Source organism: Actinia tenebrosa, unplaced genomic scaffold, assembly GCF_029948245.1.
Source record: "Actinia tenebrosa isolate PJP-AT-01 unplaced genomic scaffold, QUT_ActTen_1.0 PGA_scaffold10__47_contigs__length_13832649, whole genome shotgun sequence".
Lineage (NCBI taxonomy): Eukaryota > Metazoa > Cnidaria > Anthozoa > Actiniaria > Actiniidae > Actinia > Actinia tenebrosa.
This window is the reverse complement of record NW_028292570.1, coordinates 12088844-12197190: the sequence shown is the minus strand read 5'-3', so window position 1 is coordinate 12197190 and position 108347 is coordinate 12088844. Positions and strand designations below refer to the sequence as shown.

General features: G+C 39.7%; 5 protein-coding genes and 2 pseudogenes across 8 annotated transcripts; 1 reads left to right on the top strand and 6 right to left on the bottom strand.

Annotated features, from left to right (window-relative positions):
• Window positions 1-3469: 3469 nt before the first annotated feature.
• On the bottom strand, window positions 3470-36789 carry LOC116295986 (phosphatidylserine synthase 2-like; annotated as a pseudogene). The gene is made up of 11 exons (XR_016119222.1): window positions 36470-36789; window positions 35503-35604; window positions 34772-34854; window positions 17460-17527; window positions 17025-17159; window positions 16435-16485; window positions 7426-7539; window positions 6256-6333; window positions 5444-5484; window positions 4182-4269; window positions 3470-3530 (listed from the first exon to the last, which is right to left on the bottom strand). The product of XR_016119222.1 is annotated as a phosphatidylserine synthase 2-like (transcript).
• LOC148913081 (uncharacterized) lies at window positions 8265-11080 on the top strand. The gene is made up of 2 exons (XM_089026775.1): window positions 8265-8968; window positions 10206-11080. The coding sequence occupies exons 1-2, from the start codon at window positions 8265-8267 to the stop codon at window positions 10354-10356; spliced, it is 855 nt and encodes a 284-aa protein (XP_088882901.1). The 3' UTR covers window positions 10357-11080.
• Window positions 11300-15922, bottom strand: LOC116295996 (uncharacterized; annotated as a pseudogene). The gene is made up of 6 exons (XR_016119185.1): window positions 14958-15922; window positions 14519-14595; window positions 13843-14031; window positions 12652-13178; window positions 11762-12113; window positions 11300-11559 (listed from the first exon to the last, which is right to left on the bottom strand). The product of XR_016119185.1 is annotated as an uncharacterized LOC116295996 (transcript).
• Window positions 36790-45322: 8533 nt separating the features above from the next.
• Window positions 45323-62002, bottom strand: LOC116286243 (uncharacterized). 2 transcript variants are annotated; one of them, XM_089026971.1, is made up of 14 exons: window positions 61796-62002; window positions 61298-61392; window positions 61113-61194; window positions 59270-60005; window positions 58212-58235; window positions 58070-58087; window positions 57629-57652; window positions 56705-57085; window positions 55275-55370; window positions 54581-54664; window positions 52342-52422; window positions 51596-51712; window positions 50387-51070; window positions 45323-47641 (listed from the first exon to the last, which is right to left on the bottom strand). In XM_089026971.1, exons 4-14 carry the CDS (start codon window positions 59919-59921, stop codon window positions 45453-45455), a joined length of 4350 nt encoding a protein of 1449 aa, XP_088883097.1. In that variant the 5' UTR covers window positions 59922-60005; window positions 61113-61194; window positions 61298-61392; window positions 61796-62002; the 3' UTR covers window positions 45323-45452. The 2 variants fall into 2 exon arrangements, with proteins under 2 accessions (XP_088883097.1, XP_088883098.1); XM_089026972.1 differs by lacking the exon at window positions 57629-57652.
• A 9943-nt stretch (window positions 62003-71945) lies between these two features.
• Window positions 71946-74054, bottom strand: LOC148913080 (NACHT, LRR and PYD domains-containing protein 1 homolog). The gene has a single exon (XM_089026987.1). The coding sequence runs from the start codon at window positions 73902-73904 to the stop codon at window positions 72009-72011; it is 1896 nt and encodes a 631-aa protein (XP_088883113.1). The 5' UTR covers window positions 73905-74054; the 3' UTR covers window positions 71946-72008.
• LOC116286242 (uncharacterized) lies at window positions 73974-80445 on the bottom strand. Its single transcript, XM_089026993.1, has 4 exons — window positions 80379-80445; window positions 78462-79087; window positions 76050-76115; window positions 73974-74119 (listed from the first exon to the last, which is right to left on the bottom strand). Exons 2-4 carry the CDS (start codon window positions 79069-79071, stop codon window positions 73974-73976), a joined length of 822 nt encoding a protein of 273 aa, XP_088883119.1. The 5' UTR covers window positions 79072-79087; window positions 80379-80445.
• An 865-nt stretch (window positions 80446-81310) lies between these two features.
• LOC148913079 (palmitoyltransferase ZDHHC17-like) lies at window positions 81311-103930 on the bottom strand. The gene is made up of 7 exons (XM_089026398.1): window positions 103859-103930; window positions 103675-103737; window positions 103027-103120; window positions 102090-102173; window positions 84326-84477; window positions 83707-83801; window positions 81311-82664 (listed from the first exon to the last, which is right to left on the bottom strand). Exons 1-7 carry the CDS (start codon window positions 103928-103930, stop codon window positions 82538-82540), a joined length of 687 nt encoding a protein of 228 aa, XP_088882524.1. The 3' UTR covers window positions 81311-82537.
• Between the last annotated feature and the right edge of the window lie 4417 nt (window positions 103931-108347).

Below are 108347 nucleotides of genomic sequence, written 5' to 3'. Positions count from 1 at the left end.
ATAGTGATGATGGTGAAAGTGATGATAATGATGGTGAATGATGATGATGGTGGTGGGGATGATAATGAAGATGCTGATGGGGATGATCATGGTGGTGATGATGATGATGATAATGACATACCTGTTTCCTCCTGCTCATTCTCTACTGTTTTGAGAGCATTACTAATCAGCTGCCATTCCTCCTTTAAGTGATTAGGTACCCTTGCACTCTTAGCAGATTCTGGCATGTCTCTCAAAACGTCCTTCCCACCAACCTTCTCCACTAAGAACGGTTCGTCATCCAGTATCTTCAACCTTGGTACCCCTTGATGGATGGATTTACGGTATTCATAGCCTGCCATTTCCTAATAGTTATTATGATCAAATTACTAATAATTGAGGAGGTAAGCACAACAGAAATTATTACTAGGTACACTGTAGAAGTCAAGAAATAGACCAGTTTCGAATTCCAAATTACCGCTGCGTTCCTTGATTATAGACTCATTTGCACAGGTTTAGCCTGTGTAAAATATCAGTGTTTAAATATTCACAAATACCAACAGAAACGTAAAGAATGCACCACTTCAACAATACAAACATTTTGAAACTCAACGGACCTTGACTGGAACACGTGTATATTCTGCACAAACTCGAGGCTAACCCTGTGCAAATGAGTCTGTAATCAAGAAACACAGCAGTAATTTGGAATTCGAAAGGGGTCTATTGTTACCAGGTAGAAGTGAAGCCCAGTAGGGCCAGGTTAGTACTTGGATGGGTGACTGCCTGGGAATACCTGGTGCTGTAGATTTTTTCTTATGCGCAATTGAAAATTCTCCATTGATAATTGTGCAATATGAGTGTAATAAATTATTATTGTTAAATTATCATTAGCAGTCTGTAAATCTGATACACAATTGCCTATATTTACATTCAACTTTAACCAGAATTTTCTCAGCAATTCACTTCAATCTATATTGCTAGGCATTTAATGTCATTCAACGGATGTTGAGACTGCCCAGCTGTCAGGATGTCTTTTAATAGAGTGCTCGCACTAAATCTGTGAAACAAATACTAATTTTTAGTACTAAATAGTGATAATCAAACAATAGGAAACAAAGGATTCTGTATGAATTACTACTAATTAGTACTAAATATTATTGACGGGTTTAGTGCGTGCACTCTATTAACGGTAACCAGTCATGACGCCACCTTGTCATGACGCCACCTTGTCATGACACCCCCACGTATACCATGACACCCCCAGTCTGTACTACCATGACACCCCCAGCGTAAACCATGACGCCCCTAGTCTCTATTAACACTTAGTTTATAAGAAGTTTAATGATAATAATATGGCGCTCTATATATATCCTCTATAATGTTTTGCTTTTAAATAGGAAGAACATCTATTATTGAATTTGCTGGTATTTGAACAATATGCGAAACACCAAGACTTCAAATTATTTGAAAATGTAACCCTGCTGCTCTATGCTTTATGAGTTTTCTACGTTTTTGCCCACTTGGTATCCCATAATTCAAGATGGCTGTCATATCAGTAAGTCATTGAACAACAACAGGTCTGTTCGTTTGCATGTGGAGTTTGACGCTAAAACTGGGTCTGACTTTTATGCTCTATAGAATTATATTTATATAAATATATGCCTTTTTATGTTCTTTTTCTGTGTGTGTGTTTTCTCAGGGCCTCACTGAAAATCACCTATCGTGAGTAGGCTCCCTGATGAAAGATTATTATTGTTATTATTATTATTATTACTATTATTATTAGTATATGTAATAGGATTCCATGCTGTCCAATTAAGAAATAATTGGACGAGGACAATTCTGAGAACTGACAAAATTGGATGAGGCCGTAGGCCGAGTCCAATTTGGCAGTCAGAGGAATTTTTCAAGTCTAATTATTTCTTGATTGGGCAGCATGAAATCCCATTACCTATTAATTATATAGCTGCCTTATTAATCCTATATCAACAAGACCTGTCCAATTAAGAAAATAATTGGACAGTTACCTGTATGGGATTAATGAGAAGCTGTATTATTATTATTATTATTATTATTATTATTATTATTATTATTATCATTATTCATGCAGGTTTATAATAATAATCATTGAAGGTATATTAAACATGTATTCTTACCTCGGCAGAAGAGTTAGCATGTGGTGCAACACAAACAGGGTTTCCCTCAAGATTAAGACTCTTGAGTGACGAGCACAGTGAAAGAAACTCTACTTGGGATAGGTCGTCAATCAGGTTTCCTTCCAAGTCCAAGACCTCTAGGTTATCCAACATACTGACTGGGCTAACGTCATTGATGTCGTTAAATGCTACAAATAACTCCTGTCAATCAATCACATTAAAACATGTCACATGATACAACAAGCTTGATTTGTATTGAAAAAATAGAAAACGCGCGCGCATGCTGTGTGCAGTTATAAAACTTGCAGGGGTTAGCAGAACACGAGAGAAGTGTTAGGAGAAGCACAACAGGTAGCAGAGTGCTTCTCATCACTTCTCAAGTGTTCTGTCAAGGAGAGCGCATGCTCACTCTAGATCCGCTGACATTACAACACCAACATCATCATCATCATCATCATCAACACCATGACCAACACCACCATCATCATCATCCTCATCATCACCACGATCAACACTACCTCCATCATCATCAACATCAACATCAACATCACCACGACCAACACCACCACCACCATTATCAAAATGATTATCATTATCATTGACACATACCACAAGAGATGAAAGAGAGCTAATACCATCCAAGTCAGTCAGTCCACACTGCGACATCCACAAAATCTTCAGGTTACCCAAAGAAGTCCCCAAGTCTCTATATTATAATGATAACAATGGCGTGGAGAACAAATGTGAAAATGTGGTGGAAATGGGAATAAATGGGAATGACATGAAGAGAAATTTTTAAATGGGATTAAAGGAATTGGGATACAACCATGGATCCCACATAGTGGCTCTTCTTCCACTTCAGGATTCCAATTGGAATTTATAAGTTGATTCTTATGGTGGAAGAAAAAACTGAAGAAGCTGGGGAGGGGGAGCGGGAAGGGGGAGGGGGAGGGGGGAGGGGAAGGGGGTGATGGGGATTTGGGGGAACCCTTGAGCACAGGAGAGAACCAATGAGCAACTCTACTCCGGAGCTCGAAATAGAAAAAAATTGCAGCCTGCCATAGTAAAGGCGCATGCTAAAAGAGGTCATTCCAGTAAATTTTGCATGTCATCTTATTATTCATTTGGCAGTGTATCATTATTTTCGCCCGCAAAACTTGAAATTTGGCCTGTCATTTGGCCATTGGCAGGCAGCTATTTGGAACACTGTACTCACATGACACCGCTAACTCTGGGAATAAAACACGAGTTGCCGTGACGACCAACGGTGCTTTCCTTTAAAACCATAAATCTATGAAAACCTTAAATCTAAACGTCAGATTGTTAAACCTTACCTGACTGTGGATATTACACTGTTTGATAATTTAAGTTGAACAAGATTTGGTAGCATTGCACCTGGAATCAGCGAAAAAAAATAGTTAAAATTAAACAGCCACAAACCAATGTATCTTAGTCAAGTGACTAAAAAATTGTTTTTGCTTTGTATCAAACCCTGGAACAACTTCAAGAGCTTACGATGAGAACTCAATAGAATGTGCATGTTATTCTTCATGCTGGGTTTAAACTAATGGCCAGATATTGGACAATGTTCGCCCAGAATTGGAACTCGTCCAGTCAATTTTTACCTTGCCGGTCATTTTGACCAGTAATGTTGAGTCAGAATTCAAAAGAAGGTATAACTAAGCTAAAACTAATTTGGCCTGTCATCATGACCAGTGACTCACCAGCCGTTACTTTAAGCTGTGTAGTGAATAACCACACTTACGGCTCAGGTTCTTTTATATCCCCCATTTGCTGTAGGTTAGGAAGGGTTGGGAGACAGAGCCTACGGTTTTTAAGTCCTTATCCGAGAAGACTTGAAGGTCTAACCATTTGCAGATGTAATTACAAAGGCAACACCTTCTCCTCAGTTATTTTAAGACCCTGAGTGTAGGTCCGTCTGAGGCTTGAACAACGACCTCCCGCACAACAGACCAACGCTCTTACCAACTGAGCTAACCGGGTGGCGGTTAAATTAACATAAATCAACTTGAGAAATATTCTTACCAACATTCCAAAGGCTCTGTTCATCAGTGTTTACTAGCATCTCCAGGCAGGTGGCATCCTCCAAATTACTCACACCAGACAAGGATTTCTAAAAGTTATTTTCAAATGTAAAATGTTCAGCCATCGTTTTTATGAGCAGCAAAGCAAAATGCTTGTAGAAAATAGCTTTAGAAATATAAAGCAAAGTCCATATATTTCACATAATTTTTCTCAAAATTTATTGCAGGCTGTACCCTATAGCCTCACTTCTATGTAGAATTGAGAATGTGTCGTTCAAGAAAATTTGCATACCCAACAATGGAGGAACTTTTAAAAAAGGTACACCCACTTCTCTGGAATTTCAATTTTTTCTTCGTGGTGGGGAATACTTAACAATTTTTCGCCGAGACGAACTGAATATTGGGGAATAATAACTGAAATGAAGTTGAGGTTATTATTGCCGATACTCACTGAGCCTGAGGTGAATAATAATTATTGTTTTAGTATAAATATACAGGTGACTCTTTAAAAACAGAAAAGAAAGAAGATAAAAGACATATTTAAAATTTGGTAACAGCAACAAAGAAGCTGGCCGCCATTTCGGATTATCTCTGGAGGTGATTATCGTGTGATAATCTGAGTTTCTCGACCAATTAACGTGCGAGATTTTCAATAGTCACCTGTGCATTTATACTAAATGGTTATATTCTAGAACCACACGGTTCCTCTGAGTTATATACTCAACTGAGACTTATCTCACCTATTGCCCATTACTAAAAACTTTATATAAAAGTAACGTAGCCAATCAGAATGCAATATGGGGTGAACTGTTCTGCTACTCTCTTTAATTCCCACTAAAAACATTGGTTGTATTATTATAATGATTGAATGATGATACTGATGGTGATGATGATGAAGATGATGGTACTGATGATGCTGATGATGATAATGTTGATGATGATGACGATAACGATGATGATAATGGTGATGCTGATGATGATGATGAAGATAATGATCATAATATTGCATAGAACAAAATGATGATAATGATGGTGATGATGATGATGGTGCTGATGATAATGGTGATGATGGAGATGGTAATGATGATGGTGATAATAATAATGATGGTGATTGAGTTGTTGATGGTGATGATGATAATGATGATGACAAGGAAATTAGATGGAGGATCAATTGTGGTTCTTTATAATTTCTCCCACTATTCCTAACGTTCTGGACTGATGAACACCTCGTTTCAACACTCAATCATAACATAACCAGCTTACCGGTACGTGGGGATATTGTACAACCCTCGCCAATGAAATGGCTGCAATAAATGACAGTACGAGGTCAGTGTGAAGCCTCAATATGGGAGCAAAATAATGGGAAGTATGTGTGAATGAAAGAGAAATAGGAAGAAATAAAACGTATTGTAGACCTGTAATATGAAAATATTTTACGACAAATGTAGGGAGTTATTAATGCTAAATCTACAGAGCCAGAGGCTTGTCTAAAGAATCGACGACAGATCACATTGGAATTTATGAGTTGAACCCAGAGAAAAACCCTTGAAGCACACGAGAGAACCAACAAGCGACTCTAAACACAAATGACACCGACCCTAGGAATCGAATCTGCGTCACTCTATAAGATGCCACTCAGTAGCAGCCCACACCACCAATCCTTTTCCTTAATACCCAATGAAGATGACTATGAGATGAGAGGTGAAAATATAAAAAATGAAAATGGAATGGGATGGGAAAGGAAATAGAAAAATGTAGAAGGTTTAGAATATAGCCTCGATATAATGCACGCTGATTGGTTACTCAGCACGTGTAAGCATGCATCCAAAAATCGATGGTGCACGCTGATGTTATTGAGTAGTGCACGCTATGTAATTAATATTTAGTCTGAAAATATTTTGAATTTGTTTTGATCAACCAAATTATTTTTACTCATTTGCTATGTTAGTTTTGGGTGCACTTGATTGGTTGCACGCTTTCTTCATGCTTCACAGCCTCCCATATGCACCCAAAACTTGAAGGAAGCATGCTAATCAATGGCCAATCCTTTATTAGTAACAATATAGATTCATTACCTTGATAGCCAGGTAGTCACAAGTCTTCATCCCAAGGTATGTTCCAAAACCATTACATATCAACACGTCCATTATCCACTACAAGTATGAACAAATATAAAAAAAACTTTCATTTCATATCACCACCTCATTAGCTCAATACGTACACAACTTTTATAACTGGTTGATGCTAATTTGCATAAACGTTAGAAATTAAAGTGCTTATAAGCCTTTACACAACATTTTCAGAATTGATTCTTTAAATAGTGAATAGTTGATTGTGAAGATATTTCGTCACTTGATTATGTCGGGTCTTTGAGATACGAAGGCTTATATTTCCAATATGTAAATGACTATGACGTAACATAAGGGATTTGAGTTATTTCGTGGCAACTTTTAATATTGAACGCTGGACATTTGTTGAAAACAAATTTGTAAGAACCTTTACTTGAGTCATGAGTAAAAGGATAATGCTTTTAAAATACTGTATTCCAGAACGAGTGCAGTGTTGTATATTAAATGATCCCTTATGTTACGTCATAGTCATTAACATATTGGGAAAATAAACCTTCGTATCTCAAAGACCCGACATTAAAATGACAAAATATTTCACAATCAACTATCCATTATCTATAAAGAATCAATTCTGAAAATATTGTGCAAAGGCTTACAATACATTAATTGCAATGACATTTTCTGGTAAAAAGGCCTTATAACTTTTAATCTCTGAATTATGAATGTTGTGTATATGGGTAAGAGCACAGTCTGTTGAGTGTGGGAGGTTGATAATAATAATAATAATGACAATGACAATGACAATGACAATGACAATGACAATGACAATGACAATGACAATGACAATGACAATGATGGGATTAACAGTGGATTCCACAGAGTGGCTCTTCTTCCACTGGATTCCAATTGGAATTTAGAAGTTGATTTTTGTGGAGGGAGGAAAGCTAGAGAACCCGGAAAACCCTGGAAGCACAGGTGGAGAGAACCAACAAACAACTCTACTCACATATGACACCGAGCTTAGCAGGACTCGAACTAGCTGGGTCCCATTTGTGAGAGGTGAGTGCTCTCACCGCTACGCCACCCATGCTTCCCAATATGGTTTATGCTTTGAGTATGACAGAATATAAACATATCTGTAGTGTAGTTAAATTTCATTAGAGGTGTTCAACTCACATGGTCCCACCAGCACTCACAGAAATTCGGCAGTTGATGTTCCAGCGTATATTCAAGAATCTCAAATAAAACACTAATTACAGTACACAACCACCAATCCCGGATCATCAGCGCCTGCAGAAGAATAGCAAACAGGTTACATCAAGCAAGAATTTTGAAAATTATTTATTAATATTTGAATACTTTTTAAAAATATTTTTCCTTCAAGTATTATACTCGTTGTTAACTTCTTCAGCATTCCTGATCTCTAGCCAATATCATTTAGAATAGTTTTATATACGTACATAATGAACACAAGTCTAATACTCATTCAGAAAAAAGGTGTGTAAAAATTACCTTTTGAATGAAATAGAAAACGTGTGCGCATGCTTTGTGCAGTTATGAAGCACGTGGGGTTGGCAGAACATGAGAGAAGTGTTTAGGAGAAGCATGACGCATAGTGGAGTGCTTCTCGACACTTCTCAAATGTTTTGCCAATCCCCCAGTGCTTTATAACGGCACACAGCTATGGCGCGCCAAACCGGACAAAAATACTTGTATCAAATAGATAAGACTTATTTTGAGAAATATAAAACTTCTTGTCAAAATATGAAACTTGTTTTAAGAAATATTACCCTGCGAGCAGAGTCTCCTTTTAACTCCTCTACGGGCGAGACTCTGCTCGCAGGGTAAAGAAATATAAGAGTTATTGTAAAAATATAAGACTTGTCGAAGAAATATAAAACTTCTTGTCGAAATATATGACTTTATTGACGCCTGCGATCTGTGGTCAGCAGCACAAAATGTCGAGACTGCGGTATTATTGACCAGCGGGCATTAACCCGAGTCATTAAACAAAGATGGCGGACGACTTGGTTGTTCTTCTTGACATTTTACACATTGGAAAACAAATCTGCGACGAAGTGAGAAGAAATATTTTTGTGACCGATAGAGAGACAGCCGGGAAACTCAGGAATAACTGTGTTCAAGTTATCATCGCTTTAGTTGTTGCAACCAGACAACTACCGAACGAGCAAGACCGAAATTTTATTCACGAGAATGTTTATATGTTAATCCTAGAAATTCAGAAATATATTTTATTGTTTGAAGAACGATTCTCCGAAAAGGAAGGAGATGAGTCGCATTATTCTTGCCCCACAGTTCCAGGTGTTGGTCAAGGTCGACCAAAATTCCAAATTCCTTGTGAACAGCTAGAAGGGCTGAGGTCACTGGGTTTTTCATGGACGGCTATAGCTAGAATGCTGGGTGTATCGGAGAAGACTGTCAAACGTAGGCGAGAGGAGTACAATATATCTGAGCATGCTGTACTGTTTTCGGATATCACGAATGATGAATTGGACAGTCTCGTGGAGCATGTTCTGGAAGTGTCACACAATTCGGGAGAACGTATGATGATGGGATGGTTCAAGGGAAGAGGGATTCGCATTCAAAGATGGAGACTAAGAGAGGCAATATCTCGTGTGGACCCAATTGGGCGAAAGCTCAGAAGGAAAACAGTCACCAAGAGGAGAGCATATTCAGTTCCAACTCCAAATGCATTGTGGTAAGAATATAGCTACACTGTAAAAACTTATTCTAAGGGGAAACAATCATTTTGTCCATAAGTACATTCCCCTTAAAAGTTAAGGAGGCCTACTTACCTCATGGACAAAAAAGAGTGTTTCCCCTTAAAATATGATATACTTATAAATAAGCTTAATTACTGAATTTGTTGCAGTAGCCATTATTAGCCTTGATATGGTTTTCTCACAGCCATATTTATTTCTGGCTTATAACACATACCTTGGTCTTAATAATTTATAAGCTAACAAGTTCATCTGGTTACATGTACTATATTTGCCTGTTATTAACTGATTGCTGGAAGCAAAACACTAGTACGATGCACACTTTAAAGCATCCTACCACCAGAACGACTGGTTATAGTGGGAATTTTAATTTCTTGTATTATTTTATAACCATTAACACTGTAGTGATGTATTTGATGGCTTGTACCATTAATTCACATCTAAATTATGTATGAAACAAGAAAAAAAGTTTTAGTTTACAGCACGCCTTTAATATCATGGCCACTGTACAAATGTTTTATAGAAGTATCCCATGTTAGCCATCTTATAAACCAAGATTGCAATTTCAGAATTAATAACCAGAATTTCCCAAGTACTGTGGATATGTTTAATTTGTTGTTGTATTTGCTTTTCAAAACAAATACCAGCTGTGAAACGTGTTAATTATCTGATTGGTTAACTTTATGGAACTTTTGTAGGGTGACCACAGTAAGGTGCCTAAAATAGGTTTTATTAGATCATTCATGTGGTTTTTTGCAACATACAAAAAGGAATTACTGTATTATTATTATTATTAAAGGAAATTCTTTTTAGACATACTTTGAAACCACAAGACTAGTATTTAGTATCTATTATTATTTTTTTCCGGTCCGGTATCCTAAAAAATCGTGCGTTCTGATTGGCTGTTTGAGCGGGCGGTATTTTGTCAGTATCTGCCCACGCGCGCGGTCCGGTATCCTTTGCCACTAAACGACAAAACAAAACGATTACAAAAACAAGTAAAAACAATAAGGGAAAAAAATTAATAAGTTATTTACCGTCCTATAGTCGGTCCGGATATGGAAAAACTGTGCCCTCGGTCCGTATATTCCAGACCTCGGGCACAGTTTTTCCCTATCCGGACTTCCTGGCCGGTAAATAACATATATGTAAGTACAAGTAATGTTTATAAAATAACCTTAGCTAATTATATACACTGTATTACATATTTTGCAGGCACCTTGATGGGCACCACAAATTGATACAGTGGCGAATTGTCATTCATGGTGCCATAGATGGATTTTCCAGATCTGGCGTGATGTGCATAATTATGTTGTTCAATACTTTAAAAACATTTTCTTTTATTTGGAATCAGTTGAACTTCTAAATCGTGATGATGATGAAGTGGATTTGTTTGCTTTACATTATGTTTATCTACCACGCATAAATAATGCTATTCAACAATTTGTTTTGCAATGGAACAATCACTCACTCTCTGGTGATGGTGGATATACCCCTTTACAGAGGTGGACAGAGGGCCTTTACAGATTTACCCAGTCAGATTATATGACTGTAAGAGACATGCTCAACCCACAGAATTGTAATCAGGATTATGGTGTTGATGATGATGGACCAATGCCTGAGCTTCAAACCAGTAACCATGTTGAAATACCTGCATCTACCATTCACCTTACGGAGGATAAGATTTCCCAGCTCATAAGTGATGTTAACCCAGTTTCCAATGACTATCATCATGGAATTGAGTTGTATTGTGCTGTCTGTAACATTGTAAGAGAGATAATTGGTAACAATGAATGATTTCTTAATTTCATTACTAATCACGTAATTATTAGTAATTAATAATTACCAATTCCATTGCAAAAGAAAGTGGGCAAAGCATTCTGGTAGCTGTAGTTAATTATGTGGTCATGCATTATCGCCTTGTAATCCATCAATGGGCTATTATTATCCAACTATAGGATTGTCATAATCTATTTAGCATAAAAAAAGAGTTTATTTTTAAAACAAACAGGAGCCTTTCGTAATCACAGGGCATATCACACAGTTTATTAACAATATAGTTTGTGTAAACTTTAAAATGCATGTCACCCAAAAAGTTTTATTTTGTGGATATACAGTAGACTTTGCAATATGTGAGGTTATTTAGGTTTGAAATGACATTATGCTAAATTGAACAGTATTCATTTGGGTGTAAACTTTCAGGTTCGAGTATTTTTTTAGTTTCAATATGAAGCTCTGTCTGACCCTCCCTGTAACTTTACCCCACAGTACATCCCCTGGGTGATTATAACACAAAAACTCATTACACATTAGTGTAAACCCAGGGATTAAAAAATGCCAAAACCAGTGCTTTGATTTTCCAAAGCTATGTCAATAGCATTTCTAAAGCTAGTGTAATCGTCATGCACACTTGGAAGTTCTAACTCTTGAGGGCAAGTATTTGCATTAGAGAGAGGACCATCTTTTGGACCAAGCTGCAGAACTGTGATTTTTGCAGGGTTGTGGAAACCAAGTGGAGGGATCACATTAGCCCCTGTGCAAAACTTTAATAAATCTCCCAACTTAGTTGCTGAAAATAAAGAAAGACATTGTTAGTCATATCATACAGCACTCATAGTTTTTTGGATTTGATGTTTTAGCATGATCGCAGGGCTGCTTTTCCAAATGAGTGCTATATACGACACTACAAATGTATATAGTAGAAAAACAAGGTCAATAATTTTGTGTGAAATTGCTTACACTTAACTTTTTCTTGTTGTCATCAATCTTACCTTCTTCTTCCAAATATTGTATGAAAAACTGTTTTACTTTGTCATTGACATCTTCAAACATGATTAGATCTTTGAATTCTTCAGTTGTAATATTTGATGTGTTGTTACAACTGACAAAAAGCTTCTTGAACTGAACAGGATGTTTTCTTGCCATTTCTAAAACAGGACCAAGTCCTGTGGCAAACTGATCAATCTCTGCTTTTCTAGATAGAATTACTGAATGCAAGCAAAGAGCAGTAATTGCCTCCATCTTATTTTCCATATGTAGGACTTTGAGGTACCCAGAATCAGCCAATAAACGTTGGTGATTTGTATATACCATGGCTATGTTGTCCAGTGTAGCACAGTTAATCTAAGCATGATGACATCAAAATTTCAAATGTCAGATATCTATATTAATTTTCATTTCGAATTTACATATATAAGGGATCATTTATTTCTTTGTCATTGATCTTTAAGGTTTTCAAAAACCCCTCCTTCCTTTTTTTTTGCTTCGTCCCATTCTTTTAACAAATAATAATAGGTTCTAAGTATTCATCCCACAATCACACACAAAGAAACCCCTCCCATAAACAATGCCTATTTAGCAGGCTTATAGAGAGCGGGGGCGATTTGGTGGCAGTTCAAATTAATAAGAGAGTCAACTTATTGCTTAATGACAAGCCAACATATTATAACAGCATTATGTTGTTATGCTGCCAGTGTGAACCAAAATTAAGACAGATTTTGAGGAGACTGATGTTATTCTGCAATTAAATTGCTGCATTTTATGCAACCAAAGCAAACAGAACTGGAATTGTAGTTAACTAAACAAATATGTTATGTCTACATGCATGTGTAACAGAAGCTCATAATTTATTTTATACAATAATAAAAAAAAAACAACAAACCTCCTCAATAGTGTGAATCACTGCATAGTCTGTAACATCATCCTTGGTAATGTCTGCAATTGTGTTTTCATCATTTGGAGATAACAGGTACTCATAAATCACTGGTGGTAGATGTGCAAATCCTGGCCCTCCATTAAGAATGCTCATGGAAATCATTCTACCTGCCACCTTAAACAAGCTTGCTCGTACTGCATCTGTATTGTGCATTGGCAGTGAAAATGTCCCTCCACTTTCAAACAGCTTTATTGGGGCAAATGGAGATAACAATGAATTAACTAGAAGGGTAAAGTATTCTTTAGTTGGGCCACCACCATCAAGTGCTGGTTCTCCCTCAAAGGTAACCATGGCATGACTGCTGTAATCGAACGCCCTTTTCTTGAAGAATGGAACACTATCAGCAAGGATGGTTTCTCGTCTGATAGTAATTCTCAATGGTGGGTCCTTTTTGCTACTGATATTCAAAAGAATGTTTTCTAGACTGTCTTCTTCGCCACTGTCAACAGTGTTCCATCTGACCAGATCATTTCCTTAAAGTAATGGTAATGAATTGAAATAAACTTATAAAATTATACTATAAGTGACTGAAGGCCCTACCTATCTAATTTTCCTTTTTTATTAAATTACAATGGGTTACTTGCACTAAGTTCACATGACCTCATCTCCCCTTAATCTTAAATCTTTGTAAAACCAATATCAATAAGTGGAAAGAGCATACTAGAATTATAGTAAGGTTTGGATGAACCTGAACCTTTTATCACACAGTATACTCAAGGACAATACATTGGTAGTAATATATGACTGAAAGTAGTACTTGCAACATTCCAGAATAACGCTATTAGTTCTAGCAACACCATTCCTGTTTGTAGCATAATCAAGTCTAAGCCAGTGAATAAAGTCAAGTGCAAAGGAAAAAGTGGCTTTTTATTTGCTAGTCATGACAAGGGTACATTCCTATACACCTCTGGCATTTTGTGAGTGTTTTCATTACAATTATGTCACATAAAAATACTCCATACCACAGTATTTAGACATTGCGAATGTACTCATTAAGTTCTGTGCTAGCTGATGACAATTCATATAGAGGTTCTTGTGTAATTGTCATTTATAATTGATGTTTAAAAAGCACTAGCCTAGTAGTTCTTAACCCACTGGTTCTTATATGCAGGGTTTTACTGACATTTGTGAACTTACTTGTGCTATTTCCTGAATCAGTGTAAGAACACTTGGGGCAGACAAACTCTTCATCATCGGCATAAACCCTCATACACCCAGAGTTACTGGTGAATGTGCCAGCAGAGTGTAGGTCAACTTCATGGCCACACTTTGGGCACTTTACCTTGTATACAATCCCTTGTCCATATTTTGTTATGAAATATGAATCTTAAATAAAAAACAGATTTCGAACAAATATTAGACTGGTGAAGAAAAAATTCAAAAAACTTTTCTTCATCTCTTCCAAGTACATGCCTCATTCAGAGATGACTCTCACACTAACTACCTCTATATTCAATATTTGCAACACACAGGAAAAGAAAGAAGGAGGAAAACCGAAGAACCCATAGAAAAACCCTTGTCACATGAGAGATAACAACACATCGAACAAACTTAGTTCGCATATGACCAGTAGAGCAGGAATCAAACCTGGGTCACAGGCCAGCGCTCTCACCACTTGGCCACCCATGATGAATGATAATAAACATTTATATATCATTGCATCTAATTATAGTAAAATTGTGCATAGAAGAACCAATGGATTGTAAACTCCTAGACTGAAATTTGCAGTAAATGATGATAAAACGGCATGCTTCCTTACTTACGTCCTTAGGTTGCCCTCAGGTGAGCCAAGTATAATGTTCATTATACTTACCATCTACTTTGGAAGATGTTTTGGTTCTTTCCTCTTCTCCAGAGGCAGATTTTATTGCACTACTTGCTGTTTTGGTACTAGACATGAGTAAAATATGACCATTAAATACACTATCAAACATCAAACATTCAATAGGTATTTGCATGAGGGAGTCAATTGCTGCAACTTCCTGACTGCTTTTCCACTTTCTTTTGAAGTGTATTAGTACCATCAGGTGGGTTGCAATGCACGTCATTGTCCGCTCTATGCATATAAAGGATGTATAACTATATGCATATTTCTAATATTACTAATGCATATTTCTAATATTTTAAATTATGTATATAACTATGTATATTTCTCGTTGTAGGGCAAACAATCAGCAACCATACAAATTATCAACAGTGTGTATAAAATAAACATATAAAAATTCATCGAGGTATAAATCATTTTCAATTACCTTTTGTTTTGGCTGAATGATGAAGTACTTTGAAATGAAGTACTAGGTTTTGTGTTTGATCGATCATCTTTTGCTTTCTGCTCTTTCTCCTTGATCAATGTGGAGTCTTCTCCAAAAACAGATTGCTTCAGGACTTTGGCATCTGAATCGGACTCCTCATCATCGGACTTCTTCTTGTCGAGCCATTTAGTGATGTCTTCACACAAATTGGTGGTTGCTCGAATATAAATCGGACCTTGTTTAGAGATGTGCTTAAGGAATTTTCCAGTAAACGGCCCATTCCTTAGTTCAATTTTTTATTCCCTATTGCCCTAACAAATGTGAACTTAGGACATGTGGACATTGCAAACGTATCCTTAAAAAGCTCGTTAAACATCACTTGAACTCCTTCCTCGTCAATTTCCTCTGAGATTGTCACTCCTGACTCTGCATAGCCTTCACTGAATAAGTATTCACGGAATTGTCCTCTTGGAACATTTTCTACTTTAAAACTTGGCAGTAGAACAACGTCTTTCAGGACTGACTTTCCAGTTGCTCGTCCTGTGGTACCTCTCTTAGAAGAAACGCTTGATTTAATACCCGTGGCATGTCGCCTCTTCGCTGATGAGGTGTAGTTTGTATTTCGGTTAAACATAGTGCTTGACCTTCCACTAGTACTTGGATATAACTTTTTCATAGTGTCTTCAACATTCGTGACATTTTGAGCTCTTGGTGATGCTTCAGGCTTGGTTTCCACCAGATTTTGCACAGCTTCGATTAGCGTATTTAAAATTGGTTCCGCCATCATGGAAATACTTCCAAGGACGACAAGCAAGGAATTTGGCGCGAAAAGATATCAGCTACTGATCATGTGCATAGCATTGCTGCTGACCACAGATCGCAGGCGTCAATAAAGTCATATATTTCGACAAGAAGTTTTATATTTCTTCGACAAGTCTTACATTTTTACAATAAGTCTTATATTTCTTAAAACAAGTTTCATATTTTGACAAGAAGTTTTATATTTCTCAAAATAAGTCTTATCTATTTGATACAAGTATTTTTGTCCGGTTTGGCGCGCCATACACAGCACAGCAAGCAAGCTTTTTATTTCTTTTATAAAATGCAAAGGGCCTGTGCATGCTGTGTGCTCTCATAAAGCACTTGCTCCCGACCAATCAGAATGCCGAATCTTCAATATTCAATAGATAATAATAATTTGAAAATTCTATTAACTTGGCTCGTAGGTTCTTGTTTATAGCACAAACAGAAGGTAAGTCATTAATATTACATATTCCTTGCACAAAAAGTTGTTTTTGCATTTCAGTTGCATATATGCTTGGCTTTTGTATATGCCAGGCTTTGAAGATTCGTTTTCAATAATGAATGTTCGAATCAAACAGTGAAATCAAGAATCCAAAAATAAAGTCATTAATGACCTCTACGTGTTCACACTTGAGGTAGTTTGACTGTAAATTAAGCAGCGTACAGTACGTACCTTGGCCCACCATCCAATCAAGTGGCAGAACACAAAAAAGTCACATTTTTCCTGAACAAAAACCAAAACCAATTAAATATCAGTTAACGAATGACAAGCATCATATAGCTCCGAAACGAATTGCAGTTAAAGGGGATGAAAATCAATGAAAATTAGAAATGACTTGTTTAAACTTATCTATATGGCCCAGATAGTAGCCACGCAACACGTTTCATTCACAGTCAAAAGTGGCGGGGGAAAATTATCAATTTTATTCAGCATATAAATTGTGAGTAAATGACGTCATTTCGTTCTTTTCGCTTTTGGCCCAAAATATCTCAACTGCAAGTGGCTCACAGGCTAAAATTTTTGCTAATCTGATTTTTATAATATTATAATTGAGTCATATTATCCTCGAATACTTCAATTATTCGGACTTTCAAAAATTGGGGCATTTTCATCCAAGTGCCCCTTTAAGCATACAAAGGATCACTACGAAAGATGATTGGCCCACGTTGATGAATGGCTTTGAAAACAGCCCTGGATGTCACAATGCGTTCTGTACATGATGTGAATCCTAGCGAAAAAGTATCTTAATAATAATTAATTACCATGAAGTTATGAAATGGACCATCTGGATGGCCAGGAGTATAAAGTGAACAATCGTCGCAGTACAATGTCTCTGGTAATGGTTCTCAGAGACTTTTGTCAACATATTTTAACAACTGTCGAGCATCATCTAAAGTCTTTAAACAAAATACGATATTAATGATAATTACCAAAAGAATGTAATGTGTAGTTCTGAAAATTATACGTACTTAATGTGTACTACTTTGACATGGGATTCTACCAGCTCACTAGATACACCATGCTGATGAGGCTCAATACAGGCCGAAACAGCTGTCCACGGTTTCTAGTCGAGCTGGCTCATTTTTTACGCGACTTGAAGTTGTGAAAGGCTTGTATGGCCCTCTTCTTCAGTCGTTTCATACAAGGCTCATAATTTACCTATCACACATGTTATTTTTATTATTATGGAACAGTACCTGGAATAAGATGAAAATCAATGCCAACTCATACAACACGCTCAAACACAGCATCAGTCTCCAAAATGCTACACATTAAAACAAAAAATATGCATTAATGTATTGGAGTTTGTTAGTCATTTTAATTCATTAATGGAGCTGTTTAGTAAGAAGAAATGTCCTAGAAATGTATTTTAGGATTCCATAGTTTCAGTCCCTTCCTTGGTTGCTTTCCTTATTTTAAATTCCCAATATGCAGTGCATATATTTTAAACTTTTTCATTATTATTTAACTCAAACTCAAGCAGCAGTAAGGGGGACACGCGAATCGCCGGCACACCCCCAAAAATGACACGGGTATAACCCGCAGTGACGAGGCCCTACAGGGGGTCTTGCGCGATCGGGTGGCAGCGCGAAAAGTCCCTTACTGCTGCTGTGTTGGGTACCGTAAACGGAGGTAAAAATATCTTATAAATATACGATGCACGAATGTAAAAAGTTTACCAATGACTTTTGCATAATTTGTCTAAGACCTAAAGTTATCGTACCTAAGCCAGAACCCTTTTGGTGTTGTGGTAAAAAAATGCAAATAGAAGACGACACGTCAGCACAGTGTTACGAGTGTGGTAAGAATATTCGTAATGCCGTACCAAATGCTACCAAAGAGCAATATTACGCCAATGGAGGTCGTACGAAAACACCTTATAAGAGAATAAAATACTTCCGAGACTGGATGAGTCATATCCAAGGTCTTCGGCCGGTATATTTAGACACGCAGAAAATCATAGACCACTTAGAAGAGCCAACCCCGCAAAGTCTACGGAAGACATTGAAAAAATTAAAACTAGGGAAATATTACAGAGCTATTCCCTATCTTTTGTCTGAAATTACCGGTAAGTCTATTCCCGAGGTTTCTGATATGAGCAGAGCCGAGTGGATGTTTTGTCGGCTGAATAAGGATATTCCTTATTATCCTGATGTAATTTACGAAATATTTTACAAAATAGACCCCAACCACCCCCTGTTAGGATGGATTCCGAGAAGATGAAATGTGCAGTCGAAATCCCCCTACGTTCTTTTCGAAGGAAATGTCTACTGAGCGAGCTTTCTTTGTAGCTCCTCTTTTACCTCCTGGTAGATCTTTTTGCGAGATTCCTCGGAAAGATCTTTTACAATGGTTTTTTTATTGCCCGACTTTAACTCCCCGTATTTCTTTTCCTCCGCGAGGATCAAAGAAAACTCCATGTCGTCGATTTTGCGGTCCCGTAAAGCTTGGGAGACCAAGTCGGCGATGGTGTTAGCCTTTGCTCTTGCTAGGGCTATATGAGTGTCGTGCTTGGATATCTTACCGGACAGTTGCTTCATAATACCTGTAGTAACAGCGGAGACGATGCCGCAGGCCGCTCCAACGCTAGCCAAAGGAACGCCAACGACTATTCCAGGTCCGGTGAGTGAGGTAGCAACGCCGGTGCCTGTAAGAGCCACGGACATGGAGCCGGAAGTTATCGCTATTTTATGTAGCATGCTTTGGGCTCTGGCATACTTTTTCCTAACCTCCTCATAATGTTTTGTTTGCCCTTCCAAGTAAGCCAGTATTAAATTTGCTTTATTAAGCCTGAAATTCTCCGCGTTTAATTCGTTAGGTTCCTTAGGAAGTTCAGGATAAAGTGGAGGTGCTGATGGTATAACATCCATTATATATACTAATGTACGACGCTTTTGGGAATAACATAGAGGAGCAGCCACATCATGACAACAGGGATTACTGGAACTGGAGAGCATTTAGGAAGATGTTTCCGCACGCGGATGCTAGTAAGTTCGAAAGGAGGCCTGATGGGATTTACTTCAACGGCTCCAGGATGTACAGCAACGAGGATTTGAAGCCAAAGAACCCAAAACCCGAGCATAAAGAAAGGCAGCCTAATTTTCCAGAGAATTTATTACCGGCAACGGAGGATTACCCATTTTACGATAACAAAGGCGGCGCAAATGACTTTGCTAAGATGGTTACCTCCTTAGAAATCCCCGTGGGTTCTACGACTTTCAAAATAAAAGTCAGAGACATCTTTAGAGAAACTGCCATGAAACATACCTCGGGGAAAGAATCCAGAGAATGGTTATCAGGTCCCAACATGCGGTATTGGCCGCAGCAGTTAAACTTTGCTGTCTGGGCTGCTACTAAAGGATGCGGTATAGCCGCGGACATGTTCCATATTCCTTTCCTGCGATTTCATGTTGCTTTTACTATTCGTAGGATATTGTTTGAGTTAGGAGCACCGCTTCCTAGTGACACTATCTTTAAGCCGAAGGATAACAAATATGACAAAGTCGCATGGGAGCGATTAAGGAATGAGTTTAAGCTTACCAACCCTGATTTTCGCAACAAAGAGGGTGCCGCCCATGGTTTAGGAGAGACTTAAACCTATGCTTCGTATGTTGGCGCCAGCATAGAAACTCCGGGTATGGGGTATCCTAGCAGATGGGAATTCTCCGACTTAGGGGGTAAAGCGTCAAAAGGTGACTTGATTTACTTCATAGAAAGCAAAGAGAAATATCCTTGGGCGCCTTTCTTTGCCACAAAGGGCATTGGACTGAAAAACCTAGCAAGGATTAACCGCAGCATTGAAGCCTTTGTTTACTGCATTCTAGGGGCCCAGGTTAGCACTCGCAGCCCCATCGTAGATGCCAGCGGTGCGTCACAGGAAACGCAACAAGTATTCCTTGTCCTCTTCGAAAGCGCTGTTATCGAGAATGAGATTTCTAAGTCAGTTCAAAGATATCAATTAGCGGTGCAGCAATCTAAAGTGCGGCTAGATTACGCCTTGTCGCCCGGTTGTTGGCTAATGCCAAGTAATTTGGTCATCAACACTAATTCCGTTGTGGGTTACAACAATAAGCTGCAGCGAGCTACTAAGGATATGAAGTTTGGGGTGAATGACGTGAACTCCGACATGACTAAGGGCATTCCTCACTTCGTAGAGAAACCAAAAAAAGAGGTAGAAAAACCATTAAAAAAGGAACGCGCAGAAAAACCCGAACCAAAGAAACCAGTAAAGAAGGTTACCGAGGAATATGACCATAACTTACTAAAAGCCGGCCTAGCAGCTGCAAGCATTGGTCTGAGCTATTATATATGGCGATGAACAACCCCTACGTAGCTGGAGTAGATTGTGTTTATACGACTTACACAGGCGAAAAAAAATACAGCCAGGCAGCTTGGGTGGACGTTGAAGGCATGTCCGTGGATCTGAACTACTCGGGAAAGAAGTTAATCCTTTGTAGTATTTGCATTGGCACGAGCAGTCACGCCAACGTGGGCTTCAGGTTCCTGGATGACAATGGCATACTGCAGCCTATGCGCGCGAAGACGAACAACAGGGAGCCTGCACATTTCTCCGTAGAGCCACCAGCGAATAGCCTTGAAAATCATTCCGTTTGGACTTTTCACATGGTTGCTGATTGCCACGGGAAGGTAAAGCTGCAGATAAGAGCAGACGATACGGGAAAGGTTACGGTAAATAGCATAGAGGATCAAAGAGATTACGTTTATAATCATAAGAGCATTAGCACTCTTACGGTGGTTAGCCTTTAAATATATGAACCCACATGCAAAGGAAGATTGGTTTCTACATTACCTGGAGGAGAAGAACTACGTAAATGATGAATGGTTTAACACCGAATTGTGGGTAAAGGTTGGAGGTCTGGGATTAATCATGTGTACTATTAGTATTTCAACGGGGTGGCATTGTAATGTTGGGTTTAGGATCGTTGATGAGAGTAACCGACCATTACTACCCTATAGAAAAAAAGATAACAATAGGGCTCCAGTTCATTTCTCATTCGAAGCCGAAAGAACAAGCGCAGAAGACTTAACACCAGTAACTTTTCATATGATAGCTAATTGTCAATATGCAAAGTTACAGATTCGCCCCAGTGATGGGGTTACGTCGGGCGCCAATGCCGGTAAGCTGGGTCGCGTTCAGATAAATGCCGCCCCGTCAAAAAATCCCCCGACTGATGCCACTTGGAATCATAAGCCCATTAGCACTATGACAGCCATACCCTTGATACCAAATTATCAAGGCGGCGCGAATACTATCTTTACTTATCCCCAGTCGAGAACACCTCGGACACCCGACGACGATAAGCCCGACATAATATACAAGGATAAGATCAACCCTTCATCTTCTTCAGGAGGACCACCCCAATAGCTACTACGAGGATCCAAATGTTATTCCCCACGAACTTTAGCAGTTCGCCGCCGGCCCTAAGTGCCAAGGAAACAACCGAACCCAGCAGCCCAGGTAAGCCGGCTGCCATCTTTTTTCCCAAGTCCGTCAAACCAGAACCTAGTTTTTTTACGCCTGCGCCCGTAGCCTTAAGCGCGGATATGATCACGCTTACTGCGACGCTAATAGCAACCGAAAATGCCAGCGGCACACCGTACTTTATCAGGGCCCTTTTTATTTTTTCCTTGGTGGTAAGCCCCAGCTCCCTTTCCAAGCCATCTCTTTGCGCCTGCAACTCCGCGACCCTTTCTTGAAGCCTTCCTTCTTCTGCTTGAGCTGCCTCCCTTTCCCCATCAGCGCGAGTATGATCGTCGATTATTTCCCGTTGCGTTCGTATTTGCCCTTCCAGGTCCTCTATGGCCTGCTCTCTTTGTCTTAATTGCTCCTCCTTAACGACGATTTCCGTGTTTAACCGCCGCTCTTGCATTACCGAGGCTTCCAGCTCCGCACCCACGCGTCTAAGTTCGGAGTTCCTATCTCCGATGTCCATGACTGCGCGGTCAAAGTTATTTCTAGCAGCATCCCTTTCGCGCAGCAGTAATCCCAGGCGGCGCTTAGTGTCCTCGTCTTCCGCTTCGTTAGTTTCTTGTAATTCCTGTATTGCTCTTACGTATGCCTCATCCTTATTATCCATATCTCGTTTTAGATCTTCGATATATTCCGCCTACTGCTGCAATTCGGCTGTTTTTTCTTCTAATTGCTCCGTAAGTTCGTCAAGTCGTTCTCTATGTTCGTTTATGAGTTCTTGCTGCGTATTTTCTTCCACGTTGAGGGATTCTAAAGACTGCTGCAGTGCAGCTCTGCTGCCCGACGGCGTACTCGTTAGCTTTTCCTCTATGTCTTCCTTGGTAGCTCGTATTTTTGCGAGCTTTCCTCGATCCCTATCCAGGATTCCGGAGATGGCATGCATTTGACCGGTAGCCTTGGGGGTTGTAATGCCTTTAAGGAATTTCTCCTGTAGCCTCATAGTTTCCTTACTAGTTAAACTGGACAGCACGGATAAGTCGGGGCTACCCAGTGCTGTCGTTATTTCCTTCGGTAAGGCATTGTTAAGTGCGTTGGACTTTTTGCTTTGATAAAAGTCGTACCACCTTTCCCTGCCCACGTAACGAATTTGAATTTGACCCTTAGGACCGCGTTGGAATTCTAAGAGAGTCGAACTGGCGTTGGGATACCTCTTACGCACGTCGGTAAGTAGCTTTTCGGGTACCGTTTCACCGATAGCTGCCATTAAAGTTGGAGGGATTCGGGGGTCGGCAAAGAACCTTCCTTTTCTGTCGCGGATGACGTAAACCTTGGCGCCGCTTCTAGCAAGTCTACCCATGATTAGTTCCCTGCCGTATTCATCTTCTTCGAACATTAGCTGCGCTTTTTCAGGCATCCACTCGGGTAATAGCTCCCGAAGCCTTTCGAAGTCGTCTGGCGGTTCTTCCATGGATTCATCCATTTCCGCTTGTACTCTTCGCAACCACTCGTCGCTAGGAGCTTCAGGAACTAATCCCAAGTCGTCCATTCGCATGTAAGGTGGGGGGGATTTACCAGGGTTTTCCCTTTTGAACCTGTCCGTAAGGCTACATAAGGCACCGCGGGCCCTTGGACCATACTTGCGACGTAGCTTTTCGAAGAAGCCCGGCTTATCCGCTTCCGGCAGCAGGGTTACGTACTCATCGTCGTTAATGTCGACTTGGCCTTCTTCGGTAAGGGGGTCAAAATCCGTTCCTTCTACTTCCATTATGTATGATAAGCTCAAAGTTAAATCCCAACGTATTACCTAAGCAGGTTGGCGGGCTGAAAGCAGAACGCACCTTTCACCGGGTTACATTCACACCTTCTAGCGCAAAGCCAGGAGAAACCTTGTACGTAGGCGTGCCCCGTCTAACGGATAACCTAGTCTTAGTTCCTGGCACCTTGGCTTTAAGGTTCGACCTAGCGGTGCAGCCAGATACCGCAGACAAGCGCTATACCGTCAATAATGTGGGTAGGAACCTCGTCTCTAAGATGAGAATCAAGTTCGCAGGGGAATCCCTCTTGGATTTGAATAGGTACGATTTGTACACCACGTATAAGGATCTGTGGCTAACAGCCTTTGACCGTGCACAAAAGATAGAGCAGGGAATTGGAAGCGTTATCCTTCGTAAGCTTCGCAGCGATACTAACCCCGCGCCTACGGACTCCAGTGGAGCAACCGCAGTAGCAGACGCAACGAGGGTAAAGACCGCCTATGGTAGCAAGTACGTTATCCCTTTGGATTTCGAAGTAATTACGAGTCATGGTGTATACTACCCCAGGCAGTTATCCGAGTTACAGTTTGAAGTAACCTTGGCGGACACCACGAACGTCATAGGAGGAATGGACAGCGCAATTAGCGGGGCTGTTGATCCTTATTCTATCACTAATCTAGAATTACAGTATGAGACCGTGTACAGCGAAGAGCTGGCCCGTAGCGCTGGCATGGAGTACAGCGCCGGAAAGGCATTCCTTTACGACCACGTAGTGATGTATAAGACATTTAGCTTCTTGGATAAGACGGATGAGGTTATCAACCAAAGCATTAACCTCCCCCAAAGAAGTCTCACGGGGTTGATGCTGGTGTTTGCCAAACCCTACGAAGCCGGTAAGCGCGACTCCGAAGCCTTTCATAACCCCAACATTACTAACGTGGGGGTAAATGTCAACGGCGTTCCAAACAAGGTTTACTCCCAGGGAATAAAGCCCGCAGACATTTACAGAGAGGCCGCGCGCAAGTTTGGCGACCAAATTAACCCTGAGGAATTCTTCAATGATAAGTACGCGCTGTGGATTGATATGCGCACAACTAACGACGAAGACCTACATGGTCAAGGCCTCCGTCTAGTAAATACGCAGGATGGGATAACATTGGAGATCAAGCGCACCAAGAACACCAGTGCGGGCAACAGTGACAAGATAAACTGCTACGTCTTCGTCGTGTCTGACGCGCAACTGAGCGTAGAAATGAATCAGCTAAAGAGCGTTGCCTATTAATGACTTCGTTGCCTCAGCCATTCTAAAAATAAGATATTCCTTACGTATAATATGCTTCGCGTATTTGAAAACAACGAAACCAAACTGCAAGTCGTGCAAGGCGATAAACTTTATTTCAAAGCAAAGGAAGTGGCGCTGGCATTGGGTTATGAACGCCCAAAAGATGCAATTAAGGTGCATGTTCGTGAAAAGTATAAGGTAAAGCTTAGCGAACTTAGAGTGGAGGTGAATCGCCTCCCCTCGTATTCACAGCCTAATTCCCTGTACGTAACCGAATCTGGGTTGTATCAATTGATATTCAGTTCAAAGTTACCCAAAGCGCTGAAATTCCAGGATTGGGTCTTGGAGGACGTACTTCCTACGCTTAGAAAAACCGGTAAGTACGAAATAGAGCGACGGTTTGACACACCCAACAAATAAATCTTTAAGATAGAAAATGAGTTCGACCTGCATAAGAAAGTTGTCGATTACATCCGCCGCTTTTACCCTCAAATGCTCATAGCACCAGGCTTAGGTGAACTACAGGATTCTGACAGCAAACGCATAAAGTGCTGGCAGAAAGGCTACCAACGCGGTCAGCCTGACCTACTCATCTTGAATGCACACTCACGATACCGCGGTTTCTGCATAGAGTTGAAGACTCCCAAAGGTAATGGGGTATTATCTGACAGTCAACGCCAACTATTGGAAAGGTACAAGCAGAATGGTTATAAGGTGTTAATCAGCAACGACTATGATGACCTATGTCGTGCTGTTAGCGACTATGCACGAGGCATTCGTATTCCCTGTTTGTGGTGTCGTAAGCGCTTCAAGACTGTGGAGACAAGGGCAACGCATTTAAAGATATTTCATAGATATAATGAGGCTGAGTGTGATACATTGGCGCGATCTGATAGAAGGTAAAGCATACGAAATAAAAAATTACATCGTCTTTGAAGACATCGACTGTTTGCGGTTAGTCCTCAAAGACTCAGAGTATTCACTTTGGGCGCCAGATTGCGTGCGGTATGTAATCCAAGGTGAGGAATTCACCCACTTACGCAGCTATGGTAAGGTAAATGGCCGATGGAAGTTTGACATTGAAAGAAGAGTCACTCCATCTCCTCTTTGTAGTTAAGCGCCCGCTGCGCTTTAGGATCCGCGGAGCACCAATGGGATCCTTCGGAGAATACCTTGTCGCAATGAAGGCAGGTGTATTTTTTACGCGGCGGCTTACAAGGGGTAATGCAGTCGGCAGGTAGTTCGCAAGTAATACAGTCCATATATTGAAAGGGTGATTAGGAATCCTCCAAGGAATGCGGCTGCGTAGGCTAGCATATACCTTTAAAAGGGGTCCTTATTTTTATTGTTGTTTTGTTGATGATACTTAACAAACAACAAGAAAAATAAGAATGGGATTTGAGACTCTTTGCACAAGTCATACTTTACTACGTCTCTTGACGAAAAAAAGGTAGTGACGATCCGCTCTTCTTTTAAAAGGGTTCTTATCCTGCAACCTCCTTTAAAAGGGGTTCCTATTATTCTTGTTGTTTTGTTAAATGTCGTTGATTCTTATTTTTATTGTTGTTTTGTTGATGATACTTAACAAACAACAAGAAAAATAAGAATGGGATTTGAGACTCTTTGCACAAACCCTATCTTACTATTTTAGCTTCCTAACTTCTACGGGCTTTTCTCACAGCCTCATTACCAGCATGCCAAGCTTCGAAGCGATCTAAATACTCCTTGAAACCGCCTTGACCCTCATACAAACACTGCCAAATATGTTGACCGCTCCTTTGACAGCCGCAGCGCTCACAGTTGGCCTCCCAGTACTCTCTATCTTCCCACCTTACGCCTTCTACGAGGTCAAACTCCGCAAACGTTTCGTCTATTTCTTTCTTGCGGCGCGTTAACTCTTTCGTGGTGTCAACCGGACAACATCGGGCGGCAACGTCACCGTGCTCCTCACATGCTACGCCCAGCAGATCATAATTACCGTAGCATCTATGTTGGTGCCAGGCGTCGGTAACGTCCTCGTCGCAGCGCACGCATACATTCTTTAAACAAACCCTTCTGCTACGATGGTACTCCAACGCCTGCGCGCTGCTAAACTGCTTATCACAGTCCTCGCAAACGGTAACGTTGTTTACTTCCTTACTGCATACCCGTCTTTCGACGTGATATTGCAATCTTTGCTTGCTGCTGAACTCCCTTTCACATTGCTTGCACTTCATTATAACTAAGTGTTATTTAAGCCTTATAAGGGATACTTAATAAAGTCCTGCACGCTTTCTTTTGCCCAGCCCGCTATTGTCAACAGGGCGCCAAACCTCTCCGCGCGCTTCAGACCGCACATTTCATCATACAATTCCTGCACGCGCTCCCGCAGCCGATCGATCTCCTCCCTTTGCATTTCTATGGTGTCTCTTTTATCTTTTGCGTCGGTGGCAATCCTTCTTACTGCTTCCACAGGCTCCATCGTATATATAATGGATCCGAACCATATTCCCTGCAATGCTCTGATAGTAGGACCCACCGGCTGCGGAAAGACCCAGTTCGTAGTAGAGCAGCTATTAGGACCCTTTAGATACCGCTTCGACTACATAGTGCTATTATGCCCCACCTACGTGAATAATCGCACCTGGGAAGGCATAGGAGTGAAAGATGACGACTTCTTCGTAGATATCTTAGATCCTAATGAGTTATCCAGCGATTTGAAGTTCTGGCACAAACAATTCCCTAAAGATACGCAAACCTTGCTCATACTGGATGACATCGCCTGCGGGGACGACGTAAAAAGACGCACTTCGGAGTTGGTGAAGCTCGCTTTCAGCGGCAGACACGACAATATCAGCGTTTGGTTGCTCTCGCAGCAGCTTACCAGCGTCTCTAAGCCTTTTAGGGAAAACATAGGCTCACTTGTCGTATTTTATACTCCGAGCCGGAGTGACCTGGAAACCATCTTAAGCGACTACGGCAGTGAGATATCCAAGGAACAGTTGCACGAATACATGCGGCATTTAAAAACGCACCAACATTCCAAGATGATCTTCTCTTTGAGGTTTCCCTACACGGTTGGAATCTATGATTCCTAATGTATATGGACATTGAGCAGCTCTTAGATGAAGTTCCCACGCAGTTAGATGAAAGTAACCTCAAGGAACAACTTAACATCCTTGTGTCATCTGGGAAGTGCAAAGAAATGATAGGCAAGGAACTTACCCATGAGCAGGTTAATAAGTTGTCGGAAGAGGAAGTCAAAAAGTTCCATAAGAGGTACGAGGCCGCCCTTGCAAGTAAGGCCACAGACGCCGTAGCAGACTCCGCTATCCGACTTGCAACTAAATTGCTTGGACTTGCGCTGCCCATAGACGACGTGGAGCAACTGCGGAAGGACATAAGCGAGGACTATGGTATCGCCCAAGAACTTAAGATAACCTGCGGCTGGTTGTCTTTGAAGTGCGGTAAGTTAATGGCAGTCGCCTCTGCGGCACTTCACGTAGCTCAGCATGTCGACTTGAAGGAGGTACTGGTGTCTTGGAAGGACTTCAAGAAGGACAGGGACGTTGAAAAGGTCTTCCAGGCGGCACTTGCTGAGGTACCTGATCAAGTCGCCTCAAGTACTTAGTCAAGTCATTGTCAAGTACTTAGTTAAGTCGTTGTCAAGTCGTTGTCAAGTCATTACCAAGTCATTGCCAAGTCATTGTCAAGTCGTCATCAAGTTACTTGTCAAGTCCTTCAAGTCCCTTAATATAAGATGAGTGGCACCGAAGAACAACCACCCGTAGAAGATACCAAGATTACCAAGGCTAAATCCCCAGGCAGAGTTGCCGCGGGAAAGAAGCTCGCGGAGATGAATAAAAAGAACAAGGCAAAAAAGGAGGAAAAGGTGGAGGAAGAGGAATCCTTTATTAATCCGGGATACGTCATTGGCGCGTTAGGAGTCGCTATAGCAGCAGGTAGCCTCTACTTACAATGGCGGGCAACGAAAAAGGTAGAACCACCAAGATATCGCGCGCCCGTGCACGCACCTGTGGAGGTTAGAAAAAGTAAGATCCCTGAAATGGAGTAACCTTCTCGCTTTGTAATATAATGTCAACCAAATTAATTGACGCCGTCCAAGAAGCTGCTATCACAACCTCCATCATCGCCGCTATTGGCTGGGTAGGTAAGAAAGTCCTAAAGGAGGACCTTACTGAGGACCCAAGTAAAGACCTGAGTAACTTTGCTAAGATGACCGCTGCCGTATGCGGGGCTATCATGCTAAGAAATTACCTACAGAAGGAAAAGTACCTGCCTACGGTGTAATATATAATGGCTAGCGTGGTCGCAGGTGGAGTTATTGCAGCTTTAGCATTCACTGGAGCTAATTATGGTGGTCAGTATTTAGATAGATTAGTTAGAGGCGACAAAAGCGGAGATTTGGCCGCCGAAAGGAAGAGACACGACTTAGCGCTGGAGAAATATCAGCGGGACGTTGCAGCTTGGAATGAAAAAAGACAAGCTTACAGGGATTGGTTGGATAAGAACTACCAAGACAAGATGCAGGCAGACAAGAACTTCGAAAATACAGACTACGCCTTTAAGCTCTATGCGCAAGCACACCCCGACTTTAGAATGAGAAAGCCCCAGTTTAAGAATTACTACCAGCCTTCTAAGAAACAAAGAGACAATGAGCTGGTATTCGTAGGAGTCGCAGGGCTGGCGGGAGGCGTAGCCTTGGCGTATCTAATATAATGATCGTCTTTTTGGAAAGCGACAAGAATAACTTTACCAGTTATCTGAATCCTCCCATTAAAGCCCATAAGGTTAGGCTGGTTAGTTGCTCTTTGTACAATTCTTGGTATAATTTAGTCAATGGCATGGTCAACGTACTTAAGGCGCCTAACAATTACCAAGGTGAAATGCTACCCGATGGACATTACACGCCAATCACCCTTGCTAAGGAGCTCGCCAAGCGCGGTTATACTCTCACCACAGGATTGCCGCACGAAATGACCCTCAAACATAATATGCCAAACTATTCAGTGACTTTTGGAAAGTCTGACCCATTGGGATCTTTATTATGTGCCTCGGGCAAAACAATTACCAACACAGCCATACCCGTGAAATGGAAAGTCGCATCCTCTTACGAAGTCTATTGCGACTTGGTCAATAGTTACAGCAATGGAGAAAAGTCTTCTCTTATGTCCAAGTTTCTACCCAAAGGTAATCCATTTGACCCAGTAGAATATACTCCCATTTCTTTAAGCTATGACTTGTCTAATTTGGTAGAAAGCATAAACATCACCATTAAAGTGGACGGAAAGACGGTGGATTTCAACGGGCGAAAGATCAATCTTGTTTTGGAATTCATATAATGGGCCGCGTAGAGGACAAACTCAAAAGGATTTACTATGGGCCTGAAGGCTATTGGAAAGGAGCGTCGGCCATTAAGAAACTCGCGACCGTGGCCAGGGTATCAGAAGAAACGGCTAAGAACTGGCTAAGAAAACAAACCCTCTGGCAGGTTTATCTTCCCGTGCCCAAGTACATTCCCAGGCCCAGCTTCACCGTAAATACCCCCAATGAAGTTCATCAGGCGGATTTGCTTTTCTTGCCGCACGACAAGGTGAGAAGAAAGACCTATAGATACGCTTTGACCGTAGTCGATATCGCAAGCAGATACAAGGACGCCGACCCCATAACCAGTAAGGATTCTGGGGAAGTCGCAGAAGCCCTAGGTAGGATTTATAAGCGTGTCTTGAAATGGCCCAAGCTGCTGCAAGTGGATGTGGGGACAGAGTTCATGGGCGTGGTTACCAAGACCCTGAAAGACCACGACACTAAGATTAGGAGAGCTGAAGCAGAGTACCACAGGGGTCAGAGCATTGTCGAAAGATTCAATAAAACCCTGGCCGAGCGCCTCTTTGGATACCAGTATTGGAAAGAGCTGGAAGATCCCTCCAAGCGCAACAGGGAATGGACTCAGCGGCTCCCCCAGGTCGTCGCGGCTTTGAACAACGAGGCGGCCAGGGCTACGGGAATGAAACCCAAGGATGCCATAAAAGAGAAACACGTGGAACACAAGTCCTACGTCAGAAGTTCGAGGGCGGTCGGACTGAAGGAAAAAAAGCTACCCAGCGACATAGTGGTCAGATACCTCTATCAGCCGGGGGAACTCGAAGGTGGCAGTAAGAGAGCCACGGATCCTAACTGGTCTTTGGAAACGTATGAGATTTCGAAGTCCGTCACCAAGGAAGGGCAACCCGTGTTGTATTACCTAAATGGCCCAAGTCGTGGATTCGTCATGGAAGAGCTGCTCATAGTCCCCAAAGACTCAGAGTAGCGCAGCTCCACGCGCCCGATTGCACTCTAGGCATGTCAGTCTTACATTGCCTCTACAATGCCCGCGTTTATTATTTATGCGATCCACGGAGAACTGCTGATCGTCATTTGGGTCAAACCTCCATAGTAGAGGTATGTTACACTTGGCACACCTTGCCCCTTTCTTATAGACGTCGTCCACGCATAGGTCGAACGTCATATTTTTTTCTTCGTCGTGCCGCTTGTAGCGAAGGAGTTTCTTAGCAATGTTCTCCTTTGCCATGTCTTCTGGCGTCTTATCGTAACGCAGTTGCGGCCCCCAGCTTCTCTTCAACTGTTTGGCATACTCCACGCGGCTTACGGCGGTGTAGATAAGGTTGCTCCAACACAGCCGCTGGTCTATAATCCATAAGGTTTCCTTTATGGTAAGCCCTTGCGCGCTGTGGACTGTCATGCAATAGCCCAAGCGCCAGTCTGGATGGGAGGTTATTTTTTCCACCTTTTCTATGGGTACCCAGGCTTTATCGTGCGTTACTGCGTTCTGCAGTTGAACGTCGGTACCCGGCACCCAGACATCTCTTCTTTGCATGCGGGTATCGTGGGGTTTGTAACAAACAGGTACCAAATGACTAGGAAAGCGCTCCTGGTGTATTTCGAACAGGTCTTTCTGTATGCGGGCCTGTGCTGCGCGCTTGCTGCTTAGCACCAAATCCTTTGGATGCCATGTGTAAAGAAAGTCCTCGTATTTCTTCGCTCGTATGTGCTTACGTAGTATCTTGTTTTGTTCCGCGTCGCTAAGGCCCCTTAATTCCGCCTTTAATTTACGTACTTGGTCTTTACTGCGGTAGTCGGTGTTGATTTCCTCTGCATGGTCTACCATTCCTTTTAACCATTCGTGGGGCATTTCTCCGGCTATTGGAGGAGGTTGGCATGGATCCCCAGCAAATATCACCTGGCATTTCCCTTTTAGGAAGTCTACGAACTCCTGCAGTATTTCTAAAGGAACGGTGCAAATCTCGTCCCAAAGTATTACCGGAGGTATGTCGTGTACTGCCTCCGGTACCCACTTTTGGCCATTCCAGCGAAAGAAGCTGTGGTAGGTTTGCGCGTCGTAACCCATCTCCGTTAATTCCCTTTCCAAACGATGCGTAGGAGTTAACACCTTTATCTTTGGAAAGAGTTCCAAAACCCTGGTGGTCTTACCACTACCACCCGTTCCGTAAAGGTAAGAGAAGCGTTGGTAGGAAATGGGGTCCGTAACCAACGGTAATGGCTCTTCTGTGGGGGTAATGGCGCCTTTTGTGTGTCCACCATGATATTCCACACGTTCTCTCCAGGCTTTTATCTCTTCGTCTTTAACGCGCCATTGACCACTTTCCGCTAACTCGTCTTCGGTGTAGAACTCCTGCATCTTTTCTAACACTTCGGGCTTTACGTACAAGGAATCTGTGGCTACACGTGGTATGTCCTCTTTGTCGAACCGTAGCAGCATTGCAAGAAGGTTAATGTGCGCATATGCTAACATACTGGCGCGTAAATGGTAATATTGCGGTCTGTGATCTTGGTAGTAACACAGTGCATTCCACCTATGTTCTTTTTGACCTTCTACGAAGTAGTTCCACTTTTCCACAGATACCATCGATCCATCGTCATGTGCGCGCTTTACGAGGAAGCTTAACTCTCCTTCGTCCGTTATTAAGCGTCGCTGCATATGTTTTTCGCCTTCTTTTGCGCCCTGAGTGAACTTTCCTATGACAACCCGCGCGGTGGGGTTATGCTCAGGTAACCATTTTGTGAAGGAGGAGCGGCACAATATGGCTTCGTGGGCGGTGTACGTCATAAGTTTATGCTCTTCAAAGAACTTTAACAACGGCACGGGAATCCATTCCTTCTCCTGTAAATGTTTACCATACCACGCGTAAATTATGGGGTGTAAGCCCTTTGCTAACTTCCATGAGGTTAATCTTACAAACCCCGTAGCTGGAGCGTCATAGCTACCGTCTAAGGACACACGAAAGAACTGTGAGTCTGGATGTCCGTAGCGGTCATAATACTCCTTACAATCCCCCAATCCTTTAAAACTTGCGGGGTAACAGTGTTTCATGTCTAAGGAGACGTATTCGTTTTCGTCATACTCCATGTTCCACAGACCTCCATGACCATGCTCTACACAGGCTTTGGCTATGTCGGCGAATTCCTTAGGCGTGGACTTCCATCTGTTCCTCTTCTTTGCGGCTAAGAAGTCCAAACTACGAGAGCTAAGGACCTCGTCTGAGAAGTCTTCCCCTAAGGTTTCACAGGCACTTTGAATGCGTTGGTGTTCAATTTCGGGGCGGTAAAGAGTACCATCCTGCGTCATAAACTGACTTCCTTCCGAATCCATCAACCAAACGGAGTTTTCGTGGACTAATTCTACCAACGGAGAAGCTTTATAGACCTTAGTTTCCTTCTTTTTGGGAAACCTAAGTTCTCGCCAAGCGTGTCCATTGTGTTGGTAAATGATTATGGGGGCACCTCTACCTCCGTATTTGTGCGTACCTGGGTAAATGAACCCGTCAGTGATATCTTTTACGTGTATGCGGCGTTCTAAGGCAGTCTCTAACTTCTTGATGTTGTCTATGGTGGCTCCGGCCTTATGTGTGTCTTTTTCCCATTTCCTGATGGCTTCTCTTCTCTTTAAAGTTAACTTACCACCACGGGTGGAGTCCTCAAAGAACTCTCTTACTAACTTCGCAACACAGTTACCTGGATGTCGCATTGGTTTGAGCTTCTTAACGTCGGGCTTCTTAATCTCGTACGCACCGTAAATGACCACAGTAACTGGGTAAGCGACCTCGTAAAACATCATGTCAATGCCTACTAACGCTCCCGGACGCGTATTTTCACTTAAGACAAACAGGTTTTGCTTACCTGACGCCCGAATAGGATTACGGCCCTTTTCGATTATCCACTCGCCGTCTAAGTACTTTATAAACGTCAACTCCAACCGGTAGTTACCTTCGGGCATCATGTCGATAATTTTTTCTGCTCTTTCTTCGTTCATCGTCTCATCTGTATCTCCCTCCATAAATGTTGTGAAGGCAAAGTCGGCGTCCAGGCGATCCAACACCTGAGTTCTTAGCTTACGCACAGTTTTGTTTCGTATGCTCTTGATGGCGTCCATCTATATCTAAGGAATATCTTAACCTCCGTTTACGGTACCCAACACAGCAGCAGTAAGGGACTTTTCGCGCTGCCACCCGATCGCGCAAGACCCCCTGTAGGGCCTCGTCACTGCGGGTTATACCCGTGTCATTTTTGGGGGTGTGCCGGCGATTCGCGTGTCCCCCTTACTGCTGCTAACTCATGCAAAAATAAATGGATTTTATAGCATACATATCATAGTACCGAAGTGTGACGTCATCAAATTCCAAATTTAGCAAATTTCATATTTGAAGAGAACATGACATTGCCTACATTCTGCAAAATTAAGGGTGATTTAAGTTCAAAAAATCCTCATACATTTTCTCTTATTTTGCACTGGATCCAAACTTATTAAATTCAGTACCAAATAAAAGAAAATGTATGAAGTTACATGTATTTTTTATTACATTTGCTTTTCACACTATCATCCTGAAATTTCACAGTATATCATATTTTACATGCAGTTTCAGATACAGTAATGTCAAAACACCCCAAAGTTCTTTAAAAATATTTTTGTGACGTCATCACTTTGGTACTCTAGAGAGATGTTAGTTATTGGTCAATCATTACCAGGGTGTGGACGCTTGAATGATCCGTCTCTGATCTGAGTGACACCAAACAACAAGAACACCATTACACAAGCGAACAATCCTCTGTAAAATGGAAACAAATTTTAAAGTTAAATAACAGACATTAAAAGAAAAAAGTATGGATTGGTTGGTTAGTGTACTGCCTGCTAAGCAAGAGGTCCATAGTTTGATCCTCAGTGACCTCACACACTTGTTTTAAGGAGCAAGTGTGGCTTGGTTGGTTAGTGTGCTGCCTGCTAAGCAAGAGGTCCATAGTTTGATCCTCAGTGACCTCACACACTTGTTTTAAGGAGCAAGTGTGGCTTGGTTGGTTAGTGTGCTGCTTGCTAAGCAAGAGGTCCATAGTTTGATCCTCAGTGACCTCACACACTTGTTTTAAGCAGCAAGTGTGGCTTGGTTGGTTAGTGTGCTGCCTGCTAAGCAAGAGGTTCATAGTTTGATCCTCAGTGACCTCACACACTTGTTTTAAGCAGCAAGTGTGGCTTGGTTGGTTAGTGTGCTGCCTGCTAAGCAAGAGGTCCATAGTTTGATCCTCAGTGACCTCACACACTTGTTTTAAGCAGCAAGTGTGGCTTGGTTGGTTAGTGTGCTGCCTGCTAAGCAAGAGGTCCATAGTTTGATCCTCAGTGACCTAATACATGGTGTTTAGAAAGGCAAGTGGTAGCATTACTTTAATTTCTGTTAAATGTAATTGTGAACATTATAGAATACCTTTTAGTATTATATTGACTATCCATCGGCGTTAACTCAAACAATGCAACATATACAAGCACAGCAAGCATTCCAACAAGGACTGTGATGGTATGTGCTTGCCTGCAGACAAAATAAAACAAAGGCTGTCAGAAAACAACTTTTTTCTTATTCCTAAAATTGGTCCAAATAGGGAATGTGCCCTCAGCCTTGAATGTAAGATAGAAAAGTCTGTAGCGCACCATCAGTTGCAACACACAGATGACAGTAGACGTTGTGAAAGTCTAAACCAGAATGAACACAAAATTTCAAGATAAAAAAACGTTTTTGTATTACTTCCACTGTGGCAAACATTGGGTAACCTCATAATCATGGCTCAAGCAGTGATCAGAATATTGTCTCATAATCACTGGTTGCTTGACCAATCACAGTGCACTAAACTCTACATTCAAGTCTCAGATTATACTAATTTCCATTTAAATCAAAAACATATTATAGTAAGTGATTATGTAATCAGCTCCTGATTTATTCATTGATATTTTAATGATTCCTTTTATGGGTCTTTCTTGGTGTACCAATCTTTATTGTATTCTGGGTTAGGGTTTTCGTTTAGCAGGGTATTGTTTAGCTACAACTTCATTATCCTTGCCTATTGTTTTCATGCTTCAGGTGCTTTTAATACAACACCAAGTAGAAAGAGTCCATGTTATTCGACTCAAAGATAGAAAGAGCTCGTGTTAATTATTTGACTCAAATATACAGAAAAATCCATACCTTATTAACTGGCTTAAGACTGTCATTGATAGGCGATATAAAAGTTCAATGAGAAGCGTTTATGAGTTAATTTAAATCCAAGTTATAATAAATGTTAATATAAACAAATGGTTTACACTTATTAACCCAGACGTTATGCACGAAGCTGGTGAAGGTTATTCCTTCAACTATCAGTTTTCTTTAGTTCAAGCTCAATAACACCATTTTGACCTACCAGAAAAATGTATTAGTGCCATCATCACTGAATTGTTGGGTCTGTTTTCGGTCCCATTCACATGCGATGGCAAAAGGACGTCGTTCAACATGGTCTCCACCATTGGCTCGTACTGTTGATTGCTCACTTAACTTCATGACTTTCTCCATAGAACTCTTACAACAGCACTGTCCACAAGTACATCTACACTCGGTTGACTCCTTTAGCTTAGCCATGACGTGTTATTGAAGAGATCAGAGGTGGTTTGGGGTATTTTTATGTTGGATGTTGTTTGGAATCCCTTCGAAAAAACCCTGTTGAACTTTTATTAACAACCTGTAATGAATGAGGAGGACTGGGAACTATCCTCACCTCAGACCCTCGCGGTTAAACTCATGAATTTGGGAGCGCAGTTCAACCGCAGTATCAAAATATATATATTGGTTAATATTGTAAAGAAATGATTACAATTAATAAAAAAATCATGGACCGAGTATTAGCTCACGCGGGAGACAATAGAGGTCGACTTGGAGCAAGCTTATGGTTTTGCGAAAATCTAAGGCTGCTCTCTCTTTCCGTGTTTTGAGTATTACACTTAAACCCTGCATCACGGTACAGCAAGTAGAAGGAGCGTGGAGCACCCTCGGGAAGCCTTCGGGAATGGTGGGAACAGGTGAAGAGGGTATGTTCCAAGTCTCACAGACGTGAGAGGGGACACTTCATATATAGTCTATATGGTGATGTTCTGCTGGATAGGGTATGGTTTATCAGGATTTTGGTCTTAGACATGTTATACTATTTCCGTGTTGATGTCTTCAAGAGATTCATCCGTCTCAGATAGACAAGTGCTGTCTAGCGTTTTTCAAAATGTAGGAAATACTTTAAAACCATGGGCTACAGCCCATTCGTTTTGCTCAAAGACGACTGAAAATTAGCATTTTGCAATTTGCTGTCGAAAGTAAATTTTTTTGGAAAATAAAAATTTGGGTTTTTCGTTTCACAAACAATTTTACCATCGTTTGTTTGCAATGTTTCGGTCGAATATCAAGCACATGGCTGACACGGCTATCGATCATCCTAGAAATCTAGCTAAAAATCTCTCATTTAACTCATCGAAAAGTCAATTCAAGTGGAATGCAGAGTACGAAGACCTCAAGAAATTCATCTTGTGTAATATAGAACAGGATCAAACCAATTTAATCACCGAAAGCGATAACGGCTCTTGCAAGGTTTTAAAGCTCGAAACGATCACTTTCAATTTCTCTTCAAATACAAGGGGCATCTAAAACCGAGTACGAAGATAAATTTAAAGAGATTGTCGAGCATGAAGTAGAAAAAACTCTCGTTGTCGATATCATCGCACTTAGTCAGGTTAGCGAGAAAATAACTCAAACTTCACAGTTAACATGTAAAATGTAAACTAGCGAAGATAGTAGGATACTAAAGACATAAAAGATAAAGGTTTTGGGTGTAGATATATCGCTTTGTGTAAACTTCGTTACTAAGCAACATATTCAGTATCAGAGAAAATCTTTTCCCAATATACTTTGGCTTAACTACAGCACAGCACAGCACAGCACAGCACAGCACAGCACAGCACAGCACAGCACAGCACAGCACAGCACAGCACAGCACAGCACAGCACAGCACAGCACAGCACAGCACAGCACAGCACAGCACAGCACAGCACAGCACAGCACAGCACAGCATGTTGTGCAGGAGGTCGTGGTTCAAGCCTCGGCCGGACCAACACTCAGGGTCTTAAAATAACTGAGGAGAAGGTGCTGCCTTTGTAACTACATCTGCAAATGGTAAGACCTTCAAGTCTTCTCGGACAAGGACTTTAAACCGTAGGCCCTGTCTCCTAACCCTTCCTAACCTACAGTAAAAATGGGGGACATAAAAGAACCACTGAGGACGTAAAAAGAAACCCTGGCAGTGACCACCCTCAGTTCCTCCACTTCATACTAACCATCTCTAGCTACTCATGCTTGTAAATTGCATAAAAAGCAATCTGTCATTCACAACTCCATGTAAAGCGCCTTGGATTATATCCACATATAAAAGTGCGCTATGTAAATCATAATCATTTCATTTCATTTCATTTCATTTCATTTCACAGAGCGGCACGGCACAGCACAGCACAGCACAGCACAGCACAGCACAGGACGGCACGGCACGGCACGGCAAGGCATGGCTCATCAATGATGATGTCCTACTGTATGGCATCTAAGAGGAAATAATCATTGCAAAATGTTCTGATTCATCAGTGTCTCACGAGCAATTACTTGCCTCTGCCTTCAGCATTGAACAATGATTGCTTACACCCCATTACTAACAAATCATGATAATTCTTTTGCTCAAGTTCATCCAGTAACTGCCTATTGTGTTGTTCAGTTCACAGGTTATTTCTAAGTGTTATAATCATTATTGCTATCATTGGTCATATTATTGCTATTTTCAGTACTTTTATAGTGTCATGTGATCATGCGCAATGTTGTATACAATGTTTCTCAGTGTGTACGTCGCTGCTTTAGTTACACAACAGCATCGAAATGATCATATGGATTAGATTAGATTACTATGTTTCATAGTTAGACCACAGGGAGCCCATAACTAACGATAGGGAGATACATATAGTGTCATGTGATCATGCGCAATGTTGTATACAATACCTAGATACACAGCAATGAGGTGATCCTATGGATTTTATTAGATTACTATATACTTTATTATGCACGGCAACTCCGCCGACCTCGAGTAGCAACCATTATTCGTGGTCACTGAACGGAACTGTAAACAAGGAGATTTGATTGGAAAAATACACAAAACTCGAGGATCAGTATTGCCCGTGTCCACTGATGTTAAATAATAATAACTTTTATTAATGTCTCAAATCTTATAGCTCGGTACAGGTGATTTGCTCATCGAGGAGACCTAAAAATAAACAGGATAAAGACAAATACTTGCTTAACAATTTTTTTCCTTTAAAAAGGGGGGGCTTATTGGAGAGGAGGGGCTTATTGGAGAGGGGGGGGCTTATTGGAGAGTGGGGGCTTATTGGAGAGGTGGGACTAAATAGAGGATTTACGGTAATACATAATACAGGACGTGATGGTGACCAGACACGCATTTCTATTCTCTGCAATTTTGCTCTGTTTTGCCCGGTAGACGAGTGGTCTGGTTTTAAAAACCGTCCGGCCTACTGTGGAAATAGTAATACTATAAGTATATGGAATTCCATCGACATTTGGCGCAGTTTCCTGCATATAAGAAGACCAAACCTATTTCATCTTGGGCGATTATTCTGTGAAAGTGAACCTTCCAAAATTTGCATTCTGAATATTCCGGATGCAAGCGTGCTGCATGACACTTCACTTCTGTTTGGACCATTGTGCTCTAACAAAAATGTGCTTGGAACAATGAGAATTGATCAAGTGGTAAGATGCCATCGGTTTAAGAAGTCTAAATTTTCACAAAGTCGCATTTCGTACTATCCAAATTCGACCGCGAGTAGGCAGCTGTTATGAGAGAAAAAATTAATGTTTTTACAGACTAAGCTAGACATCAGTTTTCTAATTACTATTTCTTATCGTATGAAAACAAGATAAAGAACGATCAATTAGTTATTGAAAATATCGATATAAGATTTCAGTAAGGCTACCATCACGCACAAGTTTAGATGATGGTATGCTTTGAATTTACAAGTAAACCACTTAGCTCCTCCCATCAGCATGTACACCTCTGGTTACACCCTAAACACTCTTTACCCCTTTGTTTAGTTATCTTGGCACTATTCTTTTAAAGCTTATGATATGATTATTCCTCGTAGACCTTTCTATACCTTTACCATATATTCATACATTAACTTTAGTTTAAGCTATGTTTAGTTCTAAGATTTTCACTCGTATTACTCTTTAATAAGATATCACACTTAGGAATTTACTATTTCCATTAGCCAATCAAGGCACAGCGATAATATCATATTGATTGTAGAATGACACATGTCATGAAGTTATTATAAATAGAGCTCATGTAATTAGTTTTAGTCAGAGTGAAAAGATAGTAGAATAAAGATCCCGTAGCTCGTACCGAGAGCGGTCCAGCCCATAACACAGCTCTTACTCCTGTCTGGGGATGTTGAACAGAATGCTGGATGGTGGGTGAACACAACTGATACTAAGTCTATCAATGTTGGTACCGGACAATATTCGAACTTATCTCTGCAGTCTTCTGAGGACGGAAATGCTGACACTGATAGATCCAATGTTTATCCTATACCTGTACGGATTTCCAATAGAATAGACATTAATTACTGGACTCCTGGACAGCAGCACAGGACTTCTCGCCGCAATTTAATCGCTATACCTCGTACTCCTTTGGTTCCCACATTTCAGCCTTGCAAAGCCATTGACTTTTGCCTTCTAGTAATGTAAGATCTATTAAGAACAATGCAATAATCTTGAACGACTATGTTTTTGGAAACAAAATTGATGTTATGGCTTTTAAAGAAATATGGCTAAATCCAGGAACTGGTAATTTAATTGCTACAAATGATTTAACACCTATAGAGGATACTGTTTTAAGCATTCTGCAAGAAATGGTCGTGGTGGAGGAGTTGGTATTTTGTTTAAACATCCTCTGAAGTTGGAAATGAAATCCAGTAATATTTTCAAGTCTTTCGAGCATTAATATGGATACACTGCTCAAATCATCAAATAAAACAGTCAGAATCATCGTCGTTTACAGACCTCCTCCTTCTAATGGCAATCATTTGACAGTTCATCAGTTTTTTGATGAGTTCACCACTTTCCTGGAAGAGCTGGCGGATGAACGAAGAGAAATACTTATCACTGGGGATTTCAATTTTCATGTCGATGCCCCAAATGATGCTAATGCTAGTAAATTTCTTCGCCTTCTTCATTCATTTGATTATATTCAGGCTGTCAAGGATCCAACGCACAAATATGGGCATACGCTCGATCTCCTCGTTACTAGGTCTGAGGATAAAATTGAACACAAAATCTCTGCATCAGCTCCTATCATATCTGATCATGGTGCTGTTCACTGCAAGATTATGTTAGCTAAACAACCTTTGAGAAGAAAGAAATTAGATATAGGAGTCTAAAGAAGATTGATATGTCTCGTTATCGTGATGAAAAAAAACTCGCGTCTCTTCAACAGTGATCCAACGGCCATTGAGGAGCTCATTGACAAATATGACAATAAATCATCTTCGATTCTTGATAACCACGCCCCCGTCAAGCACAGAGTCATTACCTTGCGTCCTGTAAACCCTTGGTTCACGGATGAAATACGAAGACAGAAAAGAGAGAGGCGAAGGCTGGAACGACAAATCATCTAGTAGTATTAGTGAAATTAAGCTATCAGTGAAGACTTATCTTTTCAAGAAAGCGTTTTTAAAAAATTTAATTGATTCTATTATTTAAATTAGCAAATTATTTATATCCACTAGTTGCTTTATATATTTCTTTTAATATCAATTAGTATAAATTACATTTTAATATCATGTTATTAAGGCCTGGCCTGGGCGTTCCGCATGTGCCGGATCTAATGCAAATGAACTCCAATCGTCGCTCGTTTGCGTTGGATTCGGCGCATGTGGGACTCGGTGTAAAGGCTGGGTCTAACTAGGAAAAAAAATTGTAATGTATATCCTTCCCAATATTCAAAATGTCAACTTTTCCTTTATGTTATCTATGGGTAATTATTATTTAGATAAATAACTCTACATTTTTATAATTGCAGCGTAAGTGCTCAACATGAAAGACCGGCTATTAGAGATATCATATACCTAGAGAACTAGCGAAGGAATACTATTTTTTCTCTGTTTACCTAAGTTTGTCAGTTACAATCGCGCGCGAAATCGTACAATTTCTTGTCTCGACAAAATGAGGTTTTGCAATTAGTGGACGTCAATCACAGTGTTTTCATGACATTGTTGGAAAACACAAGGTTTTCAAGGGTACGTGCCTAAGGAGAGTCATGGAAACGCCTTGATTGACGTCCACCAAAACCTACTTGGAAAACAATTCTCTAAAAGGTTCCTGTTTAGATAAGAAGATGAAACCACTCTCATATTCATCCCTAAAGCAAACATGTTTCGTAAGTAGAAACCAGTTTTTTTAGTCGTTCAGAGATTGAGAAATAAACTGGCTGGAGTTGGTATTGCAGTGCATTGTGGGGCGGTTTAAGAGGACATTTTCAAGATGGCGTCTATTTCGTCTCCTACAGCCCCATAATGCATAGCAATGCCACTTCCACACACAGTGAGCTCGAGTAAATCAGTCTGTAATCTAACTACCATTTATTCCGAGGTTAAGAGTAAAATTAGATCGAGTTGTCATCGCAGTGCATCTTGGGATTGGTTTAGGGAACATATTATTCTAAAAGTTTCTTTGTTGTTCAGTTCCAGTTCCACAATGCACTGCAATGTCAACACGATCAATAACTCCACCCAATTTTTTCTCAGCCTCGGATTCCCATCACGTTGTATAAATAGACCTGAAGGGAGATGACGTTTTACCCCCGTCTCTAGACCATAATCCTTTTCACACTGCTTTTGTTCTTTAATTATGACTATTGTTCCTGTATTCTCTAAGGAATCAAAAATTTTAATATGAAAGAATTTTAAAAACTATTATGGTCTAGAGACGGGGGTAAAACGTCATCTCGCTTCAGGCTAATTGGATTGGATCGATTGTGTTACGATCATGGCTAGCGCGAAAGTGTTGAATTCGAAAATGGTCTATCTACTGAAGACAGTCTATTGAGACTGAAGACGCTCTTAAAGTTTGAAGCACACCACAGCAATATTGCCAGCAGGAGTCGACTGCTGGTTCCAGAAATATATGAAAAACTTTGACATACTTTGATTAATTATCCTTCTAATTTTTATCCTCAGATCTAGCCGAGTCTGCCTTTGATTTGGATAAAAATTCCATTCCCCAGAGTCGTGTCATTCTAACTGTGAGTGCTCGTCATAGTCCATTTGGACTGCGGAACACCTTCCAATTCATTAAGGTGGCTGCCTACTTTTGAACGTTCGATTTGAGCCCACGATGTGCGCGCGCTCAAAAACCGCTGAAAAATCTACTAGATTTTATTGAAGAATCATACGCATTTTGAGCTTCAACAGGGCAAAACCCTCAAGTTTTTCACGGGACTCTATATTTTGTGATAGCTCATTCGAAAAATCTCCTAAAAATCAAGGTTATATCAACATTTTAGAAAAAGTTTAAATCAGGAACACGTGAAAAAATTGATTTTTGTAGGGATTTTTGTTCGACTTTATGAGATTTTTTAAGAGCACCGAAACTACAAAATATAACAAATCAACATATCTCTCTGTCTTCTTGTCGAAAATATCCATGTATTATTGTAGAAGGATTGACTAGCCTTCGTTCGTGCAATCATATAGTCTGCAAATAACTATTATCTTATGAATCTTAATTTTTTTTCTAATCACTTCCGGTGGCGCAATTTTTACTCCAAAAGCTCGTGCGTAGGCTCCCATTAAATGGTGATTATCTCGAAAACGAGCTCGGGACACCCTATTTTTCTTTCCAGATTTGGAAACAGCATTAAATTTCAATTCGGAAAATCGAAGTTTTAAGAAAAGCTTAAATCAATTTCCAAAAGTAGGCAGTCACCTTAAAGAGAAGAATTTGTGGTTGTTTACACATTGTGAAGCTTTACAATAAGCCAATTCCAGCTGAAAGATGGACTTTTCGTGTCAAACTTGCCAATCATGATAATGATGATGGTGATGATGATGATGATTAATGTTCTCTGATTGGTTCAAGTTCCCTGACATGAAGCAATCAGCGTGGATTATTATTTTCCCGCTCTTTTCATCACGTGACTGGTTGGTTGATAGTTTTTCAAACTTGGTTTTGTTCTTCATCAACCAAGAATTTCTACTGGATTATTGCTCTCTTCCCGACAGTTTACTGACTTACACAACCAACCACATTGCAAGTAAATACCTCAACTACTAAACCTATTTACATCTGCTTCGAGGAGTCTGGAAAAGTTATGGAAAAAATCGCTTGTTTTCAAGAATATGTCAAACTGCAAAAATGTCCGCAGTCAAGACCTTCGTTTAGTCAGTATTTTGTCTTCTTTGATCTGATGTGAAAAGACCCAGGAAAAGAAAAACCAAACAGCAAGGAAAGTGTGTTTTGTTTTTTAGTCTTGTATTGAGTATATACAACTTGTTCTAAATATCCGTGTTATTTATTTTCTTTCAGACTCGAGGTGAGCTGAACAAAGACAAGTAAAAAAGGGTGAGCTGAATTATTGCTGATCCTCACATTGAAAAACTAGATAACTATGATTATTGAACCACATTAGGCTAGAATTATTTCTTGATTTACTCGGATCATTCCAGCTTGTATTAGTCGTGTAGTGTTTTCTTCGTCCATGTTCAACTAAAGTCTTGTACAAAACAAGCCATCATTTGCCGCCATTTTTCAACACAAGTTTGTTGACTTCAAAACAAAACATAACCAACTCAAAAATACTATTTTATCAATGAAATGTTGTAAAATAAGAATAAATATCGATGGTTTCTTTCTTATCGATAAGAAATATTATGATTTGACAAAGAAAACAAGTATTTTTGCTGTTGTCCGTATTTTAAGTCCAACTCACTTTGTTCAAAATATAAAGAAAAAAATGAATTTGTGAAAAAAAGTCTCTTTTAACTTTGGTGAATAAAAATATTGATGAAAACAAACTTGTTCTTGTATTGATATCAAACTACTGGACATTTGTCAAGGGATATTTTTGATTTTCAATGGATTTGTTTGAATATTTGTTGAGTAAAACACAAATCAACTTTCAATCAACTACAAAAATAAAACCACAAGGATTTCTTTATTATTCAATAAAATATGATATTATTTACAAAAACAGATTATATTCTACTCGTTTATTATGGTTTCATTCAATATTCAATACATATGAGAGTTTTATTGATCTAAATATGCAACCCAACACCAGGGATCAGTTGTTGTTTTAACGACAGTTTACATTCACTTGTTATGATATTACCCCATAAGCTTAACCATTTTACACGACAATCATCACGTATTAATACTGAACACAGACACTGAGCACCAACATCTGTTATTCTATTACCATCTAGGTGTAGGTGTGTTATCTTAGTACGAGGCAACATGTCACATATTATTTTAGCACCAACATTTGTTATACTATTATGACCTAGGTATAGGTATGTTATCTTAGTACCAGGCAACATGTCACATATTATTTTAACACCAACATCTGTTATATAATTATCAGTTAGGTCAATGTATCTTATCTTAGTACGAAGCAACACGTCACATATTATTTTAACGCATTCATCGTGTAATTTACAACCAACCAGCACCAGTTCATCAAGAGTAGAAATTTTAACAAGAGAATTACACAACATTCTGATCCCTGATGATGATAAAGATGACCACCTAATGAACAATGAATTTAACTGCGTAAATGTTGAATGTCGTTTAGTTTGTTCTGCGTTGATTAAATTCACTATATCTAATAAATAACTTATGTACAAACAATCGATATCAGTTATTCCACTAAGTTCAATCCACCCAATCCTATTACAGTATATGTGTTTAAGGTTATTTATTACTCTGGTAGAAAATCCATCGTCTTTGTACTCGTACAGACAGCATAAAGTTAGCAGTTTATTTCTCTTATCGTTTTCATTCCCTGGTTTGATATTTTCTAACAACTTTTCCATCAGTTTTTCATCTTTTTCTCTTGAACACATTCCCGCCATGAACATGTATGTCACATCGCTCGTTTTCTTTTTCTCTGGGATTTGTTTTTCCTCTACGAACAAAAAAGCACAGAGAAATTCTCGAATCGTTAAGTGGGTGAACGTAAATTCAAGTGGTGGTTTCTCGAATGGAGATTTTTTAACGCCAGGACAACAGTCAAGTAATCCACTCGCTTTCAGGTTTCTTATTTCTTCATCGTTAAGATTGAATTTTTTCATATCATTTTCGTTGAAAATATATTTATCTTCCATCATTAAATTCATAGCTATTTCAGCCAGTTTATGTAATATTTCTTGTACTTTAGTTTCTTCCATTTCTTCATATTTAGAAGAGGAATGTTTCTTGATAAATACTTTGATTACTTCATGATAAAGTTCTGTTCTTGTGCCGGGTAGTTTTTCTGTAGTATTTGATTCAGTCATGTACCACTTAATAGAGTAGCACATTAGAAAACACATCACAGGAATGTGACCAAAACTTAAAAGAATTTCATTCGTTTTGATGTGATCGAGTACTTTGTTCTTCATGCTTTCGTTCTCTTTAAAATACTTTTCGATGTATTCTAGCACTTGAAGTGAAGAAAGTCCTTGAATGTCACATCTCACATCAAAGACAATTTTTTTTAATTCCTCGGCTTCTTCAGGCCTCGAGGATATCAGGACCACTGCACCGTTTAACATCTCTCCTTTCATGATTTTGGCAATCAGAGCAGGAACAGGTATTTTTTGATGTGGGTCGTTTGAATATCTTGTCTCAAAGTCCCCGGTGATTTTCTTTCGTTGTTTATACTCATCATACCCGTCGAGTATGATGAGCAGCTTCTCAGGATTTTCAATCATGTACTGCAGTATTGGCTCGTCTATCACCGAGTGCTCATTCAGTAGGGAGGACTGACTTAAGATATCACGTAAGTCAAGCATTTTTTTTTCTGGAAGAACAAGTTGACGGAATGTTAACAAGAGCGCAAACTGGAAATCAGGTACTTTGGCATTTTCTTGACCTTCCTCAAACAATCGGTTATGCGACCAATCCCGTACCAGCTTCCGACAAAAAAGGGATTTTCCAATTCCTGCTTTGCCCGTCAACAAGATAGATTTAGGATTGGTCGTGCAAGAAACTGCAGATTTCTGATCATCATTTTCTGGGCAAACAAACATTTCTGAACAGTTCGTGAGTTTTGTACTACTCGCTTGATATTCATCCAATTGCCTCCTGCCAAATCTCCTTTCTTTGGGTTCCTTGAAGTGTTTTGGACCGCGTTGGATAGTCACATTCGTAAAGATGTCATCGGTTCTAATTTTCTTGTCCTTTTCCTCTGACAACAGAAAATCGGTTTGCTGTTTAATGGATGACTTCAGTTTTTCTGTATATTCTGAAAATCAAAACACAACAATTTAACACCCAAAACACAGGAAGAATAACATAAATAAATATAAAACACAAATGGGATTTAGCAGTGGCATTTCTACAGAGTAGCTATTCATCCACTGTCATTCCAATGGGAAGAAAAGGTAAGAATAATATAATCCTAGTTTATAAAATATATGAGATATAACGTGCCCGCTAATTGCCTGGTTAGCGTATCTATATCAGAGGACAGAGAAACGCTCGCGCAAAATCGTTCAAAAATATTTTATAAAAGCAATATAGAACGGCTGCTTTGGTTTCACATGATATTCTAAACCATCAAGACCTCAGCTGTGTCATTCTCAGTCTCCTCGATCTCATCCAATATTAATTAATTTTATGAAATATGCAAGTGTTATAGTTTAGAAACACGACGGTACTGGCACTACCTTCCTGGAAATATATTAGAAATAAAACTAAAGCCATTAAGTTTTTAAGGTGTTTCGATACGTTTCGTGATCACCAAACAGAACTTTTTCAATCGTCGCGTTGACAATGTTCTGTTTGCTGGATCATTTTAGAATTTATACCAGCTGTTGCTCTTGGTTTGAAGTTTGTACTAATGTATATTTTATTAAAATCAAAGTCTTCAACGCAAGAAAAATCGAAGAAAAATCGAAAATTGGAAAAAATAAAAGTGCGCGCGATTCAGATGTGCTGTAGAAAAACTGTTAACTCCTAAAAATCCCCAATTCATGACAAACAAAATATTAAGGATTTAAAGAAATTCTTATGTTAGATTTGGAGAAAATCGCACGAACATTTCATACTCTCAGTTTTGTTTATCGCTTTTGCGCACTCGGTATAAAAAAATTACTATTAAATAAAATTATTCAAAAATATCTTAAAACGTTGCTGTTGCTCTTGTTTTTAAACTGTGTGAGTTTGGTCAACTATTTCCTTGCTGGTCTTGAGAACGAATTTTTTTCCGAAGAGCGTTTTTAAGTAAAGATTTATCAAATCTTCAAAGTTTTGCGTTTTCCACGATTTCTCATAAACGGCTCGAACGATTGTTAATTAAATTTAGCTACGTCTTCTCAAGGATATATAATCTGTACCTGCTAAAGCTCATGTCGGTTGATTCATTCTAATATTTTTAAAATGGCCCTTGAAGTTGGGAAGTCACAAGGCAAGAACTCTACAGTCTCTTTTCGCGGTTCATAAGTTTATGCTAATATATTCCTAACACAACTATCAGTGCATTCCTTCGTGATTGCTCTCGCTCGATGCCTTTTGTATTTTATATGGTGCAAACCATTAGTTATAAAAATCAAGTTAGAGCAAAAACACTTGAACTGTGAAATAGAGTCAAACTAGTTACTAACAAATAGTCTATATTTAGATACTAATAGTCGTTATCACTGAGCCAGAACAGTTTATGACACAACAAGGAATACACAAGAGACCAATACAAATATGTTTTTATCCAGTTTTATTTCAAGCAAATTTATTAGAGTAATTAGGACTCACACAAAGGAATACACAAGAGACCATCAATTCTAAATTTTTTTTATCCAGTTTCATAATGAACATATTCATTAGAGCTTTCATTTAAGAGTGCATTCAGTTAATCCGTGAAATTTTAGTAATACAAAATTGCACAAAATTGTACAAAAGCCTTTGGTTTCTATTGTTTAACTTGCACTATTTAGTACAAATAGTAATTCGTGTTTCACGGATTAACTGAATGCACTCTAATTTTTGAGTCCTAATTACTCTGATAAATTTGCTTGAAATAAAACTGGATAAAAAAATATTTGTATTGGTCTCTTGTGTATTCCTTGTTGTGTCATAAACTGTTCTGGCTCAGTGATAACGACTATTAGTATCTAAATAGCGACTATTTGTTAGTAACTAGTTTGACTCTATTTCACAGTTCAAGTGTTTTTGCTCTAACTTGATTTTTATAATGTTTGTCTTTGCGGAAGTTCAACAACAGCGACAACTATTGGACTAGGGGGTAAGAGGGGGGGGGGGGGGGGGGAGAGGTATTGGTGGAATAGAGCGCAGATAATGTTACCGGAAGTAAGAGCATTTTCGAGTGGTCACCCCTCCCCTACACGTGGTGTTTTGTCGTATGTCAGCGAGATTGTGATTTCTGATTCGTGATTCAGAAAACAGAAATGCGATTTCTGATTCGGGAAACGGAAATCCAAAATTCTGCATTCTCTCCTTCAAACTTGTATTTTCGCCCATGCAATATACCCAGGCAGTGCCGAAAAGTCAGTTTTCTGATTTCTAAAACAGGAATCTAAAATAACTCTTGTACAATTCCTGATTTCTGATTCCAATAATCAGGTTGGCCGCAAAGCATCCTGATTGCGACGATTGAAAAAGTTCTGTTTGGTGATCACGAAACTGTATCGAAACACCTTAAGTCCAAATAAATATTATTTTGTATTCTTTGAGTTGTGGAAGTTGATGGGATAATTAGATGGAAACCAGGTGGAATTCTTTACAATAAGTATATAAATATCCTAAATATCCATAGTTAATGATATACACTGCATTATTAATTGTCCATTTTTGATTACATCCCATTTTATTTTTTTCTTTATGAGGCATATATAAAAGTTGTGGTGTGAAATAAATAAAAAAACTATATTCCAAGAGATTTATTATTAAAAAAAACAAAACAAAACAACAACAACAAAAAAAAAACATTAGGAGTATGCTAAATGATTATACTGAAAGCTAAAATTGTACACACCTTTGGCCTGTGAAGCATCTGCTGAATTTCTTTTCATTCTCTTAGCAAGGATCTCCTCCATCTTTCTAATTAATCTCTGCTCCATTTCTTCCCACTCTTCAAGTGCTCCAATAAAATTCTTTTCCTCTTCAGGGTCCATTGTATCTATTTTCATCTTCTCAATCTCTGGTTTGTTATGAGGTCCACCCAGTCTCACCAACACATCTGAGATCTCACTCCAGTATTTCTCAAAATCACTGTCACTAACAACTGTTTCTTTGATGTGGCCATAAAGTTCATTTCTATAATATTTGACCCGAGCCAAATCAGCTTCTCTACTCAGGTCTGTAGCAACAGGAGGCTTGTCCCATCCTGTTGACGGAGGTGTTAAACCACATATATTACGCAGTAGAACAAATAACAGTGTGATGTCAAAATCTACTGAAGTGACAGGTGTACTTCGGCTAGCAGGATAGAGTCTGTCCCATTGTTGTTTGTTTAGAATCCTCTTTGCCCTCAGTCCCTTTAGAGTAGAATGCACTGTTGTACTGAGTAGTGTCCTGTGAAGGGAGCTTGGTGAATGGATCGAGTCAAATACATCTCTTAAGACACGTGTTCCACCATCAATCAATAACTTAGAAAGGCGAGCAAAGTTTAGATTTTCTTTACTTGAAGATGCCCAACTGGTTGCCATCAGGTTACTCTCTGTTGAATAAAACTTACATTATATTCTTCATGCTGGTGGGAAGCCCGACATATTTAAGATACACAGCTGGATTTCGGAAATTGTACAAAAATAAACCGAATACAGAGGGGGTAAAAATGAATGGACGGATGAATTAATTAGTTAATTAATGATCTAATCAGAAATTAATTAATTATAATTAAATAATAGAAATGAATCAAACAAATAAAAATACTAAGAAAAAGACAAACAGACATGACAAAAAAAGAACAAAGGATAGAGAGATCTCGAGTTAAACGAGTAGATTACTATGATATTATAATTGATTATAATTGGAAAGACTATGTATTTACTATTTAAAAATCAGCTCTCGAACTATAGATATACTTTCTAAACTGAGACATTTTCTGAATACTTAAACTATTAAATATTATAATTAGTAATTAGTGTTTATGGATATACTTCTTTTATTTTGTTATTTTATTGTTTTGTAATTTCACAGGGGTGTCTTTTAACCAGATAAATTGACGACAAATTAGACTTACGTTTCATCCCGTCTTCAGACTTTTCTAGTTCTGTAACAGGTCGTCCTATTCGTGTTTGTATCTGTGCCACATCCATTTGTTTACCGCTGTCTTCACGAACATCTCGTTCATAGCATACTGAGAGAGCAAAGATATTCGGAAATACATGAGAATAATTATTGAAAGAGCAATAGTTCAAACCATTACCACCTATGTACAAACTGGATCATAGAGCGCATGCCATATGTATCCGTGAAACAATTACTAGCTAGGTAGCGTAGTTATCAAGTATTTAGTTGTAAAATAGCTAAGAATTCACTCAGGCATGAACCAAAAAAAGACGCGTGTAGAGGCATTTGCCTTTGTTCCCGCCAAATGTAACAGGGTGGATCCAGGATTTTTTCCAGGGGGAAGCACCATGCAGGCTTTTTGTTTTAGGAGGGGGTGTACCCTTTGCTTTCCAACTCAAACACCAATGATGCAGTAGATATCAACTCATCCAGGAGGGGGGGGGGGGGGGGGAGGATAGTGTTTGCACTCTGAGATTAGTTTAGTTTTTCTTTGAAACAACCGAGGTTCGACTGTGTAGAATGTAGAATGCGAACCAGAGACAAAATCAAAGATGTATCGTCTACTTGCAGCTATATTGCTGCTATTTTGTACAAAATAGTGGACATTACTCAGGGTCGGATCTAACGCTTGAACTTTAACCATCAACCAATCAACAAAAAAAGCAAAAAAGATATTTTGTGAGAGATATATTCTACCTTTTATATCCATTGCTTTACTGCTGTCTTCAGGAACATCTCGTTCCCTGCGCTGACTTTTATCAAACTTCATTGATTTACCTGTAATACATATTTGGAAATAAATGAGAAGAACTAATGCGCATGACAGTTATGTTCAAGTACAACGAGAGTCAGTGGAATAATTGTAATATTATGCAGAAAACCACTGGCTTGTGCGAGAATCTGTATGGATTACTTCATAGAAAGTGCGACGGGGTTATATTCACGGGTTGTTTGTGTAAAAACACGGTCGAGCGAGGTACGAGCGAGTGCTTTTACACAAACAACGAGAAAACTTCCTTAGAAAGATAATTTAACGCTGATTAAAAAAGATGAAGGAAAAATGGGGTGTCCCGAGCTCGTTTTCGAGACCATCTTGACAAATTTTTCAAAACAAAAATTTGTCAAGGAAAATTAAGCTTTGCACACAAAAACTCAAAACTCTGAAATTAGAAAACCCACATAAGTAATTTTCTCAAAATATCTTCTTTAAACTCTAATTTCAATAAATAACTCAAAATATGCGAATAAAGTTTTGAAAATAAAATCAAACTCAGCATTTTGTTCGTTTGATGAACTGAAAAGCGTACTTAAACGATGACAACAAAGACACACACAAAGTCATGATTAAATCAATCACTGCCAATCCGATTTCAGGATGTGAAAGTTATTATAAAATTGATATCATTTATAAAATATGAGAGATATAACGCGCACGCTGCTTGGCTGGTTACTGTGTTTAATATCAGAGGACAGAGACACGCACAAATTTGGTTTCACATCATATTGTAAACCTTCAAGACCTCAGCTGTGTCATTCTCAGTCTCTTCAACCTAATCCAATGTTAATTAATTTTATGAAATAAATACATGCAAGTGTTTTAGTTTAGAAACACGATGGCACTGGCACCACCTTCCTGGATCAATATATTACAAATAAAACTAAAACAAGGCGGATGGGATAATTAGATGGAAACCAGGTGGAATTCTTTAAAATAAGCACATATATATCTTAAATATCCAGAGTTAATGATATACACTGTGTTTTTTTGTCCATTTTCGATTACATCCTATTTTATTATTGACCATATCTCTTTAGAATAAAGCTATACGTTTTAGTGTGAAATAAAAACTATATTCCCAAGTGATTAATCAAAATACAGAAACCATTAGGGATAAGCTAAATGATGATTGTTGACAAGCCTACACAGTTTCAAGAGTTCCGAAGGATTAAGCATTACACCTGTTATTGCTAGGACATTTGAACGAGCGGTATATAATACATTTTGTAAACAAGATCTAGGACAATAAGAAGATATAACTAGCTAAAAACTAGTGTGAGCTGCATCGGTGTTTCTCATGAAACAGTTATGATAAAAAAGTAAATTATACACCGTGAAAAGATGAAAAAACGTACTGACGTTTCGGACGCTAGTCCTTCGTCGTCTAGAACAATACATTAGAGAAGACCAGTTTGCAGATAGGACAGGCGACAGCTTCACAAATGCGCTCCTCAAGATGCAGCATGTTATCTATCAGTCTCTAGATAATTTTACAACCCAGCAGGCTGTGCGCGTTTTTATCATGGATTTTTCTAATGCTCTCGACTATGTTAAACACAGCTCGTTGTCAGAAAAGCTGAAAAAGGCTCCGTTAAATCCTTATATAATTAATTGGTTTATCAGTTTTCTTTCGGATATTTGGTACTAGTGAGAAATCTGCAAAGTAGGTTCTTAACAGGTTCTTATTTGCAAGAACATTTCGCGTGACCCTAACCTCCTTAAAAAGAGAATTTGTGTCAAAATGAACATCAGAAATGGAAAGAGTACCTCAATATTAGTGAGAGGGCAAAGTTTCAGCTCATAACAGGTTGATCTAACTAATACCAAGTTGCTCTTTTTATTTCTGATGTTCGATTTGACACATAAACTTCTCTTTTTAAGTGTTAGGGTCATGTGACCTGTTGTTGCAAAAGGCTTATTGGATAAGGAAATTTGGCCATTTTGTAGTTTTAGTATATCGTCTTATAGGTATTAAAAAAGAAATTAGGAATTTAGCATTCTTGATTTTAGAATCCTTATTTAAAAAAAGAAACATATTGACACCACGAAATTTTAATTTGCTTTTTGAGAGGAAATGTCGGTACCGCAATCAACAATCAACACCATGAACCAATTAAAAAATTAACAAAACGATACGTTGTGAGAAATATATTCTACCTTTCGGATCCATGTCTTCAGGAACATCTCGTTCACAGCATACTGAGTGCCTGCGCTTTATTCTAGCATTCTTCATTGGTTTACCTGACATGGATATTTGGAAATACATTAGAAAAGAATTATTGGAATTATAATGCAAACCATCAAAACTTATGTACAAACTAGCTCATACAGTCGATTGCTTAAATTGCTACTGTGATCAAATTGTGATGTCTCCAATTTTATTATTCAAACACGTTAAAGTATTTTACAAAAGAAGAAAACTGGTGTTTTTTATTTTTTGTTAGCATTTTTTGGTTCGAGAGATATTCAAGTATTAAGTTAATGCTAATTAGGAGGTTGATGACGTCATTCTCAACTCACAGTTTGCTTATAATCTCATGCTGGCTGAGTATTGAGAATATGACGTCATCAGGAAACATGGCCGCCATTTTATAACCTCCAATATCTTTTGAAGGAAAAAAAGATATTTGAAAAAGTAGATCATAGATCTTTCAATACAGGCAAAAAAAAACAGGAGTGGGGATCCCGACTCATTCCTCGCCACAGGGCCGCTACACAGGCTATTTCTTCAAAAAGAAAAAAACTAAAAGAATTCTAGAATGCAACACTTTGTTTACAGAGAATCAACACCAACAGCCAACCAACAAAGAGAAAAAAAAGCTATACTTTGTGTGAAATATATTCTACTTACCTTTAACATCCATTGGTTTACTTCTGTCTTCAGAGACATCTCGTTCATAGCATACTGAGTGCCTTCGCTGACTTTTACCATTCTTCATTGATTTACCTGTAATACATATTTATACAAATACATAAGAAAAGTAATAGAAAATCAATAGTTTGAAACATTCAAAATTACAGGGAGTATGGCTGTAGGTTGAATCTCTGAAGCTATAAGGAGCTACCTTTATACATATGTATCATCAGGCCTACTCTGGGTCCTTCCTCTGCGTTAGATCGCCTAACATCCCCTTAGACTACCATTTCGATAAACAGATTGCATTGTGGTCAATAATGAACAAAAGTTGTTTGTACCCAAGCTAGACCAGAATGCACCACGTTTACTATCTCAAAGAGGTGCACGGTGAGGTCTGAATATGAGTCATAATAATTCATTATTGGATGATGTTTTGATAATATCCAAAATTGTCAATGTTTCAGCAAGCGTTATTGGCCTCGACATTAATTGATAATTCCGGATATCATCAAAACTGAATTCAATAAATGTTTTATTCAACATTGTTCTAATAGATTAACTGATAATACAAAATAGAAACGTTATAATAAACTTTATTTTAAAAAAGTTTCAAAATAATACATTTGAAAAAAAACCTACAGATAACCGCCATCTGCTGACCTATACAGGCTCGCTTTTGCAGATAACTCAGTATCAACCACTTGCTGATGCATGCTGATAGCTAGATTTATCTGTAGGTTCTCGATTAATGAGAATTCAGATAGTTAGAACAAGGTATAATAACAACCTTTAGTTTTCCTTTAGCAAAACCCAAAACACATAATTTTAAATATGCCCATCCATGGGATATGGTTGTTGATTGCAATTAATATTTTGTTAGCAAGTGGGAAAAGGTAAAATATTCTGTTTTGTATTGGTTAAATCTTTGAAGTACAAGTGGGCACAAAGTCGAACCAGGGAGGGGTGCCCACCCCCTGCACCCCTCCCCTGGATCCGCCACTGCTTGAGCCAGTCCATGACAAATGTTTTTTTGTATGCACATACAATCAGACCTTGGATGTTTAGTGGGATTAAGTTTGTTAATAAAGTTTAATGCTTAACGGGGTTGGTCAATCTTGTATATCATATATCATGTATCATGTTTCGCCTTGTGGCTTGTTGTTCATTCCGAATAGTATATTATACGTTGCTAGATTGATAGAATTGTTGTTATTACCACTCCCACCTGCCCTTATGGCAGTTGTATTATTATGTTCCAGTGTATAGTGTATTAAAGCTGCCCGCCCCGCTTTAGCCCATGCAGTGGTCACGTGTATCATTATTTTACATTAAAGAGTTAAACTTAAAACAATTACTAATGCTAACAGTGTCGGCTTGTCTAAACCAACCAAAACCATATTTCATTTTGAGAAATATATTCTTACCTTTTACATCCAAGAGGATAAGATTCCAAAGAACTGCATGGTATTCTTCCTCATCTATTGTAACCTCCACATCAATCTCTTCTCCTTGGCTGAGCTCCTTCAATTCTTCCTCCTCATTGAGGGATTTTTTCAGTTTTTCTTTCATAGAGCCATCCTTGTAGCTCTGCCATAGCTGTTTTAGTGATGAAATGCTTGAGACTTTCAAGACGATAACAACCGAGCCCTTAAAGAGTGCAACTACTTGAGCCCCAAAATCCACAAATGTTTTAAGGTTTTGCAGTTTTTCAAGATCCATCCCATATATACCAATAAAGGTTGCTCCTGCTAAGGTTAGTAGAACTCCTTTTACTGATATTTCAGTCTTCAAATGTATCACTGTTCCTGAAGAGAGATTATATTCACAATAAGGATCGATGTTTCAATCTGGGGCCTTGGACTCATGCAGTCTGTCAAATAGAGCTTTTAATGGCCAGCTTTTGATATTCTAAACCTACTCTGTGTTATTACCCTGCATTAGATAATCTAAGATGACCACCTTAGATTCTATCATTTCTTCAAATTAGATCACCTTTGATTGCAAAATGTCGCCTAGCCATTATATTGACTAAGATTGGCTTGGTTGCCTTATGTTGCCCTATATCGCCTAAGCTTATTCCCCATTTTAAAGGCCACTTCATGATGGCCTTACGTTGCCACTCCCCGCAGCAGGGTAAGGACCCAGATTTGTCTGACTTTCTCTTCATTAGAAGATTTGATCCCAAAATCAAAATCGTTTCAGATAGAGTTTAAATCATCGAGGACATTCTTTGCTTTATTGTAGTTGCTTTGTGTTTGCAATTGGACCTGGAAACACGTCACAAATTAAAAGCTCTCATGAGGTCCTAAGCATCATTGTGTGGGACACCCTGGCTTTATTTAACTCACCTTTAAACCTGTCCCATATAAAACCTATGGAAAGAACAAATTCAAGAAAAAAACATTATTAGCTTCAAATCAGCCTAAATTGAACTGAATCAAAATCACCATGTGGTCTACTAGTGGCTGGGTGAAGTTAATTATATATCCATTTAATAAGTTGACATCAGTCCTTTGTGTTTATCCTCTAGATCTTATTGACAAGAAATTGCATCATTACAGTACATAATTTCTCAAAGAGGGGAAAAAACATTGACATTGGGACTGGGAACTCTACAAGGCTTTTATTTTTAATTAAAAAAACCCCTTCTCATAACAACACCCTGTCATTTAGAAAATAGACCAGAAACCCCCCCTCCCCCCCAACGTTTCATAAATAGTGACTTACTTGGTTCCTAATAATTATTACATGCACCAGAAATCAATATAATGCAACATAAAATAACTCACCTGAAGCTCCTTTTGCAGCTGTGAAAAATAAGAAGTCATTCATCAATATTATAAATAGACTAATAATATTATAGACAACAACATATAAAACAAGGTATAAGTCACAAACTAATAAATAAATAAATTGTCATCATATAATTACCATTGAGTGTTCTCCTGAATATTCCTGAAAGAATATGTTTAAAAAAATATGAGAACCTACATGTATACATGTTTGTATCACAGGCAGCCCAAGCACCATGTTCTTGTGTACAATTTACTGTAAATGTAATCTGCTATGGTTACTAACTCAGGTGATAGATCATAGCAACAATATTTTTCAAACTCTTAACTTTCAATAACAAAATAATAACATGCTCTTTCAAGTCATGATATTTTTTCGTATTGAAAATATTAAAGATGTCAATGCTAAAAGTACAAACTCTCCATTCCCTCGTCAGCCAATAAATATTGCTATACGACTCTGAGAGTTTTAGGTAATTGGTGCACAAAATATTATTTATATAATATAATACAGCTGTATTTAATATTATTTACATACTAATGTGTGTTTAATTTAATGCATACCAGGGAAGGGGGTGGGGAGGAATAGGACTTTTGATAGTGAAAAAACTGTCAGAAATGGTACCCTTTTAGGGTTCAAATATAGATCTGACATTTGGTATCTCTAAGGGTGCCACAAATCTAACAAGCCCACCAGAGAGTAAGCTGGTACCTCTTAGGGTGTTTTACAGGTAATACTGAGATACCCAAGATTAGCTCAACAATGTAAGCTGGAATTACAATAGTAATGGAACCAGGATATAATTTATTTTTGGTTTATCATCTGACTTTTCTATCACTTTGTGCTTATAGATAAAATAAAAATAATGAGTGTTAATGGTACATTTAAGGGTAAAGATCATTAGTTTTCCATATGCTCACTTGAACAGGACACAAGTACCTTTCAGAGGTCATTCTCAACATTTCCGACAAGCATCCCCACCTTTTTATATGGGAGTCCCCTCTCCCCCCTCCACCAGAGATGCATGCAACTCTTTTTTCATTACTTTGATTCTATTTCCTTGAGAATACAGTAAGTTGAATATCCTAGCTTATGAAAATATCTAGGTTAAAGGTGTTTTGATAAACAAATTCTATGAATAAGATAAATGGATTGTTACATAATATGGTTCTTGACTGAACTTCTCCTTACATTACCTGCATTATCCGCTTCGTACTCCCCAACTTTTTGCTTCAGTTCTTCTAATCCACTCTTCTCAGCTAACACTTTTAATAACTTCACATTGTCTACTTTAATTACACCTTGTTCTTCCAAGACTTTTACAAGTTTATTTACATCACTGATTTCTTTTAGTTCATTTTCAGTGAGTTCAGGGAGAGATCCACGAAAACAATCTTTGAGCTCAGCTAGAGTGCCCTTTCCATCTGCGATATAAGCTTGAAGTTGACGGATAGTTTCTACCCTAAGATAGTCATACGAAAAACGCTTTTTCGAGTCTTGAATTCCCATGGTTGGTAAACATCTAATGGCATCACCCGAACAATCAGCTTCGTATTTCTCAACTTTTTGCTTCAATTCTTCTAATCCAATCTTCTCAGCTAACACTTTTAATAACTTCACATCGTTTGCTCCGATAAGACTTTGTTTTTCCAAGGCTTCTACAAACTTTTCTACAGTATCAATTTTTTTTCGTTTATTAACAGTGAGTTCAGAGAGAAATGTACGAAAACGATCTTTGAGCTCAGCTAGAGTGCCCTTTCCATCTTTGATATAAGCATCAAGTTGACGGATAGTTTCTACCCTAAGATTGTCATACAAGAAAAACTTTTTCCAGTCTTGAATTTCCATGGTTGCTACTGAACTTCTAATGACATCACCTGGACAGTCCGCATTGAATTCCTCTAAAGCACTCCCATTTCGTCAGAATTTACGCTAAATAAATATAAAAAGCATAAAAAGATATGTTCAAATTTATATTTTATTACGCATATGTATCAGTCAATTCCAAGGGTACCCATCGTGAATCTCTTTTTGACATGACCACTGACCAGAAATTTATCATTTGTCAAATCTACGCGACAGGTACGTCGGGCTTCGTTTTTCGTCAAATGCCCGACTATGCGGACAAGTGCCTAAAGCAAATGCCCGGGGTTGTCCAGGGTACATGGGCACCCTTGAAATTGACTGATACATTAGAAGTAACTGAAAATAATTGCGTATAATATTTAGCAAATCGCTCATAGATTTCCATTGACTGTCTTCTCATTGATATATCATAGATGCATCTTAAAATGTCAAAACTCAAGTGGAACCACGAGCGCAATGAAAAATCTCATCCCATGTTTCTTGAAATTTTCTTACCATGCCAATAAATAATTGGTCTATTTACAACTGGTGAACAATCAAGTTGAACTTTGAACATGCAAGGTTTATATTTTACACTCCACAACAGTCAATCTTATACAAAAAAATTAAACATATAACCCAGCGTGTATCATAAATTTAAAAAAATGTTTTAAAAATAATGCAGTGTGGAATTCAAAATTACCAAGTTTGATATTATTAGCTATAGGACAATAAAACACAAGATTGTTCAGACAGAAAAAAAAAATTAAGCGATCAAATCTGTTCAATATCAGTAAAACAATACCCAGTTATCAACCCAGCAAAAACTGCTTGGAATCTAAATAATTCTTATTTATCTTCAATAAGTAAATCGATATTAGAATCTATTTTACGGAGATCAGCTATAGTCGCACCTAATGTTTTTGTTCTTCGTTGGGGCTATTTATATTATGCACAGCAGCTTGTCACGGTCTCAACACGTCTAACAGTCTTTGACATTGACGGAGAGCCGTCAATCAATGAAGTGACGCCATACAAAGGGATCAAAAGGAATAGTCTTCGTTTACAGGCGAAGCCACACCAAACAGTTTATTAGCGCTCAAATTTCTTAATTTCAACGTAAATTCCATCGTTATGCGACCACACTTTCAATAAATATGATTTCAATAGTTCACTTGCAGTTAAAATACCTACCTGTGTAGCGGTGTTCGTTCTGGTACTTCTGTGTGATTCCTATGTTAGCAAGAACACTTCAAATGTTTTCCACTTTCAATACCTAGATAATACGAATCTCGTCAATTCAAATCAAATTGGAGGTTTAAAACTAACTTAATCTCACATGTTCGTTAGAATTTCGACTTGTCTTAAAAGTAGTTTACCTTAATGTTTCAATCCCAGGATTTATTCCACATTCCGTGATAAACTTCACTTCCGCGTTAATGATCGTCCGTCGCTTCGAAGTTCAGCTTGTTTTCTGTATCAGACCAACAAAAATGCATCAGCCATTTAAAAAAGAAACTGTTTAAGATTAAACTTGTAGACTAGATTTACTCCATGTCCGATAGCACTGCACGAATGATTCGTTTCTTTATACTGCTTCCAAATCAAAGCCAAGTCAGTCAGCTATTTCTACTTCGAACCTTGCAATTGCTACAGACAAACTTGGTTCTTAGTACACAATATCTCGTTCATGTACAGGCATAGTTAGTTTATTGGAACTTGAACTTATGCTTATTTATTGGTAGAAGAGGGAAATAAGACTTTATCCTACACAAAAACGAAGGTGAAACTCAATCATACAAGAACTAAACAACAAAAATAAAGGCTAGCGCTCCTTATAAAACTAGAAAACTTTTTAGAACCCTCTAAATCCTTACCTTTAGCAAGTACTCTACTCACTAACTATGCATTCAGTTAGCCTTAAATATAACAGCGACACCAATTGCTCTAACTTCTTCAAAATGTCTGTAGTTTCTTCGGCAACCTGAGTCTTGAATGTTATATAGTTTACAGTCTGGTTGGTTTGGTGCTGTGCTCTGTAGGTAACACCCAGGTTATTATTCAACCAATAGAATCGTTGTATGCAAGCTATGACGTAAGTCTAAGCCAATAAAAAAATAATTAATCACTTAAAACTGAATTTGAAGTGATCACGAAGCAGGACCGTCTCAGCTAGTGGCCACAGCGGGGCTCGAACTCATTACCACCGGATTGCGAGACCGACGCTATGACCACTCGACCATGCTGCCTTCCATAACGAGTCGTAGATTGCGAATGTGCCACTCACTTGCTCACTAATGTGATAACAATCTTCATTAAGGGAAGCTCTTTCACCGTACAAAGTGATTTTCAAAGATGCCCTAACATATTAAAACTAAATAAATAAAGTATTAAATATGAAAATAGGTTAAAAAGTTTAAAAAGTTAGAAGCAATATATAAAAAAAGTATACTTAAATACTGAAAAATATAAATAATTAAAATAGTTATTATTATAGCTATGTAGATGTAGATATATATCTAACAAACGTATTGTAAATTCTTTGTAATATATATGTAATCTAATCAGAGTAATTTTCTAAATTCTTTTAAATTTGGGGCCGGCATTTCTTACAGAATTATCTAGATTGTTTCATTCCTTCGCCGCATCAAAACTAAAACATTGTTTGCCGCAAATTGTGCGAACAGTAGGAAGATGTATGTCTGAATGGCGGCGAGTACAATAATTATGTAAAGATTTGTTTGTTAAGAAATTGAAATCATAGAGTGACCACAGTAAATCCGTGAAACTTTAGTAATACTAAATAGCACAATTTCATGCAAATTCCATTGTTTTCTATTGTTTAATTAGCACTATTTTGTACTTTTTAGTAATTAGTGTTTTACGGATTAATTGTTTGCACTCTAGTCTATGTAATTATTAATATACTTAAAAACTGCAATGCAGCGATGGCGACGTTAAGGTAATCCAATTCAAACGTTCTCGAGCTATAGTAGCTGAGAAATATCTAGGAAGGTCTAATATACATCTAGCTGCGTCATTTTGAAGAATTTGTAAATATTGTATAAGAACCTCGTTATTCTTGTCGCCCCAGACTAAATTTGCATATTCAAAAAGAGGTAAAATTAGACTATCATAGGAAGCTAAACGGGCACTTACAGGTAGTAAGTAATAACACAGCAAAATCAAAAGTAGGCCTAACTACGCTTCTGTGAGAGTTTTACTAAGAGTTTGTATAATGCATTTGGATTATTTTTGTTGTACAAATATTTCATTACTTTTCTCTTTAGCACACGCAGGGGTTCCCAGACGGTAACGAAAGTTAAGGTTTCCTGTCGTCTCGGAATGGAGGTTAGATTGAGCATAACCAACTAGGCTTTCAAATTTATATTATTCCCAAACTATTGAAATAAAACTTAATCTAAAGAAAGGTGTTTGCCATATTGTATCCTTAAACTCTTACTTTGTGAAAATTTATTAAAAACATTTCCCCTAAGTATATATATTTGACCAAGCACTTCAAACAAACACTTCAATGGACTAAATGAGCTGTTACGAAATTCCAGTGCACTCGAACCATGAACACTTCAGTGTTTTTTTGACATTTTTTCATAACTATCCAATCACAGTTCTCTGTAGAAACAAAGGAATCAAACACCATATCACAACAAACTGCGGAAAATCTTTAGATGTTTTATTTTTAGCTCACTCCGTGTGAACTAATGAACTGCTATATAGATTATCGCAAAAGTGCACTTTCAATAATTTACACTAATAAAACAAAAATATCGTTTATTGACGAAGTAGCTGTTATGAAAAAATTGATACACTTTATGTTGTAAATTTTTCCACAACCCAAGAGACTGAAACTGCACTAAATAATGTTGGAACCTCTGTTAGAATCTGGCTTCTGATTGTATTATTCGAGAAACGTTAAAAAAACCTTGAAGTGTTCATGATTCGAGTATCCGCACAGTAAATGGGTAGCTTCGAAATTAGAATATTAGCATAGCAGAACCAGAAGACAAACACACGAGGTTGACCTAGGAGGGACGAGGAAGCCGTAAACCATGCGAGAACTAGCTAGCCAGAGCAATATTGAGATAAATTTACAGCTGTACTGATCATTCTGCTCTGCAGGCCACGAGATAACTCAAATGTACAGAACTATTTCGCCACTCAGATCGAAATTGAATTGCTGGAATGTCATAGTCTTAGGCAGTGAGCCACAATGCACAAATTGCGTTTTGGAACGGTTCTGACTAACCTGTTAGCTTTGAAGATACATAATGAGGGCAATATGAAGGAGAAGGCATTGAAAAGGTTGACGTTGCAGAGAAAGAGAAGGATCTGGGAACGAGGTTGAGCCGGCTGCAGGTTTTAAGAAAAGTGACTAATATGCTGATTACTTCTCATATATGAGACCGCTGAAAATAGACGCCATTTTGAAAATTGTTGTATTTCTACTCGGATCGAACCGGATTTAGTCAAAGATTATTTAACACACATAGAACGTTCTCCCAACGTGCTTTAATGGCGGTTCTCTCTTTTTACACACAGGGATCCCAACATGATAATATTAACCACAGGTATCCCAGACACTACATTCCCTCCCCTTTTGGGAAAACTAATTAACAACAACTGATTCAACTGTCACTGTCCTAGCGCATAGTCCTTGAGATATGCTGGTGGTCGCCGGTCTCTTTTCGGCCTCTGTTGTACTGTAGTTCCTTCATTCTCTGGAGTTGCAGTGTGCGTTGCTTTCTCTATGGCCAGTTCTGGTACTTCCAGCTCCGACTCTACCTCCTTTGTCTCTTCCTTTAGGAGCTTCATGTGTGATGTGTTGCGCTTGTATTCAATTCCATCCTGAGACTTGACCACAACGTAACTTGGTTTCCAAATTTGCCAGTGATTTCATATGGTACAGGTTCATAGCTAGTGCTGAACTTATTCTATTTTGTCTGATCCAGGAGGATCTTGTCTCCGACTTTAATGCTACTTTCCCTAGCATGCCTTTTCACATCAACGTAATCTTTAATCTTCTGCTTCATTTCAGCATCCTTATCTCTTACTTCTTGGTATGTTTCGCTATTGCAGCGACGAATATCGGGAATCTTCGAAAGAATCTTCCTCCCAAACATCAGCTCCGCTGGACTCGTTCCGGTTGTCGAGTGAGGTGTTGTCCTATATGCCAACAAATAGGTGTTGCATGATTTCTTGTCTCCAGTCCTTTCCTTGAGACTTGGCAGTCTTCATAGCTTTCAGCAGGCTTCTGTTTTGTCTTTCCACTTCCCCGTTTGCTTGAGGCCAGTAAGGTGTCGAACCCCTGTGCTCTATACCATTCTGCTTTAAGTAGGTTTCAAACGTTTCTGCCACTAACCGAGGCCCATTATCAGTTCTGATCGACAGTGGATAACCATATCTGGCGAAGATAGGTTCCAGTGCTTTGATAATACTGTTAGCTGTAACAGAGTTCATAATCACAACTTCATAGAAACGAGTATAATAGTCTACAACCACTAACAAGTGTTCCCCTGTTGGCATTCCCCTAACAGGTCGGCTGCAACATCCTGCCACGGTTCGGTCGGCAGCTTTGTGGTCTTGACAGGTTCTGGTGGACTTGGTAAACTGACTAGTTGACATTCATAGTATGTCTTGCACTTCGGTGTCCCTCGTGGCCTAGCTCTACAACTTGCTTCCTCAATTTCGCTGGGATGACTAGTCTGGTTCCTCTCAATATCAAGTGTCCACAAACAGAGAGTTCATGTCTCCCACGCATCCGAGAGAATGCATTTCCGCAGCTCTATTAATTCTTTGTCTTCTGCAGATTCCTTCTTAATCTCTTCCATGCTTATGGCTGCTGGGGTTGCATTAGCTGCTACGAAACAAACATACTCTTCCGTCTTGTTCCTGTTGTTCATTGGAGTGTCCTTTGTAAGGCGGGACAGGGCATCTGCTATGTTGTTGGGCCCAGGAATGTACTTAACTGTACAATGGTAGGGTTGTAACTTGAGAACCCACCTCTCTACTCTGGCAGAGGGCTTTGAACTTTCGGAATAAATGTACTCCAGGGGCTTAATGATCTGTTAGCAGTTCAAAGTCTATACCTAATAAGTACACATTGAACCTCTCGCAAGCCCATACAATTGCTAAGGCCTCTCTTTCTGTCTGCGAGTAGCGACGTTCTATGTCCGTTAAGCTCCTGCTAGCATTGCATACCGCTCTGTCTACCCCGTCCTTTACTTGGACAAGGACTGCACCCACACCCACTGGGCTGGCATCTGTTATAGCCTTTGTCTTGGGCATGGGCATGGGCATGGGCATGGGCATGGGCATGGGCATGGGCATGGGCATGGGCATGGGCATGGGCATGGGCATGGGCATGGGCATGGGCATGGGCATGGGCATGGGCATGGGCATGGGCATGGGCATGGGCATGGGCATGGGCATGGCAGTAGGGGTATGGCAGTAGGGGTATGGGTGTGAGTGTGGGTGTGGGTGTGGGTGTGGGTGTGGGTGTGGGTGTGGGTGTGGGTGTGGGTGTGGGTGTGGGTGTGGGTGTGGGTGTGGGTGTGGGTGTGGGTGTGGGTGTGGGTGTGGGTGTGGGTGTGGGTGTGGGTGTGGGTGTGGGTGTGGGTGTGGGTGTGGGTGTGGGTGTGGGTTGAGTTTTTTAGTAGATATATGTATATATTTATAATAAGATTATTATATTTACTAGTATCCTAGATGATTTGTTCCCAGGGTCTACTCATCCAGATGATACAGAGTGTGCCTGGGAAACGATGAAGTATGATAATATTAATTTAGCGAAAAAATATTTTTCGAAAATAGTGATTTCAAATATGTTTTTGGGACAACAACGTGAGGCACAACTTGTACTGAGGCCTCTCGACGTCAAGGGGGGTACACAAGCCGTCGGGGAGAGAGGTTACAAATAATTCCCTTGTACTGCCCCCTAATAAATAAATTGGTATCCTTGTGTATAGCAGGGAGCGATATATTTTTTTTAACAATTAATTCAAATTATTTTGCTATATTAGTAATCATCAAATAGCTTTTAAATACAATTATTAAAATTTCATTCTCGATCTGAAATAAAAAGTGTTTGTCTTTTTCGTTAACACGTTTAGTCTGTAATAATCTGACACCCTTGAAATACGAAATGAAAGTAAGGAACAACACAGGGATCAATACCATGGGCTATAGTCCATGCTTCTTGCTCGAAAATGGCCAAAAATGCCGTACTTTTTATCCTTCAAAAATTATACGTATTTTTTTCAAAAGGTGTAAAAATGGCCAAAAATCGATCAAAACCATGGGCTATAGTCCATGCTTTTTGCCCAAAAATGGCCAAAAATACCGTAATTTGCATCGGTCACAAATAATGCATATCTTTTCAAAAGGTGTGAAAATGGCCCAAAATCGATCAAAACCATGGGCTATAGTCCATGCTTTTTGCCCTAAAATGGCCAAAAATGACCTATTTTGCATCGGTCATAAATAATGCATATATTTTCAAAACGTGTGAAAATGGCCCAAAATCCAACAGAACCATGGGCTATAGTCCATGCTTTTTGCTCGAAAATGGTCAAAAATGACCTATTTTGTCTACCCCATAAATAATGCATATTTATTGAAATGGTGTGAAAATGGCTCAAAATCGATCAAAACCATGTGCTATAGTCCATGCTTTTTGCCCGAAAATGGCCAAAAATGCCGTACTTTTTATCCTTCATAAATTATGCATATCTTTTCAAAATTTGTGAAAATGGCCAAAAATCGTTCAAAACCATGGGCTATAGTACATGAATTTTGCCCGAAAATCGCCAAAAATGAGCTATTATGTCTAGTCCATTAAAAATGCATATTTTTTGAAAAGGTGGGAAAATGGCCAAAAATCCATCAAAACCATGGGCTATAGTCCATGCATTTTGCCCGAAAATGGTCAAAATAAATCTGTTATGCATCTTTCGTAAATAGCCAAAATTTACCTCTTGCAGATCCTTCATAAGTAATGCAAAATCTTAATGATAATAATAGTGATAAATATTTATTTATTCTCACTAAATATGATAGCACACAAGTGCTATTCTTAGCGAGCTTTTTTAGTGTTATTTCTGATATCTTTTGAAATTTAATTTAATAGACCTCCTCGGTTTGGACGTAATGTTGTCCCATTTCAGAACACGTGTCATTCCCTTGAGAATAAGATTCTTTGTTTGAGTTGTATCCATATTCATGTGTCTTCTCATGTGGAACCATTAAACAAAGAAATGATACTCTAGGAAATGACACGTGGTCTTGAGAATAGGATTCTTTGTTTGAGTCGTATCCGTATTCATGTGTCTTCTCATGTGCAACCGTTAAACAAAGAAATGATACTCTAGGGAATGACACATGGGCCTAGTTGCATAAAGCTCTCTTAAGATAAAAAAGCTTAAAAACACTCGTAAGTTACCTATAACCTAACCTACCTAACACCCCTATTGTTTTGGAGCAATACTTACGGATGCTCTTATCTTAAGAGAGCTTTATGCAACCGGGCCCTGGTCACTAACCTGGTTGCTGAATTTTGGATGCGCTGCAACTGACTTAAATGTTTGGCAGGTAAGCCATATAGAACGCTATTACGATGATCTAACTTCGATGAATTAAAAGCATGTACTAAACGCTCAGCGGAGAAGCTGTCAAGATATTTCCTTATTAAGGTTTTCAAGGCGGCCATGTTGGATGAATTTAACAAAAGAATTGTCAATGAATTCTTTTGTTATATCCTCCAACATGGCCGACGTGTCTTTTGTTATTTCATTCTCTTGGGAATGGTTGAAAACCATCAATCTTCTGATATTTCTAATTGCTAATAAGTCTGAACGAGCAAACATTGTTGAAATGTCTAGACAAAGTGAGATGTTGATCAAATATAACTCCTAAATTACGTGCCTCTTTATTGGTAGATACTATATGTTGTCCAATCTTTATGCTAGGTATTGTAAGTTCTTTTGAAAAACGAGACTATTTCAGTCTTAGATGTATTGCAGCTAAGCTTGTTCGTTGCAAAAAAGGATTGTACGTCATAGATACATTGCTCTATTAAGTTAGTTTAAAGTTGAAGCACTGCAGTCAGGGTCCATTGTTGTGTATCGTCCGCGTACAGCATGCAGTCTAATCCATGTGATTGAATAATGAGCTCTAGAGGAGCATAACAAGTATAATTCTTAATTTTTCATTGATCTTTTTAAGGGAATTCTTTCGCTTTGAATTGATTGGCTGAAAATAACCTGATTTAAAGGGTTATAAGGTATGTAACTTTGTAGAAAAACCTAGCTTCCAAGTTAATTTATAATATTTTACAAAGGATAAAATTTTCTTATATTTTGAGAATCTGATTTCGACTTGGTTTTCGGCAATCTTTTTACGATACTTTTAGTTAATTAATTGCCCTATTTCATAATGACGTCATAGTTTGTTTACATCGGCTAAAAAGATAGAAATTGAGGCTAAATTTAAGGTTAATTCTCTTCTTTAATTCGAGATATTTAGCGTAATACTTATTTGTTCTTGTCTTCACCGGCTCATAAACCACATTTCATTGTGATTTAAGATGTGTAGTTGTCATTCCATCCCCCTCCAGCGACCATGATCCCTAGCGTTAAAAACAATAGTTTGTTTTGATGTGACGTCATTATGAAATAGGGCAATTAGTTAATCCATCTTCCCAAATACGTGGTGAATTTGTATTTTTACTTCTGTTTCCATCCTTGGTGTACACTCTTCCACAGTTCTAAGGGTTTTCAAATACGAAACCGTTCAATGAACCTTCTTAAAAGTGTCTTAAATGCGAGGCTAACATGAACACAAAAGAAATACCACAAATGCCATCGAAAAAAAGGGATTTAATAATAATATTAATAATGATAATAATAAATATTTATATAGCGCCTATCCAAATCTGCTCTAGGCGCTTTAAACAAAAAGAAAAACCACAAACTGTGGTAGGCTGTGAGCTTTGCTTGGCGCCTGTGGCTGCCGCTACACAACCCATACCACAGGGAAAAATAAATAAAATAAAATAAATGATACGAAAATAAAATAAATAAACACACACGCACGACGAAACCATGACTAAAGGTCAGACTGTTGTATCGGGTAACAATCCCCTACTCTTACGAAAAATACCACAGGATCTTTTACGTCCACTTTATCGGGGGTCAAGTGCAAGCAGACGGGACCTCCGGTTTTACGTCATTATCCGAGAAGACGCTTGCTTGATGGCTGTTGGCTCCTACGAGCTCTTCCACCCTTTTTTTCTTTAGTATTTCCATGTTAGTCTCGTATCCACGATACTTTTGAGAACGGTCCGTCCTTAGTAACAGCAGAAAATTCTCAGCCGATTTTTTTTTTTTTGCGATGACTTTAATGAAATGACTAAAGAGGGATACTATCATTCATGGTCTCTTACGTTCATATCAAAGAGATAACGGTATTGCAGAATCACCATAATAATGTACGGGCTTTACGCGCTAGGAATCACTCTGATAACTGAAAGAAAAAAAATCCTATTGAGAGGAAAAGGGTTGGGGAAATCGGTGAAATACGACGAATACCGCACTGATCCTCACTGAACACTTCAAATTACCTGGCATGACCATAGTTTCCCATAATCCCTTACGATCCCTAGCGTGAGGTGGAGGTTAGGGTAAAATTTTCACAAAAATGTAAACAATCAGAGAACATTAATGATCATCGTCATCACACAAAGGCTAACCACTCTCTGTTAAAGGAATCAAAACATAAATATGCATTTATATCTTTTGTAATTCAGTTCCCCTAACCCCGTTCCCTCTTAATCTTTGACAGGAAATGATGATGATGATGATGATGATGATGATTAATGTTCTCTGATTGGTTCAAGTTCCCTGACATGAACCAATCAGCGTGGATTCTTATTTCCCCGCTCTTTTCATCACGTGACTGGTTGGTTGGAAGTTTTTCAAAGTTGGTTTTGTTCTTTGTTCTTCATCAACCAAGAATTTCTACTGGATTATTGCTCTCTTCCCAACAGTTTACTGACTTACACAACCAACCACATTGCAAGTAAATACCTCAACTACTAAAGCTTTAAAAAGTCTAGAAAAGGTCGTGAAAAAATCGCTTGTTTTTCGAGAATATGTCGAACTGTAAAAATGTCCGCAGTCAAGACCTTCGTTTAGTCAGTATTTTGTCTTCTTTGATCTGATGTGAAAAGAACCAGCCGGAAAAGAAAAACCAAACAGCAAGGAAAGTTTGTTTTGTTTTTTTAGTCTTGTTTTGAGTATATAGAATTTGTTCTAAATATCCGTGTTATTTATTTTCTTTCAGACTCGAGGTGAGCTGAACAAAGACAAGTAAAAAAGGTGAGCTGAATTATTGCTGATCCTCACATTGAAAAACTAGATAACTATGATTATTGAACCACATTAGTCTAGAATTATTTCTTGATTTACTCGGATCATTCCAGCTTGTATTAGTCGTGTAGTGTTTTCTTCGTCCATGTTCAACTCTAAAGTCTTGTACAAAACAAGCCATCATTTGCCGTCATTTTTTTAACACAAGTTTGTTGACTTCAAAACAAAACATAACCAACTCAAAATACTATTTTATCAATGAAATGCTCTAAAATAAGAATAAATATCTATGGTTTCTTTCTTATCGATAAGAAATGTGATTATGTTTTGACAAAGAAAACAAGTATTTTTGCTGTTGTCCGTATTTCAAGTCCAACTCACTTTGTTCAAAATATGAAGAAAAATGAATATTTGCAAAAAAAGTCTCTTTTAACTTGGTTGAATAAAAATATTGATGAAAACAAACTTGTTCTTGTATTGATATCAAACTATGGGACATTTGTCAAGGGATATTTTTGATTTTCAATGGATTTGTTTGAATATTTGTTGAGTAAAACACAAATCTTTTCAATCAACTGCAAAAATAAAACTACAAGAATTTCTTGAGTATTCAATAAAATATGATATTATTTACAAAAACAGATTATATTCTACTCGTTTATTATGGTTTCATTCAATATTCTCTACATATATGAGTTTTATTGATCTAAATAGACAACTTAACACCAGGGATCTGTTGTTGTCTTAACGACAGTTCACATTCACTTGTTATGTTATTAAGCTGTAAGTTTAACACTTTTACACGACAATCATCACGTATTAATACTGAACACAGACACTGAGCACCAACATCTGTTATATTATTACCAGTTAGGACTAGGTCTGTTATCTTAGTACGAGGCAACATGTCACATATTATTTTAACACCAACATCTGTTATCTTATTATCTTCTAGGTTTAGGTATGTAGTACGATGCAACATGTCACATATTATTTTAACACATTCATCGTCTAATTTACAATACTTCAGCTTCAGTACATCAGCAGTAGAAATATTAACAAGAGAATTACACAACATTCTGATCCCTGATGCTGATAAAGATGACAACCTAATGTACAATGACTTAACAATGAATGACTGTGTAAATATTGGTTGTTTAGTTTGTTTTGCGTTGATTAAATTCACTATATCTAATAAATAACTTATGTACAAACAATCGATATCAGTTATTCCTCTAAATCCAATCCTCCCATTCCCACCACAGTATAATATGTGTTTAAGGTTATTTATTACTCTGGTAGAAAATCCATCGTCTTTGTGCTCGTACAGACAGGATAAAGTTAGCAGTTTATTCCTCGTATCTTCTTTATCCTCTGGTTTGATATTTTCTATCAACTTTTCCATCAGTTTTTCATCTTTTTCTCTTGAAAACATTCCCGCCATGAACATGAATGTCAGATCGCTCGTTTTCTTTTTCTCTGGGATTTGTTTTTTCTCTACAAACAAAAAAGCACAGAGAAATTCTTGAATCGTTAAGTGGGTGAACGTAAATTCAAGTGGTGGTTTATCGAATGGAGATTTTTTAACGCCAGGACAACAGTCAAGTAATCCACTCGCTTTCAGGTTTGTTATTTCTTCATCGTTAAGATTGAGTTTTTTCATATCATTTTCGTCGAAAATATATTTATCTTCCATCATTAAATTCACCGCTAGTTCAGCTAGTTTATGTAATATTTCTTGTACTTTAGTTTCTTCCATTTTTTCATATTTAGGAGAGCAATGTTTCTTGATAAATACTTTGATTACTTCATGATAAAGTTCTGTTCTTGTGACGGGTAGTTTTTCTGTGGTTTTTGATTTAGTCATGTGCCATTTAATATAGTAGCACATTAGAAAACACATCACAGGAATGTGACCAAAACTTAAAAGAATTTCATTCTTTTTGATGTGATCAAGTACTTTGTTCTTCATGCTTTCGTTTTCTTTGAAATATTTTTGGATGTATTCTAGCACTTGAAGTGAAGAAAATCCTTGAATGTCACATCTCACATCAAAGACAATTTCTTTTAATTCCTCGGCTTCTTCAGGCCTCGAGGATATCAGGACCACTGCACCGTTTAACATCTTTCCTTTCATGATTTTGGCAATCAGAGCAGGAACAGGTATTTTTTCATCAGGGTTGTTTGCGTATCTTGTCTCAAAGTCCCTGGTGATTTTCTCTCGATGCGGTTTATACTCATCATACCCATCGAGGATGATGAGCAGCTTCTCAGGATTGTCAATCATGTACTGCAGTAATGGCTCGTCTATCACCGAGTGCTCGTTCAGTAGGGAGGACAGATTTAAGATATCACACAAATTAAGTTTTTCTTCTGGAAGAACAAGTTGACGGAATGTCAACAGGAATACAAACTGAAAATCAGGTACTTTGGCATTTTTTTGACCTTCCTCAAACAATCGGTTATGCGACCAATCCCGTGTCAGCTTCCGACAAAAAAGGGATTTTCCAATTCCTGCTTTGCCCGTCAACAAGATAGATTTAGGATTGGTTGTGCAAGAAGCTGTGGATTGCTGATCATCATTTTCTGGGCAAACAAACATTTCTGAACAGTTTGTTAGTTTTTTACTACTCGCTTGAATTTCATCCAACAGTCTGCTGCCAAATCTCCTTTACTTAGGTTCCTTGAAGTGTTTTAGACCACGTTGGATAGTCACACTCGTAAAGATGTCATCGGTTCTAATTTTCTTGTCTTCTTCCTCTGACAACAGAAAATAGGTTTGCTGTTTGATGGATGACTTCAGTTTTTCTGTATATTCTGAAAATCAAAACACAACAATTTAACACCCAAAAGACAGGAAGAAAAGGTAAGAATAAAAACAGGTTTTTTTCGTTCACTGGACTGTTTAAAATTATGGGTATCTTAGAGTACAGTATTTTTGTATTTTATATTTATTTATCCATCTATTGCTCTATTCTTTTAACTATTTATCTATCCATTTATCTATTGTTGTTTATCTGCCAATCTCTTTCTATTTTTTCTGCAAGTCACAAAGATAGTACTGTTTATAGGTTTTGTTTATATTTTGTTTGTTAGTTTGTTTGTTTTTAGTTATTGCTTGGTATATTAATGTAACTATTTATTTATTTTCATGATACGAGGTTCTAAACCTTTAAAATAATATTTTACGCATACATGAAAGATCTAAGGATTCTAATGAACAACGAGAGTGAATGTAACAGCATAAAGATACCACGCACCATGTATTTATTCATTCCATGTAATAGCCATTCAAGGCATTCATTTATTTATGTTTTTGATGCGTTCATTTGTTTAGGCATTGATTTTTGAGATAGGATCTTCGCGCATCACCTTCATTTCTTTTTGATTGTTGGTTCATGTATGTAATAATTTATATATACATATTTACATATGAATGCACTCAAATTTATGCATTCATTCACTCTTCTTTTAATTAATGCATAAATTAATGTATTTATCCTTGCACTTACTTATGTATAAATTCGTTCATCTATTTTTTACCAGCAATCATTTATGCATTCATTTATTCATTTATAGATTCATTTTTTAGGATGAATTTTAATGCTTTCATTCATTCAATGCATTCATTCATTATTCACTGATGTATTCATTTATACAAATTATCATGTATTTATTTATTCATTCATTAATACATTCATTGATCTGAAACATTGACGTAGAAATGACGTCACTGCAAAAAAGAGATGTCATGAAGCTTGGGAAAATTGACCAGCGAAAAATAGAAACATGCCCGCGATTGCAATAAAAATATTAAACTCATGAAGTATTGTGTCACAAAAGCTTATTAGCAACGTTTTCCCCCCTTCCTTTGGTGGCCTGGAAATTCGTAATTGTAAAAGGAAAGGTGAAACAGTTTTGCAAATTTCTCAACTCTGATTGGTTAATATCTTTTCTCAGATCAGCTGGCTATTCATTCATTCATTCATTTATGCATTCATTCACTTTTTAGGACGAATTGTAATGCATTCATTCATTTATGTTTTCATTTATTCATTCATCAATTTATGCATTCATTCATTTACGCAGTCATTTATGCATATGTATATTTATTGGTATAATATGCCAGGATGTTTTATGTACAGATGATAACCATCAGCCATTTTAGGGTCATAAATCTATGTGCCTATGCCAACTTTTGTGTAAGGCTAAGAGTAAAAAAACAACATGGAAAGAGATTCTAACCATACTTGGCCTTTTTTATGTACTTATGTAAACATGGCCTGATTTAAAAAAAAACCTTTTAACTAAGCAACCTTTTACGCTGTTTGAGTTGGAGAAATGGATGGGATAATTGAATGGAAAGCAGTTGGAAAGTTTTTAAATCTTAGATGAATAAACCCCTTTTTCACTCCAAGTATTATCTGGATTTCATGATCTACACTGTAATGTTTTGCTAGTTTATCCATTTATTCATCATTGCATTTATTAATTTTTTATGCATTTATTCATTCATCCACTCATTCATTCATTCCTTTATGTATTCGCTCATTTATTTATGCATTCATTCATTCATTAGTGCATTCATTCATTTTTTGTACTCATTAATATATTCATCTGTTCACTTATATATTCATTCATTCAATTTTTTTATGCATTCATTCTGTATTCATCTATACATCTCTACACTATATGCCAGATGAGTAATTTATTTATGTAAATGAACATGTACAAAAGTGAAACATACCTTTAGCATGATCCATCTCTCTGTCGTCACTAGCCGTTCTTGGTATTTTGCTTTGGGCATCTTCCTCTTAAAACACAAAAACATACAAAATGAATGGTTTTGCTCATTTGGGAATGTCACATTTGCTATTGTGTGTAAGAATATATGACATGTTTGTGTGAAATTTAATGCTGATTCCAAAAATGAAAAGAAAAATGGGGTGTCCCGAGGTTGTTTTCGAGATAATCAGAATTTAATGGATGCCTACGCGTGAGCTTTTGGAGCAAAAATTGCACCATCAGAAGTGATCAGAAAAAAATTAAGATTCATAAGATAATGGTCATTTTCAGACTATGATTGCATGAATCACAGCTAGTCCATGGATATTTTTGACAAAAAGACAAAGAAATACATTGATTCGTCACATTTTGTCGTTTCAGTGCTCTTAAAAAATCTCACAAAGTCAAACAAAAATCCCTACAAAAATCTATTTTTTCATGTATTAGAAAAGTTAATTTTTTCTAAAATGTTGACATAACCTAGATTTTTAGAAGTTTATTCAAATAAGCTATTAAAAAATAGAGAGTTCCGTGCATAATTTGAGGGTTTTGCCCTGTTGAAGCTCAAAACGCATATGGTCTTGTAGATTTTTCAGCGGTTTTTGAGCGCGCGCACATCGTGGGCTCAAATCGTGGGCTCAAAAGTAGGCAGTCGCCTTATGTTTAATTACTTTTAACCTTTGTGGGGCCTGCTCTTGGTTTAAAATTATCTTGTATGTATTGTTACAGTTAAGTTTAACAAACTATATACCATTTTAAAACCTGCCAACCAGAAAATATGGTAAAAAATATAATAGCATATAGTGTGGTTGCTATGGCAACACACTAGTGTTCAGGCCCCTAACAACAATTTTAGACTTTGGGTGATTACTTTATTATTTTTTAACTTGAGCAAGAAATTGTTTTACTAAATTGTTTTTCCTACGACCATAACAGATATTTTAACCTAGCCTTCATTTGATACCATCTCTCATATTTCAAAAACCTGCACAATGCCCAAAACCGCCCGTAAAAAAACGGATGTTACTTAAAAAATTCCACCAACAATTATGAGCGAGCTAACCTGAATGCCAGTCTAGATTCTTTACTACTAAACAGAAAAAATGTTACAAATTCTAACAAAAAATCCTTGAAATGTTTTTGAAAAACAAAAATCACTATTTTTGAAGTCTTTTTCAAAGCCAAAAATCAAAATCACTCTTTATCATTGAATCATTTTTACTTCAATGTTATGTTTAAACTCAAAAATAATGCTTAAAGTTTGAGAATCTGACTTTTGATTTTAGACCTTACTTTGCCATCAATTCTTTCTACAACAGCGAGCAACGGTCGTTTTTCTGGAGGTACTTCGTCGACACTCCATTCTTCACTCATCTGCATCACAATGCATCAAGGGAAATCCTTTCAAATTTTAGCATGGAGTCATCCCTTCCTCATCTTTTTATTTTTATTTTTTTAATACTTGTCAAGCCACTAGGTCTTACCAATGAAATATCAGCCTCACAGCATTCTCCATGAGTCAAATATTTGAGAAAAGGCAAAGTAGAACCTGGTCGTCCAACTATTTACGAGCTTAAAGGATAATAAGCCTCAAGCAATATGATGTTTTACCCCCGTCTCTAGACCATAATCCTTTTCACACTGCTTTTGTTCTTTAATTATGACTATTGTTCCTGTATTCTCTAAGGAATCAAAAATTTTAACATGAAAGAATTTTAAAAACTATTATGGTCTAGAGACGGGGGTAAAACGTCATCTCGCTTCAGGCTTATTTGCACCAAAAATTCTCAAATGTACTGAGTACATGAATGAGCAAACTTTTGGCAATAAAATCTCTTGTATAATCTTAGTTCTGCTAGATCATGCTGATTTAAGCTGTTCTAGGGCTTTATGAAGCCCTCCAGCACTCAATAGATGGACAGAACGGCTCTGAAAATTTTCATTTTTCAAAATACCTCCAAATTAAGCAGCCGTTGCTTTATACAACAAATGTTTGTTCACTGGAATATCACACCACTGGTGAACTTTGTACCTCATTTGCATCCAAACATCTTAGTAAGTGACACATTTGCATATGCAGACCCCTCACAATCCTATGCTTTGCGTATTCACGAGTTAAAAATGATAATGTCAATCAAAACTCCAAATTTGGTTTTGCTAGGGCTTGGAGGACGATTAGGTCCAGAAAAACACTAAAAAACTCAAAAAATGCCCAGGAGTCAAAGGGTTAAAGACTGGTGGGTTTTTAAGTTTAGTGTTTTTTTGTTTCGGATTGTGATCGAGAGATATGGTGTGAGGTATGCACTTGTTTCATAAAACGTTGTTAAAATAAATTATGCAAACTTTGTTTAAAGAAAATTTTAAGAAGTCTCACCTAAAAACCCATCTTTGAATAAAGCAGGATACACGTCACCATTACTATTCATGGACAGTACACCAACAATCTTATGATTATATCTTGGAATACCAAGAATGTGGTGTGAATACTCCTTAATAATCACTGGTGCACCTTTAGCTCTCTTCACATTAAAGCCTTCTTTGCTTACATTACTCAGCTTGTATGATCCTCCTTGGTTTTCAAACTGCAGCTCTACTTTCAATTCACCTTCAAACACACATGCAGTCAGCTTCCTGTGTTTTTTTATCTCTTTCTCAGTAAGAACTTTATATTGCAGAGAATACTTCTTCTCCCCTTCAAACACAACTGTGTTAACATCTGCTTGTTTATGACTTTCAATACTCTTAACTTTCACTGGATCCTTCTGCTTGGGTTTTGGCTTCCATCGATGAACCACAATTTCATCCAAATGTGCATCTATACCATCTGGGAAGATACTGGGACTTGTTATGAGAACTATATCTTCTTTCTCTGGCATGTATATCTTTGTAGCAAACCCAAGTTCATTGAATTCTTTTGTATCTTTATTTATTATTTCTAATCTAACTATAGCTTTCTTATGTTTGTCTTCCAAATAGAGAGCCATTTTAATGCGGAACTGCCTGTTGAAGGAAAAAATAAAACATCTTACTTGAAAAAATGGCAGAGTCATAGTTCTCAAAAGCCGAATTCTTTCAATAATTAAGCCAAATACCATTTCTCTAGAGCTAATCCTATAAAACGTGAAGGAAAACAAACAAGAAATACATACATAATTGAAAATCTACTGTAGCCAAGTGAACTTGAACAAACATTTTTTTCAGTTGTATTTTATAGTTGAGCATGCCCTTGTGTGTTTTGAAAGTAATGTGATTGTATTGTGGATTGTATCATGGACAGAGACACAAGAGAGATCGTTGACGTGTTGTCCTGTTGTATTGTGACGAGAAACAGAGACTTTGTATTATTATTTTGTCGTTCCTGGTAGAGTCAGTTTTATTTACAGATGTGTAACTCCTTCATGGGAGTTATTAATCAATCTACCGTGTATTTGATTTTCATTGTAAAGTTCAACTTGTCCTGAATAATGATTGATCATTATATTCTGAACTCAGTTCAAGTTCTTTGTCATCAGCTGTCAATCAAAACTGTTCATCTATGTAACATAAGATGGTCGCGTGACCTCTATAGTCTCGTGATCTGTCGACACACCTTAGGATCTCTTGGGTGTTGTATTATCCTACGACAATTCTAGATCATAGCACTAAATTCGTTAAAAAAATACGCCAAACTGGAAACCAAATGTTTGTGAAGCCATCGGGTACCAAACATATCACAGATTTAAGAAAAATGTTCAATAAAAACATTATAGAATTGAAAATCACTAAGCTTGAATAGAACACTACGACACACAGAATAGTCTAGAAAATCATAGAAATATATGAGAAAAAAGATTAAAATACGATACTAAATTAAGAAATTATACACCTAGACGTTTGATAAATGGTTTTAGGTTTCAAATAAACCATTCGTACGATTCTGTCCGAGTTAAGAAAGAAAAGAAAACTTTGGAAACTTTGCCAAGACCTGCGCCAACACCCATATTTACAGCATCCTTCGATCTATGATCAAAACTGTTCACAAACAGACGATATCAACCCAACTTAACTGCTTGGAATCCACATTCTTACTTCATTATTCTACAAGCACCAACCTATCTTGATATTTCGGTCAAATGAGGTTTTTACAGGCTTTCAAATCAAACAGTTACAAGTTCAACTCTTCCATGATCAAAGCTGTGTATTGTAGAACCTTACAGTAAATCTTATCTAGAACATACTAAGAGATCTACTATATCACACGTAACTAATGTATTTATGCACTGATTGATACAAATTAACACGTATAACTTACTTGAAACGCGAAGAGAGGAGGACAAGAACGAGTGACTAAACGCTTGCTTCTCTTTCACCAGACAAACAGGAAATGCAAATCAGCAGATAACAGAAAGAAAGACTGGTACGAGAAGGTGTGTTTGGGTGGTGTCGGCCTTGGGGGGAGGAGGGGGAAGGGAAGGAAATACCAAAATGCTGTAAACACTTCTTAAAACATTATGTAGAAGAGGAATCTAAACAAGCCAATGCTTGGAATTTTCTTTGCTGAAAAATGTGTTTAAAGAACCAATAAGTAAGACTTTTTTTAAAATATATGTAGATGTGAGGGGAGGGGTGGTGGTTATTATTAGCAACGTACTCGAGAAAAGGAAGGGAAGGGAGGGTAAGGCTTTGTTCTTTTGAACTCTGTTATCATGAGGGGTCATTGTCAATATTAGAGAGTTTTAGATTTACAGTCACTGCAAATGTGAAACGTCAGTTGACCAGTGAAAAATTGTTTCAAATAGCTGAGAAAGAATCGCAAAAAAGTTCAAGTAGTAAAAAAAAAAAAAAGAATAGTTGTCTTTGGTAAGAAATTTTGCAAGAGGTTAAGTTAAACACATGAAAACGTGGTCACGTTTGCTGTTTGCGGGGAGAAAAAAAATCAAAAAAATCAATCTAAAACTCTCTAATACCAAAGCAGGGGAGGGGAGGGTAAAATACCTAGTTACAGTCTCTTCTTGTTTCTGCAGCCATGGCTTCAGTGAGAAAATAAATTTATGAACACAGTTATAAATTGGATTGACTGGATATCAACCACAGGTAGACCATGCTGCGTCAGGAGAACAATGAATTGCAAAAAAAAAAAAAAAAAGAAAACCTTCGATATTATTAACAAAGTTGATTAATAAAATTTTTAATTTTCACATGTAGATTAGTGTACTTTTATTTATATTTATACTTTATATTGTTTATGAAAGTGAATGGTTATGATTGTCATTTAATACACCACGATGAAACCCTTCTTCAGTGTGTACAAGTCTTAGATGCTGTTTACACCAAGTTTAAGGGTGATCCTGATGCTAGGGACAAGTATTTCCCCTTACTACAGTGTGTACAAGTCTTAGGTGCTGTTTACACCAAGGTAGGGTGACCCTGATGCTAGGGACAAGTCTTTCCTCTTACTACAGTGTGTACAAGTCTTAGGTGCTGTTTACACCAAGGTAGAGTGACCCTGTTGTTAGGGACAAGTCTTTCCCCTTACTACAGTGTGTACAAGTCTTAGGTGCTGTTTACACCAAGGTAGGGTGACCCTGTTGCTAGGGACAAATCTTTCCCCTTACTACAGTGTGTACAAGTCTTAGGTGCTGTTTACACCAAGGTAGGTGACCCTGTTGCTAGGGACAAATCTTTCCCCTTTCTACAGTGTGTACAAATCTTAGGTGCTGTTTACACCAAGGTAGGGTGACCCTGATGCTAGGGACAAGTCTTTCCCCTTACTACAGTGTGTACAAGTCTTAGGTGCTGTTTACACCAAGGTAGAGTGACCCTGATGCTAGGGACAAGTCTTTCCCCTTATCTCTTGCAGTAGCCTACTACATGCGAAAAGGGGCTTCAGTATTGTCCAGTATGGTTGGCCTTTCTGCACACTGGAAATACGTCATCATGTTTAACGACATAACATCTGGGACCCTGAAGAGAATAGATGGACCCAGTTTGTTCAATAATAGTTTCTCTAATATCTAAGTGTCTTGATGCTGAGTGTGTACGATAAACAGGATGCATCCTGGTCTAACTTGGGTATGAACATGAATAAAACACTTATCTGAGATGTTTGTACCCAAACTAGACCACAATGCACCCTGTTTCTTTTCCCAGGTCTCGCTATCATCAACACCATATAAGACATGATGAACAACAGATAGTTGTACCCAAGCTACACCACATTGTACCATGTTCACTATCTCAGTAAGGGATCTATGTTCTTTCTATGTTCTTTCTATTTAACGACCATACGTCATATGATGTATTCCTAATATGGTGATGCCAGTCACCATTTTTCACAGATATCCCTACCCCACCTTATTCCTTATATGGAAAAGTGTGAGTGATGTTGGACCAATCAGGTTCCATATCGTTATATGGTAATGAATAAAATGTGTTGGCCAATCAGGTTGCATGTCCTTATATGGTGAAGGCCTACACGTGGTGATTAAAAGAGTTGGTCTCAACGCTGTACTGTCGCTTCCAGTCCACTCGTTTGGGTCTTATTAGACCAAAGAAACTAAAGCCAAAAAAATCAGCAATGTTTCCAACGATAGTCCGGCTGAAAGGAAAAATATATATATACTAAGTAGGTCAGATGATATATTGTGATTCACAACAAATAGACCTTTTTAGCTTCAGTGTAATGTTTTCCCATTGTGTAGTGAATAAAGGTTTCTCCCCTCTCTTTTTCTGATTTCCTCCAGGGTGGGGTAGGGATATTTATATACAAGTAAGTCTGACAATGTAGGTGTAATGTTCCCATTGTGTAGTGAATAAAGGTTTCTCCCCTCTCTTTTTCTGATTTCCTCCAGGGTGGGGTAGGGATATTTATATACAAGTAAGTCTGACAATGTAGGTGTAATGTTTTCCCATTGTGTAGTGAATAAAGGTTTCTCCCCTCTCTTTTTCTGATTTCCTCCAGGGTGGGGTAGGGATATTTATATACAAGTAAGTCTGACAATGTAGGTGTAATGTTTTCCCATTGTGTAGTGAATAAAGGTTTCTCCCACCTCTCTTTCTGATTTCCTCCAGGGTGGGGTGGGGTAGAGATATGGATATTTTTTGTAGTCACACATTTAATTGACATGTTATTCCCTTGAGTATTATTTCTTTCTCCATCTTCATCATTCATTATTTCCAGTTTTCTATCTCAGACCAAGAGTCATTCCCTTGAGTATCATTTCTTTCTTTATCAGTAATGTTTCCATTTCAGACCTCATGTCATTCCCTTGAGTATTATTTCTTTCTTCAGCAGTAATGTTTGCCCATCTCATACCATGTCATTCCCTTGAGTATTATCTCTTTCTTTATCAGTAATAGTTTCACATTTTGGACCACATGTCATTCCCTTGAGTATTATTTCTTTCTTCATCAGTAATAGTTTCACGATTCGGAATACATGTCATTCCAGTGAGTATTATTTCTTTCTTCATCAGTAATAGTTTCCCATTTCAGACCACATGTCATTCCCTTGAGTATTTCTTTTGTTTAACAGTTGCGCATGAATATGAATACAACTCAAACAAAGGATCTTAATCTCAATTTAATAACACATGTTGTGAAATACGATAACATTAAAGAGGTGTGTGATATTGGTTTACCTGAAGGGACTTTTGGGTACACCAGTATGATCCATCATGTGGGAATAACGACCCATATTGAGACGCTCGTTTGTTGTCATGCCAACCCAGAACAACTGATAGATTAATAAGAATATAATAAAGATTAATCTCACTGCTGCCGTGATATTGTGATGATATGCTTCCCATGATCCTCACTGGTCACAGCTTTGTTGTGTTTATCAATTAGTAACTTTATGATCAGAGGTATGTTTAGGTTAAAGTTTGCATTGCAGTGCATTGTGGGATTGTTTTAAATAGATCCACAATGCATTGCAAGGGTTCTATAGAAAACTATACATGGCAATACTTGTCACTACCCCTGACCTGTACTTCTAGCAAACAATAGCTAAGACCACAGCGCATGTCAATAATGGACATAACAACTGACCTGATAAGACTGACAAAAGAACAAGGCTCCACTACTGGTGACCTATACTCTAGCAAACAATAGCTGAGACCACAGCACATGTCAATACTAGACATAACCACTGACCTGATAAGACTGACAAAAGAACAAGGCTCCACTACTGCTGACCTATACTCTAGCAAACAATAGCTGAGACCACAGCACATGTCAATACTAGACATAACCACTGACCTGATAAGACTGACAAAAGAACAAGGCTCCAACCCATAAGAAGTGAAACATGGCGTTACCAAAACCCCACGACACCCATGGAGAACAATGAGCGCTACGAGAAATAGCATCCCACCAGCCACCGGTGTATCCACTGCACACATTGATGTAATCTAAACAACAGACATGAATCAATGGTAGTTAATCTGAGGTTAAGGAGAGACTGAGACAAATTGGCATTGCAGTGCATTGTGGGATTGTGGAAACAGCTTTTATCAAAGTGAACAGATTTGACCCTTCAAAATGTTTAAATTGTTACAGCTGGTGACCCCACTAAAGCCCCACCCCCCTCTCTCCAAAAAAAACAATTTTCCTTAGCAGAAGAAGCAGACACCATCTTGGAAATAACATATGACACCTAAATTGATAAGTTTTACACCGTAGTGAAAATAGAAAACTGACGTTTCGGATGTTAGTCCTTCGTCGGAGTCAATGATTGACTCCGACGAAGGACTAACGTCCGAAACGTCAGTTTTCTATTTTCACTACGGTGTAAAACTTATCAATCTACGATAACTGTTTCATTAGAAACACCGACGCAGTCCACGCTAGTTTCACTAGCAGCAGCAGTAAGGGGGACTCGCGATCGATGCCGTATATTTGCGGGTTTAACCCGCGGAATTCCGAACGCGGGTACAGCAGATTTACGGGATTTCCCGCGGTGTGTCCTTACTGCTGCTCGTAAACGGAGGTTAAAATATTTGTTGGATATACGATGCACGAATGTAAGAAGTTCGTTAACGACTTTTGCATAATTTGTCTAAGACCTAAAGTTATCGTACCTAAGCCAGAACCCTTTTGGTGTTGTGGTAAAAAAATGCAAATAGAAGACGACACGTCAGCACAGTGTTACGAGTGTGGTAAGAATATTCGTAATGCCGTACCAAATGCTACCAGAGAGCAATATTACGCCAATGGAGGTCGTAAGAAAACGCCATATAAGAGAATAAAATACTTCAGGGACTGGATGAGTCATATCCAAGGTCTTCGACCGGTATATTTAGACGATGAAGTAAGGGAGAAAATCATAGACCATTTAGAAGAGCCAACCCCACAAAGTCTACGGAAAACGCTGAAAAAATTAAAGCTAGGAAAATATTACAAAGCTATTCCCTATCTTTTGTCTGAAATTACCGGTAAGTCTATTCCTGAGGTTTCTGATATGACAAAAGCCGAGTGGATGTTTTGTCGGCTGGATAAGGATATTCCTTATTACCCTGACGTAATCTACAAAATATTTCACGAAATCGACCCCAACCACCCCCTCTTGGGATGGATTCCAAGAAGATAGTGAATCTTATGGCATAAGATTACGCTGTCGTTCGATATGTAAACGAAATCCTGTCGCGCTCTTTTCAAAGCAGATGTCTACTGAGCGAGCTTTCTTTGTAGCTCCTCTTTTGCCTCCTGGTAGATCTTTTTGCGAGATTCCTCGGAAAGATCTTTCACGATGGTTTTTTTATTGCCCGACTTTAACTCCCCGTATTTCTTTTCCTCCGCGAGGATCAAAGAAAACTCCACGTCGTCGATTTTGCGGTCCCGTAAAGCCTGGGAGACCAAGTCGGCGATGGTGTTAGCCTTTGCTTTTGCTAGGGCTATGTGAGTGTCATGCTTGGATATCTTACAGGACAACTGTTTCATAATGCCTGTTGTAACAGTGGAGACGATGCCGCAGGCCGCTCCAACGCTAGCCAAAGGAACGCCAACGACTATTCCAGGTCCGGTGAGTGAGGTAGCAACGCCGGTGCCTGTAAGAGCCACGGACATGGAGCCGGAAGTTATCGCTATTTTATGTAGCGTGCTTCGGGCTCTGGCGTACTTTTTTCTAACCTCCTCATAGTGTTTTGCCTGCCCTTCCAAGTAAGCCAGGATTAAGTTTGCTTTATTAAGCCTGAAATTCTCCGCGTTTAATTCGTTAGGTTCCTTAGGAAGTTCAGGATAAAGTGGAGGTGCTGATGGTATAACATCCATTATATATACTAATGTACGACGCTTTTGGGAATGATATTGAGGAGCAGCCACATCACGACAACAGGGATTATGCCAACTGGAGAGCATTTAGGAAGATGTTTCCACATGCAGACCCCACTAAGTTCGAGCGTAGACCCGATGGGATTTACTTCAACGGCTCTAGGATGTACAGCAATGCGGACTTGGAGCCAAAGAAACCAAAACCCGAGCATAAAGAAAGGCAACCTAATTTCCCGGAGAATTTATTACCGGCAACGGAGGATTACCCATTTTACGATAACAAAGGCGGCGCAAATGACTTTGCTAAGATGGTTACCTCTTTGGAGATTCCCGTGGGTCCTACGACTTTCAAGACAAAAGTCAGAGACATCTTTAGAGAAACTGCCATGAAACATACCTCAGGGAAAGAATCCAGAGAATGGTTATCAGGTCCCAACATGCGGTATTGGCCGCAGCAGTTAAACTTTGCTGTCTGGGCTGCTACTAAAGGATGCGGTATAGCCGCGGACATGTTCCATATTCCTTTCCTGCGATTTCACGTTGCTTTTACTATTCGTAGGATATTGTTTGAGTTAGGAGCGCCGCTTCCTGGTGACACTGTCTTTAACCCAAAGGATAACAAATATGACAAAGTCGCATGGGAGCGATTAAGGAATGAGTTTAAGCTTACCAACCCTGATTTTCGCAACAAAGAGGGTGCCGCCCATGGTTTAGGAGAGACTTACACCTATGCTTCGTATGTTGGCGCCAGCATAGAAACTCCAGGCATGGGGTATCCTAGCAGATGGGAATTCTCCGACTTAGGGGGTAAAGCGTCAAAAGGTGACTTGATTTACTTCATAGAAAGCAAAGAGAAATATCCTTGGGCGCCTTTCTTTGCCGCAAAGGGCATTGGACTGAAAAACCTAGCAAGGATTAACCGCAGTATTGAAGCCTTTGTTTACTGCATTCTAGGAGCACAGGTTAGCACTCGCAGCCCCATCGTAGATGCCAGCGGTGCGTCACAGGAAACGCAACAAGTATTCCTTGTCCTCTTCGAAAGCGCTGTTATCGAGAATGAGATTTCTAAGTCAGTTCAAAGATATCAACTTGCGGTGCAGCAATCTAAAGTGCGGCTAGATTACGCCTTGTCGCCCGGTTGTTGGCTAATGCCAAGTAATTTGGTCATCAACGCCGATTCCGTCGTGGGTTACAACAACAAACTTCAACGAGCTACTAAGGATATGAAGTTTGGGGTGAATGACGTGAACTCTGACATGACCAAGGGCATTCCTCACTTCGTAGAGGAGCCAAAAAAATCACACGAAACGAAGCTACCCGTAGTTAAGGTATCAAAGAAGGTTTTACCTGCGATACCTGAGGAATATGACCACGACTTACTAAAAGCTGGCTTGGTTGTTGCGACTGTTGGCCTGGGGTATTATATATGGATGTAAGCAACCCACATGTGGATAAGAGAGGCCCTAAAGGTGACGAAGGACCACGCGGGCCAGCTGGCCCAATGGCGCGAAAGTATACCATAGATTTACCATCGTCAGTCACAGTCGATAAGTATATCCCGAATCACTCGAGCTTTTATACGGATGTGACCGTAAGTCCGGGAGTCACGAAGAATGCCACTTATTTCGATACTTTCGCACTGGATTTCGTATTAGACGATGATCCAAATAAATGGACTTTTACATACTTAGTGAACATGATCGATAGAAAATGGTATGCTTTTTGTCCATATCCAGACTACGTAATGAGAGTGACTCCGTTTATGGGTACCATGAATTTCTATAAAATAAGAGGTAACATTAAACTAACTAGATTCGAAATGTTTAAATTATTAATATAATGGCGATGAACAACCCTTACGTAACTGGAGTAGATTGTGTTTATACGACTTACACAGGCGAGAAAAAATACACCCAGAGCTCTTGGGTTGATGTCACGGGCATGTCCGTGAATTTGAACTACTCGGGAAAGAAGTTAATCCTTTGTACTATTTGCATTGGCACGAGCAGCCACGCCAACGTGGGCTTCAGGTTTCTAGATGAGAATGGTATACTGCAGCCTATGCGCGTGAAGACAAACAACAGGGAGCCTGCGCATTTTTCCGTAGAGCCAAACCCAGCCAGCCTTGAAAATCATTCCGTTTGGACTTTCCACATGGTCGCCGATTGCCATGGGAAGGTAAAGCTGCAAATGCGCGTAGACGATACGGGAAAGGTTACGGTAAATAGCATAGAGGATCAAAGAGATAAGCCTTTTAACCACGCAACCATTAGCACTTTGACGGTGGTGAGTCTCTAGAAGCAAACTATGTTTGCTGAAATATATGAACCCACACACAAAGGAGGATTGGTTTTCCTATTACTTAGAAGATAAGAGCCACTATGCGGATAAATGGTATGATACCGAATTGTGGGCAGAAGTTGGTGGTTTGGGATTGATTATGTGTACCATTAGCATTAGTGGCTGGAATAGCTGCAATGTGGGGTTAAGGCTAGTTGATGAAACCAACAACCCATTGCTACCTTACAGGAAAAAAGATAAGGCCCGGCATTCGGCTCATTTTTCGTTTGAGTCCCCAACGAAAAGCGCGGAGAACCTAACGTCGGTGACTTTTCATATGATAGCTAATTGTCAATATGCAAAGCTTCAAATTCGTCCCAGCGATGCCCTTAACGCAAATCCTAAGTATGCCGGCTTCGTTGGGATAAACGCCGCTTATTCTACGCATGATTCTCCTGCAGATGCTACTTGGAGTCATAAGCCCATTAGCACCATGACTGCTATGCCTCTGATACCAAATTGCCAAGGTGGCGCGAATACTATCTTTACTTATCCCCAGTCGAGGACGCCTGACGACGATAAGCCCCCAGCAACGCACAAGGACAAGGCTAGCCCTTCACCTTTTTGAGGAGGACCACCCCAATAGCGACGACCAAGATCCAAATGTTATTCCCCACGAACTTTAACAGTTCGCCGCCGGCCTTAAGTGCCAAGGAAACAACCGAACCCAGCAGCCCAGGTAAGCCGGCTGCCATCTTTTTTCCCAAGTCCGTTAGTCCACTGCCTAATTTCTTTACGCCCGCGCCTGTAGCCTTAAGCGCGGATATGATCACGCTTACTGCGACGCTAATAGCAATCGAAAATGCCAGCGGCACACCATACTTCAAGAGGGCCCTTTTTATTTTTTCCTTGGTGGTAAGTCCCAACTCTGTTTCCAGGTTGTCCCTTTGCGCCTGCAACTCCGCAATCCTTTCCTCTAAGGTTCCCACCAGCGCCCTAGCTGCCTCCCTTTCCCCATCAGCGCGAGTATGATCGTCGATTATTTCCCGTTGCTCTTGTATTTGCCTTTCCAGGTCCTCTATGGCTTGCTCTCTTTGTCTTAATTGCTCCTCCTTAACGATGATTTCCGTGTTTAACCGCCGCTCTTGCATTACCGAGGCTTCCAGCTCCGCACCCACGCGTCTAAGTTCGGAGTTCCTATCTCCGATGTCCATGACTGCGCGGTTGAAGTTATTTCTAGCAGCATCCCTTTCGCGCAGCAGTAATCCCAGGCGGCGCTTAGTGTCCTCGTCTTCCGCTTCGTTAGTTTCTCGTAATTCCTGTATTGCTCTTATGTATGCCTCATCCTTATTATCCATATCTCGTTTTAGATCTTCGATATATTCCGCCTGCTGCTGCAATTCGGCTGTTTTTTCTTCTAATTGCTCCGTAAGTTCGTCAAGTCGTTCCCTATGTTCGTTTATGAGTTCTTGCTGCGTTTTTTCTTCCACGTTGAGGGATTCTAAAGACTGCTCCAACTGCAGTGCAGCGCTGCTGCCCGACGGCGTACTCGTTAGCTTTTCCTCTACGTTTTCCTTGGTAGCTCGTATTTTTGCGAGCTTTCCTTGATCCCTATCCAGAATTCCAGCGATGGCATGCATTTGACTGGTAGCCTTGGGGGTCTTAATGCCTTTAAGGAATTCATCCTGTAGCCTCATAGTTTCCTTACTAGTTAACCTGGACAGCACGGATAAGTCAGGTCTACCCAGTGCCGTTGTTATTTCCTTTGGTAAGGCATTGTTAAGTGCGTCAGACTTTTTGCTTTGATAAAAGTCGTACCACTTTTCCCTGCCTACGTAACGTATTTGAATTTGCCCCTTAGGACCCTTTTGGAATTCTAAAAGGGTCTTACTGGCTTTAGGATACCTCTTACGTACGTCGGTAAACAGCTTTTCGGGTACCGTTTCACCGATAGCTGCCATTAAAGTTGGAGGAATTCGGGGGTCGGTAAAGAACCTTCCTTTTCTGTCGCGGATGACGTAAACCTTAGCGCCGCTTCTAGCAAGTCTACCCATGATTAGTTCCCTACCGTATTCATCTTCTTCGAACATCAACTGCGCTCTTTCAGGCATCCACTCGGGTAGTAGCTCCTGAAGCCTTTCGAAGTCGTCTGGCGGTTCTTCCATGGATTCATCCATTTCCGCTTGTACTCTTCGCAACCACTCGTCGCTGGGAGCTTCAGGAACTAATCCCAAGTCGTCCATTCGCATGTAAGGTGGGGGGGGGATTTACCGGGGTTTTCCCTTTTGAACCTGTCCGTAAGGCTACGTAAGGCGCCGCGGGCTTTTGAACCGTACTTGCGACGTAGCTTTTCAAAGAAGCCCGGCTTATCCGCTTCCGGCAGCAGGGTTTCGTACTCATCGTCGTTAATGTCTACTTGGCCTTCTTCGGTAAGGGGATCAAAATCCGTTCCTTCTACTTCCATTATATATGATAAGCTCAAAGTTAAATCCCAACGCATTACCTAAGCAGGTTGGCGGACTGAAAGCGGAACGCACCTTTCACCGGGTCACATTCACACCTTCTAGCGCAAAGCCAGGGGAGACGCTGTACGTAGGCGTGCCCCGCCTAACAGATAACCTAGTATTGGTACCCGGCACTTTGGCTTTAAGGTTCGACCTAGCGGTGCAGCCCAGCACCAAGGACAAGCGCTATACCGTCAATAATGTGGGTAGGAACCTCGTCTCTAAGATGAGAATCAAGTTCGCAGGGGAATCCCTCTTGGATTTGAATAGGTACGATTTGTACACCACGTATAAGGATCTGTGGCTAACAGCCTTCGACCGTGCACAAAAGATAGAGCAGGGAATTGGAAGCGTTATCCTTCGTAAGCTTCGCAGCGATACTAACCCCGCGCCTACGGACTCCAGTGGAGCAACCGCAGTAGCAGACGCAACGAGGGTAAAGACCGCCTATGGTAGCAAGTACGTTATCCCTTTGGATTTCGAAGTAATTACGAGTCATGGTGTGTACTACCCCAGGCAGTTATCCGAGTTACAGTTTGAAGTAACCTTGGCGGACACTACGAACGTCATAGGAGGCATGGACACCGCAATTAGCGGGGCTGTTGATCCTTATTCTATCACCAACTTAGAGCTACAGTACGAAACGGTGTACAGCGAAGAGCTGGCCCGTAGCGCCGGTATGGAGTACAGCTCTGGCAAGGCTTTTCTTTACGACCACGTAGTGATGTATAAGACATTTAGCTTCTTGGATAAGACGGATGAGGTTATCAACCAAAGCATTAACCTCCCCCGAAGAAGTCTCACGGGGTTAATGTTGGTGTTTGCTAAGCCCTACGAGGCCGGTAAGCGCGACTCCGAGGCCTTTCACAACCCCAACATTACTAACGTGGGGGTAAATATCAACGGAGTCCCAAACAAGGTTTACTCCCAGGGAATAAAGCCCGCAGACGTTTACAGGGAGGCAAAGCGCAAGTTTGGCGACCAAATTAACCCTGAGGAATTCTTTAAGGATAAGTACACGCTGTGGATTGATATGCGCACCATTAACGACGAAGACCTGCATGGTCAAGGCCTCCGTTTAGTAAATACGCAGGACGGCATAACATTGGAGATCAAGCGCACCAAAAACACCGATGCCGGCGACGGTGATAAGATAAACTGCTACGTTTTCGTGGTGTCTGACGCGCAACTGAGCGTAGAAATGAATCAGCTAAAGAGTGTTGCCTATTAATGACTTCGTTGCCTCAGCCATTCTAAAAATAAAATATCGTTGGTATATAATGCTTCGCGTATTCGAAAACAACGAAACCAAACTGCAAGTCGTGCAAGGCGATAAACTGTACTTTAAAGCAAAGGAAGTGGCGCTGGCATTGGGTTACGCAGACCCAAAAGATGCGATTAAGGTGCATGTTCGTGATAAATACAAGGTAAGGCTTAGTGAACTCAAGGTGGAGGTGAATCGCCTCCCCTTTACTACGCAACCAAATGCCGTGTTTATCTCCGAATCTGGGTTGTATCAATTGATATTCAGTTCAAAGTTACCCAAAGCGCTGAAATTCCAGGATTGGGTCTTGGAGGACGTACTTCCTACGCTTAGAAAAACCGGTAAGTACGAAATAGAGCGACGGTTTGACACACCCAACAAATTAATCTTTAAGATAGAAAATGAGTTCGACCTGCATAAGAAAGTTGTCGATTACATCCGCCGCTTTTACCCTCAAATGCTCATAGCACCAGGCTTAGGTGAACTACAGGATTCTGACAGCAAACGCATAAAGTGCTGGCAGAAAGGCTACCAACGCGGTCAGCCTGACCTACTCATCTTGAATGCACACTCACGATACCGCGGTTTCTGCATAGAGTTGAAGACTCCCAAAGGTAATGGGGTATTATCTGACAGTCAACGCCAACTATTGGAAAGGTACAAGCAGAATGGTTATAAGGTGTTAATCAGCAACGACTATGATGACCTATGTCGTGCTGTTAGCGACTATGCACGAGGCATTCGTATTCCCTGTTTGTGGTGTCGTAAGCGCTTCAAGACTGTGGAGACAAGGGCAACGCATTTAAAGATATTTCATAGATATAATGAGGCTGAATCTGATACATTGGCGTGACCTGATAGAAGGCGTAGCATACGAAATAAAAAATTACGTCGTCTTCGAAGACATCGACCGTTTACGGTTAGTCCTCAAAGACTTAGAAGGCAAGGAATATTCCCTTTGGGCGCCGGATTGCGTGCGGTACGTAATTCAAGGTGAGGAATTCACCCACTTACGCAGCTATGGTAAGGTAAATGGCCGATGGAAGTTTGACATTGAAAGAAGAGTCACTCCATCTCCTCTTTGTAGTTAAGCGCCCGCTGCGCTTTAGGATCCGCGGAGCACCAATGGGATCCTTCGGAGAATACCCTGTCGCAATGAAGGCAGGTGTATTTTTTACGCGGCGGCTTACAAGGGGTAATGCAGTCGGCAGGTAGTTCGCAAGTAATACAGTCCATATATTGAAAGGGTAATTAGAATACCTCCCAGAAAGGCAGCTACCTTTAAAAGGGGTCCTTATTTTTATTGTTGTTTTGTTGATGATACTTAACAAACAACAAGAAAAATAAGAATGGGATTTGAGACTCTTTGCACAAGTCATACTTTACTACGTCTCTTGACGAAAAAAAGGTAGTGACGATCCGCTCTTCTTTTAAAAGGGTTCTTATCCTGCAACCTCCTTTAAAAGGGGTTCCTATTATTCTTGTTGTTTTGTTAAATGTTGATGATACTTAACAAACAACAAGAAAAATAAGATCAGGATTTGAGACTCTTTGCACAAACCCTATCTTACTATTTTAGTTCCCTTCCTAACTTCTACGGGCTTTCCTTGCCACCTCGTTACTGGCATGCCAAGCATCAAAGCGATCTAAGTACTCTTTAAAGCCACCTTGACCCTCATACAAACACTGCCAAATATGTTGACCGCTCCTTTGACAGCCGCAGCGCTCACAGTTGGCTTCCCAGTACTCTCTATCTTCCCACCTTACGCCTTCTACGTGATCAAACTCCGCAAACGTTTCGTCTATTTCTTTCTTCCTTTGCGTTAACTCTTTCGTGGTGTCAACCGGACAACATCGGGCGGCAACGTCACCGTGCTCCTCACATGCTACGCCCAGCAGATCGTAATTACCGTAGCATCTATGTCGGTGCCAGGCGTCGGTAACGTCCTCGTCGCAGCGCACGCATACGTTCTTTAAACAAACCCTTCTGCTACGATGGTACTCCAACGCCTGCGCGCTGCTAAACTGCTTATCACAGTCTTCGCAAACGGTAACGTTGCTTACTTCCTTACTGCATACCCGTCTTTCGACGTGATATTGCAATCTTTGCTTGCTGCTGAACTCCCTTTCACATTGCTTGCACTTCATTATAACTAAGTGTTATTTAAGCCTTATAAGGGATACTTAATAAAGTCCTGCACGCTTTCTTTTGCCCAACCGGCCATCGTCAAAAGCGCGCCAAACCTTTCCGCGCGCTTCAGACCGCACATTTCATCGTACAACTCCTGCACGCGCTCTTTTAACCGATCGATCTCCTCCCTTTGCATTTCTATGGTGTCTCTTTTATCTTTTGCGTCGGTGGCAATCCTTCTTACTGCGTCCACTGGGTCCATCGTATATATAATGAACCATATTCCCTGCAATGCTCTGATAGTAGGACCCACCGGCTGCGGCAAAACGCAGTTCGTCGTGGTGCAGCTATTAGGACCCTTTAGATACCGCTTCGACTATATTGTGTTATTATGCCCCACCTACGTGAATAACCGCACCTGGACGGGCATAGGAGTGAAAGATGACGACTTCTTTGTGGACATACTGGATCCTAACGAGTTATCCAGCCATTTGAAGTTCTGGCACAAGCAATTCCCTAAAGATACGCAAACCTTGCTCATACTGGATGACATCGCCTGCGGGGACGACGTAAAAAGGCGCACCTCCGAGCTCGTTAAGCTCGCCTTTAGCGGCAGACACGACAATATCAGCGTTTGGCTGCTCTCGCAGCAGCTTACCAGCGTCTCTAAGCCCTTCAGGGAAAACATAGGTTCACTTGTCGTATTTTATACTCCGAGCCGGAGTGATCTGGAAACCATCTTAAGCGACTACGGCGGTGAGATATCCAAGGAACAGTTACACGAATACATGCGGCATTTAAAGACGCACCAACATTCCAAGATGATCTTCTCTTTGAGGTTTCCCTACACGGTTGGATCTATGATTCCTAATGTATATGGACATTGAGCAGCTCTTAGATGAAGTCCCCGCGCAGTTAGATGAAAGTAACCTCAAGGAACAACTTAACATCCTTGTGTCATCGGGGAAGTGTAAAGAAATGATAGGCAAGGAACTTACCCATGAGCAGGTTAATAAGTTGTCAGAAGAGGAAGTCAAGAAGTTCCATAAGAGGTACGAGGCTGCCCTTGCAAGTAAAACCACGGACGCCGTAGCAGACTCAGCTATCCGACTTGCGACTAAATTGCTTGGACTTGCGCTGCCCATAGACGACGTGGAGCAACTGCGGAAGGACATTAGCGAGGACTACGTTATTGCCCAAGAACTTAAGATAACCTGCGGGTGGTTGTCTTTGAAGTGCGGTAAGTTAATGGCAGTCGCCTCTGCGGCACTTCACGTAGCTCAGCACGTCGACTTGAAGGAACTTACGGCCTCTTGGAAGGACTTCAAGAAGGACAGAGAAGTCGAAAAGGTCTTCCAGGCGGCACTTGCTGAGGTACCTGATCAAGTCGCCTCAAGTACTTAGTCAAGTCGTTGTCAAGTACTTAGTCAAGTCACCTCAAGTACTTAGTCAAGTCGTCGTCAAGTACTTATCAAGTCATTGTCAAGTCGTCATCAAGTTACTTGTCAAGTCCTTCAAGTCCTTAGATATAAGATGAGTGGCACCGAAGAACAACCACCCGTAGAAGATACCAAGATTACCAAGGCTAAATCTCCGGGCAGAGTCGCTGCCGGAAAGAAGCTCGCGGAGATGAATAAAAAGAACAAGGCAAAAAAGGAGGAAAAGGTGGAGGACGAAAGCGAATCCTTTTGGAATCCCGGCTACGTCATCGGCGCGATAGGAGTCGCTATAGCAGCAGGCAGCCTCTACTTACAATGGCGGGCAACGAAAAAGGTAGAACCACCAAGATATCGCGCACCTGTGGAGGTTAGAAAAAGTAAGATCCCTGAAATGGAGTAACCTTCTCGCTTTGTAATATAATGTCAACCAAATTGATTGACGCCGTCCAAGAAGCTGCTTTCACAACCTCCATCATCGCCGCTATTGGCTGGGTAGGTAAGAAAGTCCTAAAGGAGGACCTTACTGAGGACCCAAGTAAAGACCTGAGTAACTTTGCTAAGATGACCGCTGCCGTATGCGGGGCTATCATGCTAAGAAATTACCTGCAGAAGGAAAAGTACCTGCCTACGGTGTAATATATAATGGCTAGCGTGGTCGCAGGTGGAGTTATTGCAGCTTTAGCATTCACTGGAGCTAATTATGGTGGTCAGTATTTGGATAGATTAGTTAGAGGCGACAAAAGCGGGGCCGCCGAAAGGAAGAGACACGACTTAGCGCTGGAGAAATATCAGCGAGACGTGGCGGCTTGGAATGAAAAAAGACAAGCTTACAGGGATTGGTTGGACAAGAACTACCAAGACAAAATGCAGGCGGATAAGAACTTCGAAAATACAGACTACGCCTTTAAGCTCTATGCGCAAGCACACCCCGACTTTAGGTTAAGAAAGCCCCAGTTTAAGAATTATTACCAGCCTTCTAAGAAACAAAAAGATAGCGAATTGGTCTTTGTAGGAGTCGCAGGGCTGGCGGGAGGCGTAGCCTTGGCGTATCTGCTCTGAGCTGCGCTCAGATCACTAGTGGCGCCTTTGGCGCCTAGAATATAATGATCGTCTTTTTGGAAAGCGACAAGAATGACTTTACTACTTATCTGAATCCCCCCATCAAAGCCCATAAGGTTCGGCTGGTTAGTTGTTCTTTGTACAATTCTTGGTATAATTTAATTAATGGCTTCGTCGTCGTGACTTCCGGCAACAAACCAAAGTTGCCAGATTCCCATTACACCCCCATAACACTGGCTAAGGAGCTAGCAAAGCATGGATATACTCTTACCACAGGATTACCCCATGAAATGAAATTCAAGAAAAATAGTGGAAGCGCTAATTTGAAGGGCAGTTCATTGGTAGAACTCCTGGGCCTTACTAGTACCACGATAAATAGCGGCAGTACATATGATGTGAAATGGAAAGTCGCATCCTCTTACGAAGTCTATTGCGACTTGGTCCATAGTTACAGCAATGGAGAAAAATCTTCTCTTATGTCCAAGTTTCTGCCCAAAGGTAATCCATTCGATCTGGTAGAATACACTCCCATTTCTTTGAGCTATGATTTGTCTAATTTGGTAGAAAACATAAACATCACCATTAAAGTGGACGGAGAGACGGTGGATTTTAACGGACGTAAGATCAATCTTGTTTTGGAATTCATATAATGGGCCGCGTAGAGGACAAACTCAAAAGGATTTACTATGGGCCTGAGGGCTATTGGAAAGGAGCGTCGGCCATCAAGAAACTCGCGACCGCGGCCAGGGTATCAGATGAAACGGCTAAGAACTGGCTAAGAAAACAAACCATCTGGCAGGTTTATCTTCCCGTGCCTAAGTACATTCCCAGGCCCAGCTTCACCGTAAATGCCCCCAATGAAGTTCATCAGGCGGATTTGCTTTTCTTACCGCACGATAAGGTGAGAAGAAAGACCTATAGATACGCTTTGATCGTAGTCGATATCGCAAGCAGATATAAGGACGCCGAACCCATAACCAGCAAGGATTCTGGGGAAGTCGCAGAAACCCTAGGTAGGATTTATAAGCGCGTTTTGAAATGGCCTAAGCTGCTGCAAGTGGATGCGGGGACGGAGTTCATGGGCGTGGTTACTAAGACCCTGAAAGACCACAGCACTAAGATTAGGAGAGCCGAAGCTGAGTACCACAGGGGTCAGAGCATTGTCGAAAGATTCAATAAGACCCTGGCAGAGCGTCTCTTTGGATACCAGTATTGGAAAGAGCTGGAAGATCCCTCCAAACGCAACAGGGAATGGACTCAGAGGCTCCCCCAGGTCGTCGCGGCTTTGAACAACGAGGCGGCCAGGGCTACGGGAATAAAACCCAAGGATGCCATAAAAAAGAAACACGTGGAACACAAGTCCTACGTCAGAAGTTCGAGGGCGGTCGGACTGAAGGAAAAAAAGCTCCCCCGTGACATAGTGGTCCGATACCTCTATCAGCCGGGGGAACTCGAAGGTGGCAGTAAGAGAGCCACCGATCCCAACTGGTCTTTGGAAACGTATGAGATTTCGAAGTCCGTCACCAAGGAAGGGCAACCCGTGTTGTATTACCTAAATGGCCCAAGTCGTGGATTCGTCATGGAAGAGCTGCTCATAGTCCCAAAAGACTCAGAGTAGCGCCAGCTGCCCTTCAAAGTAGTGCAGCTCCACGCGCCCGATTACACTCTAGGCATGTCAGTCTTACGTTGCCTCTGCAATGCCCGCGTTTATTATTTATGCGATCCACGGAGAACTGCTGATCATCATTTGGGTCAAACCTCCATAGTAGAGGTATGTTACATTTGGCACACCTTGCCCCTTTCTTATAGACGTCGTCCACACATAGGTCAAACTTTATCCCCGCATAGCGGGGATCCGTACTCTTTTCTTCGTCGTGGCGCTTGTAGCGAAGGAGTTTCTTGGCAATGTTCTCTTTGGCTACGTCCTCTGGCGTCTTATCGTAACGCAGTTGCGGACCCCAGGCTCTTTTTAACTGTTTGGCATACTCCACACGACTTACGGCGGTGTAGATAAGGTTGCTCCAACACAACCGCTGGTCTATAATCCATAAGGTTTCCTTTATGGTAAGCCCTTGCGCGCTGTGGACTGTCATACAATAACCCAAGCGCCAGTCTGGATGGGAGGTAATTTTTTCCACCTTTTCTATGGGCACCCAGGCTTTATCGTGCGTTACAGCGTTCTGCAGTTGGATGTCGGTACCAGGTACCCAGACGTCTCTTTTTTGCATGCGGGTGTCACGCGGCTTATAACAAACAGGTACCAAATGCGTAGGGAAGCGCTCTCGGTGTATATTTAGCAAATCCTTTTGTATGCGAGACTGTGCTGCGCGTTTGCTGCTTAGCACCAAATCTTTTGGATGCCATGCGTAAAGGAAGTCCTCGTAGGACTTCGCTCGTACGCGTTTGCGCAGCGTCTTGCATTGGTCGGCGTCACTAAGGCCCCTCAATTCCGCTTTCAGGTTTCTTATTTGATCCTTACTGCGGTAGTCGGTGTTAATTTCCTCCGCATGGTCTACCATTTCTTTTAACCATTCGTGGGGCATCTCTCCGGCTATTGGAGGAGGCTGGCATGGATCTCCGGCGAATATTACTTGACACTTTCCACGGAGGAATTCTACGAACTCCTGCAGGATTTCCAAAGGCACGGTGCAAATCTCATCCCAAAGTATTACCGGTGGTATGTCGTGGATGGCTTCTGGTACCCACTTTTGGCCATTCCAACGGAAGAAGCTGTGGTAGGTCTGCGCGTCGTGGCCCATTTCGCAGAGTTCTCGTTCCAAACGGTGCGTTGGCGTTAGCACCTTTATCTTTGGAAAGAGTTCTAACACACGCGTCGTCTTACCGCTGCCTCCTGTACCATAGAGGTAAGAGAAGCGCTGGTAAGAAATGGGGTCCGCAACTGAAGGTAGAGGCTCTTTGGTAGGCGTAATGGAACCGCGGGTGTGTTCTCCGTGATATTCTACACGTGCCCTCCAAGCTTTGATCTCTTCGTCTTTGACGCGCCATTGGCCACTTTCCGCCAACTCGTCTTCGGTGTAAAATTCCTTCATCTTCTCTAAGACGTGCGGTTTCACGTATAAGGAATCCGTGGCTACGCGCGGAAAGTCCTCTTTGTCAAACCGTAGGAGCATCGCAAGTAGGTTAATGTGCGCGTAGGCTAACATGCTGGCACGCAGATGATAATACTGCGGTCGATGGTCTTGGTAGTAACACAAAGCATTCCATTTGTGTAGTTTATCATCTACGAGGTAATCCCATTTCTCCACGGACACCATCGTTCCTTGATCGTGGGCACGCTTGATGAGGAAGCTTAGCTCACCTTCGTCCGTTATTAGGCGCCGCTGCATATGTTTTTCGCCTTCTTTTGCGCCCTGAGTGAACTTTCCTATGACAACCCGCGCGGTGGGGTTATGCTCTGGGAGCCATTGCGTAAAGGCGCTGTGACAAAGTATGGCTTCATGCGCTGTGTATTTTAAAAGTTTGCGCTCTTCAAAGAACTTCAATAGGGGTATGGGTATCCATTCTTTCTCTTGTAGATGCTTCCCGTACCACGCGTAAATTATGGGATGTAAGTTTTTTGTAAATTTCCAAGACGTTAACCGTACGAACCCCGTTGCTGGGGCGTCGTAGTGACCATCCAACGCAACACGAAAGAACTGCGAATCTGGATGTCCGTAACGGTCGTAATATTCCTTACAATCCCCTAGACCTTTAAAACTTGCAGGGTAACAGTGTTTCATATCCAGCGACACGTATTCGTCTTCGTCGTATTCCATGTTCCAAAGACCACCGTGACCATGCTCTACACAAGATTTAGCTATATCTCCGAACTCCTTTGGGGTAGGTTTCCACCCATTTCTCTTCTTGGCCGCCAAGAAGTCCAAACTACGAGAGCTGAGGACCTCGTCTGAGAAGTCCTCACCAAGGGATTCACATGCACTTTGTATGCGCAGGTGTTCCATTTCCGGTCGGTATAAAGTACCATCTTGGGTCATAAACTGACTTCCCTCCGCGTCCATTAACCATATGGAATTCTCATGAACTAATTCTGTCAATGGTGACTTCTTATAGACCTTTGTCTCCTTCTTCTTAGGGAACCTTAACTCCCTCCACGCATGTGCGTTGTGCTGGTAAATTACGATAGGAGCACCCCGGCCCCCATACTTGTGCGTCCCAGAGTAAATAAAACCGTCGGTGATATCCTTGACGTGTATGCGCCTTTCTAACGCGGTTTCCAACTTCTTGATGTTTTCGATGGTTCCTCCGGTTTTGGGAGTAGCATGCTCCCATTTCCTGATGGCTTCTCTTCTCTTTAAGGTTAATTTACCACCGCGGGAGGAATCTTCGAAGAACTCTCTAACCAGCTTCCCTACGCAGTTACCTGGATGGCGCATTGGTTTTAACTTTTTAACATCCGGCGTCTTTATCTTGTACGCACCGTAAATAACCACGGTAACCGGGTAAGCAACTTCGTAGAAGAGCATGTCTATTCCCTCAAGTGCTCCCGGTCGCGTGTCCTTGTTTAAAACAAACAGGTCCTTCCTGCCAGACGCCCGTATTGGATTCCTGCCCTTTTCTATTATCCACTCGCCGTCTAAATACTTTATAAACGTCAACTCCAAACGGTAGTCGCCTTCGGGCATCAAATTGATTATCCTTTCTGCTCTTTCCTCGTCCATCGTCTCGTCTGTATCTCCCTCCATAAATGTCGTGAAGGCAAAGTCGGCGTCTAAGCGGTCCAACACCTGAGTTCTGAGCTTGCGCACAGTTTTATTTCTAATGCTTTTGATGGTATCCATATATAAAGGATATTTTAACCTCCGTTTGCGGTACCCAACACAGCAGCAGTAAGGACACACCGCGGGAAATCCCGTAAATCTGCTGTACCCGCGTTCGGAATTCCGCGGGTTAAACCCGCAAATATACGGCATCGATCGCGAGTCCCCCTTACTGCTGCTCTAGCCATCATCTATGACACCTAAAACTGTCCCAGAATGCACTGCAATGGGTGCCCAACTCCAGTATATCGACAGGAGACAAAACATAGATATAAAGTGATAGCAAGTAAGAGACTTACAAACAAACGCGCCATACGTATACACATTGATCATCACAAACAGGAAAAACAGGTATCCGATAAAGTAATGGTGATTACCAGAACCTGTTGGACAATACAAGAAAAACTGGTTATGTCATCATTTATTCATAAATAAAACAGGTTAGACTAGTATTATCCAGTATAGTCATGATATGATGATGAGCGACCAAGCAATCACAGATGCAAGATACGTCAAGATATGTTATGGCACATTACGGCACAACACAGCATATGATGCCAGGCAGATTAAGCAGTAAGCCAGGTGGGATTGTCTCGGAAATCATATAAGAACATGCGTAATAGGTAAATTACAAGTCTTGTATGAAACCACTGAAGAAGAGTGACAATGGACCATTATATAGATAATGCTATAACATGGCTCGTCTGTAATAATGAATCTGTTATAAAAACTATAACCGCTTGTCACAAAATACGAAATATGATGTGACAAAAAATAAAATATGATGATATTATGGAATATTTAAGTAAAGTAAAATGTCATATCAAGTTTTGCTCCATACATTAGTGTCAAAGTTGGAGTTGAGAAAGGTCACTCCATATATGGAATCATATCATTCCATATTTGGCGTGCAGGTCTTTACCCTGAGGTCAAAGATGGAAGACAAGCGTGTTTGTCGGCTGGCAAAACGGCTGAGAGACATTTACGAGCTTGGCGAAGTCGAAAAATAGGAAAAAAACTTCTCCCCAATCCTATTTTAAGACCGGGAAAGAGTGCTTAGATATTCTTTGTTTGATATGAAATCCTAGTCACGAGCCGGTGGCAATATATACTCATTTGTAAGGCTTTTGATTGGATAATTACCTATGACAAAGTAGGCTTATAATGAGAGGGGGTCTTATAATCAGAGGGTGTGGGGGAATTACAACTGGGATCAAATGTATAGTATATTCTTACCAATACAGTTCTCTACCCAGGGACAGTGATGATCGAATCTAGCGACACATCGATTACACACTGAACAATGCTTGGATCTGATTGGCTTGCGGATCTAAAGAGAATATCATGAGTAACATATACAAATGTCTTTGGGGGAGGGGAGGGAGGGGGATGTTTAAAGACTGAATCAAGGGTGGTGTAGCTGATTATACACTCGCCTATCACCTTTCTGGGGTCTCAGGTTTATTCCTGGACTAAACATCACATGTGAGTAGAGTTTGTTAGGTCTCTCCCTTGATTCATGTTTTTTTTGTCTTTCCACCTTCCTCGATAATTTTTTTGATAAATATCTGTGAGTTAGCCGTACCCTGACTATTAATAGATCAGCCCAGAGGTTGTTTCAGGGATCTATCTGTGAGTTAGCCGTACCCTGACTATTAATAAATCAGCCCAGAGATTGTTTCAGGTTTGATCTGTGAGTTAGCCATGCCCTGACTTAGATCAGCCCAGAGGTTGTTTCAGGGTTCTATCTGTGAGTTAGCCATGCCCTGACTTAGATCAGCCCAGAGATTGTTCCAGGGTTCAATCTGTGAGTTAGCCATGTCCTTACTTAGATCAGCCCAGAGGTCATTACATTGTTAGTTAACTGACAATTCACCAACTTACCAAGCAAGTAGAACAAAAGTGAACAAAGTCTAAAGAATTCTTCTCAGCTAATTGAATGATAGTCTGTCGAACACATAAAAAGTATTAACAAATAATGACCATTTTCTTTACAAGTTCCATAATTCATGTCCTTGATGAATAAATGCCACCATGTTGGATAAATAATTATGGTACCCAGACTTACTCGTTTTTGCTCCGCCGGTGTGGTCTTGATGTAGCCTGGGTCCGTTGTCCATGCCTTGTAAAAGCAGTACATCAGGCCAGCAGTATTCACAAAGAAAATAATTAAGACCTTTGGTGTTTTCACGATTGTACATGGTTAAGGAATACTGAATGAACAATGTCAGAGTATAATTAAGTGATACTATCCCCCAACTACCCTACCCTCACAAAATACCCCCAACTACCCTACCCTCACAAAATATAGGCTAAATATGTTGTGCTTGCGAAGTGAGAGGTGTGCATTATTTCGTGGTTAGAATCCTACAATTAAATGGCACAGCACAGCAAAACACACTCACACATAAATTATTTGAATGAAATTTGGTTTTTTACTGTCACCAGTCAAAAATATGAAAAGTACTGACTGATTAGGTTTGACTGACGGCAGCGAAAAACCAGATTTCAGCGTGTAGCTTGCAGACACAGAGTTTGCATGTTTGTGAAAACTGCAGTAGCAAATCTCACTTGTGTTATTGTGTAGTCCAAGAAATTATCCATACCCACCCCACAGAGGAATTTGGAATTTCCGAAGAGTAGGGGGGTCAGAAGAAGAACAAAAATTACAGAGTTTGTATGGAAGAATATTAGAATTTCTGGGGGTAGTGGGAGGGGGGGGGGAGGGGGGAGGGTCTTAAAAACATTCTTCTGTGAGGGGCATATGGATAATTTTTGGAACTACACATTGACCCTTAAAGATTATGTTACATTAATGCAGAAGGATATAGGGCCAATAATAAACAAACCAAGTGGTATACATATAGCACTTTGTAGCTAGGTATATAGCACAAGGCAACACATTACCAGGATCAGTTTGAATATTTAAAAATCTGAAAAAATAAACGTTTTGAGAAGAATGAATATCAACATGCACCTTAGAAATGACCAGTACCTTCAGCGACGTAACCTATGTGCAATACACCCCACCCCCTTCATAGGAATGCATCTCAATAAGCCTGAAGCGGGATGATGTTTTATCCCCAACTCTATACAATAATAGTTTTTAAAACTTTTTCATATTACAATTTTTGATTCCTTAGAGAATACAGGAACAATAGTCATAATTAAAGAACAAAAGCAGTGTGAAAAGGATCATGGTCTAGAGACGGGGTTAAAACGTCATCTCGCTTCAGGCTTATTTGGAAAGTGTTACAAAAGGCTTAAAATTTTCATGGGATTGAATTCTTTTATTGTCGTCCAAATTGAGCTGCTTTAACGTCACATACAAGGGGTCTATTGAGCTGTTTTGACATCGCATGCAAGGGGTCTATTGAGCTGCCTTGACGTCACATACAAGGGGTCTATTGAGCTGCTTTGACGTCACATACAAGGGGTCTATTGAGCTGCTTTAATGTCACATGCAAGGGGTCTATTGAGCTACTTTGACATCACATACAAGGGGTCTATTGAGCTGCTTTGACGTCACATGCAAGGGGTCTATTGAGCTACTTTGACATCACATGCAAGGGGTCTATTGAGCTGCTTTGACGTCACATGCAAGGGGTCTATTGAGCTACTTTGACATCACATGCAAGGGGTCTATTGAGCTACTTTGACGTCACATACAAGGGGTCTATTGAGCTGCTTTGACGTCACATACAAGGGGTCTATTGAGCTGCTTTGACATCACATACAAGGAGTCTATTGAGCTACTTTGACATCACATACAAGGGGTCTATTGAGCTGCTTTGATATCACATACAAGGGGTCTATTGAGCTACTTTGACATCACATACAAGGGGTCTATTGAGCTACTTTGACATCACATGCAAGGGGTCTATTGAGCTGCTTTGACATCACATGCAAGGGGTCTATTGAGCTACTTTGACGTCACATACAAGGGGTCTATTGAGCTACTTTGACATCACATACAAGGGGTCTATTGAGCTACTTTGACGTCACATACAAGGGGTAAAAAAAATTAAAAGCACAACTCAGAAAAAAAAGATTTCAAGAGGAAAAGTGACACTTCAGTTTTGCATATTTTCTCGATTCTGATTGGCTTACGTTTACTTGTCAGATTAGCTGGATGTCATGATTCGCAAACAAAACCTAAGGTGAATGTGCATGACTCATCCAACAAACCGTCAACATATTTTTCATATCATGATGGAAGCAACAAAAGCTTACTTGTTGGCAGAAAACTGTCCTTAGTGTTCGCTTGCAGGGGGTGATCCAGGTTTTTTTTATTAAAGGGGGGGGGATTGTAGCATTGATTAGGGTGGTGGAGGTACTTGTTTGGCGGGAAAGTAGCACAGGGTTTCCAAACGGAAGTAGGTAATATAATGATTATTTGCTGCGGGCGAGCATGGTTGTTTCAGGTCCCACACACGGCCTATAGAAAAAAAGATCGAGCGAAATGTGCTTGGCACCCCTGTTTCAATAAAACTCGCGATGCTGTTAGTGTTGTCGTGAATAATAATAATAATTTTTATTATTATATTGCTGGAAAAGTACAACTTTCAAGAAAGCGACAATGGAAAGCCATGGTACCAACAAAGTCTACCATCAGCAGTACTTCAAAATAAAAAGGCAAAAATAAACTGGAATGTACCCGGCTTTCACTTGAGAAAGCTCCAGAAAACAGTGCCAATAAACCCGACATAGTTGTAGAAGACAAAGAAACTAATGTTTGGACACTATTTGAAGGCACAGTTTGTCAAGTTGGTAAGATTGCGGAGAGAACTGTTGAAAAACAAGAAAAATACACGGATCTACGTGCAGGCATCAAAAAAGAGTGCATAAGCTCAAGTGTTAATCAGATTAACATAGTGTTTGACTTTCTCGCAGGACATCACGAACAGATAGAAAATACAAACTAATACAGACAGGGAAGTGAACTAATTTCTTATAGAACGATGCCAGAAATGGATCCTAAGCCAGAACGTACGTTAATATAGTCAAGAAGTTCTGTGAATATGCATATGCTGAAACAAGGATTAAAAAAATGATGAACTTAACCAGCCTAGACTTAATGTAAACATGATATATACAGACAAATAAAACTTGCCATAATAATAATAATAATAATAATAATAATACTAATAATAATAATAATAATAATAATAATAGACACAACGCTGCTTTGAAAGTGTTTTTCTTTGAGATGCTAAGAGATCTCAAACTGGCTGATAGTACACCCCCATGGTTTTCTGATGTCAAATCCAAACCACTCTACAAATCAACTGACGCTGAAGCATACTGGGATGTACCTGTATATGCTGACCACATGTATGTACGATCTAACCGTGTGGACGCGCGTTTCATCGACCACAATAACAAGAAAGTACTCATGGTGGAAATGAGCTGTCCGTGGGTTAACAACCGAGAAAAGAAAGACAAAGAGAAGACGAAGAAGTATGGAGCACTTAGACTTGAGCTCACAAAACAACACCCAGGATACACGATCTTGCAAGTGAACCTCATTTTGGACGCTCTTGGAGGATGGTCTAAAGAGATGGAGCCTGAGATGAAGAATATCTTTGGAGCAAGATACAAAGATGTATTACTCAGAATGCAGAAAGCGGTATTAAGCTGCACAGTGAACATTGCAAGAACATTCAAATTAATCACATCTTAAGGACATTTCAAACATTCCAAGTATTTAAACTGCATCTTAAGAACATTAATAATTGGTTTTAAGTGATTGTATGTATTATTAATCCTGTCATGCTGGTAGGTTACGAAATTACGCCCTATCTAGCTTACCTAATTAGCATTCAAACGTGTTTACTGCTGATAATAATAATAATAATCCGCCACTGGCTTGTAGAAAAAGGTAAATTCAAGTCTAATTCGCTTCAGTCAAGTTACCATGAACAAAAACAACAATGCCGGCGAGGTTGTGTTCATAAATTTACTGCATATTATTAAGTCCGGCCAAACTCGACTTCCAGACGTTGTTTTGTAGTTACTTCAGCGAATTAAGGAATGTTTTATTGATAACAATTTCTCCCTTGCCACGACTGGGATTTTTCTCCAGATCTTTAGTATTCTTTCTTCAGTTGGTAAAAATCAGCGTGTGAGTTGAGTGTTGTGTGTTCATACAAATAGTGGTCGTGCGTGTGGTGAGCGAGCCTCACGGAAGAGCCCTGTACGGAGAGTGATGTCGTAAAAAATGTTGCCTTTATGCTACGAAAATTCCCAAAACGTTGATGATAAACCATCCTACCTTGAAATAATATGTCGAACATCGTGAATCTCTCTCGCAATTTGATAAACAGTCTCTAACATCCAGTAAAGGAACTGTGAGAAACACTTCTCTACAAGAGGTAACGAATCTCAACGCAACGCAAAGCGCAAAAATCCTGCATAGTTCGGAACCAAAATAGGTAGCCATCGTCTGCTCGAGGTTAAGTAATTTCTGTTCTTTTGTCATAGGTTTTTAACTTGTTCCTCTTCTGGAGACTTTTTTCACCTGCTAAGCGTGACAGCTGCCGAATCGGCTATTCCGT

Bases quoted from the DNA above. Each gene is read 5' to 3' on its own strand.
- LOC148913081 (XM_089026775.1), top strand. From the start codon at position 8,265: ATGGCGGACGACTTGGTTGTTCTTCTTGACATTTTACACATTGGAAAA. The intron at 8,969-10,205 runs GTAAGAATATAG...CATATTTTGCAG, and splicing joins CCAACTCCAAATGCATTGTG to GCACCTTGATGGGCACCACA.
- LOC116286243 (XM_089026971.1), bottom strand. From the start codon at position 59,921: ATGGAAATTCAAGACTGGAAAAAGTTTTTCTTGTATGACAATCTTAGG. The intron at 54,665-55,274 runs GTAAGTAGAATA...TATCCATGTCAG, and splicing joins TAAACCAATGGATGTTAAAG to GTAAACCAATGAAGAATGCT. The intron at 51,071-51,595 runs GTAAGTCTAATT...TTTATTCAACAG, and splicing joins GTCTGAAGACGGGATGAAAC to AGAGTAACCTGATGGCAACC.
- LOC148913080 (XM_089026987.1), bottom strand. From the start codon at position 73,904: ATGTTTGTTTGCCCAGAAAATGATGATCAGCAATCCACAGCTTCTTGC.
- LOC116286242 (XM_089026993.1), bottom strand. From the start codon at position 79,071: ATGGCTCTCTATTTGGAAGACAAACATAAGAAAGCTATAGTTAGATTA. The intron at 76,116-78,461 runs GTGAGACTTCTT...TTGTGTTTTAAG, and splicing joins ATTCAAAGATGGGTTTTTAG to AGGAAGATGCCCAAAGCAAA. The intron at 74,120-76,049 runs GTATGTTTCACT...TTTGATTTTCAG, and splicing joins AGAGATGGATCATGCTAAAG to AATATACAGAAAAACTGAAG.
- LOC148913079 (XM_089026398.1), bottom strand. From the start codon at position 103,930: ATGTACTGCTTTTACAAGGCATGGACAACGGACCCAGGCTACATCAAG. The intron at 103,738-103,858 runs GTAAGTCTGGGT...TGTGTTCGACAG, and splicing joins CACCGGCGGAGCAAAAACGA to ACTATCATTCAATTAGCTGA. The intron at 83,802-84,325 runs GTCAGTGGTTAT...TTAATCTATCAG, and splicing joins TCTTTTGTCAGTCTTATCAG to TTGTTCTGGGTTGGCATGAC.